Raw genomic sequence first — 144,179 nt, 5'->3', positions numbered from 1 at the left:
GGTTAGTTAGATTTTATGCAAAAAAAATTGGAAAATGGAGGAAATGTTACAAGGGAGACATCCAAATTTTGAGGGTTAATTACGCAGACCTCCTTTAAGGTTTCTGACAAATTATAGGAACCTCCCCTGTATTTTCTGAAATTACACTGTCCTCCCGTCAGAATTGTCGGCTAGCAGCCATTGACAGTAGAGTTGATTTTACATTTTTACCCCTGTACTTTTACTTGTAGTCAAACAATCTTATTAATTCAAAATATTCCATCCCACTACCTATTTTTGCTACTAAACATACCCATTCACTTCCTTTTTCCCTTCCATTCTCTTTCTAAAACCACCATTGCACAGGCACCATAGTTTCCCTAATACACCATCACCACCCTCACAACTATACATGCAAACATATTTAAACACATTACACATACACACACATATGTGTGTGTGTGTGTGTGTGTGTGTTTTCTCTGTCATAATCCCAATCGGTTTCATTAACCACGCCACCAACCCCCACAGATCACAGCCCCACCATCAACCATCACCGTAATCAACACCACTGTGAAGAAACAAAGAGGAAAGGAAAACATGGAGAGAGAAAAATAAAGGGATGAAGACCTAGACTATGTAGGTAGTGGTGGGTTTGTAACAGTGGATGGGTGGTGGGCTTGGTAACACTAACACCCACTTCCTTTGACAGCCAACTACTCTACCCATCGGAGTCAAATCCATCCCCCAAACACCAGATTTGCAACCCATTTGATGGACCTGTAATGACCAGATCAGTGGAGGTGGATTTGAGGCGACAGCGGCATCATATAGGCACATATATATATACTGTATATTGTATACATATATATTATGTATTTGTATATTGTGTATATATATATGTAAGTATTTATATTGTCCAAATTTGTGAGAACGCACATAAGGACCAGATCTATAACGGTGGGTTTTGGGTTTGGCAAAATGGATTGGGGTTACTTGGCAAAATGTATATTGTGTATATATAAGCTTATAGTGCGATCTCTAAATTTGTCCAGTGGCTTCAATTGGAAACTATGGCAATTTGGAAATGGAATGGTTTTTTCCACCATTACACACGGGGTGATTTAGTGGTGATGACAATAGAGGAGTTGGGTGGGGTGAGGGGAAAGAGATAGGGGGGGGGGGGGGGGGGGGGGGGGTTTGGTTGTGGAGTGGTGGAGTGAGGTGTTTGGTTGTGAAGGAGTGCTTGGTTACAATAATAACAGTAGAATAGGGGGGTTCGGTTATGTTTGCAAGGGTAGTCTTGGAATTTAAACACTAAAAAATGCATTTACAAGTATGTAAATGCATACTTGTATGTGTACAAATTTGTGTAAACTCTTTCTTCAAGTTGCTCTCTTTTCACTTCAAGTTGGTGTTGATTCTCTAAAATGAGCAGTGGACATGCAGTTTTCTGATTGTCGAGTTTTTTCTACAAATGTCTTACCATTTAGTCACAATCTACATGTATTGTAATAATATGGAAACATTTTTTTCCATCTTAGTTGTAGATTTTTGTTCTCTTAATATGTTTAATGTCAATATATAAATTGGCTTTAATGGTTTGGAACCAACTTTTATGTTTGAAAATAGAATGTTAATTAAAAAATTCAAAATAAGACAAAAAAGCCCACTAAAAAAGCTATGTAATAGCTGTAAAATGTACTTTTAATTAATTAATTTTCATGATACTTCATGCAAAGCCTCTACATTTATCTTTATCTTTGTTTTATTCAATCATCTTATTGCATGATTTTTCATTTGATATTGTAATTTTTTTCCTATCCTACTTACATTGTTGGGATTTCTTCCGAGATGCTGCAGTTGAAATTGTTGAACAGAATAGCTACTGTAAAAGATGATGGAACTGTAGAATTTGAAGTTCCAGGAGATGTTGAACCACATACGTTTGGTGTTGGATCTGGTACTGTTTATAATGGAGCTGATGATGAACCTCTTGAGTTAACAGACCCTCAGTATATTCCGCCGCTACAAATAGTGATTCTTATAGTTGGAACACGTGGTGACGTGCAGCCATTTATTGCAATCGGCAAACGTTTGCAGGTTGCAAGTCTTTCTTCATCTGTACAGACTGTTTTGTTTTTTTATTTCCTTGAACTACTTCAGTAATAGGTTATTCATTGACCTGCTTAGCTTGAAAGAGGGAGAAGAGGAGGGGTTGGGGGTTGGGGAAGAGAACTTATACCATTGACTCTTTTTTTGGGTAAGTAATACCAGTGACTTGATTATGACTGAATTCAGGAAAAAGCCCAGTCTGCCACCAACTCAGTGCAGGTCTTGTACGTGGTTGGTCTTTCCTGTCTTTTTATTTGATTTTTTCTGGTATGCCTTTTCTTTACCTCGTAATGTTGGTCAAGCTAAGCTACTTCTCTCTTTCACCTTTCCGTAAAGTGCCCTCTACCTCTCCTAAAAAGAAGGATAATTGAAGCCTCTGAATGTATTCGATGGCTTTCTGTAATTGTTCCAGCCAGATTTCCATTTCTTTCATTTGGCAGTGGAACCTTTTTGGTTGTGTGCAAGGAAGATGTAAGAAGTCTAGTTGTTGTTTGGGAAAGACTATGTTACACACCCCTCAAAGGGTGTGTACCATATACACCTTATAACTACAGAAGAAAATAGCATAACTCCATACTTTCTGAGTTATAACTATAAAAAAAAAAAAAAGGGTCATAACCAAACACAAAAAAGTTATAACCAAAATATCTCAAAATAATGTCATAACTAAAGAAGAAAATGGCGTTACTAAGGGTGCATATTTTATGGGGGTGTGTAGAATAGAATTCTCCTTGTTCTTTATACTACTATAGCAGTCATGGAACTTGAAGCTATCTCTTCTTCTCTTCTAACAGAGAAGCTACTCTTGTAAAAATATTTCACATCCGAAGAACTAAAGACAATTAAAAAGGGCTAGCCAATGATAGTGCAGCTATGAAGCGCGGGTGCTCCAAAAATGATGCCGTACGAGTACTAGGTACTTACCGGTTGCGGGTACACGTACCAGTATGGCGGTACGCGTACCGGGTACGACGAATACATGCCGGGTATGACAAATACATTTGGATATGTCGTGGGTACGGCAAAATGATTTTTTTATTTTTTTAGATGCTAGAATTTATTGCAAGCTTTATTATTCTTCTTTCAATTTTGAAAATATCAAGCAATTTATTTCTAACACCCTTTGCCCATGAGTTATGATTTTGCTCTCTTTGTATCCTATTTTAGACAATCAAAAAAGAAAAAGAAATAATTATATAACTTTTTAGACAAGTTATTCTCTTTTTAGTTTTGATATTGAATTTTGATTTGTATGTTGGATGTTTAGCTATAAATTAAAAAAAAAAAAAATTGACGTACCCAAGCCGTACCCGTACCCTACTTTTTTAACAATTTGTTGTTCCCATGTACCCGCACCCGCACCCGCACCCGCACCCGCACCCGCACCCGTGCTTCATAGTAGTGCAGGGATAATAAGAAGAAGACAATTTGGGTCGGCATTATTATTCTTTAAGAATGGAAAACTGTATGTTATTTGATGATATTTGAGAGGCGACTCTAAGGGGAACAGATTTGGAAATCCTGCATACATGTTATGAGATAGCATTATTGGTAGTATAAATGGCCCCGCTAAAATGATTGATATTGACTGAATTTTACAGTGCCATTCAGTAGCTATCGTGTAATCCCTTGTAAAATATTTGTCATAATCCCAAAATAAGTTTTTAATAAATATCTAGATAATGGAAAAAATAATGCATAATAGCTAACTAAATTATTTCAAAAAATTAAATAAACATCCTAGCCCCCGCACCTGACATCCCCACTCAAAATGTTAAAGAAATAATGAAAGTAAAAGACAAATTTTATAAATCCATTTTCCTCCTGTAGGGTCCTATTCTTTACTTTTCTTTTAACCATGTAAATGTTTCAGACAGAAACTGTTCTTTTTTGGTAATTATTTTTTAATTCCTACTGACTAAGAATATGAATTTTCTATGTGAGTATTCTGCATCAGTCATTACCAGCCTCTCTATCTGTTGGTATTTGTGGTAACGAGGCAGTTTTGCAATTGAATTGAATGACTATAATCTAAGTCTGAGTTTCCTTCTTTCCTTGGATGATATCCTTCTCTCTCCCTCTCTCTAAACAAAAATATGACGTTGTTGTGGTTTTATTTCTTTATTATGCTTGCTACCATTTATTTCTAACGTTATACGTGTTATTTATTTTCTAGTTTGTTCACTGAAAGTACAATTGCCAAAAATATATGAAATCTATATTTTTATGAGATTTTGAAGCCTCATTTGTCAAAATAAATAAATAATAATAATAATAATAATAATAAAAAAAAAAATGAAAATTTGAAGCCTCATCTTGGATATATGTTAGTTGATGTGGATGTTCTGATGCAGGATTATGGCCATCGTGTGAGATTAGCAACTCATTCGAATTTCAGGGATTTTGTCTTGACAGCTGGATTGGAGTTTTACCCTCTAGGTGGAGATCCCAAAATTCTTGCTGGATGTATGTAAAAACCAACTTGTTGATCTCATATGAATTTCATTATGATTCATTTTCATCTTTTGATTGAATGTTGTGTTGCGGCATTGCCAATGACTTAACTGTTTCACACTTTTTTGCTTTCATATTAATACTTTGAACGTGAATTTTGTATTTGATTTAATTTCTTGAAATGTTTTATCAAGAGTTTTGCATTGTGATGAAATCTAATTCAAAATATCAAGGTTCTTCATTTCTTTTGTTGGCTTTCATACTTTTTGTGATTGTATATGAATTCTTCTTTGTTTTGTCATTTACTTTTTACATTTAACTATTTTATGAGAAGCTCTAAAAATGAAAGCGCTTTGTGAAAATAGTTGACACAAAAAATTGGTTTGATTTTCTATATAAGTAAGTTCTGAGTTAGTTCTCTAATGGGGTTGACAAATAGGTCTCATTAAAAAAAAATTCTTTGGTGCAGATATGGTTAAAAACAAAGGATTCTTGCCATCAGGGCCTTCAGAGATCCCTGTTCAACGAAACCAAATAAAGGATATAATATACTCTTTACTTCCTGCATGTAAAGAACCTGACATGGATTCTGGCATTCCTTTTAAAGCAGATGCAATTATTGCCAATCCTCCAGTATACGGTTAGATTTAGCTACTTAATTTATGTTTTTCTTTTGTACCTTGCTATTTTATTTCTCTCTTGTCTTGTCTTGTCTTGTCTTGTCTTGGAATTTTCTCTTTTAGCATTTGGGTAATTTAGCTTTTTAGCTTCATTGATATGAATGTGTGCACTAATTTGTCTTTTTGTTTTAGTCAAATAGTTGATGGCTCTGATTCATTTTGGATTTTTGAAAATGCAATTGAAATTGTGTTAGCTAGAGACTTTTTTGTTTTTTCTTCCCATGAAAGGATAATTCCTACAAATTTTATTTCTTTTGGGAGATAAATGTTATTTGTATCTAAGATCCAAGAGATCAAATGGAATAGAAAAATGTAATTTCGGTCTCCTAGGAGATAGAAACATCGAACTTTGTGATGGAAACAAAAAGAAGTTTTGTTTCTTGATTGCAATCATAGCTCAAATTGTACAACAAAAATGCTATATGAAGAGATACATACTTCTTTGATATGGAACTCCAATGCCACTTTTTAGTTTGTTCATAACTGACAAGAATTCAATACTGGTTGCCCATGTGACTCTATTCTTTTAGGAATCATGTTATTAATAAGTCCAAGGGCTTCCCTTTTGTAGATTTCTGCCCAGCTTGGTGTGTTACTTTGAATGAACCTGCTAGAAAATAATGGCATTTATGAAAGACTATTGGTGTCACAATGATGTGCTGCATGGTTCCTTGCTTGGTTCTGTTTCTTTCATGGCAGCACGAAGGTGAGACGTAATTGATTCCGGTAACCAAACAGTCTGTGTATCGGGGATCTGTTGTTAGCTCTCAGTGATTTAATTTGCATTGGTAGACTGAAATGGTTCTGCCTCACATATTGCTTGTCAATCGTCTTTCTCCCAAGTACTTTGGCTTGTCTTTGCGTATTTCAAGTGCGTGAAAGTTTCATGTTGGTCAGCATCTGTAGATAGTGTGAGAGATTTTCCTTTTCCTTAGGAACAAGAGTGGGTAGCTGAACATTATTAGACAGCTGGGAAAGTAAGCCTGAAAGGGGTACTGATTTGTAGGAACCTAAACTGACATTGTAAAAGAAGCAAGATATGGGATTCCAGATTGAGAATATTTGTTAAGAGGCTGGTTATGGCCTTTACCTGATAGGTTCGTTCCCATCCATCTAGGCTCAGCCAAGCTTTCTTTAAGCATAGCATTTTTCCTGAACACTTTCGTCAAGAGAAAACAGGTTTGGGGATCCATGGATTGTCAACTGTGGTTGACACAACAGTTTGCCATTCCATTAACCGACACACTCATTGTCTCAATGTTTTCTAATCATTTTCCTTTCTTTTGGTGGTGTTTGGTTACATAGGTAATGGATGAACAAATTCCTCAACTTTTTAAAGTTGAACTTGTTGCTTGCCATTATCTCTGAGTATTGTTTATTTGTTTTCATGAATAGGCTTTATGGTGAAAGGAAATGACAAATATGCACACCTTAGGAACATAATCCAAAGCTGTAGCCAAACAAATTTTTGTCTGCTAAATGCATTTATTTTTAAGGATCTGGTGGCCGTGTGGTTCTTGTCATCCAAACAAGATAAATTTTCTATCTGGTTTCCATTTTAGAATTAGATAATAGTTCTAAATTGATATGATAGAATTTTCAATTTGTGTTGGTAGGAATATTTTGTTTTCAAAATAACTAGTTCCATTCAGTTGAGATTCATCCAACAATGAGTCTCGGATGGTGCATTCTCATTCACCTTTTCACTCTATGGAAGTTTTTTTTTTTTTTTTGAATCACTGGCCCTCACCCCCCCCCCCCCCCAACAAATAAAATAAAATAAAATAAATAATAATAATGACAAAATAACTTAAGCTATATATATGTTTTTATATTTTTTAGCATTCTTCATTATGGGAATATATGGATTGGGAAACGCTTTATCTTCTATGTTATCCCAGGCCTAGTATGTTCTGGTTTTCTCTCTTTCTGAGACTGCACAATTTGCAATTTTTAGAACCTCTTGTTCTGTGAATTAATTATGTGAATTACCTTTGTCCACCTCCAATCATTTTTATTTATTTTTACTGATATTTTACTTTATGAAAACCTACATTTTTCCATTCTATGTTTCACATTCAGTTATTTACCTCGACAACATGTTTTCAGGGCATACACATGTGGCAGAGGCTCTGAAAGTACCGCTTCATGTATTTTTCACGATGCCATGGACGTAAGTTTTTTTGGTAATGCAGTTTTACTTTAAAATGTGTTGCATTTCGCATTATTTATTGTGCATTTTATAATTCCCTGCCTCCCCTCTCCATTGTATTATTTGCTTCTCGTTACAAGGTTATATGAGTATTACATAACTGCATAGTGAAAATGGAATTTTATTGTCTGTTACCAGGCCAACTAGTGAATTTCCACATCCGTTATCCCGTGTTAAGCAATCAGCTGGATATAGAGTGAGCCCTTAAAATTTTATTGTTTTGCGTCCTGTTGACTGCTACTACTTCTTCTCTTAATTTGATTTCTTTTCATGTTGTGGGATTTTTGTTCTCTCTACATCTTGTATGAATTTTGCAGCTGTCATATCAAATTGTTGACTCTCTGATCTGGCTTGGAATACGGGATATGGTAAATGATCTTAGGAAGAAGAAGTTGAAGCTACGGCCGGTCACCTATTTAAGTGGTTCACAAGGCTCAGAATCTAATGTGCCATACGGATACATTTGGAGTCCTCACCTCGTTCCGAAACCAAAAGGTGGTTATTTAGATTTATATTCTGTTGTTTTATGTTTAGGATATTATTCAACTTGTTTAGATAATGTAATTCTTGAGATTTGCTTCATTATGTTAAACAACCATTTGCTTTAGTAACTTTTTTATTACCCAAGGAAAGTTGGGTATTTAATAAATATTACATATATAGCTCTGTTTTTTATTGTGTCCATTCTTTTCACCCGTTTTTTCTTATTTGTTTGAGGGGAGGGCATAGCTTTAGTTTGTGCAATGGGTTGTGCTCTTCTTTAAACAGTTTATTATTGTTATTTAGGTTTGTATCTTCTTGTTTCGTTTAGTTCTATCAAACTAGGGTAAGTGTCATCTGTTCAGAGCAGTGAACTTAGATATAGACTATAGCATAGTTATCCAATTCTTTCGTAGAGAATATGGGTGGTAATTTAGGAGCGGACACTGAACTTTGTCCATAAGGTCAAGACACAGATGAACCACAATCTTTTATAAATGTTTTTTTCTTAAATAATGAAACTCAAATAAGATAAAGAGGGAACAATAGAAAAAAAGAGCTATGAAATAAATAATAAATAAAAATACAAAACAAAAAAGAAGAGACCTTCCTAACTGCGCCTTGGTTGGTGCAATATGCATGTGACTTGACAATGTAAAAGCAATCTGCTTTTTCCTTGTAGATTTTTTTATTTTATTTTATTTTAAAAAAAAGAGTAGAATTTAAAGCCAAGATAAAATTTATGATTTTCTTGTCGTGGAACCTAAGTTTCGAATTAAAGTGGCTCACAATCCATTCCATCACAATGATATTGAATTAATGTGGACAGTTGTGTTTCCCAGAAATATTTAAAACGAAGCCATTTTTGTTACCATGATTGAATATTTGGCAGACCCTTTGATAAGAGAATGGAAGGCATTAATTCCTCATCGAAAATGGTAACTAGTTTTGGTTAAATCTCTTTGTTAGGCAGGTAGTAAATTGAGAAAAATTCTTCCTTGTTTGTTGGGTTTAACATTAGGACAATGATCAATGAAAAATATGTTTGTTTTATGTTTGAAGTCGGCCTCGTATGTGCTCAACCTCATAACGTGAATTTTCTTGATTCTATTGGAGCATGACAAATACCACAAGCAGCCTATCCTTTGAAGGTGAATAGAACGTTAGGCTTCAGTGAAGGGGCCATGTAGGTGTGAGAGTTTCAAAACCAAGTTGGTGAAATGGTTTCTGTTAGAGATACATGGTCTGATTTAAATTCATCCACCTGATGTTTCTAAGTTGTTTGAGAGATGGAAAAGCAATGAGAGGTTTGATTGTCATTATGTCAAGTTGTATAAGTTGGTTGATTCCATACAAGGAGAAGCATCTGGTTGGGCTTATATTCCTTACTTTTCTGATGAATGATGTACTTGGGTGGAGCCAAGATTTTGTGGTTGGGGGGATAAAAACAAGGCATTGGCAAAGTCTAAGTTGTCAGGCCAGGAAAAGTTTAAACTATTTACATAATTATTAAAACAAATTTGTATTAAAAGTAAGTTAATAAATAATGAGAACACTTTAAATGTGTTCTAGGAACTTATACTTCAATGATTCACCATTAGAAAAGTGCAAATCACAAGTAATATCACATGTTCAACTAGTACATGAATGGTAAACTACAGAAGGATTCACAACAAAAACATAACGGTTCGTAACTTTTTTTACCGCAATATTTTTTAACATTTTAATGTTCATAACATTACCACAATGATTCATAATTAAGACTTTTTTGTACCCTTTCATTACATAAACACAATAGTTCATAACTAACACTTCAAAAATTCATAACTTTGCTTGTGGTAAGGGAGTGTGTATCGTAAGGGAGTGTGTATTAAAAGCTTTCTTGTAAATGAAAGAGGGAAAGACAAAATTGGGAAAAGAGAAAAATAAGAGAAGTCTGAGTGAAAAGAAGAATAGGGTTGTCTGCGAATTGAATGTAGGACAGATTGAAAGGAAAATATTTAATTATTTGAAAAAAAAAATCTGTTGAGGGGCTATGCGTATTTAAATATAGCATATGAGTAAAATTATAAGACTGCATAAGAGGGCATTGCTATATTATAGAAAAAATTAATATTGGAAGCATTTAAGGTTCTATTCACCAATTTAAAAAGCATTTAAGGTTGGAAAATGGTTTGGTTTGGGTTGAGTGTCTGCTCATGTGGATGGGATGGGCTTGCTGTTGCTGGCTCAAGTTGTGTCTCAATCTTGGGGATTTTCTTGTTTATTTTTTTCCCCTTTCCCATCTTTTAGTATTACTTACCTACGTAATAACATACAAGGGATGCATAAAGATTGTTATAAATGTTACAATGCTTGTGTATGGTTAAACAACCTTTCTTGATATCTTGTCGAATGGGTTCCTACATGCCTTCTCCGGAGCCTTTCATCATGCAATTGTCTGTCATTTCAGTTTACATACTTCTGTGTTTAGTTGGAAAAATTAAAACCATTTTTTATTTTTTTTTGTATCATTTTTGCTTGTATGTTCTCTATGTCGTTATGTTTCTCTCTCTTTTTTTCTCCTTTTTTCTTTGTCTTTTTCCTTTTTTGGTCCATGTTTATGAGCTGGCATGACTGTTACTAGAAGAATATCAGTTTCAGATTTATTGTCATCTCTTGTATTTCAGATTGGGGACACAAGGTTGATGTGGTAGGATTTTGCTTCCTTGATCTTGCATCAAATTATGAACCTCCTCAGGAGCTTGTAGACTGGCTTAAAGCTGGGCAAAAGCCGATCTATATCGGGTTTGGAAGCCTTGTAAGTATCCTTCTTAGTAGTCTTTAGATTTATGTTCTTTTTCTGTGAATTTCCTATTTTCTGGTGGCTACTTAAACAAGTCAATTTCGGTGTGGTGACTATTGTGTTCTAGAATATCATTGGAGTGTATAAGAGGAAACATGACCTATTGTGCTTAAGACGATGTTAGAGGATTAAGAAGAGGGAATAATACAGTCATTCTATTATTTAGTTCTTCAAATTGCACTTGTTTTGTAGGCTTGGGTTTCTTCCTTGCGCTTTACTATTATTAATATCTATTATTAATTCTGTTGACAAAATAATTGTATTTTGATTGATTTGAAGGAAGTAAAAACCTGAGCAAATGACAATTTTTGTATTGATACGACGCTTGGAGCATCTAATGAAGCATTTTTGTTTGTTTTTGTGAGCGTCATCAGTTTTTGTCATTTTTAATTCCTTGTTTTTCTATCCTTTCAATGAATTTTCCCTTGTCAGTTTATTTGATAATCATGATCGAGTGAAGTAATTAAGTAATTATGGAAATTGTTAGAAGATTACTGAAGAGAAACTTAAAGCAATTTTCCACTCAACATGGAAGGCCCTCTGTTAGCGTTTTTAACTTTAAGTGATGTGGCTGTATGGATATTTTCTTCATTAGCTTGATGAAGTCAAGCGTAAATTCTGTTTATGCACCCTAGTCCTCTTCTGTTTTAGTGTTAACTTTTCTCTCTTGAACAACAGTATATGTTCCCAAATTTAAGTTATTTCTTTCATTTCAGCCCGTTCAACAGCCTGAGAAAATGACCCAAATAATTGTGGAAGCACTTGAAACAACCGGACAAAGGGGTATTATTAATAAAGGCTGGGGTGGCCTCGGTAACTGTAAGTTTCCGTTTTCATCTTTGATTCTCTATGCATTTTTTTTTTTTTAGATAGGGATTCTCTATGCATTCAATTAGACTGCTCCAGTCCCATTTGAATACTTTCTTTTTTAAAAGTCGCATTTTATATATCCATTTTTGAAATTCAAAATTTTTAATCATTACTTTTCCATATTACCCTCCTTTAATTTTATTTGTAAATGTAAGCCTGATTCCCAAAATATTTATTTAAGTAAAGGAATTTTTATAAATGTATTATTCACAAATGCTTTCCTTAAGCTGTTGGGCATGGTTGTCCACCATGCTATGTAAAATGGAACAAGGAGCTTGTGTTGTGTAACAAAATCTCCTCTTATATTTGTCTTCTCTGCTTGCCTATTTAATGTATTGGTCTATTTATTTTGCTGATTTTTTATTTTTTTTCCCCAGTGGCAGAACCAAAGGACTTTGTGTACTTGCTGGACAATTGCCCTCATGACTGGCTTTTCTTACAATGTGCTGCTGTGGTGAGGCCTCACTATTTCGTTTGTGGCCATTTGGAATTTCTTAGTACGACCCATTTGTCCATTTGGATATTAATTACCAAACAAAAATTAGTTGTTCGAACATTAACAATTGAACAAAATAGCAGTTCCGTTGTTAGTATCCGAACAATTAATTTTTATTCAATTGTTGATATCCGACTAATTGATTTTTATTTGATAGTTGATATCTTACAATTTGCATCTGTGGTGAGGCCTCATTATTTAGTTTGTGGCCATTTGGATTGCTGAACTTTTACACACACAGCTTACTGTAGATTGCTAATTCCATGTCTTATATTGTGTCCTTGTTGAAAATGGAAATCTCTCTGAGGGAAAGAAAAAAAAGGTTTCTTTTTTTGGGTACATTTTAGGCTGTAATAAAGTACTTCGAATAACAAGTCTTGCAAAACTTCAACTTTATTATGTGGTTTTCTTCTAAACACCATAGACAATTCTTATTGCTATGTGGTTTTGCTTTCAGGTGCATCACGGAGGTGCGGGAACAACAGCTGCTGGTCTTAAAGCTGCGGTAATGGCTTCATGGCCCATTTTACTCTACTTTCTGTTACATGTAGTTCTGTTTGTCTTATGTTTTTATTACATGTTGCATAGTGTCCCACAACCATTGTACCTTTTTTTGGTGACCAACCTTTTTGGGGAGATCGTGTCCATGCCAGAGGAGTAGGTCCCCCTCCTATACCAGTTGATGAGTTCTCACTTACCAAGCTGGTTGATGCAATTTCTTTTATGCTAGATCCAAAGGTAACGTCCAATTTTCTAGACGGCTTAATTTTCCTACTGCAATTTATATATGCTATAGTTGTCCTCAAAAGTGCTTACTATTCTGGTTTCAATGTCCCCGGCAACCCCCTTTAGCGGAAGCCAAAAATTAAAGTGATATTTGTCCTATTTGGTGCAGATTCTTGCAAGCTAAAAATTAATAATCAGAAAGTAGAAACTTAAGACACCCTTTCCCTTGCTTTTCAGTAATTAGTTTTTCATAAGTTGTAAGAAGCAGCTGCACCAAACAGCCAGCCATAGATTTACAAAATAAAATAAATAAATAAATAAATCTTAAGTAGTCCCAAAAGTGCACCAAACAAGGCGGTTATTGTAAATGTGAACAAAACAGTATGCAGCTCTACATTGTTTTAGAACATTTTCAAAATTCATAGTCTTGCTGGAATGCTAGAAAAATATATATTTCTGCAAATGGCTTCAAACTTGAGAGACAATGCAGGTAAAGGAGCGAGCAGTGGAACTTGCCAAGGCCATGGAAAATGAAGATGGGGTGGCGGGAGCAGTGAAAGCTTTCTTTAAACATCTTCCTCGCAAGAAGCCTGAGCCTGAGACAGCACCCCTGCCCTCCAATCTTTTCTCAATTAGAAAATGTTTTGGTTGTTCCTAAGTCGTCTGGTGTGGATAATGATTTCTGTGTTTTATTTATTTGATTAGATTTTACATTCGGTGAGTGTAATCTGGATATAGCAAGACGTGTTCACCACCAGTGGTTTCTCCTATTGAAGACTCCACCATCTCTGTTTATAGCTCTGTGTTGCAAATGCCATCCCTGTCTTCTTGAGAGTTGTATTATTTTGATTTTTTATTTTTTTGTTCGTAATTCATTTATTGAAAGAACTGCTCAATTTTTTTTTTTGTTTTTTAATTTTTAATTTTTCGAGTCTGATTGATGTTTTTTGATGGTTCCATAAAAACTTTGCCAAATTGCTTCTTTTAAGATCATCTCTAATGGTTACTCAAACCTTTCAGTAAATTTAAATTTGATGAAAAATAAGTTCTTTTCCTGCTCCAACGGTTACATCAAATAGGTATAAAATTGAGAAGTTCACTTTTCTCTCATCAAACTGAGGACAAGTGTGCTTTTCATTAAATCACTGTTCATTGCTATTGCCGGATGTCTTTTTTGATGACCACCTCAAGGCAAATTTTGTAAAAAAATTGCACTGGCCGGTCAACCGTCTGGTCGACTATCTCATGACAAAAATTTGTGAAAAAATTGCATTGGTTGGTTGATCACCTAGTCGACCACCTCAAGGCAATTTTTTTTTTTTTTTTTTTTTTTTTGCACTAGCTGGTAACTCCAATTTTTACTCAACAATGGAGATGTTCTAAGGCAGTTATGTTTCATTTTTGTTATTCATATACCTTAATTGTTTTTTCCAAGGCATACGTGTCTTTTTTATTTTTATAGATAAAACAAATATTCGTAGCAGATGTTGTGAATATTATTTATATTGTATAGATATAAAAATTAATATCCGTAGCAGATGTTGTGAATATTATTTATATTGTGCATATTATTTATATTGTACGGATATAAACTCAATTTTCTTAAATATTTGTGTAAAGGTAGGAATTTGTTCACTAATAATAAAGAATGGATTTTATTAACAAGTGCCCTAGAGGTATAAGAAAAAAACAAAATAAGAGTAGAATTTAATACACTGTTTATTAGTTTTACAACACTTTTTACTTATTTTAAACACTTTTTAACTTTTTTATCATTTTTAAAAACAATTTTTATATTAATTTTCCAGCATCAAACAATCGTTAGCATTTGCAAAATTTAAAAAATGAATGTATTAATTGGACCTCAGTCTATAAATCGATTTACGAGATGCCTATTGTTTGGGAAAATTTTATTTTCACACTTATTTACCTTTTGTGTGTATATTTAATAAAATATTATTTTAATAACAATTTTACCTTCAAGCAAGAAAATCATAATGGTCATCAAAATACACTTTTAATATTAAATCAAAGTTTTTTTTTTAACCACCGAGGGTGGTGGCCCAGTGGTGAAGGTATTGTCTTTCCATAGTCATGAGTCAAGTTCGACTCTTGAGAGGCACAAAAAATCTTAGATTTTCTAGGGGCTCTCTTCGGAGACCTTGCGCTGTATTCCGATCGAAACTTAGCCGTGGCTGGGGTGGTTGATGAACTCCACTGGTGCCATCGAAACTTAGCCGTGGCTGGGGCAGTTGATGAGCTCCATTGGTGCCTCGGTGGTGGGTCCCTTCCTATGAGTTGGGTTAAATCAGGCTGGCAACCGGCTACTCTAAGGCCTAGGCCTACGGATGTAGTGATGACACCTCAGAACATCTTTTTTTTTTATCCAAAAAAAAAAAAGTTTTCTTTGTACATATCGCTTAAAAACAAAAATTTTAGTGCACACATCTTTTGAGTAAAAAAAAAAAACTAAAACTAAATCTGTATATCAATTGCCAAAATTATTAATTCTATTAGAAAATCAAGTTTCGAATTCGGATATAAACCAAATTCGGATCTCAACTTTCAAATTTAAGAATTTATTTCGGAAATCAAGTTTCAAATTTTTTTACATGTTTTAGAAGTTAAAAATCGAATAAATTTTTTTATTCGGATAACCAGTACCGAATGAGTAAAATCAAATTTCTTTTAAAAGAAAAAAAAAAAGAGTTTATGAAAAATAAGAGATAGATGGAGTTGTAGTTCTTCAATGAAATTGTCAAAAGAGTGAAGATAGACAAAAAAACAAAATGGGAGAGAGATGCTCACTTTCAACAATGCAATGGATCTTTAATAGATTCAATAGAGTCACTGTGGCTCTTCTTCAATAGAGTTCGATGTTTCTGTATCTTGAAGGAGGTGGAATAAAAAATGGGTCTACACCATTAATTCTATGTGAAACGAATGGTTTAGGTGGTGTGTATACGAGGACTTTAAAACATGTAATGTCTGGACTCAAAACATAAAATCAATTTTATAAGGGTGTGTATTGAGAAATTGTGTACACAGAGGTAAAAGAGTGTGTGAAAATGAAATTCCCTTTTTGTTTGCGCTCATAGGGAGAGTCAGGAAAAGACTAAATTGCCCTAACTAAGTTAAAATTGATATTACATAACTCTCTCACATAAAATAAGTTCCTACTTTTATCTAGACTATATATTAAGTAAAAGGGGGTTTTTAACCCAAAGCCTTGTGGGAGCTCCACTCTCCCAATCTAAATTTTCTGATTTTTTGATTTTTTTTTTAAAAAAACCTTAGCATTTATTAATTTCTCTCAACCCCCAAGTCTTACCCTCATAAAAACACTTTAATAAATTAAGAACAAGTATAAAAAAAATTCTTTAAAATCCAACACATATGAATTCTTTGAAAAGTCCTAACATATATGATTATTATCACTCATAATAACACTTTAATACATTAAGAACAAGCATAAAAAAAAATTCTTGAAAAGTCCAACACATATGATTATTATCAAAATATTAAACTTTAATATAATATAATTAAAAAAAAGACATTTAATTCCTTGAAAAGCTAACACATATGATTATTATTAAAATATTAAACTTTAATATAATATAAAAAAAGGGAAAAAAGAAGGCATTAAAAAAAAAAAAGACATTTAAAAATCGCAATTCATATATATAGATAATTGTAAACATAATCCGTGCATAATCTATCTATACTATATATTAAGCAAAAGGGGGTTTCTAACCCCCAAGGTCTGTGGGAGCTCCAATATGCCAATCCTAATTTTTTAATTTTTTGTTCCTTTTTTTAAAAAAAAAAATTAACCTTAACATTTATTAACTTCTCTCAACCTACAAGACCTTTTGACTCCTCTCATAATTACTTCAGTACCTTTTCCAAAACAAATAATTTGTATATTAAATTTTTTTAAAACAAATATAAATATCTATATCTATATCTATCTATTTATTTATAACTATCTCTAACCCACAAGTTTTGTGGGAGTTCCAATATCTGAACCTTAATTTCTTAATTTTTTTGATTTTTTTTTTGAAAAAAAGTACTTATTAAATTCTTCCAAGTCTTTTTAACTTCTCCAATTCACACACTCTTTTTAACTTTTCACATACCTATTGCAAATAATGAGTCTCTTTTTTGTTTTTTCCTGCTTGACTTCTCACTTATACACTTTCAACTTTAGTGACCACATATGCAAACAGTAAGTCTTCTTTTTGTTTTCTCCTTCTTGATTTATCTTTTTGTTTACTGTTTTAATATTATAGTTAGATAGTGCATAAAAATATTTGTGATTTGTCTAGTGAATAAAAAATTATAATTTGATTTTTTAATATGATTAAAGTTAGATAAATATAAACCCTCACAAAAAGAAAGATGTGATTATAATTAGTTGAATGATTCTTTTTTTTTTAATGTGATTGTAGTTAGTTTAATAATTCTTTTTTTTTCATTTATTTATTTTATTATGGGAAAAATGTGATGTGATTGTAGTTTGTTCAATGGTTTTTTTTTTTAATATGATTGTTGTAGTTAGTTCAATATTTTTTTTTAAATGTTATTTAATCTTTTTATTTACTATTTTATTTTTATTTTTATTATGATTGAAGTTAAATAAATATAAACACTCACAAAGAAAAAATATGTGATTGTAATGTGATGTGATTGTAGTTTGTTCAATGGCTCTTTTTTTTTAATATGATTATTGTAATTAGTTCAATGTTTTTTTTTTTAATATTATTTAATCTTTTTATTTACTATTTTAATTTTATTTTTAATATGATTGAAATTAGATAAATATAAACACTCACAAAGAAAAAAATGTGATTGTAGTTAGTTCAATGGTTCTTTTTTTTTTTTTAATGTGATTGTAGTTAATCAATGGTTCTTTTTTTCATTTATTTATTTATTTTATTATGGAAAAAATGAGATGTGATTGTAGTTTGTTCAATAATTTTTTTTAAAAATGTGATTTAATCTTTTATTTACTATTTTAATGGTCTTTCTTTACAATTATTTATGAAAAAAATATGATTGTTGTTAGACAGCATAAAAATATTTGTGATTTGATTTGATTTTTTTTCTGATTTGATTTTTAAAGTACCAATTATTGATAATGATTACGTTGTATTTTGAAAAAAAATTGTAATTGATTTTTTTAACTCATTGTATTTTTTGAAAAAAAATTATTGTGTTTTTTTAACTATCAATTCACTTAATTTGTGATTTGATTTTTAACTCACTGTATTTTTTGAAAAACAAAATGGATTGTACTCATTAGGGTCACATAATGTACCAATTATTGATGATAATTAGATTGGATTTTGACCCAAAAAAATATTGTAATTAATCTTTTTAACTTACTATGTTTTTTGAAAAATAAATTATTGTGTTTTTTTAATTATTGATGATGATTAGATAGCATTAAAAAAATTGTGATTTGTATGATTGAAATTATCTCCGTTTGTTTATAATTTTATTTTTTAATATGATTGAAGTTAGATAAACATAAACACTTACAAAAAGAAAAATGTGATTATAGTTTGTTCAATGATTCTAAATAATCTTTTTTATTTACTATTTTAATGGTTATTTTTTTCAATTATTTTTTTATTATGAGAAAAATGTCATTGTAGTTAGATAACATTAAAAAAATTGTGATTTGTATGATTGAAGTTATCTCCTTTTGTTTATAATTTGATTTTTTAATATGATTGAAGTTAACTCACAAAAAGAAAAATGTGAATGTAGTTTGTTCAATGGCTCTAAATAATCTCAATCTGAATTTTCTAAATTTTTTATTAAAAAAAAAAACAGCCTTTATTGATTTGGTCAAAATCCCCTGATCAACATTTGTTAACTTTTTTCAATCCACATGTCTTTCCACATGCCTACATTTATTGATTTGGTCAAAATTCCTTCATCAGCATTTAAAATCCCCTCATATAAATAATTATAGATACAATCTGTGTATAGTTACTACAGTACTTTTTTCAACTTCTCTCATACACTATGATTAGTGATAAGATTATTAAATTATTTTTATAAAAAATCTTAAAAAAATATAATTTATATATTAAAAATAATCTAAAATAAATATAAATATGTATAATTATCCCGTACATAGCACGAGTGATAGGCTAATATATCATCACTCTAATAGGATTGATATTATGTAACTCTTTCACATAAATTAGAGTTCCTACTTTCATTTATGATCAGGGATGAGAAGGATGATGATTCACTACCATGTTGGGGTTCGTGAATATATAAAAGTGCGTGTAAATTACACTTTGTTTCCCTAAATTTTACCTAATTTTCATTTTAACCCTTTAAAGTTGATTTTTTTTTAACTTTAGCCCTCCATGTTTGCCATCCTTTTCACTTTGTCCTTTTATGTTTGCAATCCTTTTCACTTTACTCTTAGACTGAATTTCATCCAAAAATCTAACAGAATCTATTACATCACCAACACATCCGTTCCATGAGTAATGTAAAAATTTCACTAAAGATAAAAAAAAAAAAAAAAAAAAAAATTGATTTTTTTTTTTAGTTTTTAGTGAACTGCAAAGATTGAAGCACGTGAAAAGGTTGCCAGGCCCAGTCGAATGGGACCGGGCTTCATCTTTCGAGTCAAATAAATGGGCTTATCATTTTCTTCGTTTAGGCCTGGGTATTGGTGGCCTCTGTTTAGGCCTTGTAGATCGACGCCGAATTTGAATCATTTTTTTATTTTTATTTTTTTAGATTTGACAGAATTTGAATCATATTCAGATAAATAAATTAAAAATTAAAAATTAAATAAAAGAAATTTTACTCTTTTTTTTTTTTTGTGTGTCTTTATTGAAATGTTTCTTAATATTTTAGTTACTTTTTTTTCGTTTTTCTTTTTGAAACTTTTTTTAGATGTACCTATTTTAAATGCACTTAAAAGGTAAAATTTATTGTTTTTGAGTTTTTATTTTTATTTTTTTAATCTTCAATAATTTTCTTATATATTTTAATCCTGTTTTTTTTTTCTTTTAGTGGTTTTTTTTTCAGATGTTTTCAGAAATCTTTTATTTTAAAATGCATCTACAAAAATCACACAAAAATAAAAATCTCAAATATTTTTTTTTATATGAAAACTAAACAAGATGATGTTTAAGAGATTACTTCTCTCTTTTCAAAAGGCTGATGAATTTTTCAACGCGCTCTACATTACCATAAGCTCACCAACCTCTCAAAATTTTAAAATACATTCCAATCTAACTGGATCCAAACCTAGTCCATTATTTTAGTCAAATTACCCCTAACCCTAGCAAACAAACAAAGGTCTTTGATTGCCTCCACTAGCCTCCCTAATTTAGTTATTTATGTTGAATCTCCTTAATTAAGTCAATGACCTACTTGCTAAGCTGAAAATTTGGAAAAATGATCATTTTTAATTTAGCAGTAATATTAAGAGTATAAAATTTTTTACAAAACCAATCACAAATGCGAGACATAGAAATAAGATCCACACATAAATTTACGTAAAGTTCCACAATTCTATCTCACATCTATATTTTAATTTGTGATTTTTTTTTTGTTTTGTTTGTACAACAATGATTCAGACCACTAATTTTAGTACTCTAACGAAGTACTAATGACATGGCAATAAACAAAAAATATAAAATAAAAATAAATTAAAATCAAAACATCACATCATTATGTGTAGAGTTTACTGTCAACTCATTAGAATTACCTTTAAAATTTAAAAATTAGAACTCCAAAACACTTTTCTTGTTTGTAATATTAGATTTTTTTTGGTTGGTCTAGGAGAGTAGAGAAGGAAGATGGGCGGTGAAACGTGGAAGAACAAGCACAAGTCAGCAAACAATCAATCAAGTCACATGGGATTTTGTTTGTATTGTGGAATGCAAATGAGAAGTGAAGTGATCTTATGATTGATAGATAACCCCATGTGGTTCATTCCTTTGGGGTCTGTGTCTCTACTACATGCCAATGGATAATAATAATAATAATGTCCCATGTGGATCTAAATTATTTCTGATCGCTTCCCCTAAAAACCAATAAACGAAACGCATACTCGGACCTACCTAATATAATATAGATAATAGTAAAAAAAATTCTCTAATCATTTAATTATTTAGAGAAGTTGATTGTAAATTAAAGTAATAATATTAATTTTTAAAATATTACTCTTAAATTTATTTATACTGGCGTGACAAATAATTAAATTTAAGTAACTGATCTCCATACAAATTAATAATTAATATTATTAAGAATTAATTTATGAAAAAAAATTACCCCCCTGCATCATTCAAACAATAAATTTTTAGATGTGAGAGAGGGGAGAGGGAGAGAGATAGGTTTTGGTTTGGCAAAAGGGGGTTAAGGTTAGAGTTGGTTTGGTGATGATATGACATTTGAATATGTATTAGAGTAGTAGTTGATCTTTCTTTTGTTCACTTTTTCTACAACAAGAGTCTCCTTCTTAATTATGCTTATCAAATGAATATGAGAGAGAGAGAGAGAGTGTGGAGGTGGTGGCGTTAATGCTGCCCTCTAATGGATGATGATTATAATATGACCACGCTGATGATCATCATGATCCAATTATTAACAATTAATGCAAAAATCGATCACAAAATTAAATAAAAAATGTATATGAATGCATAAATAGATTAAAAAAATAAATAATTTTTTTAGTTGTGTATGGTATTTTTTAAAGTTTAACATTTTTAATTTTTAATAAAATTATAGGCTTAATATGAGTGATTGGATCCTTTTACATTTTTTTTCTTCTTCTTCTTTTTTAAGCGAAGAGGAATGATTGTTATTACTCTTTGGTTTTTGTAACATACGATGAATCGAATATTACCCCAGCTAGCTAGGGAATAATGCTTGATTATAACAATAATAATGATTTAGTGACCCTAATTAATTAACCACTAACATGGCAGATTTAGCCGTTTTAACTAATCAATTATATTTTACACGCATGTATATATGTAAATAAACATAAATATATATATATGTGGTCTGCCCATGTGAAAAATAATAATTAGTGTAGGTTCTTGGAGCCAAAGCATAGGTAGATTCCCTCTCACATGCTGATATATATAACCATGGAAAGAGGCTTTTAATAGCCTGGTTTTGTACTCAAAAAATATTTGAAAATGTGCCCAAAATTTGAATAAATTATGTGAATTAGTGTAGTGTGAGTCACATCTAATTCATATATTTTAAAAATTAGACATTCTTTTGTTTTGTTTTTTTTTTTTGAATATCTAGTAAAATTAAATTATAAATAAATAGAAGAACAGAAGATAACACATGGTTTAACTATAAGTATAGTACCTTACCAGATGGATAAGGAATACATTAGAATTGTTTATTCACATGAAATACCAAAAATTTTGCATGAAACTAGCAATCTAACTAACCTGAAATAATGTATTATGTGTGTATGAGATAATGTATTATGTGTGTATGAGAGAGAGAGAGAGATGTGCCATCAACATGATTAAGTGAAGTGAAGGAGGGGAACACAATAAAGACAGACCCATGCATACACTTTGATCATGATATAGAAAGCTTCATTGGCTTTGGTCCAAGAAAATACAGCTCAATAGCCAAGTAGTCTATAACTTAATCATATGCCTCTCTATAACAAAAAGGCAAATACCTTTTGTTGCATGACATTATCTTTGTGTAGGCCAAAAAATTAAAACAAAAACAATACGAACTGATGAAATGAAGCTGAACCATGATTTTTATAAAAAAAAAAATTAATTTAAATTTAAATTTAATTTTTTTATTTTTTTTTTATTATTTTGGGATTTGCAAGCTAACACATAAAAAAATCCACTTGAATCCCTTATGAATATAAATCTTATTTTGAATCAATTAAATGTTAAGTCATTTTCCTTAAATGACACGTTGATTTGGTTATTTGCAAACTAACAAATGAAATTAAACTGGGTTCGAAAGACATGTATAACAATATTAAAAAAATTTGGTTAGTTATTTTCTCATAAGAAGAAAATTTTTAACTAATGAACTGAGTTAGGTATGTTTAATTAGGTGAATGTCAATTGGTTAACATTGTCTACGGTTATGATGATAATTTTTAACTCTTTATTTGACTAAAATCACAATTCAAGAGAATTTTCAACAAAACTCTCAAATTTGAATACGTCAAAATTATTTGAATACTCATGTGACAAATTGAAATTTTAAAATTTGACATCTCTAAAAATAAAAATTCCACTAGACACGCTAAATTTATTACTTTATTATATTATCATTTACTTTACTGACCTATTTTCAATGGGATTACCTTGTCTAATGTCAATTTGAACTACAAGAAGATTATGATGGCAGGGATGGATCCAGAATTATCACTATAGGTAGGGTTGTGCAAAATATTTGCCCAATTCTTTAAAACCGCACCAATCCGCGCTGCTCTATCCACTAACCGCAATTTAAACTTTAAAATTTATAAACCGCATTCGAAACTACTTCACTCCAACATATATATTTTTTAACCTATAATAAAATATCAAAGTTAAAATGAGCATGAGAGAGATTTAATATGTGAAATTTATTACAAATTAGTAGTTATATATATGAAAAATATTGCGTAAAATTAGTTTATGTTATATATATAAAAAAAATATTTTGCAAATTAGTGTTATATATTATGCAAATACTTGATAATTGGTTAGATTATTCTTCAATCCGTCAATCCGCCCAAAACTGCTCAAATCGCAATTTGTCAATCCGCTATTCGATTTACAATTTTACTCTCAAATCGTCCGAACCGCACAAACCCCTAACTGTGGGGATACGAAAATATGTTTGAGAATGCATACCTTTATAATTTTAAAATTTTCAATATAATATTTAATATTTTTCAAATTTTTTAAGAGTGTGGTCGCCCCACCCTCATCCCCTAGATTCATCTTTGCATGATGGTCTGGTACAAGAATTTCAATTCAGAAAGTTTCATCTTTCTTTTAATCAAACGTTAGATATGTTCTTCTTGGTTAGTTTGCTTTGATGATAGGGATGGGCAGTGTGGAACCATGTGGTTGGGAAGTTTGAGCTCTTGTACCCTCTTTATCAAAGGTAATATGAAAACAATCAGTCACTTTTCTATCCTTCTTCTAGTTGGCTGGCTCTGAGAGAGAGAGAGAGAGAGAGAGAGTATTGAGGATGTGGAAAGCAAACTAATAATAACTGACTTGGGTGTACAAAAGAAAAACTAAACATTTTGGTGTAAGGTTTACTTGTTTAGCACAAAACAACTCTTTGACCACTTTCATCAGTGGGTGGCAAATGCACTTACTTCCAACTAAAATTGTGACATAAAAACAGATTTGACCATAAATTCAACAGAATGTGGTAATTATGATTAGGTTTAGAATATATATACATATATATATATATACATATTCAGACTATTTCCTTCTAGATGAAGGACCACATAGCTTCCAAATAATTAAAATTAAAATGTACAATAAAAAAACATTGGCCCAAAATGCAACATAGTGGTGTAGGCTTGGGACTAAGGAGTTTGCTCCTCTCTAGTTTTCAAGTTCAAAATCTCTTAGGTGCTATCAATCCTTGTGTTGGGCCAGTCTATACGGAGCTTTGCTCTGGCTTTAAATGAGCCCCTGCTAGTGGACGGTGGGATTGGTCCCCCAGGGATTGGTCGAGGTGCGCGTAAGCTAGCCTGGACACCCTGAGTTATCAAAAAAAAAAAAATGATTAGGGCAAGACAAAAATATTTAGACCATTACAATTGTGGACCAATGGACCACATTATTATGAGTCTTGTGCTGAGCAATAGGGCTGCTTAGAATTGCACTGAATGCCCATGATGTGTCTTCTTGCTCTCTATCTGCTCAACAATTTAATCATCAAGTTTAAAAGTTGAGGCAACTAATAGGGGTTCAAAAAATTTAGTGCATGCATTGATTTTGTTTTGGACCATGCTTATCAATTGCTTCAGATAACTTACGAACACAATCAGATATGCACATACTTCAAGGAACAACACTCTGTTGTGTCTAAAACACATTAGAAATCATCATGCTCCCTCGTTCGTACTCGTACCTTCCGATCGCAATCCAATAATAACATAAAGAGAGTCCATTTATCGAGTAATTAATGGGTATCAAATGACACATTGATCAAATATGATTGATTTATACAGTAGAACTCAATATATCTATGTTAATGTTTGAAAAGATGAAATGAAAGAATAACAATTAATAATAGATGTGGAGAAAATTTTTCCCTTCAATTTTAACAATTGTAACACGTCGATACCCTTCAATTTTTCCCATTCATTTAGTCTTATTACTTACAATTTTTTTACGCATTCGTAAAGCTACAATGGAGAAAATTCTCCCATTTCAATAATATTGAGAAGATCAAAATTTAACAAAAGAAAAACCTGAATAAACATTAAAAAAATGAAATTCACATGCTTAGGATTCTAGTGGAATTCATTGAACAAGAAAGAGAAGTTCGGTTTTTCTTGTTCTTGTTGTATTTACCGTTCAACCGATTGCGTAATAGAAGTTCGTTGGAAGGAACCTTAAATCACTCCATTAACAAAGCAAGTTTTTGTTTATTCTCTCTCTCTATATAAGTTATAGTAATATAATATAGATATAGGTCTTCCTTGATTAGCGGTGAGCCAGCCATGTGAGTGTGTTGCGGGAGTTTGCAAAGGGTGGTGTGAAAATTGGACCAATTTATGATTTAATTTAATTTAAAACAACCTTAAGTTAGGGGGTAGTTGGTCGCAGGGGGTGAACCAAAGTCTCATGTGCTAATAAATTTGGAAAGTCAGAGATTGTGAAAAGAAACTAAAAATTTGAGGAAACCTAGCTGAGAATTTAAGGAGAGATGGGGTCAAATGGCAGAGTTGAACAGTTGAACCCCAAGTCCGAGTTTAACTATTTAATTAGTAAAGATTAACATATTGTATTCATCATCTTACATTTTTTAGACCCGCAATAATGAAAGTATAATGCACTAAAAGGTTTTTTTTTTTTTATTCACAGCGAAAATATATCATTATTGATTAACCAAATATCCATCATTAGCCAATTGGATAGAAACAAAAGAAAAAAAAACCTTCATTTTTCGAGGTTGTGAGAGGGTAAACAAGTACCTTCACTTCACTAGAATGCTGTGTTTGGTTGGGCGATTTGAGGAGGGATTTGGAAAGAGAAATGAAAAAGATAAGTGAAATGTGAATAAAATATGTCTATATTTCACTTAGTTTCACACACCTTTTCTCTTTCCCTTTTCAAATTCCTCCCCAAATCCCTCAACCAAACACAGCCGAAAGAAATTATGATAATTTGCAAAATTTAAAATGTCACCAAATGAAAAGTTTCCCCATGTGATGGTTCAAACCACTCGGTGCCCAATTCCCACTTGCCAGTCCACACCCACAATGATCTTGATTCTTGACCATCCACAATGTTTTTTTTTTTTTTGGATCATAAATATAACAGTAGTGCATGAAGAAAAAAATTACAAAGTTTTCATTGTGAATGAAACGACAGCCTTGGGTTCTATATTATAAATAAAAGCCTATTAATGTGAGTTACATTTTTAAGATGGTCATTTGCCATATCATCATTTGATTTAGAGTGATTTTACTACACCATTAGTTTACCTCTTTATACTCTCTATTTTATTATACTATTAAAAAAAATGATTTTCATTGTATCCATTATATTATCAAAGCTAATCCTAAATTAAAAACTCTTCAAAATCCTTTCAATTTTGTCTTTACACCAATAGTTTTTGCTAATACAATGCTAAACAATTTGAATTATTCCAGTACCGTGTTACTAGATAAACTAATTTTTTCCAACCATTTGTTGCCGTTCGATTGGATGATTTTACTTTACTTAACAAAAAATTAGTTGGAGCCCATTTGTGAAGTGCCTGTTCGGTGATACATTATTATACAAATTAGAATTTGAATTACTCCAGTATCATGTTGCCGAATTAAACTAAATTTGTCCAGTCACCTATCGCTATATATTTACAGATTACTCCAATGTCATGTTGCCGAACTAAAATAAATTTGTTCAGTCACCTGTCATTTTACGTGCATTAGAAATTGTTTTTATTATTGTTGCATTAACGGCGTCTCTTCGTTTCAATGTAATTGATATCTTTTTTGGTCGTATCATATTTTTTGACATGTCAACTAATAAGGATGTTTCATCCTCAGATAATCTACCAGCAAATGAGTGTCTTGCAAGATGTTCAACAGTTGAATGATTGTACTTGCATTGCTATAATGAGTAAAAGCATAATCATTCCAAACAAAAAATAAAAAATAAAAATAAAATTGAAAATGCACGGTAACGAGTAACTAAACAAATTAAGAACGTTCGGTCTTGGGTTATTGAAAATGTATCTTTTATTCAGCAGTGGGTTACTGGATATATTTTTTTGTTCGAATTATTTTATTTCGTTCGATTTTGACATACCAGACAAAATTCGAAGAACTCCCTTAAAAAACGAAACAAAAACCTACCAAACAAATAAAAAAACTCAACATTTCATTTTTTTATGGTTCTTCATTACCATTTCTTCATCAATTGCTTTCTTCTATGATCAAAATACTATGATTTTCACATTTTGAAAAGAGATGTGTAGTTGAGAAGAAAAATTGAAAAGGAAAGAAGAGCAATAGAAATTGAAGAGTAATGAGTGTAAAGAGATAATAAAAAATATTTAATTTTAGTCCTTAGTTCGTATAGGTAATTTTGCATATGGGTAAATTGAAAGGAAAAAAATCTCATATAAAGAATATAAAGAGATAAACTAATGTTTTAAGGAGAATCACTCTTTGATTTATAATTCTATATAAATTTTCTATTTGCAGTTTAAAATTTTAAATTCACAATTTGAGGTTTAAGATTATTTGAGATGTGAATTTGTGGTGACTTTGAATGCCAGTGAGACCCATTTGATGTGAACACACACCGGCAGGATGTGTTTGGCAGGCGGCATATGTATAAATGGTGTTTGAGAAATGGGTTTCTATGTAGGTTTTTTTAGTTGTAGGATATTATTGAAGAAAAAAATTTGTGTTTGGAAAGATAGTTGGATTTTTTTGTGGTTGGATGTGATGTTTGTGAGAAAAAAAGTGAAATGATTATGAGGTTGGATGCGATATTTTGTTTGGATGTGCTTTTTTTTTATCTTGCAAAATTTTTGTCTTTTAGTGAAAAAAATGAGAAAAAACCCCACTAAAATTCTTCCCCAACACAGTTTGCCAATTTAGAACTTTTGTTTTGCTTTATGTTGCCTGGATATAAATTGATAGCATTAAAGTTTAAAACTCAAAAAAAATGATGTCTAACGAATGTTGTCTAAAATCATCACCAAAGAAATGAAAAATTAGTATAAAAAAATTGACAAATGCAAATGTCCCCATTACTAAACAAACACACTAGTTGGACATGTTCCAAAACAGAATATAATAACCGGATCAAATTAGCGATGGGTTTTATTCCTTTAATCATTCAACAAACAAAACGACAATGCTACGTAGCTCAAATTTTGTGGCTCAAAAATGACTCAAATGGCCAAAACGACGTCGTTTTGAGTACAGAACAACATAAAAATGGCCAAAACGACGTCGTTTTGGCCATTTGAGCCACAAAATTTGAGCTACGAGGCATTTTCCCAAAACAATGTAGTTTCTCTTCCCTTACTAATTTCCATTTTGTTTTCTGAAAAACTATCAAATCAATTTTACTTTTTTCAAAAATTCCCATGAGTTGTATTCAAATCTCATTTAAAAAAAAAAAATCAAAATATTTATAAAGAGTTAGACCAAAAGAGAGTAGAGTGCAATGGTTTTAATTTATATATATATATATATATATATATATATATTTAAATTGTATTATCCGCTTCATAAAAACTCTCATATTACAACTGAATTCAAGACATCAGTTGTGAAAAGATTTCAATTAATTCTAATGTGAAGTGTCTTAATTTCTTTTGACCAAAAAAATAGAAATAAAAAAATTGGTTTGTGATTAGGGGGGTTGGCTTAGGGCTCTCATAATAATGGGAACGACTACAAACAAGAAAACAAAAAATTAAATTAAATTAAAAAGAGTTGGAGGAATGGGCAACTTTTTCTTTCAACTTCTTTATGCATTGTATTGTAGATTCGTTGTGATGATACCGAGTTTGATTAATCACTTTTTGGCCACAGCAACTCAAAAAAGGACAAGTGTGCATGGCCAATTTGGATGTGTGTTGTATGTATCCACTACTTATCTGGTAAGATCTCATGAGATTGCTGATCACTTATCTGGATCTTCATACCACATGTTTGTGGATGATTTTTACGAATTCATGAATTTTCTAAACATAATTATACTTAAATTCTATAGAATTTAATAATTATTGCAAAAATAATAATTAGACGAAAATTTCATCCCCTTTGCCTAGTTTTAGGCATATGAAATTGTGGGTGTTGATTTTTGACCACGCAACCAAACAGGGAAACTCAGTAGGAGAGCACCGGTAGAATAAATTAAGCTCGTAGGAGAGCACCGGTAAAATAGATTAAGCCCATAGAATAGATTAAGCCCGTAGGATAGATTAAGCCCGAACAACCTGCTACAGAAAGACAAGAATCCAGCGGCGATTCGTCCACTCGGGAATACGCGGTGGTTCGTCCACCCGGGAATACTCCGACGATCAAGTCAGTAATTATCTCTCAAAGATAACCAATAGTGCTACAGAGCATAAAAAACACGCCTTAGACCCACGGGGTGTCTCACTTTTATAGTGGTCAGTGTCCAACTTCCTCTAAAAGTCTTTCTTCATGGGACTCTATCCTTTATAAGGATAACATCTATCACAACTCACGTTATTCAGATTAAGATGAACGAATCTCATCTCTATCTAAATAGGTAGTTTGATGTAATCTAGGACTGATGTAATTTAGGACTTTAGTATCGCATCATATCTCGGCATTATGGTCTGCCCACGTGGCATCTTGACTAACAACCTCGGCTATGTAGATTATCCAAAAATATGTCCCTACAGAAATTAATTTAATATTTAAAAAAAAAAAGTATTGGCATGAACAATTTTAAATGTTATATAGCATGCCAAATAATTTGGGAATGTTGTTGTGCCAGTTACTTGTCCGCAAAATGAATGTGTCCAATTCTTACACGCTGTCTGTTTGGTGTTTCGATGCAAAATAAAATTTAACTCAAAAAAGATAATACCAAAAACAAATTTATGGGTAAAATATAATTTTGTTTTGCAAACTATAGATACCACCAAACTATTACCACCTCCAGCACCCTCCAACTCCACCACTATCACTGTCACTAATATTATTACCACTGATTACTACTACTAATATTACCACCACCGCACAACCACTACTAACAATATAATCACCAAGAACATCCTCATCAAGCTTTTCAAAATCATTTTTTTAGCTAAAATTTTCAAAAAATCAACTCCATCAAACTCGTTTGCAGTTTGTCAAAATTTACGATGGCTATAGTAACTCGTTATAACAAGCGAGACACTGTTTATCGCTACTTGTTACCGGATGTCCGCCCGGAAGTCCGGCCGGTCAACGGCAAATTTTTTTTTTTTTTTAAAAATTGTTTGGCTGGTAACTTATTAATTTAATAACAAAAGAAAGACTAACAAACATAATAAGAAAATAATATTTAATAAGAATGAGTTAGAATAAAGAATTTGATGCCATAGGTGCTAAAAGATAACTAACTAAAATAATGAAATAACTTTAATTTGACTAAAAATTTGAAGAGTTTGGTGTGGATGCTCTAACACATTTGTTTTAAGTTTGCAACTAAACAACGAAAATTGGTCCGAACACCTGATTATTAAGAAAAATAAATAAACAACTAAGCAATGGAAATTTTTTTCTTACACATTAGTTATAAAAAGACATTTGCTGAAAAAAATAATCATAGATTTCATTTTTCTGCTCAAATAATTGGAGTGTTAATATGCAAGGATGCAAGATTGAATGGTAAATTAATAAGTCAAAATTTGTAATTCTCTTAAGAGAGAGACTTTGAACTAGTGGGTTTAGAGCTAAATTTTGTAATTACAAACTTTTAGCTAATATCAACCGAATATTGTTAAAAAACAAAGCTTTTTGAATAAAATTCTTTTAATTTGACTAAATGTTTTTTTGTAATTGACAATTTTTGAAAGGAAACGGTCAAAACCAACGCCATTTGATTTCGATAGAGTGCATATAGAAAATAGTATAGAATGTGAGGTTGGGTTTGGGACCTTTTATCACTGCTGGAAAAATGACTTTTAGCGGCGTTTTAAAAACGCCGCTATATGTATGAAAAACGCCGCTAATTCCTTTAGTGACGCTTATCACCAAACGTCGAGGACGCGGCCGTCGCTATAAGTTTATGACGCTTTAAAAACGTCGTAAAATTAGTATAGGCGGCGTTTTTAAAAACGCCGCTAAATGCGATAAATAATGATAAAATGACGTCATCCAATATTTAGCGACGTTTTTAAAACGCCGCGATAGATTTTTTTATTTTAAAAAAAAGTCCGTTGGCACTGTAGTGGCGTTTTGAAAAACGCTGTTATAGCTCTTTTTTAAAAAAAAAAAATTGTTCTGAATCTGTTATATTTAACTAAAAAACATACCTGTAAATAAAGCTGAAAAATAACAATAATATGAACAAAATTTTACAGCTACTTCAATATATTGACTAAATAAACATTACATGATTGTGTCTGAACCAAAATCAAACAACAAACACAATCAAAAAAGAAAAAGAAAAAATAGGTTAAGTCATTTGCTTGCACATGTAGATGCAATGGAATAGTCAAGCATATTACACATCATTACACTGCAGAATAGGGATTCGTATTCAATTAATCATAATAGGTTCATGTACAACAAAGACAATTTTGAGCAGGATACATTCCCAAATCCCAGTCAACACAAAGGAATGCAGAGAGCCCGGTGAACAGTGGCGCTGACACCTTCTCCAACTTCTTCATATAATTTGTAATTTTCTGCACATTATTACGAATCAGAAAGCTGACATGAAAAGGAAAAAGAAATAGTCAACAGAGAATGAAGATTGGAAATCAAATTTATAAAACCCCAAAAGCAAAATATAAACACGAGACATATCCAATGTAATAGATTCTGTATAGTTAATTATACTAAAATGCAGATATCTGCAATGAAACTCAAATCAAGGAGTCTACATGCATTGTAATGAACTTATCTTCAAGTTTATCAGAAGATCTTGAAACGAAAGAATAGAGACAGGAAATTGTGCATCAGGAAATGGTTGATTTAAAGCATCTGCAACTTCGAAGGAAACCTGCAAATCTTTCACCTTGGTCACACAAAATCATCCATGGCTAGCATTTATAGTCTAAAAGTCAAGCAAATAAAATAGAATAGAGACAGGAACCATTTGCTCAATGAGTTCCATCAAATGTGTCTAACAAAAACAGTGAGAAACTAAAATCAATATAATTGAACGAATAAATCACAATTATATGTGTGCCTGCAATGAAATGAATAATCATAATTGTCGTAGTGATTTTTTCCCCCGCACCAATATAACAACAGTTCAGATAACTAAATATTATCTTTCAAAGAAAGCTTTCTATGACAAATCTTATGGGGGTTGTTGATTTTCAGTCATAATTGTAGCATGGAAATCAGAAATATCCCACAGCAATACTTGAAAATATCAACCTCCCCTGAGGCTCAGTTGAGCATTGGTTATTCCATGCAATAGTTTTCTTCTCCTATTCTAAGGAAGTGAAAGGATGATAAACTATACTCTTAACTAGGACCAAATGGAATTTTCAAACCCATGCACCAACCAAACTTCAACAGCATAATTTAAATGATGCAGATAACAGCAACTCTAAGAGGTAAGTGAGATTTCATAAAATGAATAATTTAAATGATGCAGACAACATATACTCCATGGAGGTAGGCAAGATACCATAATCTCATAGACTCAACTGAAATATAGGTACACTAAGGGTTTCCATTACCTCCCTTGCTCATTTTCAAAAACCAGCTAAAAAGTGGAAAGCATAATAAAGCTCACACAAACCTTGTTGGCTAATCCTTGGGAAGCAGCAAGACCTTCAGCCATTTGGGCTTGGATGGGGCTCAGGGTGATGCCTTGGCATTGGGCTTCATATTTCCTAGCTAGATATCTAGAACTGCCTCCAATTCCACATCTAACATCAACAATACTCTTAGGTCTATTCGTTGGATCCTCTGCAAACCAATTCATCAAAACATTAAAATATAAAAAAAAAGAAACATGTAGAAGGTGACCTCCATTCACAAATATGCATATGAGAGAATAGTGAATCATGAATCATAAGATTCACTTTATTTAGCATATTATATAATTTTATATATACATCTATAAACTATAAACACATAAAAATACATGGTAATATTGCAGCTTATTTAGATGTATAGAATTGAACTGTAACTGACCTGCTCCACCACTTCCTTATCAATAGCACTCTTCCCTAGATCAATCCGTGTTTCTGAAACCAAAAACTAGTAGTATCACAAAAACAATAGATGCATTCAATTCAAGAACTATGCTTCAAGAAGCTAAAAAACTTCGAATGACACATGTCCCATAAAGAGTCAGTTATGCAAACATTTACAAAAGGTCCTTACAGTTTAACCATTGATTACTCTGTTTCTTATGGATGGTTACAACTACAGGTTGGAATTTACTTTGAAGTGCTCAAATATCAACATCAAAGTATTTTGAATATGAGAAACCTCCACAAAAATGAATTTTGTAGTAAAAGTTGCTGATTTCAGAGCAAACACGTAGAAGTGAATTACAAACTAAGTCATAGTTAATTCCCTTATCTTTTTTATGTTTGAAATTAATTGATTCCATCTTTCTGTGCCTCACCTTCAAAAACAGCCTTGATACTGTCAACCCGACCGTACCACTTGTCATGGTCTATAGCCCATCGAAAGCCCGAAGACCATATTGCATAAATAGTCAACTCTTCCGTACCATTGTCCAATACAAAGATTTAAGAAATCCTCACTTATCGCATACAACTTTGGATATGACAAACATGAACCCCAATTATTGGTACAGCTACAGCATAGCAGGTGTCAACAGCAGCAGCAAACCACGCATGCATTCCTACATTTAAGAATTACTCTATGCATGTTATAGCAACAATGAAATTTATGTTTTTTTTTTTTTTAATTTTGTTCTTCCAAGTTCCAACCTCCAAGCGATTCACCGGTGATTCCTATCTTAGAAGGATCTATATCCTCCCTCTGTGTAAGATAATCAGCCAGTTTTATCAAGTCCCAGACCTACAGAATGCAAAGTTTTCAGTTGAGTTTTTTTATTCATTAATTACATTGGATTCTGAAATATTTGATATATATTGTTACAGACTCGTCAAACTATATGTTTCAAAACAGAACGAATGAAGAAATTACCATATCAAATATGAATGGCATTGTATCACCTTGTTTCCATGATGAAACGAGAGCCTGCATGATAGTAGCAAAACCATATTAGGGACAACAATGTTGTTCTCAACCTGGGTTATGAACTCATTCTCAGATTTGAAACATGAGAGAATCCATAGGAGTCATATCTCACTGCAGCAACACAAAATTCTCTCATTTTGGAATATTACTTGCTCAGATTTAGTTTTTGATCATGCCCAACACCAAACTATTTGCCTGAATAAGGTGGTAGGTCATATAGTAAGAGAATACGAACAAATTTTTTCTTTTGTTTATTTATTTATTTGTTTTGACCAGGCCCATATTGCAAAGTTAAATAAAAATATCAGTATTCAATACACATCTCGATAGGTGGTCATACTGCTGGCATGCTCTCCATGGTAACGAGAATCAATGGCAGCAGCTATATATCCACGGGAAGCATATGCCTAAAACAAATGGAAAAATATAAGATGATCTCTTGTGTTAACAAAGTCAATCTGATGAAAACTGCAGGTCTGAGAAAACCTCAAAATAGGTACCTCAAGCAATGGCCGTAACCACTCTTTGCACTTATGTGTGCTATGCAAAAATACAATAGCTGGCTTCCTTTGATGATTGCTTTCATTAATGCTCAAAATCAGCACAGGGGAGCGCCCTTGCTCTCCTGCCTACTTACAACCATGAGTACAGTAAATACATTTCATGCCCACAATCAGCAAATGTGGAGGTATAAAGGAATAGTGCATTCACTAAAGCCCATCAGGTGCATAGCTACTATAGAAACTTCCACTTCATAATTCATAATCACATATTAGTTTTTGTAGGCTGAATTACAAGTTCTACAATCTACTCTGTTTCAGAAATTGGAAGCCTTGTAAAGTACTTCTGGCCAGCCCAAAATTGCAATTAAGTTTCACTTTTTACCCAACACAGTTGTGTGTACACTAATCTTTTAAGAGAATTTGTTTTTTGGGTGGTTAAAAACATGTTTCATCGGAGAGTTGAGAGGCAAAACATGGTTTCAAGTAATCACAATTCACTGTTGATGGTGGATTCTGACCTCCCTCTATTCCATGGACAGACAAGTTGTTGAACACCGTAATGTTTTTGTGTTCATGTGAGTGTCATAGAGATTTTTCCTTTACTACAATAATTATTAGGCATGTGACTTCTTACAAACTAAATGGTCTTCATTGTCATTTACAAATAAGAAAAACAGAAATAAAAAAGAAATGTGTGTGTGGGGTGGGTGATTGCTTAGGTGGAATCCGTTGTTAGGTACCAAAAATTGAAGATAGATGCTTTAAAATCAAAGAATTGTACAAAGCTAAAGCAAGGTATGCTTTAAAATCAAATGAGCTATTTTTCTTATTTTTAACCAATCATCAATAATCAGAGGGGAGATATAGATGATGTTGTCCATATATCACATCAAATAAACAAAAGAATCATTCAGGGTGCTATGTCATCAGAATACTTGGGAAGAGACTGTGATTTGAGGCATTATATGATTCACCACAATGTGACAGCTCCTTTTAGAGATGTAGCAGGAAATTAATGTTATCTTGTGAGCAAAATTAATATGGCAGAAACAGTATATTCTAGGCCATGAGAAAAAACTGCAGCTTACCTTCTTTGCTCGTTTTATGGCAACTACCTGACCACCTGGTAACAGGGCCCTGTAGACAGTTCCAAAGCCTCCTTCACCAATCTTCATTGATGGTGAAAAATTTTGGGTGGCTCTAGCAACCTGACTCAGATTTAGATAAATTGATCCCAAGAGGAAACTGAATCCATTGCAAGAACAACGTGGTCTATTTATCAACAGGCATTAAAATTCACCAAGCCAAAATGTATCAGTACTAAGATCATGAAAAGAAAGTGAAAATTTTTTTTAAAATAAAGTTGTCTATAGGGCATGAGGAAGCCAAATAGAGCCAACATTTTGAATTGTGGATTTCTGACTATGCTAAGCACTTCAAAAACTGTCACAGATCTATTAGAGAAATGTACAAGAGATACAGAAAAGTTTGTCATGCACAAAATAGTAACTTACATTCTATTATACACACAAGATGATAAACATATTAGCAAAGATAGATAACTAAAAGCTCAACAGCCCAGCCTAAGCGTACATATGGGCTATCATCCAAGGTGCAATTTTTTTAAAAACCAGTAAACACCCTGCAAACAGCATTGAAATTGAGAAGAAAACCAAAACAAACTGAATGGTGTAACAACTTGCAAAGGCATCAACCATTACTAATGCTATCTACTCTAGGGTATGGAGGATGTAGCATCAACGCTTTATCATGTCTGTACATATACTAGCAAGTACAAGCAGATGGAGGTGTAGTTGAACTTTATTGTTTTGAATTGAAATGCTAGCTAACAGTTTGCTAACCAGCACTAACATCTCACTAGATTAAATGTTTTTAGCTTGTCCTTTTGGCAATAAAGTTTGAAATTGAGGGACTTATTACCAAAAACCCCTATAGATAGAGAAATTTAAAAAGTTCAATATAGTTAACAAAAATCTTTTACTAGACTTACAGTTTAATGCATATTCTTTTACTAGACTTACAGTTTAATGCTAGACTGAAAATATAATTGCAGATTTGCAAAAAATCTAATTAACAAGGGGTAGATGATATGTCATGATTATTTTGTAAATGAATTTAAAAGGGGACAACTTGTGATATGGCCCCTAGTAATTTTAAAGTTATTCACAACGCAAATTAAAGGATATGGTTTATGCATGTTCCGTGAAACTGCATTCAGACTAAATTAAACTACCATCAACAAACACTTGCAAAGTTCTAGTCATAACTGCGAAAATGTGTACACATGAAGCCCATTATCAATGTGAAGGGTGAACACAATTCAAATTTGAAGCAGAAGAGTAGGAAATAAGCTAAAATTTTCATTTGCCCATAAGCAAATTCCTTTCCTAGGGGATCAAGAAACATTGCATTATGTTGTCAAAGGAGCGAGAAAGGGAAAAGCAATTGCTGACCTGAAATGCAGTGAATTTTAAAGGATGGAATTCCTCAGCATCCCAAAAGTATGCAATCCTTCCCATGGCATAAGCCACGTAGTTTACGCCATCTCCTTTCTTTATTTTGGAGCCATCAGGTAGGATATTTCCATCCTGCATTCACAGTTGTAAAGATTAAGCAAATTCTGGTTTCTGAACTTTCTTTCCTACCAAAAACTTTCACATAAAAACACACTTAATATCTGAAAATGTAACAGTTTTTCATTTCATTACCTCTTTCCATGAATGAAATGAACACCGAGCTTCCATTCGCTGAAGATTAGGAAGTGCAAAACTATGTTCATCACCAAGTAAGCCTGAATCATGAAGAATGTGGATTTTGAATTCCGTACAGAAATAACAACTTTGTATGCTAGTTTCATATCAAAGCCATGGGGCTACTGCCACCACCATAACAAGTTATAAAAAGAGAAAGAGAAACACAAGTGATAACAAGTTCGTCACATCAAAGACTGCATCCAGAAAGAAAGTGAAATTAATAGTTTATAAAAAGAATGTTAGCAATTACTTATTAATTATGAGTGAATATGGTTTGATTCATTAGAGGTGGACTTCCACAATCAAATAGAACAGAAGAGTTGATATTTAAGTTGCACGTTTGTGACCATAGTAAATGTTGTTGGTATTGAACCTCCAAAGGAGTTTCCCTGAAATCTCCTACAAACAAAAAAAAATAACAATCTTTCAGGTTGAAGATTCAAAACAAATTTCAGGTTGAACTGGCCAAATTTCAGGTTGAAGCATATGGGAGCTGACCTGAAATTAATAGCAATAACTTACAGTTGTAACAATCTTTGATAATCTCCAATATTGGATGGGATAGATCCAGAAATATTGTTATTCCTCAGAATTCTACAAGACATGAAACCACATGGTTATATTGTAACAATCTTTGACCTGAAATTTCAGGTTGAAGCATCTGGCTCTGAACTGATATGCTACCAGTGAAGTGGATTGCTGAAGAGTGTTATACATCTCAGTTACTACACATTGCTATTTTAAAGTAAGGCTATAATTTGAGTGTGATTGTCAAAATAAAGAGAACACAACATCGAAGATTGCTTACAAGCTTTTAAGCTTTGACCAATTCCCAATGAATTCAGGTATGCTACCAGTGAGTTCATTGTCTGAAGCCCACCAGAGATCCCCAAAATTCTTCCTCAGTAAAATTGATAACAAAAACAATTAATCTGAACACAATTTTTAGTTTCTCAGATATGCAAAAAGGATAGTTCAAAAAGCTCTTACACTGTCTGCAGATTTCGTAGAGCAGCAAACATTGAAGGTATAGCACCACTAACTCCAAAGCTACCAAAGTAACTGTCAAGGTGGATAATGTTCAAGATAATTTAAAACTGGTGTATTTAAAACAGGATAATTTAAAACTGGTGTATTTTCATGAATGAACAACCAATTCGAAACTGGTGTATTTAGGATAATTCAATTTTCAGTATTTATAATTAGTTGTCCATACTGAAAATATTTTTAGTATTATTTTCATGAATGGACAACCAATTTTCAGTATTTAGAATAATTTTCAGTATTCAACCAATTCATGAATGGACCACCAATTCAAGTATTTTCAGTATTAAAATAATTCCATTATACTGATATTTAGGATAATAGTATAATGCCTGCTGAAAATACTTGACTGGATAATTTAAAACTGAAAATACTTGACAATAAAACATGTTTGTTTTTATATAATTCATAACTAATCTTCATTCATTAAGCAAAATTACAGGGCAAACTTACACATTTTAGCTAACGAGAGTCAATATTGATTAAATATGAAAAAAAAAAATCAAGTTATAAAAATTCATCCTACCTGTTCTGTAACTTTGCTCTTGCAAGGCCTATATAAAGCTGAGACCATCTTACAAGATTCATATAAAGCTGAGACCATCTTACCTCTCTTTCTGTAAAAGTCAAAGAAATATATATAAAGAGAAGAACTTGAAATCATGTGTGAGAAGAGGGAAGGTAATTGAAAAGAACGCACATGAGAGAAACAGAGAGTGAGTTCCCAGCTTGTGAGATATCTCCCCTAAAAAGGACACAATACCTCAAAGATGGGCTCTATGGCAAGGTATGAATTTGGGTCTTGGAATGCATCCTTAAATCTCGGTCCTGCTCAATAGTCATAACAAAATTCAGTTTAAAATCAAGGGATCTATAAATGTAGAGCTGCAGCAGGTTGTGCTATCTACATGACGCATACCAAGAACAATAGGACTATCTTTCGACCATGGAAAACTAAATATATTTTCCATTCTATTTCCCTTTTGTAGTGTTGGAACTCTCCCTGCAAAACAATACATAGCACAATTAAGCCACTAGTTATTAAGCGGAAGGCATTTGTTTCAAATGAGGACCACTGTGGACAAAAAAGAAGGGGGAAAAAAATGTAATCGAGACCTCCCATATTCAGTTATGTGAATGGACGTAGTAACTTTCTTCTAAAGTTTTTATACACTGAATTGTTGAATACATTGAGAATAATGACAATATAAAGTTTTATGAGACAAAATAACTATAAGTGAATAAGTGAATGCATGCGACAAATTGATTAGCATTAAACATGATTACTACTTTACTAACTCATTTTCTTGATATCCAACAGAAACAATAGATAGACAACGAATGACTATGTTTAACAGTTCCCATCGTGACAAAACATCATATTTAAGTACTAAAAAAAAGTAAAAGCAAAAATTATTCAAATAAGAATAGCAATTAAGAAGCATCAGACCTCCCATATTCATCAACAAGCATGCCTTCCATATCTCTAATTGGATCATCTACAGTCCGTCTCGATCGAGACGGACGTGGAAGGAAAAATCCAGCAGATGCATCGTCATTTGAAACTCCAATGTCATCCATATATTGGCGAAGAAGAGACTCAGGTAAGATTTTCCTCTCAAGCCATAATCGCAAAACCTATGGGATACAATTAATTCAATTTATCAGGTAAGATTTTCACTGGTATGAAGTGTTACAATTTCCTTGAGACACTGAGGGTGATTTTCACGAGCAGCAACTCCAGGAGAAGCAGCAGCTCCTAAAAGGCAAGGCAGTGCTGCTTGAACTGTAGGAATGTATCAATCGTATCAACACAACAGTTTCAGCCATCAAAACCATGGGTGGGTCTATGACCCAAAACCCAAAAATTCCTCCTTACAACAAGACACTCAATATCACACAATTAACAAAACCCACCAACTTTCCCCCCCCCCCCCCCCCCCCCAAAAAAAAAAAAAGAAGGGTATGTGCAATTCAAGTTAAAGTATTACAACAAGCTTGTATTGTGATGTTTTCAAACTATAGCCTATATGTTGATCAAATGGTAGACTCATGTTATATTGTACACACAACAGCAGATTTCTGGGAGGGATTTGTGCAAATTAAAGTGAACAAATTTAAGCTTCTAGAATTCTCATTTCAATAGAACCATTTGGCCCAACTAGAATTGTCATTTCAATGCTAATTGCAAAAAAGAAGCAACAATTCTCACCAGTGATCAGCTACTCCAGGAAATGCACAAGCAAGATACCTAAGAATTGCAGGACTGCAAAGCATATCAAATGCATAAGATAGTCAATATAAGCTTAAAAACAGAATGTATAATTTAGAACCTTAAAAGAACAAAAAGATTGAAGAGCATCATCCCAAAAATTTGTAGATGCAGCAGTGACCAACAGTCTACAATTCATATATGAAATAGAACACTAACACTAGGGGAATGTGCATAACAGTGCCTTTAATACCTAGAGTCCAAGTACTACGAAAACTACGCAAAGAACACTTGAACTAACCCGAAGCCATGGAGGGATAAGCAAACTAAACTTTGCATTTTGAACCAGATACATATCTTATGGCTTTGTAAGATATGAAACTCCTAGAATTTCATCATTCAATTACAGGAATGACACAGAAACAAGGGCCAACTATCTAGGAATGACATCAAATTTGCTAAAAACAACATATTAAGGAAGAATGACAAAGCAAGCAAAAGAAGAAATTGAACAGGTTTCCAAGCAAATAAATACCAAATTGAGAAATTGAGAGAGAGAGGAAGGAAGGGCTTGAGAGAGAGAGAGAGAGAGAGAGAGAGAAATCGATACCTCGCTGGAGCTTCGAAATCGCTCTGAGATGAAATCACTGAGACCGATCTGAATCTCTGAATCTCAAAGATGAAGAGAGATCTAGAGAGAGAGAGAGAGAGACACCGCTCTGGAGCTTCGAAATCGAAATCGCTCGCCGATGGTGGTCGCTGCGTCGCCAGTGGTGGCTGTGGAGCTTCGAAATCAAAATCGCTCTGAAAGATGACACCGTTCTGGAGCAACATCGTGAGAATGATAAGGGTTTAGATAGCGTTGAGAGAGAGGCGAGATTTGAAGGCGTGAGGATTCCATATAAGGGTTTACAAAGGCTTTAACAAATATTCTGAGATTCAAAATAAGCTTCGAAATTGAGAACGAATCACCCAAACATAGATTTCGAAATCGAAATCGAAATCGAAATAGAGAGAGAGAGAACTTCGATTAGGGCTACGGCGAGAGATGAAGGAGAGCGAGAGAGTGAACGAGAGGGTGAGAGACTGAGAGATTAGGGCTATTATATTTGATATTCACCCGCTCGCCGAGGGAGAGATATAGGACATTCGAAGGCGTTTTTAAACGCCTTTGGTTAATGAAACGGTGCCGTTTTGATTTAAACAAAAAGCGACGTTTAAAAAACGTCGTTAAATGTTATAAAATGTGGCGTTTAATAAAACGTCGTTAAATAAACGTCGTTAAAAGTTATATTTCCTGTAGTGTATCGATTAACAAGCTTACAAAATGTAAGACGATTGAGAGAGATTCTCGAGATTGCGTGAGGTCTTGCTATAATTTTATATTGTGTTTTTGAAAAACGATCAATTTAAGTTTAAAATGATGGTATGAAAATATTATTTTATAAAATAATTTGAGTTTTTCATAGAGGGGAAAAATAAAATAAAATTATTTTATAAAATAATTTGAGTTTGAAAAATAAGTTAGATAATATTTCAACACATTGAAATTTGGTGAAAGAATTATGTTAATCACAGTGAAGGGCTGTGAATAAGGGGGGAGGAAAGAAATTGTGGAGGAAAAAATAAATTAGAATGTTAAGGGTGTGTTTGGTAACGTTTACGTTTTCAGTTTATATTTATAAAAGTTTTATAAACTGGTTTTTGTTTATTTTTAGAAAAATATAAACTACAAACGCGTTTGGTAATTGACAAAATGTTTAAAAAAAATTTAAAATATAAAAAAGAGTGAGAAATGGCAAGTGGTGGCAAGTGACGGCGGAAAACGGTGGTGGAAAGTGGTGACAGTGGGTGGTAGGTAGCTAGTGGCGGTGGGTGGTGGCGGGTGGGTGGTGGTGGTGGCGGGTGGGTGGGTGACGGTGGCGGGTGGTAGCGAGTGGGTGGTGGTGGCGGCGGGAGGTTGGTGGTGGTGGCAGGTGGGTGGCGGATGGCGGGTGGTAGGGGGGTGGTAGCGGGTGGGTGGCGGTGGTGGGTGGGTGGGTGACGGTGGCGGGTGGTGGGTGGGTGGGTGACGGTGGCGGGTGGTGGGTGGTAGCGAGTGGGTGGTGGTGATGGTGGTGGTGGTGGTGGTGATGGTGGTGGTGGTGGTGGTGGTGACGGTGGTGGTGGTGACGGGTGGTTGGTGGTGGTGGCAAGTGGGTGGCAGGTAGGTGGCGGGTGGGTGGTAGTGGCGGCGGGTAGGTGGCGGGTGGTGGTGGTAGGTGGGTGGGTGACGGTGGCGGGTAGGTGGCGGGTGGTGGGTGGTAGCGAATGGGTGGTGATGGTGGTGGTGGCGGGTGGTGGTGGCAGGTGGGTGGCGGATGGCGGGTGGGCGGCGGTGGTGGGTGGGTGGGTGACGGTGACAGGTGGTAGCAAGTGGGTGGTTGTGGCGGTGGTGGTGGCAAGTGGGTGGTGGATGGCGGGTGGTGGTGGTGGTGTGTGTGGTGGTGGTATGTGGTGGTGGTGGTAGTGGGTGGGTAGGTGACGGTGGCGGGTGGTAGGTGGTAGCCAGTGGGTGGTGGTGGCAGGTGGTAGTGGCGGGTAGGTGGTGGTGGTGGTGGTGGTGGTGACGGCAGCAAGGGGTGGGTGGTGGTGGTGAGTGGGTGGCAGGTGGGTGGTGGCTGGTGGTGGCAGGTGGGTGGTGAGTGGTGGTGGCAAGTAGTGGTGGCAAGTAGTGGTGGGGGGTGGGTGGTGGGTGGTGGTGCCGGAAGACGGTGGCGGTAAATGGTGGCGGGTGGTGGCTAGTTTTGGGTGATAAAAAAAAATAAAACTCAAAACTCAAAACGGAAACACATTTTTTGTGTTTTCATTTTTTGGCCAAATTTATAAACTGAGACTACTGATTTATAAATAAAAAATTTTACCAAACAAGTTTTTGTTTGAGTTTTTTAAATTTTTATAAATATAAACAGAAAACTGAAAACGTAAGTGTTACCAAACGGCACCTAAGAAAATTTTCACATACTTCTGAAGTAATATTATGAAAATATATAAATATTACAAATATTTTTTTCTCACAAAATATGACATCTATTATGTTATATAAAAAAAAATTGCTGATAACAACATTTGGAATGTCAATAATATTAGTAAATGTATTAAAAAAAATTATAAAAATATTTTGAAAAAAAAAAAAAAAGGCGTTTAAAAAATTCTATTTTTTCTTTCTTTTTGTCATTTTGTGTTTTTTAATTACAACTCATTTGACTGTCATTAATTTAACTCTTATCCTATTATAATAAATGTTGCTTTAAATAATAAAATTTTGTTATTATATGTCATATTAATTAATAAAAAAATTGGGTAAATTACACTTCGCCCCCCTAAAGTTTTATCCATTTCTCACTTTGGCCCTTTAAGTTTAATTTTTCTCACTTTGGTCCTTCATGTTTGCAATCCTTCCCACTTTGGCCATTTTAGTTTAATTTTTCCCACTTTGGCCCCTCATGTTTGCAATCCATCCCATTTTGGCCCTTCATATTTGTAATCTTTCTCACTTTATTCCTAAACTAACTTTCATACAAAAAAACTAACATAATCTGTCACATTACTAACATATCAGCTCCATGTGTGATGTCAAAAATTCACTTAAGATGCAAAAAATAAAAAATAGAAAACAAAAAAATTGAAATTTTGTTTTTGTTTTTAGTGAACTATTTTTTCAAATTTATTCATAAACATTATTACATTATAGATGTATCTAGATTAGATGCAGCTAAACAAATAAAAACAAATTTAACTAAAAAAAAAAAAGAAAAAAGTTTACTAAAGAAGAAAATATATATATATATATACTGACTTAAACACTTATATTGTCAATTTTGAAATAAAAAATTTATAATCGTTTTTTTTTTTTTTTTTTTTTTGTCTTTAGTGAACTTTTTTCTTTTTTTAGTTAAATTTGTTATTATTTTTTTAGCTACATCTAATCTAGATGCATCTATAATGTAATAATGTTTATGAATAAATTTTAAAAAAAATCACTAAAGACTAAAAATTCCTATTTTTTTATTTTTTTTTTTCATCTTTAGTGAATTTTTTACATCACATATGGAGCTGATGTGTTAGGCTTTGTTTGAGAAGTGGGTTGACTTTTTGACTTTTTAGTTTTTTTTGCTATTTTAGCCATGAGCTAAAAAGTGATTTGGGAAGGGCTTTTAGCTTTTTTTGATTTTTTTGTGAGAGAAAGAATGTAATGATTATGGATTAGATGTGATGTTTTGTTTTATTGGGATTAAAAAACCTATTTTATTTTTTGTGACTATTTTATCCCCAAACCCACTTCCCAAACAGTGGCTTAGTGATGTGGCAAATTCTGTTATTTTTTTGGATGAAAGTTAGTTTAGAAGTAAAGTGAGAAGGATTGCAAATATGAAAGGCTAAAGTGAGAAGCATTACAAATATGAAGGGCTAAAATGGAAAAGATTGCAAACATGAGGGACCAAAATGGGAAGGGTTGTAAACATAAAAGGTCAAAGTGAAAAAAAATCAAACTTAAAGGGCCAAAGTGAGAAATGGATGAAACTTTAGAGGACAAAGTGTAATTTACCCAAAAATATTTATAAACATTAAGTAATTTGTATAACATTTATTTTTAAAAAAAAAATGCAAATAGGTGATGTCTTTTTAAAATATTTACAAATTTATGAAAAAAACAATTATAACTTTAATTATTAAAGTTGATAAAATGCTCCATTAATTTGAAATTATTTTTGCAAATTTTCACCGAATTATAATTTTTATAATCTTTGTTATTAAGGTTTTATTGGCCAATCGTCCGTGCCCCAAAAAGAAGTTAAAAACAAACCATTAAAAACAAATCAGCAAAATAGAAAATGAAAAATCTTACCGGTTAACAAGCGGGAAAACCAGAATTGGAAGAGACGTACGGGCATCAACCGGAATAACCGGTAACTTCGAGGACTGGCAAAGCTCCTTGATACGGAAGTACCTCTCTCCGTTGACGGACACCTGTCAATCAGAACCCACTGCCATAGTTGCAGACAAATACTGTACTGTACGGTTACCAAAAAAATTCAGTTACATGTGGATACGTGGCGTCCACCGCCAGCGAGTATTAACTCTCACCCGCGACTACAATAATGATCAGTAAATCAATTCCAATTGCTGAATTGAAAGATGCTGTGAGAGCTGTAACTCTCCAGTTAAGGTTGTTTGAAATATTTTAACGCGAAGTTTGACATGGGTTTAAAAAGTTAAAAAATTAAAAAATTATTATTATTTATTAAAATTTAAAAAAGCATGATTATATAATTTTTAATTTTAATTTTTTTTACACGTTAATTTATACAATATTTTAATACATATTTTTTTTATAAAAAGTCAAAAAGTTAATCCAAACAACTATATTTTTTTTCTCAACTTTTTAGTATAAAAATTTAAAAAGTGTACTTATTTAGGACATCCCAAACAACCCCTAAATAAGTTGAATTTTTAACTTTTTATAAAATATGGATTGAATTTGAAGTGTTATAGTAAAGAGGTAACGTGACTTAAACAATATAGTAACTTTTTGAATTTTTAATTTTTTAAAGATAAGCCAAACCTAGCTTAAATTTTATGATTTTTAAATAATAAAAAACATTTTATTAATTAAATTCTCATTTAATCATTAAAATAAAATTTTAATTATTTCATAAATTACGATTTTTAAAAAGAAAATAATTTTAATTATTTTAAAATTTAAATTTGTGTACCACAATATATAGAAGTAATTAACCAAAATCTAATTATTTTTTATTTTTAAAAAAATTCTATTGGTTTACTATAATTTAACCATAACAATTAAACTCTAATTAATCCATAAATTACGACTTCTAAAAAGAAGGTATGCTCAGTTATGTCAAAATTTAAATTTGTGTGTCACTAATATGGAAGCATTTCACTAAAATCTAATTATAATCATAAAAAAACTCTAATTATTCCATAATTTATAATTTTCAAATATATATATATAAAAAACTTTTTTTCAAGAGTTAAAATTATATGTCATCAAATATGATAAATAATTCAATAGAATCTAAAAATTATAAAAGCCGTTTAAATGGTCACGTTATTTATGTTACAACTAATATAGAAATCTTTTTCAAAATTTATAATAATACTCCTTTCAAAATTCTATATATTAAGCTTTCAAAATTACATTTAAAAAAAATCAAATTTATTTTTATTTTAATTTATTTCCAAACCCACATTCTAAATTTCTTGATTAATTTTTATTTTTTATTAAATGTTTTTTTTTAAAAAAACTATTGGGTAACACTTTTCAATAATAAAAATAGAATTATCAAATGATTTATGAAATTTAAAAGGAAATTATATTAACCCATTTTAAAATTTAAAAGTGTGTCATCTAACCATTAAAAAAAATAATCTAGTTTTCTCATAATTTATGACTTTTAAAAGGAAATAACACTAAATCAATTTTAAAATTTTAAAATTGTGTATCACAAATTATGAGAAGCAATTCACATCTCTCTTAAATCTTCTCTCTTACGCTCAGTGGATTCAAGTCAGATTAGAGTTGGTGTTCATCAAGTATTGTAACTATTGGTGATGGGAGCAATTGTGAAGAATTTAATTGATAAATTTTTGCACTATAAGTTTATGTTTTTGTTTTTTTTATAAAGATCAATTTCTAATATTTAGTCTCTTGCATCCTTATTTCTATTATGCATCTAACAAATATGTTAATTTCTAAAAATTTACTGCATGCTTATAAATCTAATTTTATTTTTATTAAATAAATTTCTAATATCTTTGATCGCGGTTCAATAGTTTAAAATTTATATTTATTAAGTGCATAAATATGGATGTAGCAATCTTGGTTTTGACCCGTCTCTTTGTGGTGTTCTGTGCTCGGGTTGGTATGGTTTTGAACGATGTTACGTATCTTGGTTCCCTGTATTCCCCTTATTTTGGTTATCGGGTTGTAGCGTTGTGTTTGGAACAGATAATGTCTCGTGTTTGTATCGAGTTATAGCGTATCTTTCATGTTTTGCCACTTCACTGACTATGTCGGGGATCGAGCTGCCCAGTCAGCTCGCAGGAGTCCGGGGGAAGCACTCCTTGGAGGGTCCGAGGGTAGTGCCATGGCGGGGTCGAGGGGCAGCTCTCCCGAAGCAAAAATGTAAAATGCATTCGAAATTACTTGTCCGCTGGAGCGGCGAATGTTTGGTTCTAGAAGTTTAACCGGTTTGCAAAAGTACTGGAAAGGTATATTTGATGCTCGAGCGGGGCTTTCCACACTCGAGAGCGGACCATGTTACATCAATTCGTGAATCTAATATTTCAGATCACTTTTATATATATATATCTCTTTAAAAACATTTCCCCTCCCTTCTGTCTACGTTTCTCTACACAAACTAGATAAAAAAAAAACCTTGATTTTTCAAGATCCATTTGAATTTTGTCATTATTTCTTCGTCAAAGTGGGTTATCATCTTGAGGGCTTCATTATGTGCGGTGAAGATCGAGTTTAGGCATCATTGATTTTGAGGTTTCATGTCTGTTCTTCTTCAAACTTGAGGTAGGAATTTTCTTAGAGTTATATATATTTTTGCAAGATCTATATGATTTTCGAAATCATCATTTGATAGTTTTGAAAATTGATTGTTGATTCAAGAAGTTGAGCAATTTTGAAAATGGGTTTGTCTCTTGTTCCTGTAAAATGATCTTATGGATTTTGAATTTCGTTGATTGAAGAAAATATGATTTTGGAAAGTTTTCTTTCAAAAGATTTGAATTGTATAGTTTTGATGAGAAAACCTAGAATTTGGAATTTTTTTTAAAATAGACTGAAAATCTATGAATGATATTGTTATATTTATTTTGTGTGTCAAAATAAATAGATGTTTGGAAAATTTCTTATTTATATTTATATAAATGATGAATTTCAGGGAATATAATAATTGTTGTTCATTTTGGAAATTATTGTTCAAAACGTTGAAATAGTCTTGAAATGACTAATTGTTGAGAATACTAGAGAAGAGGGAATTGTGTTATTCCTTGGATGATGAATTGGAATAAAAGTATTTATATTCATCTTGTATTATTGGCATAACAATTCATTTGATTACATTAAATTTTGAAAGTTGATTTGAAAATTTGCATTGAGAAAAGAATGTTGAGACACAAGTTTTCATGAAATGGTTTTGGGGTAAATACGCTGGGAAGTCTTGATAGGTGGTGTAGATGATATTGAATAAGTTTGCCTGAAAGTCCAGGATGAAAGACCGAAAACCCGCACGGATAGGTATCAAGCCTTCTAGTTAATACCAGTAAAAATGACAATTTGGTAGTACTTGTATAGTCTACTTGCAGACATCGACCTAGGGATTACTAGAGTCGTATTTACAGCTCTTGAAATGAATTATTAAGTTTTGAAGAATTGAAATTGCATGACATCATTGAGCATGATGGTTTTCAAAGATGATGTGATTTTCTTTCAAAAAGACATAGCATGGCATGTGCATTTCTTCTTTTGAGACTTGTATAAAATGTATATACTTTGTTAAGGATTTCCTACTGGGCTTTATACTCACCCTACAGGATTTTTGTACAGGAAAAGATGCGGTGATGCCGTCTAACTAAAGGCGAGAAAATGTGTGTTGAGAGTACGAGACTCTCATTTTGCTGTGACTCTGTGTGTAAACCAAGGGCTATATGTGTGTGGGTTTGAATAACCGTTTTGTGTAACCAAGCTCAAGCCTTGGAAACTTATAAACCTTTGGGGGTATTTATTTGTTTATTTACTTGTTGTTGGATTAATGTATTATTGCATGAAGAACTATTATATTATGTAATGTAAGTTTGAAGATTTATATTCGATTTTCCTTGGAAGAGCCATAATTGTTGTATTATCATTTGGGCTAGAAATTTGGGGCGTTACAATAGATGATAGAGGCTATTGAGAAATGTCCATATTTATTCGCAATATAGCCAGTAACAAATTTTTATTGTAAGTTTCTTCTTCTTCTGGAGGATGCATATGGTTAGAATATTACTTATACATTTATATTTCATATTTCAAAATTTTTATTAAGTTTGTTGTTAATTTTCAAATTTTATAATTGATGCATTTTTTCTTGAATAATGTTATACTTATTATATTATATTTTATTGTAATTTATTTGATATTTTTATAGCTTATTTGGCTGAAAAAAGGGTCTTTAAACTACAACTTGTAACCCTTTTTTTTTTTTTTAAAAAAAAAAAAAACTTATTTGAAACCCTTGAGTACATATGAGCATAAGAGTCTCACATCTTTCATTTTGGTAATAACTTTTGAGGTATTATGAATATTTACATTAAAAAAATGTTACATAAATTATCAAAAGCTACATTGCACTAAGTAAATTTACAACTTATTTTAAGTTAATAATTTAAAATTTTACTTACAATTTATAACCATTATATGGGCCATGCCAAATATTAAATAAAGTTTAAGAAATACAAGGTGCATCTAGGCTAGGGCGTAAGTTATATAAGCTTAATAATGACTGTAAACATGGTGTACGTGTGGATAGTTTTGTTAAATTGTCAAAATTTTGAATGAAAAAATTTTGCTTAAAAAATAGGTTGATGATTAGATTTAGAGCATATTTGATAAAACTTAATTTTTGATTTTGTAATGTTAAAAGTTTTAATAAAGTATAAAATTTTTAAATTATATAAATTTATTCATAAATATTTAATGTGAAAAATGCTATGAATATTTGAAAATATTAAATTTATTCATAAATATTAAATTTTCAAATGCTAGAAGAACTATTTAATTAAGTACAATTGTATTTAATAAAAATAGTTTATTAATAAGGTTATTTCGTACATATTTATAATGTATTATGTCCATTTTTTTTAAGTTTGTAATTAACTCTTAAAAATTTATAAAATTTTTATTTGAAATGTGAATTATGCATAAATCTATTAACAAATGAGAAAAAAAATTATAAACTCACATATAGTACATACATTACTTTTTGTTTGAACCATACTAACTATAGACTAAGTAATCATTCTGACTCAAGCTACGCACTGTATAAATATCGAGATTTAGGTACTAGGCATTAAAATGGCCTAACACATTTACAATCAAATACACAATAAAAAAACTTAGGCCTATAGGCTAGAGTTAAGTTGTTTTATATGCATATTCAGTTTAATTTATTTGTTTAGTATATTAGTTTTAAATTTTTTTAATATAAAACAATTAAAAAATATAAAAAAATCAAAAAATAAAAATGATCTGTAGTGATGATCAAATTAAGAAAATGGTTTAGGGTTTGCAAAATATTCAATTGGTCTAACCTCTAAGAAATTAGTAAATATAATTAACCAATATTTAATGAGACTATTTTAGTGATTATACCTACCAGCCTAGCAGGATTGAAGTCATCGAACTCTTATTTGAGGAGTGGGTTGAAGATTGGGGTCACTGATACACTATTTTTTTTTTTCAATTTTTTATTTATTCTTTAATTTTGATTGATTGAATTCTATAAAATAGATAAAGTTATTGATTTTACATAATAGATATGAGATAATTGGTAAATTAAAAAACTAAAATTACGAAATTCATCAAGATGAAATATATTTATATTTTATCGTAAATATAATTATTATATGGGAACTAATTAATGTTAAATAAATTTTCTTTTATATTATGGACAAAATTTTTGTTATAATTTAATTTTAGAAATAATTTTTAATTATTTATTTTAATCCGTATATAGCACAAGTATTATGCTAATAATTAATAAGATAAAATATCATATTTAAATTATAATTATTTTTTTTTTCTCTTACAATTATTAAATCAACTAAAGAAATGTGATTTTTATTGATAAATCCTATTTAGAAGTGTTCTAACTCAAGAAATTCATGAATTTTTTTTTAATCCACTAAGTCCCATCTATTTATAGTTTTATTTCATAAAATCTTTTTTCTTACTTTACACTATTTTATTAGATTCTTATACCCTTATATTTAATATTGATATTTAATGTTGGTATTTAATGTTGAGGGAGGAGAGAGAAGAGAAATGATCAAGGTATATGAAATTTCATATACAAATTAAATAACATTGATGTAATTATTTTATATTATTATATAATATGAATATATTTTTAATTAACAATATATTAAAAATAATGAGAATATTCTCTCTTATCGGATGTGAATATATTTTTAACATCATCTGATGTGAAGATTCACATTATCACATACAGTCATGTTTATATTCAAATAAAAATTAAGGCTTGTGGTTGTGTAATTTGATGCAACGCTGATGTGAATTTTCATCACTTTTATCACACGTCATCTGATGTGAATATTCACATGCACATTCACGTCATCTGATATGAACATTCACGTCATCATGTACCGTCAATATTTGGATGCATGAGAACTACCAAAATATAATGACAATCAATAAAAAAATTATGTTTAATTTTTTGTGTAATATATATCAACATTAAAATAGTGATGCGTAGATAATGCATTTTTTTTTTGGAGTGAATGATCATGAGAACTACTAAAATATAATTACAATCAATATTAAATATCAACATTAATGGGATCAAAAGAGATTGATGGTGTTTTGGTATTCTTATCTCAAATAGACCCTAATGAAATAGTTAAAAAGAATATGGATTGAATGGAACAAAACTTTAAAAAAAAAAGACTTATCAAAAAAGTTTCTTAAAAAAATTAATCAATTTTTAAAATACAATTTTTTTAATTAAATTAAAATAATCAAAAAAATTACTAACTAAAATAATACTTCGCAAATGATTTTTGTCCCGCTGCGGTGAATAGTTTCGGTTAAAAAGGTTCGAAGTTAGTGGTGGTAATGTCAGAGAGAGAAGACGGTTCAGCACGTGACTAACCGACGCTGTTGACACGTGGGAGACTCCGCCTATGACATGACATGCGGGCCGAGCTTTGACAGTGAAAGTAAAAAGACAGTAGGTGATTTAAGAAATTAGTTGAAAGTCAATTTTTTATTTTCTTTTATGTTTTTTAATTTTATAATTTTTTTATGTATAAAAAATATGTGAAATGATATGATTTAAAATAAATTAGAAGTTAAAAAATTAAAATGTAGCTAGTTCAAAAGCATGGAGAGAGAGAGAGAGTCGGTTAGTGGCAGTTAGTTAGGTTTGGAATGTGGATGGTTAGTGGGATAATTAAGGTTTAACTTAACCATGGTTAAATGGAGTTTGATTACACAAAGCAGACGCAGTTGGTGAGCATGGGCATAAAAATAGTACCTTTTCCCTATAAAAACACTGCTCCATTGGCCTTCTTCTTCAACTCCATATCCATTCCATTTGTTTCCATTTGATTTGTAGAGAGAGAGAGGGAGAGAGCAAGAGCGAGAGAAAGTGAGGGAATTTTTTTACCGCCACTCATAGAGAGAGAGAGAGAGAGAGAAGCAACAATGGCGGTCTCTCTGAGAAATTTCGCTGCTTGCTCGTTGCTGGTTCTAACGCTCTTCGTCGTCGTCGTCGGTGTTTCTAGACCTGTAATGGCGAAAGATGAGATTCAACAGTCTAGGTATGGTTTTATCTTATTTTTCAATGCGTTTTACGCCATTGATTGCAATGTAGGCCGATTGAGGAGAAACAGAGACTCTCTGTTTTCCCGAGCTCCCCTGAAAATGTGTAACATGGTTTACAATGCCGAAGCGTTGTTTTGTTAATTTGAGTGAAAATTAACGGAGATCTTTCTTCAATTTCATCGTAGTTTTGACACGAGATCTTCGTTTATTGATTGATCATTATTGTTCGCTTAATTCATTTTCCTTATCAAAGCCACGGCTAAGTACTTATCTTCATGATTCTCTTTTTCAGTGTCGGAGACACAATGCAGTTGCAGAGCTTGAATAACTCAACAATGGCGAATAGGTTAGCTACACATCTCTGTCCCTTCAATTTTTTGATCTTATATACACTATGTTTTAGCAAATCTTGACCGTCCACGTGGTCTCTGGATAAATTTAAGAAATCTTGTCCGCTCAGATCAAATCTGCAAAAATCTGGATCGTTTATTCAGTTGCTATGGCCGTTTTTCCCCCATTATCAAACTTCGAGAAAAAAGTTCATTGTAAAACTACTTTAGCCACCGTCACCGTCACCGTCGAATCCTCAAATCTTTCTCCAGTACAATGTTACCCTTTAATAAATCCTCAATCCTTGAGGTTTTTCCCTTGTTTTTCACATACAGTAAGGATATTTTAGTAATTTTCCACCCATAAAAAAAGGATATATTAAATGTAGAGTTATCGGAGAACTCTTGTGGGTCACCGACCAATAGCTTCTCCCCTTTGATAAGCTTTTCAACCATCTCGAGCAATGTGTTTTTTTCTAGTGAGAAATAAATTAATCGGAAAATAGCTGACACGCGTGTCGTTTTCTCTATCCTGTTTTGCTCATCCCGTTTAAGGAATGAGTGAATGAATCCAACGGCTCTGAAGCATTAAGCTATGAATCTGTGATCAATGTCAAGCATATAATTTTATTTTATTTTTTTAACTGATTTCAGGTCAAATGAAGAAGCAGAAGTCCGGAATGAGCATGCTGCTGTGCAAGATCCCGAAATGGTCGCTTCCATGGTTGACATGTGAGCATCACACTCTCTCTCCCTTGTCCATGAGATTGATTTTGAATGCTACTTTGGTATTTGTTTATTTATGTTCCATTCCCTCTCTCAGAAAGTTCGTGATATTTTGGTCTCTTGCGAATAAATTATTTTAATAATTTTTTAATTTTTTATAGAAAGTTATGTAAAAAAATAATGTGACAACTTATAATAATTTTTTAATTTTTTAATTAAAACTGAAAATTGCTAAATGAGACCTTCAAGAGTAATAACTTAGTTGAAAGGTCTTACATGATCCGTACACCACCATAAAAACAAACCTAAAAGACTAAAAATGATATTTATTACCGAATTTTATTTATTTAATTTAATTTTTAGGTATATTCATGTAAAAAATGTCATGTTCATATAAGATATACAGAACAAAATTCATCATATTTAAAAAATAGTAAAAACTATAATGTGATATAAGAGGTCCTATCGAAAATAAAAAGTTAAAAAATATTTCCGTGTTAATTTTCTACAAGCCCAATTCTTCAATGAAAAATGTTTGATAGTTCGAATTTATATGACCCGAATGGCTCGAATGTATCAAAATAACGTCATTTTAAGACATTCGAGTCATTAAGTTATGAAAATTCAAACTACCAAATATTATTGTTCTTCATTAACTCGTCTGTGGTGTTCTCCTTACTCTATTTTTTTTTTCTCATGCTCTACCTCTTACTTTGTGACCTTATTTTATACCGTGTTGTTAATCAATAGGATCAATTAAAAGAGAGGCAAAATCAATCTTGCTCCCCACTTAACCAACTAAGGCTATGTTTTTAGCTATTTTAATTACAAAAGATAAAATAAATTAAAAAATTAATAAAATAAAAGGTCACATTCAAATTATAATTACTTTACTTTTTTTTACAAAAGTCAAAAAATTCATCATAAACGAAACTTTTTAGTTCAGACTAAAATAACCAACTCACCCCGACTCACACCCCAAACAAAGGCTAAATGATACTCCCTGGTCATTAGTTTTGATATCATATTACAATGCTAATCCTACTCCATCAGAATATTCTTTGTGACATTTTTTATTTATTTTTTCATAACATCACCTTTTAATTTATTGAAAAGATATTTTGATTATGTAGTATTGTTAACTCTCTAGTAATCTAATACCCATCAATTCAAAGAAAGAGTGCTCGATTAACCAATCAGCATCCCCCATGTTCTCATGCTGTTGCATCTTGCCATCCTTGGCCACACATGCCTTGTTCCGAGATCCGTGCGTCACGTAATTTAATTTATTTTAACTTCCTTTTGTTTCCTTCCTTATCCGAATTTCATTTACATGTCCAAGCTTTATACATATACCGACAGTGTTTGTTAGATTTTGGATTTACTTTTTTGCCACCATGTTATGTTTCTTTATTGCTGTGATAAAGCATTCATTAACTGTATTTGTATACGTGGTCGTCGTTATATGTGCATTTTCTTATTTTAAAATTGCATAAAAAGATACTAATTGCTTTCATCACATGGCTAACAAACTCCTTTTAATGAACTTAGGGAGGCCCCTTCTATTTCTAAGAGAAATACTATGGCAGATCCTAATAGGGATCCATTTTAGTCATTAATTCGATTTAAAAAATATATACAAACAGATTTTTTATAAATTTTTTTTTTATATAATATAAATCATTTTTTATGAATTTTTAATTTTAAAATGAAAGAAATTAAGGACTACCTCATCATTTTGAATAAAATTTTGTATCAAATTTTTATTTGTATTCTTTTTTGGCATGATGTGTAGATTAGATCTTGTACACATGCCATTCTAGAGACATTGCCTTTACTTAGTAATGTTAATTGTACGATTCAATTTAAAATGACAATGAAAACAATTAAAAGAGATCTTGAACACATTATGGAGAATATACTTCTTGTTGTTGATACAATGTATTGATTTTTTAATATCATTTCCACCTGATAATTCCTTTTATGGCCATGGGAGTAAAATAAAGCAGAAGTTTCTCAAGCAGGTGAGCACATTAGTTAATTTTAATTTGAACCATGATAGTTTTGTGTAATAATAGTTTGACATTTGTCATATATATCAGTAGAGTTTATTTTTATAAATAATAAATTACGTACCTCAAATATTTTCCTTTGTGCACGGCTGTATATGCACTGGTTCGGTAGGCCACATAAATTTCATTCCCTTTATCCAGCCTGGCAGAAACCCCAAAACCAGATCTGGAGGCATACCCACATAGTCTAATTATTTAGGAGTCCTAAAGCGCACCGCATTATATTATTTGTGATATTTTAAATTAATCATATAATAAATTTTTTTATAAATGTAATATACTAACTTACCTTTGTTAGATAGTTTAGATACAAATGTATTACAGTTTCTCAATAGCTAAAATACCACGTAAACAATGGAATATTTGCCTGATCATTAATTTCAAAACTCTAGAATTAATCAAATATGCGTAAGCTGATTTCAACACCCAATTATTGAAGAAAAAAGGCCAGCAGCTGCCCAACTAACGGGGCCACGATCTCATTAAATGACCTATGTTTCATTTAACAGTTGTCTTCACCTACTTCTATTTCATTTAAGAGTCACCCACAGTAAAAACAAAAAACTATTTATTCTGAAAAATACTAAAAATATATATATATATATATATATATATAAATATATATTAATAATAATGTATGATATAAATTTGAATTTAGTGTTATACATGTTATATTTAAAATAAATTTTGTTTGCATATTTTATTTTTGGAATAATGTTTGGATTTTTTTTTTTTTGGCATGCTTGTTCTCCACCGACATATTGCAACGAAATTATTCACTTTACCTTTCCATTTATTTTTGTCCGACAGCGAGGAATGTAAAGAAAAGTCATATAGCCTTCCGTATGGACCGTATTCATTTATCAGTATGCTATCCTGACTTTGAGTCACTTGGCCTCATTAATGATTTGGGCAGCATTCATTTGAATCTGAAGTAGACAAGTTTTATAGTTCTCTCACTTATTTTGAATTATGACTTCTGCAGCAATGATAGAGACCACTAAAAGTGGTGTTCTAAAGCAATCATTAATGATATGACATTCACTTTAAAAAAAAAAAAAACACAACACTGTGGCACTGAGTGGGACCCGCTGACACATTATTAGTGGTGGTACTAATTAGTGCTCTCACTCATTTTCCGTGACTTCTAACCTATTTCATTAATGATCTGTCAGAAATTTTAGCTTAAGCTCTTAAATTTCACTTACTCATGATGGGAATATCAAGATTCATAGATGATGGTAGTTAATGTTGATATATGTGTAAAAAAAAAAAAAAATAGAAATATATAAAAATATTTTAAATTATGTAAAATGTGTATGGTTGAAGAAAATTTATGATAATGAAGAGTTTTGAAATTTACAGGAGCATTCGCAATAGCACCAAAAGGAGGAAGTTGGGATTCTTTTCATGTGGAACTGGCAACCCTATTGATGACTGCTGGCGTTGTGACCCCAATTGGCAACGCAACCGTAAGCGTCTAGCTGACTGTGCCATTGGCTTTGGGCGCAACGCCATTGGTGGCCGTGATGGAAGGTACTACGTTGTCAGTGACCCAACTGATGACGATCCAGTAAATCCCAGACCCGGCACACTACGCCATGCTGTCATCCAGGACAAGCCTCTATGGATTGTGTTCAAGAGGGACATGGTGATCACACTGAAACAAGAGCTTATTATGAACAGCTTCAAAACAATTGACGCCCGTGGAACCAATGTCCATATTGCCAATGGGGCTTGCATAACAATCCAATATGTCACGAATGTCATTATTCATGGTCTCCATATCCATGACTGCAAGTCCACGGGCAATGCCATGGTTCGAAGCTCCCCAACTCATTATGGTTGGAGGACAATGGCTGATGGTGATGGCATTTCCATTTTTGGAGCAAGTCACTTGTGGATTGATCACAATTCTCTCTCTAACTGCGCTGATGGCCTTATCGATGCTATTATGGGATCAACTGCAATCACCATCTCTAACAATTACTTCACCCACCACAATGAGGTCATTTCTTTTTCAAAGTACATCATGCTTTAATTGATCATGTTATCACCAAATGCAAAGACTAAAATCCTTGTTTGTAACTCATAAGCAGGTGATGCTATTGGGACACAGTGACTCCTATACAAGAGACAAGATCATGCAGGTAACCATTGCGTACAACCATTTTGGAGAGGGGCTTATCCAGAGAATGCCAAGGTAGATAACATGAATTATAGGCGCATCACTAACTAAGCATGTTTCATATCTGAGTTATTGTATCGACACTACCATTGACGGATTATTGATGGGCTAGTTTGACTTAACTCAAATGCAGGTGTAGGCATGGGTATTTCCATGTGGTGAACAATGATTACACTCACTGGGAAATGTATGCTATTGGTGGCAGTGCCGAACCCACGATTAACAGCCAAGGGAACAGATACCTGGCCCCTGCCAACCCTTTTGCTAAAGAGGTATGTTAGAAAGAGAGAGGATATATATCCCATCTCCATCCAACTGGGTGGGCTTTATGTTAATTCCCTCTTGATGACATTGAAAGATTCAATTTTGTTGATTTTGGTGCAATGGTATCGACAGGTAACCAAGAGAGTGCAGCTAGACAACGGTAGATGGAAGAACTGGAACTGGAGATCAGAGGGAGATCTTTTGCTCAATGGAGCCTACTTCACTCCATCAGGAGCCGGTGCTGCAGCCAGCTATGCTAGGGCCTCAAGCCTAGGGGCCAAGTCCTCCTCCATGGTGGGCACCCTTACTTCTGGAGCTGGCGTTCTTAATTGCCGAAGGGGCATGCAATGTTAGTCACAACATCATTGAAGGGGGGAAAAATTTTTCCCCTCCCTGTTGAATTGTTACAGCTATACCAAGTCAGTTTCCAACAATTTCTGTTTTCTACCCTTGCTCTATATATGTCCCTTCTGATGATATTCGACAAGTGTATATTTTTTTTTCTTAACATTCGTCGTAATGCCATCACACCAATGTATTGTACCTTTGTCCTAGTGGCCATTGATCAACCTCGGCTTGCTTCATGTCGAGAAAAATTGACAATATCTGGAGCAGGTGCGGAAGTGTTGTTCCTTTCTTCGTCAAATTCATCCTGTCTCTTCAAAAATCATCCATTTGTTTTTCCACTGAATTAGTATTGGTTTGATCTCTTGTCTCCTTCCAGTTAAGTCACAAGCATAGTAAGTAGAGAAAAAGAAAAAGAGAAAAACAAAGGATGAATTTCATTGTTGCCTTTTTTCTATTATAAATGTTGTTTAGGATCAAAGTCTTCTGTTGCTATCCTTTTGTTTCTGTAATTATAATTCGCAGTTTCTGTTCGTGTTTGTGTTTGTGTTTGTAAATGTGTGTTGGTTAGTTATTTTACATGGCAAACTAAATGAATGAAGTAATATGATACGCATTGAGCTTTTCCTCCCCAGAATAAGAAGCTTACCCTCACCTGTTCCACGCAAAACTTACGTTTGGGAGTTGGGACACACATTATCAATGGCCAAACTGCTGGCATGTTAGGCCTGGACCAAAACATCCATTCTGCGTATTTCCTGACAAAAGACATGTCATTTTCCTCCCAACCCAACCTGTGTTTTTTGCCTATGTGAATCAGCAAAAACTGTCTATGGACTTGGTTGTTTTGCATGTTACTCTGTTCGTGTTGACTGAAATATTTTTTAAACCGAAAATGTTTTCTATGAATTTTTTTCAAAAATGTTTTTTGTAAAAAATTTTATCCTAAATTTAGTCGTGTTTTTGAAACTTATGTGTCAGTGATGAGTGTTAGAGGTAGAGGAGGAAGTAATGATAGTGTAGTGACAATGTGATGGTAGTGGTATTGATGAGGTGACAGGGTGGTTGAATTAGTAAAATTTTAGTTTAAAATATATTATTTAAATTTCAAAAATAAATTTTCATCTAAGTAACTTTATTTTTTTGTTAATCACAAAAAGTGTTTTCTGTTTGTGTTAATCGTAACAAATGCAAAAGAATGCTTTAAAAAAAAAATTAAAACAAGGTCAAACAAATGAAGCGTTAAACTGAGATTAGCTCCAAAGTACTGATAAACGATACTACTTCATTAAGAATGCAAGCAAGTACATAGCAAAGAGCACCCTTTGAAGATCAATACTTAAAACTTCTCAACTAACATGCCACAACAGCTAATATCATACAAGCACACTGCCCCTATATATATGTGTGTGTCTGTGTAAATCTAAGCAGCTTATATAGCATATGGGCAATGCATATATGAATAAAAGGCTACTCCAACATTCTGTTCTGCATAGATTAATGTCAATAAACCAGTAGACTATGAACCATTTTCATCCTTACAAACACAACTTCACTAGGGAAGAAAACAAAAGCAAAAGCAAAAGCAAAAGCAAAAACAAAAACAAAAGGTCAACACCATTAATCACATCCCCATTAGGAGAAACTGATGGACATTAAGAAACTCACAACCTAACCCCAAAACTCAAAAAGGGGTACCGATTTCACTCCTAGTTTCTGTAGGGCTGTACAAAGCAGACCTGTTCCTCGGTCTATTCTCCTCCAACTGCTTGACAACCTCGTCCATCGTGGGTCTAACTGAAGCCACTGGCGCACAACAACCCATTGCGAGCTTCAATGCCTGAACCAAACCTTCTTCCATTGGACTCCTTATCCCTTTCAAAACCTCTAAATCAAAAACCTCCATTGTCGTCTCCTCCAAAACCGCCACTTTCACTAGTGAAGGCAAATCGATGAAATCACCACTTCTTCCATTTTTCCCGGGCTTCTTCCCTAACAAAAGCTCGAGTAATAGTATTCCAAATTCATAAACATCTGTCCTGGAATTGCACTTTTTCATGGTTCGAAGTTCTGGAGCCTTGTAACCATCGGTTTTTGCAAGTGCCACCAGTTCGTCTGCAACGGCTGGGATCATTAGTTTGTCCAGTCCGAACTCAGTGAGCCTGGCCACAAAAAAGTCGTCCACAAAAACATTTTTGGATCTCACGTTGCCATGTGTAACAGGTGTTTCAAAACCTGTATGAAGATATGCTAGTCCTCTGGCTATACCCAATGCAATCTTGTGTCGCCTAGCCCAATTCAAAGCTGGTTTCCCTGCCCTTGATTCTGGATCACCAGCATAAATTACAAACAAGAATAAGATGAACAATTTGAATTCATTGCTCAACCACAGTATAATAATCATTCTAATAAACTCCTGATCTTTATAGGCTTGTTAAAAAAAGGAAGAAAGAGTTGAATCTATTCTGTCAGGAAGAAGCAATTAGATGAAAGCATGTCTTGAGGTTTTTCAATAAATTATATGTTATTCCCTATGAAGGCCTTGTTGAAGTTCTTTCGCAACAAAGTTGCTAGTGTGCAATAGCTTTGCATTGGTGACATGAATGATCTACATAGTTTTCGACAAGTTCTGTAGATTGTAAGCATTACTTTGCCTAGTAGGAAATGAAAGAGTGCATTTGAGTTTTTCGGTAGTCTGCTTTGTCAGTTTGGGAATGCATATGCATAAAATGGGGGAAAAAAAACTCAATTTATTTCAAATTGGGAATGCATATGCATAAAGGTTGAGAGAGCTGTGTTGGCCATGTCAAGCTGCAAGGCTTATACAGACAGAGCTTGGGCTTAAGTACCCATAAGGGCCTATAGAAGTCCAACACTCAAGACTATGTGCCTAAAGCATGACCAAGTCCAAATAATACTTGGGCCACAATGAATGTAGTTTTGTGAGTGGAGTGGAAAACTACTGCAATAGTAAATTTGTTCAGGACTTCTCTAACTGTATCAGAAAGCCTGAGGTGGCAATAGCATAATGCCAGCGCGGTAAAAGAAGAGAACCGGTTAGGGGTAGTATTTGCTATTGCTCCATAGAGGGCATGCCCTTATGAGAAGTACCAATATTAGTGGCGGAGTCAGGATTTTAGTCAAGGGGGGCAAATACTAAGACAGATTGTTGGGTTTGGTTGGTATGGAATAAAATTTTAATTTGGTAAAAAAATCAAATTTTAATATTTCAAAACAATTTTAAGATTGTACATATCATTACAATAAAACCATCTTAACATTCGACTCTCTAGAACTCTCACGTAATATGAAAGGAAAATATATATATATATATATATAAACTAAATAGACTTAATAAAATGAGATGTTTCTTAGATTTATTTGTGAATTAAATAAGGAGTCAATCTATATTCATGTTCTAATTAATGGTTTGTTGCGTTTGTTGAAAGATGGATCAGAAAAATTTAAGGGTATATATAAGTTGATTCCTGGTCTCTTGGTGGCTCCACCACTGGGTGTGACCATGTGCAGAAGGTCAGGGGTGAATCCTATCAGAGTATTATTTATGGAACCAAGGTTTGCAACTACTACATTTTTATCCTTCAATCTTACATGGGTGACCTCAGTTCTGATCATAAACAGTTTAAAAACAAACAATCTAATCACAAATAGAACTTCTTGAATCATCTTTTGTGTAGCTTGAGTGCATTAAATCACATAATTTATATGTTTCCTATTGCTCCTATCGATAATCAACGCAACATTTGATGTTTAGGTAAGTTGCAGACTATGCTCTTTTGGTGATATGGCAATTAAAAGATGGTTTAAGTTTCACAGTGCTAATTGTAATTACAATAAAGAACATCCAAAGAAGATTAAATCATACTTCTAGTTTCAATGCATTAATAGACAAAAATAAAAAACAAGAAAGTATAGTTGAGCTTACCATGTAAGAGATCATGGAGGGTTCTGCTGGGAAGATAATCATAAATGAGCAGCTTCTCGCCTCTCTTCCCCTGATAAAATGCTCGCAAAGGAATCAAATTCTCATGTCGAACACGCCCCAATTGTTTCACAACAGGCAAACACAAACTCCTATCTTTACAACTTCCTTCCCTCAACAACCTCAGAGCAATGTGCCCTCCATCAGCAAGTTTCGCCTTATATACCGTCCCATAAGTCGTCTTCTCCATCACTTGCCCCGTCGCATTCAACACATCCTCCAATGTCAAATGCTCGCCACCCTGAAACAAAATCAACTTCCCCTCACCACCACCAACCCCCCCATTCTCATCATCATCTGCTTCTTCTTCCAATTCCTCATCGTCTTCATCGTCTCTACTCTTCCTCTTCTTCCCTTGCACATACCCAATTAACAAGGAAGCGAAAACTACAGCACCGGTCATTAACCCAATAACAATACCAGCAATTGCACCAGAACTCAACCCAGAGCTTCCTCTACAGCTCTTCAATGGAGACCCACAAAGCCCTGGATTGTTTCCTTCAAAATCCTCCACTCCAAACTTGGATTCCCCAAAATTCGGCAACACCCCACTAAAATTATTGTGCGATAGGTTCAAATTTTCCAAATTTAGTTCACTTACACTCACAGGAATCGAACCCGAAAACATATTATTAGAAAGATCAAGCTGTTTAAGACTACGAAACCTAGTTATAAATTCTGGAAAATTTCCCGCAAACATGTTGTGCCCAAGATCAAGAAACTGTAAATTCTTACAAGTAGCGTTAGGCAATGCGGGTTCAGGAAGAGAACCAGAGAGAGAGTTACCGTGAAGCCGAAGCGAAACGAGCCGATCGCAGAGGTTCCAGATCGATGTGGGGAGTGACCCATTGATCAAATTGTTGCCCAAATCGATGTCGGAGAGAGACGAGCTGTAGCCAAGCTCGAGAGGGATGGTTCCAGAGAGTGTGTTGACGCTGAGATAGAGGCTTTGGAGGTTTGAGAGCTCGCCGAGCTCTCTTGGCAGTGTTCCTGAGAGTCCAGCCGAAGGGAGTTGTAGAGAGAGAAGGTGGAGAGATGGGTCTTTGGAAAGAGAAAGGTTGGTCCACTGTGGAGAAGAGAGGTCGTTGCAGACAAGAGAAGAACCGTTGGTGAAAACCCATTTGAGGCCTCGCCATTGACAGAGAGGAACAGAGGTGTTCCATGAAGATAAGAGTAGGTTCTCTGTTTTGCCTTGCAGTGATGGTTTAATTTTGCTCAATACTAGCTCAACATCAGAGGAAGAAGATGATAGTGATGAAGAAGACTGACTCAGAGTGTTGGGTAAGTTTGTCAAGATAATGAGGAAGAGAGAGAAAAGCTTCAGGACCGCCATTGAAGAAAAAAGAAAGCAGAGGCAGAGGCAGAGAGAGAGAGAGTGAGAGTGAAAAAGAAGGGAAAGCGAGAGTCGAGATAGTGGGTGGTGGGTTGTTTGTTTGAATTTTTTCTATAAATTGCATTTTGCCCCTTTATATTTGGCCATTTACGCATTTGATCATTAAAAATGTTTTTTTGCACTTTCATTTTTTATGTTTTAAGTTTTTTTTTTAATTTACTCTTAAAATTAATTTATGTTCAAAATTAAATAAAAAATAACCAGAAATTATTTAGTAAGTCAAGAACACTGTGTTCATGTACCCAATCAAATCAGAAATTAGAATTTGTTCACTATCTCTTTTTTATTAAGGTCATATATTCATTTAATCACTTACTATTTATTAGGCATACAGTCTATGAAAAATTCCTGAACATAGAATAATTACTTAAAAATAATACATTACTGTTACATAACATATATATATATATATATATATTATATTAAAATTTAAATTTTTGTCAAAGATGTGAATTATATATTATATAATAAGATATTTTCATGTCACGTGACTTGTTAATGTATTATTTTTTATCTAATTTTGAATATAAATTAACTTTAAAAGTAAATTAAGGCTATGTTTGATATGAGTTTTTTTGGTTGTTTTAGTCACAAAAAAACAAAATAAGTTAAAAATTTAATAAGATAAAATATCATATTTAAATCATAATCATTTTATTTTTTCTCTCATAAAAGTCAAAAAAATCTATCCTAAATGAGGCATTTTAGTCCCATGTTAAAATAGCTAAAAAGCTTACCTACATTCCAAACCAAACTAAGGCCAAGTTTGAGAAGTCTCAAATAATTCATCTTTTTATCTTTTTATCATTTTTTCATTACATCACCTCTCTACTTTTCTACACATCTTTTCATAAAAAGATAAAAAGTGTATTTATTTAGGTCATCCCAAACAACCCTTAAGAAAACTTAAAATATGAAGGATTAAATGAGAAAAAATAAATTTCAAATGCCAAAGTGAAAATATCAAATGTAAAGGGGCAAAACTATAATTTATTATTTTATTTTTTTGAGCTTTTCGGGAAAGCTGACAGAGTGTTGACTGAGCGTGATCTCTTAAGTCTACTGATTGTACGGTTCTGATGTCGTGTTATAATCGCCCTTTTGCTATCCTTTTCTTTTATTCTACGCCGCAGGATGTACTAAAATTGGTCGCGATAATCTTCCAACGGCAGAGATGTTAAGGAAGAGGTACACCTCAGAACAAAGAATAAAGATTTTGCGTGCATGTACATATAAATCTGTACACACGCTATGATTGTGTTTCTCAAAAGTATTGAATGGTTCAGAACAACGTTATGGCCATTTGGTAGAGTCGTAGTAGGTGATTATTTATACTTTATAATCGTAACATAAGTTTATTTTTAATTTATAAATTAAGTTTTTTCTTCTTTATTTAAAGAATAAGTTAATTTTTAATTTATAAAAAATTATAAACTGTATTATTAGGCTGAACAAAACATATTAAAATAATTTAAATTAAATTAAAAGTTAAAATAAATTAAAAATAAATCTTACCAAACATAGCCTATGTGACACTTTATATTAGTGGGAGAGTAACATTTATAATTTTGTATCAAGTTATTATAAAATATAAAAAAATATCATCACCTAATATTTTAGATTACCCAATAATTTTTCTTAGCTAAAAGCAGAGGGAGAATCATTTTACATATTGACAAAACAAAATAGAGTTTTGATTGGGAACCTGAATCTGGAGCGCTCCGAATCCCTCGAATGAAGAGAAGAAGAAAAAGAAGAAGAAGAAGGAAGAAGAGGAAGGACTGGAGGGGGCCATATCAACCGGGCGGAGGCGGAGGCGGGGCCGGAGGCGACGGCGGTGGGCTGCGACGATCGCGGTGCTGCGATGATCGACGATCGGCGGCGGCGAGGCACAGGAGGTGGCCCTTCTCTCCTCTTCTCTTTCTTTTTTCTCTTTCTCTCCCTCTCCCTCTTCTCTCTTTCTCTCCCTCTTCCTCTCTGCAACGAAAATGGAAAATGGAAAAACGACTGGAAAAATGGCAGAAAAAAAAAGGAAAAAAAAAAAAAACTAATGCCCAAAACGACGTCGTTTTGGGCATTAGGGGCATTCGGTGCAAAAAGTTTCGAGGCACAAATCATTTTTCAACAAAATATAAATGGTAGATAAACGGAAATTGAAAAAAGTATCAAAAAAATATAAAATCCAAGTTTAATTTGAAAATAAAAAAGAGTTATGCTAATAATAGTTTTAAAATTTGGCAATAAAAGTACATAATGTCAAAATATTTGTAATCATAATAAACTCTTCATATACCTTAAGTTATTTTTAAATATTCTTTTACACATTTTTTAACATTAACGATAACTATAAGGGTGTGTTTGTTTGAACGGATTGGATAAGGGAGGATTGTAATCCATCGGACTGTTAGTCCCGGGATACATTGTCCCGAGACTATTTGGTTGGATTGGATTTGTATCCTATGTTTGTTTAGTCATGGGATTAGATGTCTGGATTGGACTATTTTTAGTAAATCCAATGTTTGGTTAGACGGACTGGATAAGGATAAATGTTCAAAAGACTATTTTACCCTTATAATCTATAATTTATAATTTAACAACACTAAAAAAATTTAATTTATAAGGCCACAATTTTTAATTTATTATTTTCAATTAAATTAATTTTATATTTTATATTTTATATTTTTATTTAATATATAATTTTAAATAACGACAATAAAAAAATAATTTTATTTAATATATAAATTAAATTTTCAACAACACTAAAAAAATTTAATTTATAAGGCCATAATTTATAATTTATTATTTTAAAATAAATTTAATTTATAATTTATATTTTTTATTTAATATATAATATATAATTTTAAATTAACAATACTAAAAAAAAATTTATTTAATATGTAAATTTAATTTTTTAACAACACTAAAAAAATTTAATTTATAAGGCCATAATTTATAATTTATTATTTTTAATTAAATTTAATTTATAATTTATAATTTAAATTTTTTATTTAATATATAGTTTTAAATTAACAACACTAAAAAAATAATTTATAAATGTTCAAAAGACTATTTTACCATTTTCTAATTGTTCACTAAGTAATAGCATGGAGGGTAAAATGGACATTTCACAAAATAATCCTATGGGATACCAATCCCATGGTTTCTATCCCACACTCCCCATGGGATAGGATAGTCTCATGTTTGTGGGACTAATAGTCCGGGGGACTATTAGTCCGGAACAAAATTTTTCAAACAAACAATGGACTATTAGTCCGGTGAGACTAATAGTCCAATCCCACCCTCTTATCCCTCAAAACAAACATGCTGTAAGAGGTTTTTTCATAATAAAGTTTACATCAAACTAAGTTGTAGGCTTTATATAAAAATAGATATCAAGAATTTTTTTTTTAATCAAATGCAAATTATTTTAAGATAAAATTATTGAACGCAATATTGTAGTTGAATTTTTTGAACTTGCTTTTTAAAAAAAATATGAATTAATTTGATAAAATAAAGGAAAAATTATGTATAAGTCCTATTAGAGATACTTATGCTACATATGATCCTACTAAAAAATTTATGTTCCCATAAGTCTTGTGAGAAGTTTGTTGACACATTTACCCTCAATATTAGTTGTTAATATCATAAATAATAGTAAAACCATATATAGGAAATTGAAAGTTACCATAGATCATATCTATATAAACGTAACGTGACGTGACACCTACATAAACGTAACGTGACACCTATATAAACGTAACGTGACACCTATGATCTATGGTAACATGCAACGTAACGTAACGTGACACCTATATAGGAAATTGCATGTTACCATAGATCATATCTACATAAATGTAACGTAACGTGACATCTACATAAACGTAACATGACACCTATGATCTATGACAATATTCAATTTCCTATTACCATAGATCATATTTATATGAAACGTAACGTAACACTAACATAAACCAGCAACATTTTGACATTCAATTTAAAAAAATAAAAACTCATTATTAAGTTTGCGAAACGTAACGTGATACGTTACGTTTCGTTTATGTAGGTGTCACGTCACGTTACGTTTATGTATATCTAAATAGGACTTGAGACTCTATAAGAAATTATACAGAATTTAGCCTACCATAAGTGTCTGAAAAAAGGACTTATAAATCAGTCTCCCTAAAATAAACACTAAACATATATTTTAAAAAGTTAAAAAAATTATTTTCCATAAAAAATTTAAAAAATTATATAAAAATACTGAGTATTTTTTATTATATTTATTTTTCATAAAATTATTTATTTTTAAAAATTCATAAACAAATTCTAAACATTGGCCCAAACAGAACTCTAGTTTTTTTAAATATAGATTATTTCATACACAACTTTAAAGTTAAAATTACGTTCTGAAAATATCATTAAATTTATTTTATTTTTTTTTAACAAAACTAGTTTATTCGTTAAAAATCAATTTGACATATTCTTAATTTTTATAAATTTTCTAATAACCATTTACATAGTTTAAAATTGAATTTTCTTCAAAAAAAAATGAGTGTGATTAAGCCTCCGTTTGGGAAGTGGGTCGACTTTTTAGTTTTTTGGCTTTTTTGACTATTTTAATCTAGGTTAAAAAGCTTGGTTTATGAAAGATTTTTTGGCTTTTTAATTTTTTTGACTTTTTTTGTAAGAAAATAGTGTAATGATTATGAGTTGGATGTGATATTTTGTTTGTTGTGATTAAAATAACTTATTTTGTCTTTTGTGATTATTTTAACCACAAACTAATTTGCCAAACAACACTTAAATGATATAAAGTTTTTTTTTTAACAAAATAAATCATTGTTTTTTTATAAGGAGAAGGCATTTGAAAATTGATCATTTAAGCTTTTTGAGAAAGAAGGAGAAGCGGCTCTGCAACTTGCAAGACGCCACCGAGGCTTGTCTACTCTACTCATCATCAGGAGGCGGGTGTATTTGAAAATTGATGGTCCCATGTTTTGGACCGTCCACGTGTTCCAAAGGTTTGATCAAGACATAAATTTTGAGAAAAATTTAAAAATAAATTAAATATAAATATATTTTACCTTCTTTTTCATAAAAAAAAAAAAGAAAAAAAGAAGAAGAAGAGAATCTCTAGTTAAACTCTTGAATCAAACATCCCTAAAAAGTTAAAGGCTGAGAGATGACATGTGTCTGTTCAAAAAAAGAGATGAGTAAGCGGGCCTTGGTGGTCGTTGTGTTGTGGTGGGCCCAAGTGTCTTGTGTGGGGTCAGAGAGCCCAAAAGCAGAAACCATGAAAGGAGAGGAAACGGGTGCCTCATCGTGAGCGTCAGTACGTCAAGATCAGTTATACTACAAATTATTTAAAATTATTATCTAAAAAAATATAGAAAAAATAGAAAAGCGATATAATCTAAGTATATTTATTTAGTGCATTTCCAAATCTCTCTCACACAATCATCTACCCAGAAGTGGGTAGATGTTGACTTATTTAAGTCATATTTAGTGTGTTTGGTTTAAATTTTTTGGATTAATTTTTTTAAAAATTAAGTTTTTTAGTTTTCATATTTTCTTGTTTTTAGTGAATATTTTTAAAATTTTAAACATTTTTTTTTTACTTTTTTAGATGCACTTTACTTAGATGTATCTAAAAAATAAAAAATTTGTGAAAAAATATTTTAAAAAATTAATAAATACATACAAATATATAAAAAAAAAGTATTGAATTCTCTCTTTTTTTTATATTTTTGATATTTAGTAAATTTTTAAAAGGTTTTTTTGATAATTTTTTTACTTTTTAGATATATTTATGTTAGGTATGTTTAAAAAATTAAAAAAATTACTTAAAATATTAAAAATATTCAGTAAAAACAAAAAAATACGAAAAAAAGGAAAGTATAATATTCTGAAAGTGTTTTTGGAAAACTCTAATCAAGCAAAGTATTGTGGGTGTTTGAGAAATTGTTATTTTAGGAGGTTAAAATTTTCATGTTTAAGAAGATAGTTAGATTTTTTTGTAATTGGATATGATGTGTATGAAAGAAAAAAGTAAAATGATTATAAATTTGATATAACATTTTGTCTAGATATTTTTTTTTTTTGATTTTTTTAAACCAATTTTATCCTTTAGTGTTTTTTTAGCCAAAAAAAAAAAAAACTTCCCAAACACTCCCATTATTTCTTAACTTTTTACATGTCTGTTTATAATAATTAAAAATTTTAAATTTTTTTACACTTTCCCAAACAACCAAGTTTGGGATCCTAAGCTTTACCTGCCAATATATGGATTTGTTTGGAAAGTGTATTGATTTTTTAATTTTTTGGTTATTTTAGGTTAAGTTTGGGAAGATAAGAAAAAATTAAAAAGTCAAAAAGTTACTAGCCTCTGTTTGGCAAGTTGGTTCTTGGGCTTTTTTGGCTATTTTAGCCACAAAAGACAAAATAGGCTATTTTAGCCATAACAAACAAAACATCACATCCAACCCATAATCATTACATTCTTCTCTCACAAAAAAACTCAAAAAAGCCAAAAAGCCAAAAAACCCTTCCCAAACCAAGCTTTTAAGCCCAGGCTAAAATAGCCAAAAAAGCCAAAAAGCCAAAAAGCCAACCCACTTCCCAAACGTTAGTTTAAAATGTTAAAAAGTTAACATTATTTATCAAAAGTCAACAATTGCAGCTGCACAACTCCCAATCCTAATTTTTCCATACAAACCAATTTTTACAATTTTTTAATACAAATTTTTTCATAAAAAGTCAAAAAGTTAACCCAAACATGCTTATTTTTTTCCTCAATTGTTAATCCAAAAAGATAAAAAGTGCACTTATTTAGGACACCCCAAATAACCCCTTAGTTTGGAGTTAATAACTCTTGTTTGGGAATTATTTTTTTGACTTTTTTTAACTGTTTTGTGAAAGAAATAATATAATGATTATAAGGTTAAATGTGATATTTTATCTTATTAAATAAAAAGTCTATTTTATCTTTTTGTGACTAAAATAACCACAAATCCAACCCAACTCAACCCAACCCAACCCAACCCACCTTTTCAAACAGAGGCTATATCTATCTATTCCACGACAGAATAAGGTTGCGTTATCATCATAAATTTAGATAATAATATATATATATATTACTCATATTTTATTATTATTATTATTTTTGAATTAATTGGTGATAAATTTAATGTAAAAAGAGTATAACGCATTAGGTCAAGGGAATATTTTCTATTGATGAGAGGTCCATATTTTGTAAAAGAATAATGTTATATGTACCAATTAATATACACACTAGTGTACTAATAGATGATGTGGCACCATTTGTATGGTTTGGGTATTTGTAATTTCCATAATAAATGTGGTCAATAATAATATCATAACACTAGTTGGTACACTAATATGTATACTAATTGGTGCATATAGTACCACCGTTTGTAAAATAATTTGGTGATAAGTCCTGCTGAACATTTTGTTCCCAATTTTACCCCTTGACTTATTATTATTATTTTTTTTATCTATTTGACTTTTTGTTGACTATCTGTTGAAATTGTTTTCTATTTGTTCAATTTTTTTATCTGTTCAATTTTTTTTTATCAACTATTCAAATTTTCTGTTTGTTGTTCATTTTTTATCTGTTCAAACGGATCCTATGAACCTATATCGAACCATCTTGCTTAAGTGATGAAGAGTAAATTCTTTGAGCCAAGATCAACAAATCTCTACCTTGGTTAGATCTTCATTTGCTATACGAAATAAAATTGGAGAATCAAGACAAATAAAATTGAACAAAACTCCACCTATGCAAGATACTTAACAAACGAAGCAAATAATTAGCAGGGCAAACAAGTGTTTTGAATCAAATATGGACCACGGAAATTTTCGATACATATTCAGCCAATGTAAGAGAACACAAATTTATACACATATATATACATGAAACACAGATTTATATGTATATATAAATATCAAATCACGACTTCACTGCAAATATAGAAACAACCATAGAACACAGATTTATACATATTTATACAAACATATTCGATGCAGATTTTAGATCTTGGATACACGACCGTGGATTTGGATTAGGCTTCGCCGAAACAACAACGCCGACTCGATGTTGAACTCTATTTGTTGCCAGACCACTGCGGTGATTTGAGATCTACGACCAGAGAGAAGATTGGTAAAGATCGACGGTGACGGAAGGTGAAGAGAATAGACAGAGAGAGAGAGAGAGAGAGAGAGAGAGCGATGACAGAGGTTGTCGCGGAAGTTAAGGTGGCAGTTGTGGAGGAGGAGGTATCGGCGTGGAAGGGAGGGGAGCGGCGGTGAGGCAAATGGCAGATTCAGCGACAGATTCAACAGATGTGCTACAAAAGTAAGGTAGAGAGAGAAAGTAGAGAGAGAAAAGGGGCTGAAAAATGGGGTTTAGTAATGACCGTATAACTTATATATACATGGGTAGTTTAGTCCTTATGGATAAAGTGTTTTAGCACCTGAACCTACTGATAAAGACGATTCAAATTTGAATTTTTAGCTTCAGCAATGTTAGGTGTCATGAAAAATCTTTCATGAAAATAATCATGAAAGCTTTGTGACCCTTAGATTGCACTTAGAATAAAGCACCACACACTAATCAAGGTAATCCAAGGATCATAACTCTTTCATGATCATTTTCATGAAAGAATTTTCATGATATCTAACTTTTCTCTTTTAGCTTGGGCGTCTTATTTTTTTAATCTATATTTAAATTCATGATCCAAATAAAATATTAGTTATGAACCAAAAAAAAAAAAAGATTCCCCCCTCCCAAAAAAAAAAAAAGGATTGGCAGCCTAAAAAAAAAAAAAAAAAAAAAAGGAGGAGGATTGGCAGGAGTATTGGAAACTCAGATGGCCAAAAGCTATCTATGTATCTAATATGCCACTGTTTGAGAAGATAGGTTTAGAACTTTTTTTTTTAATTAAAATAGTGACAAAAAAAATAAAATAATTTCTCAATAAGATAAAATATCACATTTAACTCATAATTATCATATTGTTTCTCTTATAAAAGTCAAAAAATTTATCCCAAACGAGACTTTTTAACCCCAAGCTAAGGCCTCGTTTGGGAACATATTTTTTTAGTAATTTTTTAGCTTTTTGACTAAATGTGATGTAAAAAAACTAGTTGTTTGTGATGAATTTTTAGCTTTTTAAGAAAAAATGTGCAAAAAGTAGAAAGAAAAAGGAATCTTTGACTTTTTGGTATGAATTATTAGTTTTTTAATTTTTTTAATAACTTTTTAGCTTTTTGGCTAAAAAAACTACTTGTCAAACGAGGCCTAAAATAGTCAAAAAGTCAAAAAATTAAAAAGTCAATCTACTTCCCAAACGAACCCTATGGATTATATATAAAGAAAATGAAGTTTTTAGTGAGAAGGTTTGTGAGAGTTTTAAAATCTTATTTCACAATTGTTAATTTTTATGATTTTAAAAATATTTAAAAATAATTCTATTGGCCAACAAAGTAATTATAGATATAAAATAAAAAACCAACTAAAATTTTAAATTACAAATTTCTAAAATCTCTCCTCCTAATATTTCTCTCTTTCCTAAATCTCATCTCATAACAAAGTTAATATACATTAAAAAAAACATTATACATTAAAATAAAATAAAAAATACAAAAATCTCATCTCATAACAAAGTAATTATATATTTTTTTAAAAAACATTATAGATTAAAAAGACCGTAAAACCACAATTACTAATTTTGTAATTTTAAAAAATATTTAAAAATAGTACTATTGGCTAAAAAAGTAACTATAGATTAAAAAAAAAAAAAGCTAAAATTTCTAATTTTTGTAATTTTAAAATAATACTATTGGCTAACAAAGTAACTATAGATTTAAAAATAAAAAATAAAAAATTTAATTATAAGTTCCTAAAATCTCTTCCCTAATATTTATCTCTTTCCTAAATCTCATAATCTATCTATCTATGCTATATATTATACCAAAGTAACTTTTCATCTCAGAGATCCTATGTGTTTCAAAATCTTAAATCTAATTTTTTGAATTTTTTATTTTTATAAATTTTTTTTTTAAACATCTATTGGCTATTTATTAATCTTCAAAATTATTTAATGCAAAAATATTGCTGGTAAAAATAAAGAAAGAAAGAAAAAAGCACACAATTCTCAATCCCCTCTCCTTCTCAAAATCAAGTATTTATTTAAAATGAATATAAATTTCATACAATCTTTTCTCTCCTAAAATAAATCTAATGAAAATGAAACTCTCTTACCACCCTTAAAATGTATACTATTAATATCTTTCACAACTGGTCTGATCTATATAAACCTAAAATTAAGCCTAACATAAAATAAAAATTAAACTTTATATCTAGATTCTCTATGTATTCCATAATTAAACACAATTTTATTCCTAAATAAATTTAAGTATATCTATACTATATATAATTTTTTATTAAAATCTCATAATTTATTATTTTTTATAATGATTCCATGATTTATAATTTATAAAAGGAAAGATTAAAAAAATTATTCTTATACAATCTTTCTCTAACCAATTATTTTTTCTATCCAAAAATCCTAACCATCATACATTATACCTTTTTCAAACCATTCATATCTTCCTCGTCCTATAAATATTACATTCATGGAAGGATGAAACTCATTATTTTTTAACTTTCTTTTTATGAGACAATTTGAAAGTTAGTTTATGTTTAATCTATTGTATTCTGTAAACAGACTATTTTATCCTTTAGGTACACCATTGCTTCTTATCCTTCTTTTCTTTTCTTTTTTTCCTTTTTTTTTTTTTTTTTTTATCTATGACCATTTTTTTTTGTTTTTGTATTTCATATTTCATGTGTCATTTCTCCCTCCTCTCTACCAACTATTATCTGTTTTTTGTTGGTTAATATTGTTTTATTAGAATTTTTATACTAAAATGGCATGATGGGGTCATTTGTATAACAAATAACATGTTGCTCATTATAAAGTGATAGATCAAAATTTCAACAAAATCATTATTAATAAGTTTTTGTATTAATTTTATGTTTGTATATCATTACTTTTTTAAAAAAAAAAATTACTTTTAATATTTTTTTAATATCGTGATATGTGTTAATTAACAAGTAGTGCTGAGTATTACTTCAAAAGCATATAATAGTTTTTCAAAACTATAAAAAGAAAATTTTAATTTTAATCAAAAATTCCAAAACTATTAAAGGTGTTAATAAATTATTCAATTATTTATCTTTAATAGGTACATCTCCTCTATTCCTTTATGTTACTTATCTCTTTACTCCACTGTGGCCATTTTGGGAACCTAGCAACAAGTTAGCTTTTAATTTTTTTAACCAAAAAAACTAGTTTTTTTACACAAGTCACTATCCATAAAGCTAGCTTTTTTGACTAAAAAAGCCAAAAGTTAATTTGTTACCAACTTCCCAAAACACTACTGTGAGTTCATATGTTTTAAGGAAAAAAAAAAATCATACTCCCTTCGTCCTAAAACATTAGTCCCTCATTCCATTTTTTATTGTCTCAAAATGTTAGTCCCTTTTCAAAAATTAATGATTAAATAATATGAATTTTCTATTTTGCCGTTCTTTTAAATTTATTAACAATACAAAAAATACAATTGTGACAATTGATATTTCCAAAAAAAATATACAATCAAAGGTTAATTTTGGAAAACTAATCAGTGTGTTTAGTTTCAGTTTTCTGAAAATCTAGTTTTTTTTTTTAATATTTTAAAAAATTCAAGCATTTTTTTACTTTTTTTAAATGCACCTTACTTAAATATATCTAAAATGTAAAATATTTTAAAAAATTAATAAATACAAAAAATATACTGAATTTTTATATTTTTGCTATTTAGTGATTTTTATAAAGATTTTTTTTTTCACGAAAATTATACTTTTTAAGTGTATTTATGTTAGGTGTGTCTAAAAATTAAAAATATTGTTTAAAATATTAAAAAAATTCAGTAAAAATAAAATAATACAGAAAACAAGAAATTAGAATTTTCTGAAAAGTGTTTCCAAAAAACTGAAAACAAAATATTTTTAAAGTGTAATAATTGTACTACCAAAAAAAATTAAATTATCTAAAAGAGACTATTATTTTGGGACGAATAGAGTATGTAATTTAAAATTTTGAATCCTTTTACATGGGAAGTTAAAAAATAGGGCAAATTGCATATACCCCCTTGAGATTTGGCTAAATTACAAATACTCCCCTGAGGTTTGAGAAATTACAAATTTTTCCTAAATGCTATATTTGCATAACAAATTAGGGGGTAATTTGTTATGAAATTTAAACCTCAGAGGACAAATTGTTATGAAAATACAAATCTTAGGGGGCGGGATGTAATTTTCGAAACCTCAAGCGGTATCTGTAATTTAGCCAAATCTCAAGGGAGGTATATGTAATTTGCCCTAAAAAATAAATTTTGGAATTTAAAATATAACTATACAAAACCATATCCTTTTAAATATAGCTATATTTATAATTAATTTTAATCTATCTATGATCTACCCTTATTTATATTATTATATAAATAAAAATGTTGTACCATAATTGAAGTTCAAAGTCTTAATCTATTTGTTTTCAAAATTTAAAATTGTTAAAATGCATATGTTGCAATGTTATTAATTTCTTCCTATAACAAATTTTATTTTAAATTTTATAAGATTTGTTTAATGACTAATATTCAATTTTTTGTAAAAAAATTCTAATATATTCCTTCCAAAAGTTAACACAGCAAGTCTACAAAAATCATATTTTAAAACTCAAAATTATTAATAATTTTATTTATATTTATTTTTGTTTTAAATAAGCATGTTAGAGTATAAATAGATATCCAAATAAAATTACACTTATTAATAAATATGGCATTAGTTTTAATTGTAATCACATCTTTTTAAAATCTTTATTGATTTTTAAAATTTTTCTTTTTTTGATATTTTAAATAACATGTTATGATGATTATTTTTTACACATTAAGTTTTTAATTTTTTTTAATTATTTCCCTTTCAAAAACCAATATAACAATTTTTAAAATTCATATATTTTTATTCTAAAATAGTGAAGTATTAAAACTATGTCATTTTTTTTATAACAAAGCATAATTTTAATTGTTAATTGTCAATACAACAATTTTAATCTATCTATACTATATATTATAGTAAAGGAACATTTGAAATAAAACTTTTAAACTTAAGGGTGTGTTTGGTAACGTTTACGTTTTCAGTTTATATTTATAAAAATTTTATAAACTGCTTTTTGTTTATTTTTTGTTTATTTTTAGAAAAACATAAACTGCAAACGCGTTTGGTAATTGACAAAATATTTAAAAAATTTTAAAAATATAAAAAGAGTGAGAAATAGCAAGTGGTGGCAAGTGGCGGCGGAAGACGGTGGTAGAAAGTGATGACGGTGGGTGGTGGGTAGCTGGTGGTGGCGGGTGGTGGGTGGGTGAGTGGGTGGGTGGGTGACAGTGGCGGGTGGTGGGTGGTAGCGAGTGGGTGGTGGTGGTGGCCGGTGGCAGGTGGGTGGCGGATGGCGGGTGGTGGTAGCGGGTAGGTGGCGGGTGGTGGTGGTGGCGGGTGGGTGACGGTGGTGGGTGGTAGCGAGTGGGTAGTTGTGGCGGGTGGTGGGTGGTGGTGGCAGGTGGGTGGCGGATGGTGGTGGGTGGTGGCGGATGGGTGGTGGGTGGTGATGGTGGGTGGGTGGGTGAGTGGGTGACGGTGGCAAGTGATGGGTGGTAGCAAGTGGGTGGTGGTGGTGGCGGCGGCGGCGGCGGGTTGTGGGTGACGGTGGCAAGTGATGGGTGGTAGCAAGTGGGTGGTGGTGGTGGCGGCGGCGGCGGCGGGTGGTGGGTGGTGGTGGCAGATGGCGGGTGGTGGTGGTGGTGGGCGGGTAGGTGACGGTGGCGGGTGAGAGGTGGTAGCGAGTGAGTGGTGGTGGTGGTGGGTGGGTGGGTGACGGTGGCGGGTGGTAGGTGGTAACGAGTGAGTAGTGGTGGTAGTAGTGGTGGGTGGTGGCAGGTGGATGGCGGGTGGGTGGTAGGTGGGTGGTGAGTGGTGGTGGAAAGTAAGGGGCGGGTGGTGGTGGCGGGCGGTGGATGGTAGTGGCGGGTGGTGGGTGGTAGCAGGTGGATGGCAGGTGGGTAGTGGTGGTGGTGAGTGGGTGGTAGGTGGGTGGTGGGTGGTGGTGGCAGGTGGGTGGTGAGTGGTAGTGGTGGGTGGTGGTGGCAGGTGGGTGGTGAGTGGTAGTGGCAGGTGGTGATGGGGGGTGGGTGGTGGCGGTGGAAGACGGTGGTGGAAAATTGTGGCGGGTGGTGGCTAGTGTTGGGTGGTAAAAAAAAAAAAACTAAAAATTCAAAATGGAAACACATTTTTTGTGTTTTCATTTTTTGGCCAAATTTATAAACTGAGACCACTGATTTATAAATCAAAAATTTTACCAAACAAGTTTTTATTTGAGTTTCTTAAATTTTTAGAAATATAAACAAAAAACAAAAAACGTAAGGGTTACCAAACGGCACCTAAATAATTAAAATCTCATATTTTAATTTATGGTCTAATATAGTCCTCTAACCCCGTTTGTTTGGGGTTGTAGGGAGGGGATCGAGATTGACAGTGAGGTGGGATCCACTATATGGGGGTATTTATTTTGAGAGATGGAGAGGGGACTCCTAATCCCTTAGTATTAGAATAGGGTTTGGAAGAGAAATTATGATGGAGGAGGCGGAGGAAATGTATTAGAAAAATAGTCTTAAGGATTAGAAATTTTTTATTTTATTATTTTTTACATGCTGGGCATTTTTTTTTGAACATTAATGTTTAATTTTTTGTTAAGTAAAAATTGTTGTTTTATTTGTTTTATTTTTTTTTGGAAAATTTTTATTTTCTAATTTTTAATTTTTTACATGTTGAGTATTTTTTTTAACATTAATGTTTAATGTTTAATGTTTTTATATTTTTTATTTGTTTTATTATTTTATTTAAAAATAATTTAATAATTTCTACACTAATAATTATCATCAAAACAAATATAATTTTATTTAATCCCCTCATTATCAATCCTTTCCATTCTCTCTCTGAAAACAACCGAACCTCTCATCACTTATCATTAAAAATCTGGATCGAAAGTGCTTATGTGGAGCATATATTAAGAATATTTAAAAAAACCATTATATGACAAATTACATACTTTGCCTATAAATTTGCACTCAAAAACTACTTTGATTTTTCATGTTTTAACTTTTACTTAAATTTTAAAACGTTGGTAATGAGAGGAACACATTAAAATATAGGTGGTAATCTCAAAATTTATTATTATGATTAGAAGATAATAGATCACAATCACAATATAATTTTAGTTAAAATATAAGAGTAAAAATGTAATTTATTCCAGTAAAATACAAAATTATGTAATAAATTTGAAAATTATTATTTCAAAGAAAAATCCATGAAATTAGTTTATCTCACGCGCGCGCGCACAGACACACACATATATATATATATATATATTAGAAAACATGTTTTAGAGCTCTAATTTGTGAGTACTAATAACTCTAATATGTATGTAGGGCTCATCTAATATGATATTTTGGACTTTTTTTTTTTTTTTCCTTTCCACTTCACTAGAACTCAATTAGAGTTCTAGTTAGGAATGACAACGGGGCGGGGCGGGGCGGGGCCGGGGATGACCCTCCCCGTCCTCGATCCACGATAGTGACAAAATCCCCGGCCCCACCCCCGATACCCGACGGGAAACCCTTCACCTCTCCCGTCCCCGTCCCTTAATGGGGATCGGATTTCCTTGACCCCGAAAAATCCCCGAAAAATCTGTTCAACACACATACAAACACAAGAACAAAAAAAAAAAATAAAAATAAATAATTTGTATGTATGTAGATCTGTTCAACACACACACACACAACAGATAATATTGTTCATCAACAACAGATCTAATATTTGTTCATCAAAAACAATTAACAACAGATATATATATAGAGAGAGAGGGGGGCTTCATGATCAGTGGCTTCACGGTCCTGGTCATGGTCGTGGCTTTAGGTCGTTGGCAACGGAGGGATCGGTGGCGGTGGTGGCTTCGGAGTGGCAACCGCCGTTCGTTGTGTGAGAGAGAGAGGGGGAGGCGAAACCGTCGTTCATTCTCGTCAACGGTGGAGAGAGAAAGAGAGAGAGAGAGAGCAGCAGTGAGGGAGGATGATCGGCGGAGAGGGCAGTCGTCGTTCGTTGTGTGAGAGAGAGAGAGAGAGAGGGGAGGCGAAACCTTAAGCTCTTGGCAACGAACGGCGGAGAGAGAGAGAGAGAAAGAGAGAGAGATAGAGAGCAGCGTATGTTTGTGTTTGTGTGTGAGAGCACAATGTTTTCAACCAAACCCTATCTATACACGCACATATATTATGAGGGGCAAAATAGTAATTTCATATTGGGGTTTATACGGGGCGGGGATTGGGCCAAGGATCGGGCCGGGTCCAGGACTGAAACTTGTATTCCCGTCCCCGGCCCGAACATCACCGGGGATACATTTTTTAATACCATCCCTAACCCGTCGGGGGTATTTTTCGAGGAATAACCGTTCAATTTGGGATCGGGGGGTCAGGTCTCCGTTGGGCCGGGTTCCGATTGCCATCTCTAGTTTTAGTTTTAGAGGAATGTGTCATCGTTGTATTAAAAATCGTATTAATGAGATTGAATAATTTTTACAGAGTTGTTACATAGCCCGAAAAAAGTTTGGCCCGAAATGGCTCGAATCCAAAGCAACGTCGTTTTGGATTTTTTTTTTCTTCTTTTTTTCTTTCTTTTCTCTGTTCTGAAACAGAGAAGAAAAAGAAGAAAAAGAGAGAAAAAAGAGAGAAGAGGGAGTATCAATATCAACAATAACACATCACCAAAAAAAAAAAAAAAAATTATATACGTAGATCATCAAATTTTATACAGAGATCATCAACAAAAAAAAAAAAAAATCTGAGAGAGCATCATCATCAACACATTATCATCAACACCAGATCATCTTTTTCATCTTCTCTCCTCTCATCACATTAACACATCATCATCAACACCAAATCTTACATAAATCTATATACACATATCTATACATATATACATATGAGAGAGAGAGAGAGAGCCACCAGATCTATACACACACTAAACAGATTTATACATACACATCTATATATATGTATATGAGAGAGAGAGAGCGCCACCAACCGGCCAACCGACGCCGCCATCACCATCATCACCGTCTCCTTCTTCTCTTCCTCTCTCTTCTCTAATCTTTTTCCCCCTTCTCATTTGATTGCTTCCTCTCTCTCTTCTATGTTTCAAAAAGGGAAGAAAAAAAAAAAAAAAAAAAAAAAAAAAAAAAAAAAAAAAAAAAAGGAGTTATCCAAAACGAGGTATTTAAGCAAATTCGGAACAACGGTTTTCGTACCCAAGTATTATTCTAATTTTTATAATCATTTTGAAAACAGAGCATTTTCTTTGAACAAACCATAGAAACGTAATGATGAATTTCGGTACACAAACTCACGCCAACCCAACAGAATCTCTCTCTCTCCTCTCAACATTAGATCATCTTTAACGGTAAATCAAAGAATTTATTAAATTTAAATAAAACTTTAATAACAATTTTAATTTCATACCGTTTATTTCAATACTAATTATGAGAAAAATATCATAAAAATAATTATGAAAGTTTCTTTACATTTGAATTACATATACAATAAAATACTACACACTAATCAAAGGATGAAAAATCTTCGTGATACATTTCACGAAATTTTTTTCATGATTTCTAATATTATTCTTATAAATTTTACAAGATTTTTTAATATCTCCGATTGTCCGGTAGGATGTTTGAGCTGATGTCTTGAAAGTTGTCTGTACATGAACAAAAAGTTGTCAAAATTGCTTTGGGTGGACATTCGAGTGGACGGATGTCAAAGTTGTCAAAATTGCTTTGGGTGGACATTCGAGTGGACGGGTGTCCGACCCAATGGTAAATTTAAATGATAAAGGTGAAAAACTTCTTTTGTTTGGTGAAAATTTTAATTTTGACTTTATTTAGGTCTTGTTTGGGACCATGCTATTTTAGTAATTTTTTAATTTTTTACAAAAATATATGTAGAAAAGTAAAGAGAGTAATGTGATAATTTATAGTGATTTTTTTTTAAATTTTTAACTAAAATGTATAGTTGACAAATGAAATTTTAATATGTCTTTGCTTAAAAGATTGAAACGCTTTATTTGATATTTTTCATCAATTTTAAACTTAATAAAGCATTGATACCAATGCCTCGTTTGGTATGTGAGTGTTATAGCCTAAAAGTTAAAAAATTAGTAAAAAAATTAAAAAACCTATTGCTTATACTAAAAAATCAAAAATTTTATTTTTCTATATTTTTTGCACGTCTTTTTATAAAAAATCAAAAAATTACTCCAAATATATAAATTTTTTACCTTATATTTTAGTCAAAAAAAATTAAAAACTTACTAAAATAATGATGCTGAATGGAAGATACTCATGTATAATGAATAATGATGCTGATACGTTTTAGGCATGCATTTGGAAGACCACATTAAACTTTTAAAAAAATCTAGGAGGATAGAGGATATATATCCTAATCGAAAAGGCCCAAATATCCAAACCCAATTCTATTCACAACCACAATTGTGTGAATATAGAAATTAATAATTCACCTACCACATTGAGTTTGTCTAATATAAAAATTAAAAATTAAATAATTACTTTATCTAATTTATTTTAGTAAATTACAAGTAAAAATTACATTAGGAGGGTGTTTGAAATGATCTAAATAAGTATATATTTTGACTTTTTATAAAAAAATTGTAAAAAAAATAAAGAATTGAAGTGACTAAAAAAAAAAAAAAGATTAAAAAAAATATACTAATATAGGAAATGCCAGATAGTACCTAAATAATTTAAATTTGACACATACTCTCCAAATAAAATGAAATAAATTATAAACAATTCAGAAGGAAAAAAAAAAAAAAACAGTCTCATAATTCATTATTTGGGATGAGTCCAAGGTTTAAATTGTCAATTTTTAAAAATATATTTCGTTTGGTGAATTCATATGGTCCATTATAAGCCAAAAAACCTGTCTTTTTCACTTTTATGTTGTAAGATAATGCATTTTTATGAACGACATATTGATAAACAAACAGGACCACCTTAATACGTTGGTCGTCGGATCACCCGATTATTTAGGCTCGAAACATCCAACATGCCAAATGCACTAGCGACCTTCTGATCCTATTTGGCACGGAGCAATGGTAGAGGGCCACAAAAAGTGTGGCTCAAATGGCTCAAAATTGTCAAAACGACGTCGTTTTGACATTTTATTTGCCCAAAACGACGTCGTTTTGACAGTTTTGAGCCATTTGAGCCACATTTTTTGTGGCTCTCAAACATTTTTCATTTGACAAGTGTGTTGGGTTTTAATTTAGACGAAAAAAAATATAAAAAGATAAAATAAATTAATCAGATAAAATATTACATTTAAATTATAATTATTTTATTTTTTTATAAAAAAATAAAAAAGTTAAAAAAAAATTTCAAACGAAAAGAGTAAAAAATTAGGCTAAATTTTTTTTTCTCAATCGAACCTTTTGAATTGAATTGGGTGTCTTTTCTTAAATTTCAATTCTCAAATAATTCACTCTTTTTTTAAAATTCTTTTACAATTGATTTTACTTGTGTGGGGGTCATATCAATCTATTAAAAAGTTACTGTCTAGCAAATTTTTTTTAAAGAAAAATTCTTCATATCATAAAAATTTGTCAAAAAAAAAAAAAAAAAAATACATAAAATAATTATGTGGCTAAAATTTAATTGGTGTAGTATGGAGTTTATATACAAAATAAATATAAATTATATATTAATATTTTGCAATAAAATTCTGAGTATAATAACATTACTGGATATATTGATCTGTACTTGTGGTTGTGGAAAGCTATGGTCAGCAAAGATAAGCTTTCATGTTAGGACTCTTTATACGACGAGATGGTGACATTCTTCAATTTTCCCAGAGACCAAACAAAATTGCTCCTATTTGTATTAGTTTGGTGTTATATTAGATTACAATTTAGGGCAATTGACATTGCTATGTTACCATACTCCTGTCAAAGTTGCTATCTAGTTTGGTCTACATCACCACTCAGGTTAGATTCCTCAAGTACTCTATATAATCCGCATAAGAGTAAATGAAAAATTAAAAAAACCGAATATATCGTTTAAGACTGACAAAAATTTTAATTTTTGATGTCTCTTTACGATATATTATCGATTTTGATTTTGAAATTTTTTACACTAATGCAAATCAAATCAAACTGGCCGAAATATTATATAATAATACACATTTTGTAATAAAAATTTGAGAACAAGCCATTTATAAATCAATTTTTATAAATCAATTTTCCAAATGTAGAATCATTAAAGTTTTTATAAAACCTTTTAAAATCTAATGCAAACGCCTTTTTTTTTTTTTAATTTTATAAAAAAAATTGATAAAATTGAATTATAACATACGATCTATTTTAGTTCCTCAACTAACAAAACGAAAGATTCAATTTAATACTAAACTCACCTTCAATACTAACTGCATCAACCCCTTTACGCCTATAATTACACAATTAATTGAGAATTTACAATTAATGTTTCGTAGTTTGGAAGTTTTATTTTGGTTATACCCCCAATTACACAATTAATTGGGAATCTGGTATTGTTTGGTACTTGGGAAGTTTGATTTTGGATACGCTCCATTTATTTAGCTGAAAAAAATTAATTAAAATTAATTTTCTATTTTTTTAATATTTAGTATAAAGAAAAATAAAAATCATTGATTTGGATAAAAAAAAAAATTCAATGTCACGGCATATCACAACTACTTACTATTATATTTCAAGGTTAAAATTAAATTAAATTTTCTACTAAAACTAATGAATTGTTTTTTTTTTTTGGATCAGCAAAGAAAATTTCATTAATCAACATAAAATTAAAGGTACAGGAAGATGAAATGCACTGAGAGAGATTTGAAAGTATAAAATACCCCTATTACTGCTACTCGCAACCATACAACCAACCCCTTGGCCTCACGATTTTTTTTTTAAAATGAAAAAATGTTAAGAAGGACTTAACAGAAAATAAAATACAAGATTCCCACAAAATCAACCCACCAAAACACCCAAACTGCTAAAAACCTATTCTAACACCCAAGGTGGTAATCCAATAATTATAAACACCTACTGCACTCCCAATGATGCTGCATTCCACGCCTTTGGTACCCACGCCTGCCTTTGGTACCCACGTCTATGCTGCACACAGTCACGCCTATGGTACTGCATTCCCAAAGCCAGCCATCCACCTGCTGTTTTTGAAACAAAACTTATCATCTATGCTGCTCCAACTTCCAACGCCCACCTGCTACACGCTCCTCTGCTCCTGCACGCTTCTGTGCTCCTGTCGAGGACATCTCCATGGCTGGAAAGACTCCCTTGATTGGAAAAACTCCATAGCCTCCATACCCACACAAAGCCCCAACCCCAGCAAAAGCAGACTGTCAATCTCCCTTGACTGAAACTATGGCCGGAAACACCTCAAACCATTGGATTTCCAAACCCACCTCTGCCACTTTATCTATAAGCTCACCCACTCCTGACAACACTCTACCGAGACAGTTCCTTGGCTAGAAAAACTCCATAGCCAACAGCTCCATGTCTGGATAAAACTCCACACCTAGCTTCACTCCCAAACAACGAACAACCGCCGAGACACCACCATACATCTGGATGAAGTTCACCCCTCAAACTTCCACTCGAAAAGGAGCGCTCGAATGAAATCTTAGACAGATCTGGATCAACTTCAACACCCTAGTTCCCCCCAAACAAAGCACCGAAGCAGCTCCATAGATTCGAAATCGAGCTCATCCCTCAAACTCCCACTCGCAAAAGAGCGCCTGAATGAAGATCCAACCAGATCTGACCAACCTCTATTCCGGTCCAAAACTGACCTCCTTCTACTCTGTTTTGACCCTTAAACCAAGCACCCTGTTGATACAAAACAACTCCCTGTTCATACAATATAAACACCTCTGTGGATACAAAACAAACACACCGAGACACCTCCTGATGAAACAAAAGAAAGGACACCAAAGTGGAAAGAAATTGTGAGAATCAAGTTTATTAGAAACAAAAACTAGCACGCAAATACACAAGAGAGCTGGGCCAGCCGACCGCCGTAGCCAAAGGCGACGGTCGGCCTAAAAACTAATGAATTGTAAAACACTTAATATTATGTTTCTGGCAAAGTTGATTAGCTCGCTAGTCGATCTGCTATTACTTAAGTGAAGGATAATGACCATAATTATATCTGTCTTTATTTAGAATTATTGTAATCACACATTTTGATTTTCAAATGCGCAGTCAAAGCAAAGGAAAAAAACAAAGAAGGAAACAACAAAATTTATCTTGTCAAGTGATGATATCAAATTTTGGGTAACAAGCAACCATCCTTTGCACCTGCCAAGATCTTAAAATAGTTTAGAGATCAGAAATTCCTCAAATCAAGGTTGAGATCCTCCAAAATTGTGTTTGTAGAAGAGATAGAGACGGAAGCAATTATCATGGAAAATTAGGTCGGTTGTCAAATCATTTTTAGAACTGTTTTAAGTTATGAATTGGACTAGAAATTTAAAAAAAAAAAAAAAACCTCTTATATTTTCATTTGTTTTTTTTTCCTCGGGAAAATTACTAATAAGTGGTAATTTAAGAAAAATATTACATATTTATGAAAACATTTATAATTTTAATTATTAATATTTATAAACCTTACCACTTATTTATAATTACTTTTTAAATTTTACACTAACATGAAATTCTATCTTTTTTCTTCCCTTGTTCCTTTCTAAGTTTCTATTTGCAATTTTTTCACAAATCAATATCCAAACACAATCTAAAGATTTTGCAATTCCATCATTGCTTTACGCTCTGTTTGGTGGGAGATTTGGAAGGGTATTTAAAAAGAGAAATGAAAAAGGTGTGTGAAATAATGTGAAATGTATATATATTTTATTCATATTTTACATACTTTTTCTTTTTTCATTTCCAAATCTTTCAACCAAACACAATGTCAAAGTATAAAGAAAAACTTGAAATTCAAATGTTTCACTAAGCCTCTGTTTGGAAAGTGGGTTAGTTTTTTGGTTTTTTGGCTATTTTAACCTGGAGTTAAAAAGCTTGGTTTGGGAAGGACTTTTTGGCTTTTTGACTTTTTTTTTGTGAGAGAGGAGTGTAATGATTATGGGTTAGATTTGATGTTTTATTTTTTATGGCTAAAATAGCCTATTTTGTTTTTGTGGCTATTTTAGCCCCTAACACACCAAAACCAACTTCCCAAACTATGCATAAGTGTGTGGAGCCCACAATTTTGAACCAGTAATAAGATTTGTATTTTTTTGACACACTTCCAAAAGGTGTAATCTGAAGACAATGGGGGTGTTTGTTTCAGCTTTTCAGAGTTAACTTATGGCTTTTAGCTTTAAAAAAGTTATTTTAGACTGTTTGGTTAAACTTATTTCAAACAGCTTCTGATTCTAACACCTTATTTAAACTCAAAAAAGCTGATTCTAAGAAGCTGCTCACCCATTGCTTCTGATTATCAGCTTCTGCTGTGGACATGTTAATTTATGGTTATACTCTTAATTTTTTTTATTTTTTATTTTTTTAAAAATAGAAAAAGACCCAAATGGACTATAGATTATTATTATTATTATTTATGAGAAATGTAGACAAACAAAAAATAAAAATTAATTGAAAAAGTTATTTCACAGCTTATTTAACAAACACTACTCAGCAACTTAAATATATAATCCAACAGGTACACCAAACAGATTAACAACTTTTGATTAAAGTCATAATCTATAATCTGTTAAGTTATAATCTATAAACTGTTTTAACAGTTATACCAAACGGGGCCAATCAGGTATCGTGTTTAAAATTTTAGGAATTTTATTCTTAATTAAAGATAATTTGATTAAGGGATAGATTTGTTAAAAAAAATAAAAAATAAAAATTATTAGTATAATGAGATAACAGTTTGGGGGTACATGGAAGCTCTCCTAATTATCTCAAGGACGTCATCTCTGTTTTTTTTTAAAAAAAATGAATGCTGAACTGGACCTCTGAATGGAAGACCAGCGAAACTCAAGTTTTGCGGAGGATAGTCCAGACTCTGAGTCATATTGGGCTTGGAATCATCTTTTTCTTGGGCTGGAATCGAATTCTACTCCTCTTGTGCTAGGTCACCTGTTCGTTGAGTACATGAGAGAATAAATAATAATAATAATAAGAAAAATGCTTGGAGCACTAATTAGTGCTCCCACTAATTAGGTGGCAATGAGTCCCGCTATTAATGATGTGATGTTTTGGTCTTGGAATTGTATTTTATTTTTTTTTACTTTTTTAATGCATTAGTACTATTAGTAGTGATATTTTTAGTGGGATGAATCATTGCTGTAATAATAATAATATAAACTCTTATCATTGGGTCAATTGTGAAGAAATCTTTTTTTTAGTAGAGGGGTAGAACATGAAAATTCTTTTGCTCAAATCCTACCCTTCCTGTACTAGGTCACTAGTTCGTTTAGGGGAAGCGAGAGCGTGAAAGCATCTACTTCTACAATTTTTAGGATAAGAACGCATTGAGAACATCTATATTATTTTTATTTTTGTAGTAATATATTTTAAAAGATTGAGTATTATATTATTAAGAAAAATATGATGAAAAATCTAACAATTGTCTAAGAGATTAGGTCAAATGACCTTTTTTTTTTATATTTTTTTTATTGACGAGAGGTTACACTTCGTGAAATAGTTTGATAAAAATTTTTAGAGGACATTTTGTTTTTAATTTTATCTCTTGACTTTTTTTTATCTGTTTGAATTTTTATTGAGTATCTGTTCAAATTTATATATATTTGTTTAATTTTTTTTTTGTATGTCCAAATTTTATTATCTATTCAAATTTTTTGTCTATCTATTCAAATATCTATCTAAATTTTATTATTAATTCAATTTTTTCTTTGAATTTTATCTGTCAAAATTCCATCTTTTCAATTTTTTTTTACCAAATCTTATTTGTTGAAATAGCAAGCCAAACCAAATGTTATCAGTTGAAATCTGTTTATCACTCTATCTCTCTCATCCTTATCTGGTCAACACAAAAACAAAAAATTATCTGTTTGATTTTGATCATCATAATCATCATCAACAATAACAATAACAATAACTCCACCACCACCACCACCACCACCACCATAATAATGAACATGATGATGAACATGTTCAACAGAACAATAAATCCACCGATTTATCCTTTGATCCAAAATTAATGTGATGAAAACAACATTAGATTGCCACTACAACAAATCTTGACTCAGATCTAACAAATCTTAAGTATCTCCTGCTGTAATCACCATTAAAACCATTAAGAACTACAAAAAAAGCCCAAACCCAAATGTAATATATATATATATATATATACCAATCTCTTTCTTTCTCACTCTATCTGTTGGAATGAACCAAAAAAAAAAAAAAAAAAAAAAAACAGACAAAGTGGAGTACTAATTTGTTTCATCATCATCATCATCCTCATTATCAACACAACAATCAACAGATAATAAAGAGAAAAAAAATTATACAGATTATCAACAACCACTCTAAGAATTACTACTAAGGGCATGAAAAGCTTATATGCATGTATATACAGATTTTTAGATAGATAGATAGATATATAGAAATAAAAAAGAGAGGGAGAGGGAGAGGGAGAGGAAGAGAGAGAGAAATGAACCAAACTAACAAAATCACAAGAATATGCAGTGTACACCAAAAAATAATCCATATACAAACAATTCATAAATCTAGCCGGATCTGGGCTTCTGGTCCAGATCTTGCTTACGATCTGGAGACGGCAGTAGAAATGGAGACAATCTGAAGCAATTAAGAGTTAGGGTTTCGTTGCTGCATGAAAAGAGGCGATCTACTCAGATCATGGCTTCGAACAAGCCATGGTTGGGACCTCGAACAAGCCATCTCACTTGTCAAAGGCAGTGGAGGACCATGGAGTTGAGGTGGTGATCAGGAAATTGGAGAGTGTGGCGGTGGAAGGAGGCGGAGTGAGGGCGGCGCTGTTGCAGGGACGTCGTGAAATTGTCACCGATGCGAAGGTTGCTGTCGTCAGAGGCGGTGGCGAGGTAGCGGGAGTCGAAGACGGTGATGAAGATCTCACGCCGACGGCAGTAAAGCAACAGAAACGATGGAACTCTGATGATGGAGGGATGGCAGCGATCGGTGGTGACGGAGAGTAGAGAGAGAGAGAGAGAGAGAGGCTTAGGGTTCAGAGAAGAGATAGAAAGTGCGTGTGTGTGTGACGGTATTGGGACCGTGTATCCATATATATATACTAGCAGTCGGGCGATGTGTGCGCAAATTAAAACAATACTAGCGGCCGGGCACACGCGATGCGTGTGCAAACTCGTTTAAAATTATAATATGATTTTGATTCAATTTTTTCTAATAATATACATATAAACCATATGAATAATTATGTACAATATAACATTTGATATCAACATATTTGATAAATAAAATATATGCACATTACAGTATGTACACGTCTTTTAAAAATTGAAATATTTACTAATCTTAACTAAAAAACTGTACAATAAAAATTCATATAAAATCTAAATTTAGTAACATAAGATCGGAGATCTTGCAAATCCTGCAAAAAAAGAAAAAGAAAAATATATAAGATATATTTATCATAAGATTGGTAATAGTATACATTGATTAAAATTAAATTTTACGTTCTTACAATGAGGCATAATTATACATAAATTTGGTTTTATAATTGGTTTATTATGTACAAAGACACAGAAGGTAATTATTGTGTTAATTTTTTATAAACAAAATCTAAAAATTTAAAACTTACATATTGACATAGATTGACATCGTCCATATCAAATGTCACGTTCAATGATCCCTTCAAATTGTTTTGATGCAATTTTTGCCATAGATCTATGACAACATTAAACTACAAAAAATAAGATGGAATTGACCGAAAATGAAGTATGTAACTTTAGTTATACATACAAACCTATAAGTAGATTACCTTGTAACAATGTTGCAGATATATTTGTAATCTTTCAATTTTTGTATCATTCGTTGCCTATAAAACTGAGAAAAAATATGTCACTTCCTTATAAGTTGATTGTTTGACAAATTTATAAAATCTAAAATTAATTTGTAAATTCACAAATATGAATATATGGAGCATAGTAGTAAACTTCATAATACTTGATGCAACTACCACATATATGTCCATATTGTCTTTGCTGCATATACTTGCTCTATCAGATATGATGGGATTTCTGCAAAAAGATTACAATAACTATTAGCAAATGTAACATATTGAAATTATCCATATAAAATGCCGCAAACACATTATCATACCGATGTTATCGTTGCCTTAAAAGCTCTCGCACAATTAATTTTCCCAATTGCTTTTTATCAACTTTAATAGAGACCTTCCATCCAAGACTGTATATGGAGAACCGTTTGACCTACATTAATTTAAAAGGTATAGTCAAACTCAAAATATATGCGCATATTGTCAGATTAAATAGCCAAAATTTTACAAACATTATTTTTTGAACATAAGTGAAGCCAATACCTGATTTGTAACTTTTTCAGCTGCAACCATATTTAACTCTTCTTGATAATTCTCCCAAAGCTGAAGTAGCTTTATTTTTTCAAGTATTCCTTCAATCAATAATTATACGAAGATATATTATAAGTACATTAAATGTAGATTTAAAAAATGACATAATATAAGCTCAATAAGAACATATTTGGTACATACCTCCTGTATCAATAATTTGGTAACAAAACGTCTTTATAGACTATATTGCGGGTATACATTCCTTCTTCATTATTAACTGAACCCTTTTTAACCAAGACTTTCGTTGTCTTATCTGACACCCCTCGAGATAAAGCAACATATAGTTGTCCATGACTAAACACATGATCCGGAAGGTAACTTCCCACATGTGGAATTATTTGACCTTGTGATTTATTTATCGTCAAAGCAAAACTAAGGCGAACTGGAAATTGTGTGCGAGTCATTTCAAATGGAAGTTTTAAGTTTTTCGGAGCCTTTAATGGAATGCAATGCAGGAAAACTCTCGTGCCTTTGAAATGTCCTGTTAAAATCTCTGAATCTATGAAATTATCGTTCAAAGCTCGACATAGTAGCCTTGTGCCATTGCACAAACCAGAAGAAGGGTCAAGATTCCTCAAAAGCATAATTGGGGCTCCAACTTTCAAATGCAATGCATGTGGGGGCATTCCTTCTGGTGAAATGGAATTTAAAAACTCTTGTTGATACAAATTTTGGGTATCATTTTCAACTTTATCAAATGAGTGGTACACTCTTGATTCTCCCGGAAATCTCTGAATGATCTTCTCATTGAGCTTGTCGACATCTTCATTGCTAGGAGTTATTATGCCCCTACTAACCATATACTCGGTGTCAGAAGGATGGTTTATGATATTAGTATAAATTTCTTCTAATAGTCGAACTATTGATTCTTCGCCATTCCATGGTATTGCCATTGATGTTGGTATTTTGATCATTTCATCTATAATGGTAGGTTGCACACCATCTCCAACGGATAAAAGAAATTCACCAAACCGTTGGTCATTTATAGAGCGCATGTTTTGCTTTAAACGAATTATTTGAATGTGACTCCAAAGAGGTGATTTGACTATCGATGTAGTAATAGTTTCAGCTTTTGTACCTTTAGGAACAACTGGAAGTACTTGTCGAAAATCACCACCAAACACCATAATTTTGCCACCAAATGGATAATTAACACCAGTGATGTCTATGAGTGTTCGATTCGAAGCTTCAAAAGTATAACGATTTGTCATTATAGCTTCATCCCAAATGATGACTGTTGCACGTCTAATCAGTTCTGCCAAATCTGATTGTTTAGTAATGGAGCACACGGACGAAGCCTCTGGATTTAATGGGATCTTGAATCTTGAAGGGGCTATCCTTCCACCAGGTAAAAGTGTAGCTGCAATTCCAGAAGTTGCTGTTGCAATGGCAATTCGACCTTGACTTCTCACTGAGGCCAATAGTGCACGACATAAATATGTCTTTCCAGTTCCTCCTGGGCCATCCACAAAGAAGATTGCACCAGTATTGCATTCCACAGCCTCCATGATTGAATTAAATGCTAAGTGTTGATCACTATTTAATGTGGCAATAGAATTTAAGTCTTCTCGAGGAGTAATAATGGAAAGCTCATCTTGTATGACCTTTGGAACTATTGAATTATCATCCAAATTCATTGTCATCTCAGCCAAATCGTATTATGATATGTTCTTATTATGCTGTTGCAGGAGACGATTTATATCTTGCAGGGTTTTGTTAAGGATATACATATTATTCATACTGTTTGAAGATATATAATCTTCAATCAAGTAAGGATAAATTTCATCCCACAAACTTCGCACCCCTGTTGGCACACAGTAAACCAAAATTATAACGAACAATCTCCTTAAAGTTGATGGCATGTGCATGGTTGCAGCTTCTAACAAACATTGTCGTATGCTATCATCATGCTCTAATAGACAATGATGTTCAGCTGCTTGTTTAAAAGTTGGGTACGCAATTCCATTAACCATTAACAAATGATCGAATGATTTTGGTCCTCGGATATGATTGAGTAAAATTCTCAAGTAAAATCTCTCCCCTTCTGATGCAAAACTGTGTAAATTCTACCAATTACTCTTTGATGGTTCAATCTCAACTGTCACATCTTTGCACTATTGCACCATCTATAATGTTGCGGGATCTCTCGATATAAGTACCGATTTGCAGTTTCATCATCAACATTTAATTGAAAGAATTGGGTAAGCATTGTTCTGGAGTAATACTCATTGCCTAAAACATTTGTGATGTCTTGGAACGTATAAAACCTCACTTGTTGCTTATTTGGTAAGTGTATTTGGAGGCGTTCTACACTAGGAGTCATTTTGGTCATTGGGAATTTGAATATTTTCCATAATGCTTCTGTAGACACCCAATTTTTGACCGTCCTCAAGACTTGGACGTCATCATTTGAACACTCGATGATCATCCATGTTCGTGTTCATCTTGAGTTCCCGGAGGTCTCGGTCGCGCGCCTTGCCTCAAGATCTCTCGACTTATTTGTTTTGTGCTTGGTTGGACCAAGGACTTGTGGTCTTTGCACCTGAGGGCGGGAAATGGCTTGTTGGCTATCCCCACATATCACCGGCCATGGCTTGAGGCCACCGGCCTTGTTTTATTGTTATCGACCAAAAGTGATGGCCGGTCGGCAATGTATTTAGTCGGTCGGCCCTTTGTGTTAGTCGATCAGCCTTTTCTGCTGGCCGAACCCTGTTCATTTGCTTTATGCAGATATTTAGTGCCAGGTGGCACAGACCCTGCCCTCCATACACGTGTATGAAGGATTTGCACCCTTTGTTTTAACTTCTTGAGGAAGCTTGAACATTTTGAACCCTTGTTTTAAGCTTCTTGAGGAAGCTTGAACATTTTGAACCTTTGTTTTAGCTTCTTGAGGAAGCTTGAACTGTTTGAACTTTTTTAGCTTCTTGAAGAAGCTCGAACCTCTTTAACTTCTCCAAGAATCTTGAACCCTCTTGTTTTTTTATAAGAGAGGGCCTCCCTCTCCTTTAGAGAGGTTCCAAAAAATTGGTTTAAGGCAAGAAGCATATGTTTCTCTTTGTTTCTATAATTTAGGCTTAGAAAGTGTTTGTTCTTGGCCTTTAGCACCACACCTGATAGCCATACACCTCCACCATTGACCTAAGGTTCTTGGAGGGTCTTGAGAGGTCTCAAAGAGCTGGTTTTTGGTCCAAGAAGTTGCTGGTCTTGTTGAGCTTCAGGGGTAATCTCTTTTCCCTCTTTATTCCCTATTTTTGCACAAGCTTTTAGCCTATCTTGCATGCTGTTTTGAGCTTAGTGTATAACTGATAAAAGTTCTGTTTTTGCATGTTTTTGAAGTTTGTTTAAGATCACTTTTGTGTTTGGGAGTGTTTCCCCCCTCTTAGGCCTTGTTTGGACTCATTTTTGTGCCTTTTTTGTGAGGTTCGGGACCACCTTGTATTGGCCTTCTCACTTTCAGTGGTGGGGATGGTGTTTTGAGGTCCTAAGGAGGAGAGGGCCATCCCCTCTCCTTATTGTCTTCAATACTTGTCATATTTGTCTCATATGTGAGCACTTTTGTTAAGTTCATGTTGGCCATGTCTTAGCTGGCATTTGTGGTTATTTTTTTGTCATATACCATTGTTTTTGCCTATCTTGGTCAATCCATGCTTGGTTTATACACTTGTAGTGTAAATTTTGCAAACTAGTCTTGTTTGCTTCATGTTTGAGCATGTCCTTCTAGCTCATGTTGGCCTCATTTCAGTGAATTTTTGGTCATATTTTGGCATGCCATGAATCTATTTTTGGCTGGTTTGGTGGCCCCTCACATGCTTCATAGGCTTGTAGTGTAACTCATACTTACTAGCTTACATTGCATGTTGTTTTGGCCCTCCATTCTAGCACATTTTGACCTTCCTCTAAACTGATTTTGTTCATGATTTGGGCTGCCTTAGCTTTATTTTGTGGCCTCATGGTCGAAAAATGCTTGCCATGCATACTTGTTGTGTAATAGCATTGACTAGCTTTGAGTTTTGAGCACTCTTGCATGCCTAACTTGAAGTATTTGCATGTGTTGGCATCATTGAGCATGATATTTCAGAGCTTATAGGGGTGCTACACTTCCATATTTTTCATGTTTTAAGTGCTCCTTAGAGTTGTGCTTGTATACACCATTTATGAGCCATTGCATGAGCTTCATGTAAATGCATTCCGAGCCACCATCCCAACACATTTTGCCACTGATTTTGGTCTGCATAGGGACTGTTTGGGGTTGGTTTCATCATTTGAGCATCGCTTTGCATGTCTATAGTGTATTGCATTTCACTAGCTTCGGTGCTTAAGTCTTTAACAATGCATTACATGAGTGTCTGCATGCTTCGGAGTCATTTTTGGAGTCATTTAGTATGCCATTTCAGAGCTGGAATGTATGCCATTGTATACAATGTTTCATCTTTGCCATGCTCTTGGGGAGTTGTATCTTGTGCTTTAGGCTCGGGGCCATTGTATTGTGCATGTTTGCATGAGTTTCGGTGCCTTGTTTGCATTATCTTGACCACTGATTTTGGCATGCTTGAGAGCTACCCATGTTAGTGTAAGTCCATCTTACCATATTGTTGCATGCTTGTTTCATTTTGCATGTTGTTGCATGCTATACATGTCCACATGTTTAGGTTGTATGCCTATTGTATATTGCATGTTAACATGCTCATGTTGCATTAGATTTGTTGCATACTTTAGTTATTTGCATGCTTGCTTGCTTGCTTAGGTTGCATTGCATTGTGTGTGCATCCCTTGCCTCTTGATCAATCATGATAGAGGTTGAGGCCTTTTATGTGTTTTGTGCATTTCATTCCATATCGAGTTGCACACTTGGCTTCTTTGGCCATCATGCATTGAAATGCGTGATTGATGGTCCGAGGGTCGAGGACTACACTCCTTGGAGTCTTAAACATGATAAGGAGGGTGGTTGTGCATACATTGCTTTGAAAATGCATTGCCATGCTTTGTTTGCCCTCTGTGCATACATTGCTTTGAAAATGCATTGCCATGCTTTGTTTGCCCTCTGCTGCAGCAAAACAGGATTCTGCAGGAAGAAATGGCCGGTCGGCCATCTTCAGTGCCGACTGGCCATGTATTGTTGGCCGAGAGCTCCACTTATGGCCGATGACCATTTTCCAATGGCCGGTGGCCTTTCCTTTTGGCCGGTGACCTTCCACAGTGCTCAGAAGGTGGTTCAGAAGTATCCTTGGGACTTGTGCAGTTCTCAGAGGTGCAGAACAGTGTAAATAGCGGCAACATGTGGCATGACAATGGGTTTCCGAGCGAGGCGAATTGAGCATGCATCGTCCCATCATTCCGAGGTAGGGCTGCGGCCACCTCCTTTTGTAATTAATTTGTTGATTAATTAGAATTTTGTAATATTTAATTAGCTAGAGTAGTTAATTACTTATTTGCTTTGTATTATTTATTCGGATCCTCCGAGAGAGGGCAATGTTGTAATAAGTGTGTGTGAGTGTGTGCATGTCTTCTAACCCCCACTTCTTTCTCCCTTTTAGTTACTTGTTTTCAATGGTTAGTTTTAGGGCACGTTTCAATCGGCATACTTATAATAGCATGTTTGCATCATTCATCTGTATTACATGCACCGGGCTTGGCGCATCATGCTAACTGCATTGTATTTCAATTCCAAGTTGAATACATGTATTAAATTGTCGCACCTCATATGCCATTCTTAGGATAGCCGAGCCTATCTTAGTTTTATTTTGCATGCGTTGCATTAGCCATCTTAACATGAACTAGGATCATACATGATTACTAACTAGTTTCTTGTTTTGGCTCGGAGTACATTGTAAGTGTTTATGCTTTAGCATTTTGGATGTGTATAAGTGTTAACATGACAACATGCTTACCATGAGGCCATTTGCTTATGTGATATAGCTGCCTGAATGCCTGTGGGTGAAGGTTGGATTACTTGAATTAGATTAATTCATTGAAATCCGTGTTTTAGCCTACTCGAGAGTAGCAAACCTCAAACTATTTTCCAAACAAAACGGATATGGGATGCTTTGCTCCAAATTAAGCGATCTAGTCTATACTTGTGTGTTGTGTGCATCATATAGTAAATTCTAGCTAATTAACTGGAAAAAGAACACATATGTTTTCAAAACTCGATATCATGCTTAGTGCAGGCCGATCTTCGGATCGAGCGAGCGGGGGTGCCCATAGATGACCTTCCCCAATCGTACCCAAGTTCTTGAGCTGAGGCAACTTTCGTGATGACGGACACATGGCCTTAGGCAACAAGTCAGGGTTTCCTAAATTTCTCAAAATAAAATATTTAGGTGGCGACTCTGTATCTGGCAAAGCAGTCCATGTTTGGCACTTCTTTCTAAAAATCTATTTTCCAAAACGATTTGTTGGACTTGGACTCTTTGGTGATTTATCAATCTTGCATTGAACTTTGCGAGATCAGATTAAGAACAGTGACATTGAGTCCGAACTGTAGTGAGCCTCAAATGAACAAAACAGGATTCTCTCCCGGGACGCTCGGGGACGTCTACTGTTTCTGGCGACTCTGTTGGGGATTTAGAGAACTTGACTCGAACTCATGATATCTAGTTTTGACTACACTTATGTGTTTCTTTGCATTGCATTTGCATCGGTGCGCCTAGGACACCGTGTTTGCCGTCTGCTATTCCTGAACGGTTTGTTGGAGGCTCGCTCTGAGAAGCGTGCCATAAGGCTGACCAGTTACGGGCTCTACCACGATGGGAACACAAATCCTGATTTTTATCGGGGCACCCTTTTTGACCATTCGACCTAGTGCATATTCGGAATCCATAGTGACTATTCCAAACTAGGACAGGTTGCTTACCCGATTCTAGGTTGTTTGAAACTGCTGCGTGCGTAGTGAAACTCTAGCTCTTGACAAAATAGGACAAGGAAACCCTACCCCAACATAGGGGTGTTTTGGTTCTTATTTACTTGCTATGTGCTTTTAGAGTGTGTCTCTACAGGGAATGCATCAGTTCGCAAGTCTGAGTATCAGGCCCGCGGGCATCAGTATTTGATGGAATCAGTTTTACCTGAGGGTATTAGTTTACAGACAGAATTTTGGGCAGAATTCAGTAGAGAGCACGGTCATTCAGCTTTGCTCATATCTGTTTTGGTGAAATCAGGCTGAGGTGCTGTCTGTTTTCTCTCTTGCTAAGTAGTCTTGGAACCATAGCTCCAGAAGGGTCTGATATCCCTCGGGTACTCTGGACCTGTGTTGTTATGTGATCAGGGGATGAACCACCTGCCGGCGGCATTCAGTTTACTTCAGATGTGGCGTATGGCACGCACTGTTTTGAGCATTCGCGAACGCTGGTTTTTGTACGTTCTGGCTTGGGTATTGAGTCAGTTCTGTTGTTTTGTTTTGAGTCTGTCTCTTTGTTTTGAGTCAGTCTTTTTATGCTGAGTCAGTTGGGTCTGTCTTGTTGTATCGAGTCAGTCCTGTTTTGTTGAAGTCAGGTGATTTCGGGGGTGTTACCTCGGACATCACTTGCTTGTTTTGTATTTGTCTTTTCGTTTTCTTTTGAGTCTGTTTTTTCCTTGGAGCCAGTAATGCCAACAGATTTGAATGAACAACAGTGATTTTCACACCCTTGTGTTTGCTTCTGCCCTGCGCCAGTTGTGCTAGAAAGTTTGAATGAAACGACAGTACTTTTTGCCTACTTTTTTTGTGCCTCGAACTCATTGCATTGACCTAAGTTTTTCAAAACTTTTCAAACACTGTGATGAAAAACGAAGAGGGCGGAATTCCTCGGGTTTTGTAAAATTTGATCAATTAAGAGAAAGAGAGGCATGCTAAGCCTTTAACGAATGAAATCATGTTTGTTAATGTGAGTACTGAGAAGGACCCTGGCTTGATCTAGATTGGTTCTACACTGTCTTCAGCGCAAGCGATTTGTCACTTTCTTAAAAAATTTTCAAAAAATGTTTTGCACGGTTCTGCGAAGACCTATGTGGAATCACTCTTGAGATTGAGCAACCTAGGATTGCTCTCAGCTTTGAGACTCGACCCCTTGCTTTCAAGCCTCGAACTCGGACTCAGAAAGTTCAAAGGTCAACCATAATGTAAAGCCTGCGTGGCCAGATTTGAAGCAGCCTACGAACTAGGGGCAGGGAAGTCACATCAAGAAGATTAGATCTCATCAAAAGAAGCTTGTGAAGCTAGATCAGGAACACCTCTCGAACTAGGGGCAAAAGATGTCAGATTGTGCTCGACGAGCTGAAGATGGATCATTCCACAAATCAATGAAGATCGGCAGGAATGCCAAATCCTAGAAGGGAAGAAAGAAAAAAGTTTGTTGCTGAAGGATAATCGAATTCCTATCCACAACACTAGGGGCAAATTCAGCCCCCATTGGATGGACTTCTACATCATCAGCGAACAGTAGCCATTCGCCTGGATTCAGATGACTTCAGGATCTCAAAACTATTTGACATGGACAAAGCTACACTTTTACCCTTGAGAGGCTCGCTGGGCCGAAAACCCAGAAGGGCAACCCAGGCAAAAGTTAGAGCAAGAAAAAGAAGAAAAAGAACAAAAAAAAATACAAAAAAAAAGAAAAAAAAGAAAAAGAAAAATGAAGAAAATGAAAGGAAAAGATGAAAAAGAAAAAAGAAGAAAAGAAGAACATAGCTCGCAAGGTTGAAAACCCAGAAGGGCGGCCTTAGCAAAAGTTAGAGCGCAAAAGGAGAGGTTAATACCCGAGTGTACCTTACCGGAACTACGCAATGCTTGATTCCCATGTTTAGGATACGTAGGCAACTTCATCCTGAAGTCCAGCCACAAACACTTCCAAATTGATTATGTCCATGTAATGGTTTTGATCATCTTTGCCTTATCTGTATCCAAGAGTTTGGTTGTGTTCGTCACTCTGAGGACTGACTACAATGCACTGTGGTGTCATTCAAACAAGGGGCAACTTTCCGTTGTCATTCAATGAGCTGCGGTGCCATTCAAACAAGGGGCAACTTTCTGTTGCCATGCAGTGTCTTTCAGACAAGGGGCAGTTTTCCTTCCGATCTGAGGTTGTGCATCTCAAGAGTAAGTTTTGTGCTCGTTGAGCAGTGGCTGTTTGCCAAAATGGTTTTTGAGAATTTTTACTGAGGTTGATTGATTCTCTTGAAAATTATCCCATTTTTTCAAAACTGGACCATTTCTTGGATCCAAAAAAAGAAAATTTTCAATGCTCATAGCCTAACTTGCATGATTTCAAATCAGAAAATTGAATAAGCATGTTAATCTAACTCTCATTCTGGTCAAAATTGTTTTAGTAGAAAGCCAAAAACAAGAAACGGTCAAAATGATGAACTAGGGGCACAGTTGAGTCAGGTGTTCTGTCTTTTCCCCTTTATCAACGCACTTTCCAGAAAGGGCACTCTACTTGCCGGAAAGGGTACCGTATTCGCCAGAAAAGGGCACCACTGAAGCTGACTGCAAAAGGGCAAAAAGCTCTCACATCCTCCAAGCAACGAGGTATCAAGCCAAGTATGAAGCACGAACTGGAACGGATCAAGATATTCCACTTCCTCATCTGAACAGATCTGATTACGTCCAAACTTCCCAGCAAAACATCATTAACCGATGTCAGCTGCAAATTTGCTACACACCCTATCTTAGTGCAACCCCTCTGTGGGAGGAACTCACTGGCTGTGAGCGGAAGAAAGAGAATCTAGAAGCATGCTAGGGGCAAAAGCCCACAATTTCTTGTTTATCCATTAACCACCCAGGGGAGGGATAAAAAAATGAGAGATTGAAGAATAGAGAGATGTGCGCTGAGAGAAAAAGTGAGGAAAATGGCTTTTTCAGAAAAACAGAACTTGAGGGCCGAGTGATGTGAGGATCACAAATGAGAAAGGGTGGGAAACAATACCCGGAGAAACAGGCTCCTTGTGCACGTCTGAGTGTTGTGTTTTTTGTTTTGTCTCGATTCTTGTTTTGAGTCGTTTCGAGTGTTTCTTGATGTGTTTAGGTTGTTTACCTCTTGTTTTTCTTTGTTGAGTCGTTATGCGCTGTGTTCAGTTGTAGGCTCAGTACTTGGTTGAGAACTCATTTCTTAATTTCAAAAAAATTGTTTTGTGCTCAGAGTGCCGTGCCGTTCTCCACATTTGTGTAAAACAGGATTTTCTTCTTTCAAAAACCGCAAGGTTCAACCCAGGTCATATGAGATCAGTAAAACCAGGACCTATCTGAAGCTATATGGGTTCCAGACTGCGAAGCAAAAGAAAAGAAGGAAAATCAGAGCATCTTAGTGTGTTTCGACTTCGGTACATGCCGTGATTGTACTCCGGATGTACCTCTTCAGGCCTTGTTAGTGCTCCAAAGTATGAGTGTATCTCAACCCCAAGCTTTAGCCTACTTCAAGTCAGAATGACAATTAAAGCAGTAGCAGCAGATGTTATCTCTCGCCAATATAAATAGAGTGTACCCTTTTCAAGCGGAGTTGTTACAACCCCCTCCGAGAGGTAAATCGGAGGTCGCGTTTGGATTTGGTCTCGTTAAGGCTTGTATTTTCTTATTCGGCATTTTGTTTCAAACACGCTTTTGAAGTTGCACATTTGTCGCATTGTTATGCGCACCATTTCTCGCATTATTACGCACACCATTCGTTGCATTGTTATGCACATCTATCTAGCATTGTTATGCTCGTTACTTGCATTATTATGCACATCATCTTGCATTGTTATGCACCCTTCCATCCACATTGTTATGCACCTTACTTGCATAGAACATGCATTTTATCGGACTGTCTTGTACACTTACACTTTGTATCTCATTCGCACTGTCTTGTGCACTCGCGTTGTCTAAACGCATCGCGCTGCCTAGCGCATCGCACTATCTTGTGCACTCGCGTTGTCTAGCGCATCGCACTGTTTTGTGCAATTTCTCACTCGCGCTCTCTTGCGCACCTCTATCGCACTATCTTGTGCATTCGCACTGTCTTGTGCACTCGCGTTGTCTAAACGCATCGCGCTGTCTAGCGCATCGCACTGTCTTGTGCACTCGCGTTGTCTAACGCATTGCGCTATCTAGCGCATCGCACTGTTTTGTGCAATTTATCACTCGCACTCTCTTGCGCACCTCCATCGCACTGTTTTGTGCATCTCATTGCATTTTGCATGCATTTCATTTCGCGCTATTTTGCGCACCTCAATCTCACTGTTTTGTGCATTGCATTTCAATCGTGCTCTTTTGCGCATCGTACTATTTTGTGCATTGCATTTTATCGCGCTATTTTGCGCACCTTACGTGCACTTATTAGTGCATTGCATTATTCGCACTGTCTTGTGCACCCTCTGGTCTAGGAGACCTTAAATCATGCATCTTCATTCGCACTGTCTTGTGCATTCTTCGATCTAGGAGACCTTAAATCCTCTAAAGATGCAATTTCTTTGGTGTTTGTCGTGCCCGAACGACTCCCAGTGGTCTGGTATAGCCACTTGCCTGTGTTTGTGGTGAGTTCCTAGGGGACCAACTGAGACGGTGGAAACTAGAGTTCGAATGGCTTATGCCTAGAATGCAAAGGTTTGGGATTTTTGAGACTAAAGTCTGGTTTAAATACCTAGGGATATATCCTCGGCTTGAAATCTGTATGGCAGCCCTATAGATTGAGATAGCATGTATATGTGCCTCAATTCTGGATACCGAATCAACCTAGTCTGTCACCCTGTTGGAGAATAGGGAAAGTTGCGACCATAGCCAGGAAGAAAAGTAGTACCTGTGGTTCAACCAAGAAGAAGCAAAAGATCCCCAGTAGCATGAGGTAGGTCATTGCCAATTGCCCCTGTAAGGTATCTTCACTTCCTAACTACTACATTATCTAGTATGTATATTACATTGTACATAGCATACATTACATGCATTCATTGCATATAGAATATATATTGCATTGTAGTGTACTTCCACCTGCATTGTTATGTATTATTCACTTGCGTCGACACGCATGTTTCGCTTCCACATGCATTGTCATGCATTCTTCACTTGCGTTGACACGCATGTTTCGCTTTCACCTGCATTGTCATGCACTCTTCACTTGCGTCGACACGCATGTTTCGCTTCCACCTGCATTGTCATGCATTCTTCACTTGCGTCGACACGCATGTTTCGCCTCCACTTGCATTGTACATTGCATTGTAGTTTGCATGCATTTACTGCATTATCCATCTATGACTTGCGCCTTTCTATGTTGAGCTTGGTCTAGTATGTGCCCATACTTTTCGCGTTGAAACATGGTTATGATATTATGTGTACGGACCTAGTGTTGAGGGTGACGGCACCGTTTCCGTGTTAAACGTGGTTTGTTTGTGTCCATGCCTTTCCTAGGCAAAATTTGGTTTGGCTGCGCGCCTTATCCACTGCATCCATTGCATTTTAGCTAGTATGTATATTACATTGTACATAGCACATATTGCATGCATTCACTGCATCACCTCCATCTATCACTTGCGCCTTTCCATGTTGAGTTTGGTTTGGTATGTGCCCATACTTTTCGCGTTGAAACATAGTTATGATATTATGTGTACGCACCTAGTGTTGAGGGTGACGGCACCGTTTCCGTGTTAAACATGGTTTGTTTGTGTCCATGCCTTTCCTAGGCAAAGTACGGTTTGGCCGCGCGCCTTATCCACTGCATCCATTGCATTTTAGCTAGTATGTATATTGCATTGTACATAGCACATATTGCATGCATTCATTACATCACCTCCATCTATCACTTGCGCCTTTTCATGTTGAGCTTGGTCTGGTATGTGCTTATACTTTTCGCGTTGAAACATGGTTATGATATTATGTGTACGCACTTAGTGTTGAGGGTGACGACACCGTTTCCGTGTTAAATGTGGTTTATTTGTGTCCATGCCTTTCCTAGGCAAAGTACGGTTTGGCCGCACGCCTTATCCATTGCATTCATTGCATTGTAGTGTAGTGTGTTGCATCCAGCATTTAGGATCACGATCTTTCCTCAGCGGGTCATTCCTCACTTATATCATGCCACCCAATTACTTGTTTTATCTACGAAACGCATAGTTATGAGATTATGTGTGCGCGCCTAGTGTTGAGGGTGTCGGCACCATTTTTATGTCAGATGTAGTTTGATCATCTCAAATGCATTGCCTATCATTTGCATTGTTTCAATACATTATATATCATTAAATTGTTTTGTAATATTGCATATCATCTTGCATCCAACCCGAATTGTTATGCGTCACACTTAGGTTGTATTGTCATGCATCCACACTTTGCTTGCGTTGTCACGCACTTTTCACTTGCATTACTATGCATGTTGCTAATGATATTGTACCTGTTAAGTTTCTTCCTCTTTCAGGCACGATATTGTATATACGGTTCATTTGAAGCTGGCACGACCAGACAAACCGGACAGGTATTGTATTCTCCACGTGAGACACAGTGAGAATTGTATAATTTCTTTACATCCTTTCTGTATGAAATGTAGTTTGGTTTGTATATGCTTGCTTAAAACTGTTGCATATATTGTATGTATTTGCTTCGTTACAGCTCTCTTTACATGATCATAAGTTATGTTCGGCATCATGCATGTTCTTTGCATCTTGTCCCTGCCCACGGGCATAGATCTTGCTAGCTTGTATGCTTTGTCTAAGTCTTCGGTCTTGTCAAATATGGGTCGTCTCTGGGCTTTGACATTCACTTTCCTCATTGTTATGACTTTCGAGTTCTGTCAAAGAGGGGCAATTGTAGACACCCCATTTTTGACCATCTTCAAGATTTGAACATTATCGTTTGAACACTCGATGATCATCCATGTTCGTGTTCGTCTTGAGTTCTCGGAGGTCTCGGTCGCGCGCCTTATCTCAAGAGCTCTCGACTTATTTTTTTTGTGCTTGGTTGGACCAAGGACTTGTGGTCTTTGCACCTGAGGGCGGGAAATGGCTTGTTGGCTATCCCCACACATCACCGGCCATGGCCTGAGGCCACTGGCCCTGTTTTATTGCTATCGGCCAAAAGTGATGGCCGGTCGGCAATGTATTTAGTCGGCCGGCCCTTTGTGTTGGTCGATCGGCCTTTTCTGCTGGCCGGACCCTGTTCATCTACTTTATGCAGATATTCAGTACCAGGTGGCACAGAGCCTGCCCTCCATACACGTGTATGAAAGATTTGCACCCTTTGTTTTAGCTTCTTGAGGAAGCTTGAACCTTTTGAACCCTTGTTTTAAGCTTCTTGAGGAAGCTTGAACATTTTGAACCTTTGTTTTAGCTTTTTGAGGAAGCTTGAACCGTTTGAACCTTTTTAGTTTCTTGAAGAAGCTTGAACCTCTTTAGCTTCTCCAAGAGAACCCTCTTGTTTCTCTATAAGAGAGGGCCTCCCTCTCCTTTAGAGAGGTTCCAAAAAATTGGTTTAAGGCAAGAAGCATATATCTCTCTTTGTCTCTATAATTTAGGCTTAGAAAGTGTTTGTTCTTGGCCTTCAGCACCACACCTCATAGCCATACACCTCCACCATTGACCTAAGGTTCTTGGAGGGTCTTGAGAGGTCTCAAAGAGCTGGTTTTTGGTCCAAGAAGCTGCTGGTCTTGTTGAGCTTCAAGGGTAATCTTTTCTTTCTCTTTATTCCCCATTTTTGCACAAGCTTTTAGCCTATCTTGCATGCTGTTTTGAGCTTAGTGTATAACTGATAAAAGTTCTGTTTTTGCATGCTTTTAAAGTTTGTTTAAGATCACTTTTGTGTTTGGGGGTGTTTCCCCCCTCTTAGGCCTTGTTTGGCTCATTTTTGTGCCTTTTTTGTGAGCTTCGAGACCACCTTGTATTGGCCTTCTCACCACTGAAATCCAGAGGGATTTTAGTGGTGGGGATGGTGTTTTGAGGTCCTAAGAAGGAGAGAGCCATCCCCTCTCCTTGTTGTCTTCAATACTTGTCATATTTGCCTCATATGTGAGCACCTTTGTTAAGTTCATGTTGGCCATGTCTTAGCTAGTATTTGTGGTTATTTTTCTGTCATATGCCACTGTTTTTTCCTATCTTGGTCAATCCATGCTTGGTTTATACACTTGTAGTGTAAATTTTGCAAACTAGTCTTGTTTGCTTCATGTTTGAGCATGTCCTTCTAGCTCATGTTGGCCTCATTTCAGTGGGTTTTTGGTCATATTGTGGCATGCCATGAATCTGTTTTTGGCTAGTTTGGTGGTCCCTCACATGCTTCGTAGGCTTGTAGTGTAACTTATGCTTACTAGCTTACATTGCATGTTATTTTGGCCCTCCATTCTAGCACATTTTGACCTTCCTCTAAACTGATTTTGTTCATGATTTGGGCTGCCTCAGCTCTATTTTGTGGCCTCATGGTCGAAAAATGCTTGCCATGCATACTTGTTGTGTAATAGCATTGACTAGCTTTGAGTTTTGAGCACTCTTGTATGCCTAACTTGAAGTATTTGCGTGTGTTGGCATCATTGAGCATGATATTTTAGAGCTTATAGGGGTGTTACACTTCCATATTTTTCATGTTTTAAGTGCTCCTTAGAGTTGTGCTTGTATGCCCCATTTATGAGCCATTGCATGAGCTTCATGTAAATGCATTCCGAGCCACCATCCCAACACATTTTGCCACTGGTTTTGGTCTGCATAGGGACTATTTGGGGTTAGTTTCATCATTTGAGCATCGCTTTGCATGCCTATAGTGTATTGCATTTCACTAGCTTCGGTGCTTAAGTCTTTAACAATGTATTACATGAGTGTTTGCATGCTTTGGAGTCATTTTCGGAGTCATTTAGTATGCCATTTCAGAGCTAGAATGTATGCCATTATATGCCATGTTTCATCTTTGCCATGCTCTTGGGGAGTTGTATCTTGTGCTTTAGGCTCGGGGCCATTGCATTGTGCATGCTTGCATGAGTTTCGGTGCCTTGTTTGCATCATCTTGGCCACTGATTTTGGCATGCTTGAGAGCTACCCATGTTAGTGTAAGTCCATCTCACCATGTTGTTGCATGCTTGTTTCATTTTGCATGTTGTTGCATGCTATACATGGCCACATGTTTAGGTAGTATGCCTATTGCATATTGCATGTTAACATGCTCATGTTGCATTAGATTTGTTGCATGCTTGCTTGCTTGCCTAGGTTGCATTGCATTGTGTGTGCATCCTTTGCCTCTTGATCAATCATGATAGAGGTTGAGGCCCTTTATGTGTTTTGTGCATTTCATTCCATATCGAGTTGTACACTTGGCTTCTTTGGCCATCATATATTGAAATGTGTGATTGATGGTTCGAGGGTTGAGGACTACACTCCCTTGAGTCTTAAACATGATAAGGAGGGTGGTTGTGCATACATTGCTTTGAAAATACATTGCCATGCTCTGTTTGCCCTCTGCTGCAGCAAAACAGGATTCTGTAGGAAGAGATGGCCGGTCGGCCATCTTCAGTGCTAGCCGACCATGTATTGTTGGCCGAGAGCTCCACTTATGGCCGATGACCATTTTCCAATGGCCGGTGGCCTTTCCTTTTGGCCGGTGACCTTCCACAGTGCTCAGAAGGTGGTTCAGAAGCATCCTTGGGACTTGTGCAGTTCTCAGAAGTGCAGAACAGTGTAAACAGAGGCAACATGTGGCATGACAATGGGTTTCCGAGCGAGGCCAATCGAGCATGCATTGTCCCATCATTCCGAGGCAGGGCTGCAGCCACCTCATTTTGTAATTTATTTGTTGATTAATTAGAATTTTGTAATATTTAATTAGCTAGAGTAGTTAATTATTTATTTGGTTTGTATTATTTATTCGGACCCTCCGAGAGAGGACAATGTTGTAATAAGTGTGCGTGAGTGTGTGCATGTCTTCTAATCCCCACTTCTTTCTCCCTTTTAGTTACTTGCTTTCAATGGTTAGTTTTAGGGCACATTTCAATTAGCATACTTATGATAGCATGTTTGCATCATTCATCTGTATTGCATGCACCGGGCTTGGCGCATCGTGCTAACTGCATTGTATTTCAATTCCAAGTTGAATACATGTATTGGATTGTCGCACCTCATATGCCATTCTTAGGATAGCCGAGCCTATCTTAGTTGCATTTTGCATGCGTTGGATTAGCCATCTTAATATGAACTAGGATCATGCATGATTACTAACTAGTTTCTTGTTTTGGCTCGGAGTACACTGTAAGTGTTTATGCTTTCGCATCTTGCATGTGTGTAAGTGTTAACATGACAACATACTTACCATGAGGCCATTTGCTTATGTGATATAATTGCCTGAATGCCTGTGGGTGAAGGTTGGATTACTTGAATTGGATCAATTCATTGAAATCCGTGTTTTAGCCCACTCGAGAGTAGCAAACCTCAAACCATTTTCCAAACAAAACGGATATGCGATGCTTTGTTCCAAATTAGGCGACCTAGTCTATACTTGTGTGTTGTGCGCATCACATAGTAAATTCTAGCTAATTAACCAGAATAAGAACACATATGTTTTCAAAACTCGATATCATGCTTAGTACAGGCCGATCTTCAGATCGGACGAGCGGGGGTGCTCATAGATGACCTTCTTCAATTGTACCCAAGTTCCCGAGCCGAGGCAACTTTGGTGATGACGGACACGTAGCCTTAGGCAACGAGTCAGGGTTTCCTAAATTCTCCAAAATAAAATATTTAGGTGGCGACTCTGTATCTGGCAAAACAGTCCATGTTTGGCACTTCTTTCTAAAAATCTATTTTCCAAAACGATTTGCCGGACTTGGACTCTTTGGTGATTTATCAATCTTGCGTTGCACTTTGCGAGATCAGATTAAGAACCATGACATTGAGTCCGAACTGTTGTGAGCCCCAAATGAACAAAACAGGATTCCCTCCTAGGACGTTCGGGGACGTCTACAGCTTCTGGAGCATAAACCCATCTTCCATCTATGAACTGCTGTACTTCATCATAATTAGGACCTTGACGAACTTCTAGTGCAACACGGTCAGGGCCTTTATAAACATATTTGTATAAATACTTCACACTTGTAACACTATTGTAAATTTCAAGATTGATATGACAATCATATTTCAAGAGCAACCATGGGTTGTACGGAATGACCCAACTATTATTCATCAAGACGCTTGGGTTACTCTCTAAAGGAACTGACTCCCCTTCTTTTCTTCGATAAATAGGATATGAATCGTTTCCAAGTGTAGTAATAGAAGAAAATTGCTTTGGGAAACGTCTTTTGCACCGGCCATTTGTCATACACAGAGACCGTTCATTGTACATTCCACATGGGCCATGTATCATGTGTTTGAGAACTACACTGTATAATCTAGGCTCTAATCTCTTGTTTGGAATTTCAGCTTTGACAATGTTATCATAATCGTCAGGAGTGCGTAAATTATCATTTTCATCCAAAATAATTACCATGTGGGCATGTGGTAAGCCTCTTTTTTGGTACTCAATAACATATGCATATGCTAGAACCTTCCCGAGTACATGTTTTGTAAGAATGCCAGTCTTCATCTCATCAATTTTCGAATGAAATATTCTTGTTAGCAAATCAGGACGATCATGCAGTGACTGTCCAGGTAGCAACTCAGCTTTAATTTTAGGCCAATTTGGATTGCAGGTCATTGTAAGGAAAATATCAGGTTTTCCATACTTTTGGACAAGAGCCATTGCATCTTGATATCTCTGATACATGTTTCGTGGGCTACCAACAAATGACGATGGTAATATTGTTTACGACCAACATTACCTAAACAAATATTTCACAAAAGAGAAATATAGTTATATATATATGTATGAATATAAACAAACATGCGTACATGTAATTGTAATATCGTATGTGACAATTTGTACCTCCATAATTTTCACCAGCATGTACTGCATCTAGAAGACCTTGATAAAAATCTGCTCGAATATGATTCTGATGAGTACGTATCCATCTTAATTTGTTGGACTCAATCTTCACGTAATTATCTACGACATACTGCTGTAAGAGGCGACCTCCTCGAAGAAAAAGAGATTGATCACCAGGGTGAATCTGAATTGACAGTATTTGAATACTTATAAATAATTAAAAGTAAAGATTTTATATGAAATAATTATAGATTAAAAACTTTGACAAAGTAATTTTTTAATATTATGTATACGTCGTTACCTGTAGCATATAAGAATAGAAATCACAACATGTTACTTTTCTGCCATCATTACTTCTGGTATTTGCATCCCATCCATATGAACCATAGGGTAACAATAGAGGATACTGTAATGGATCATAGTATCCGACAATATCAGAAATATTTAGGAGGTGACCACTGATTGATTAGACAATGATATCTCTCGGTTTTAAATTTCCAGCTTCTTCGCCACCTACTAAAACGGCAGCAACTTCAGGAGCAGTAGGAAGGTTGTATTGGGGCCTATTACATGGTTGCTCTTTGATTTGAAGTCTGCATTCATGTATGTCTGGACGCCGAGCCAATTGGCGAAACGTGTGTACATATGGATTATGAGCATTTAAAATATTCTTTATCTTGTCAAGCAAATCCAAGTGCAATTCTTCATTTTCAGACATTCGATTCTCATTCTCATGGTCAGTATCATAAACATACAGTTGCAAATATCTCGGTTTGTCACTAGAATTTGGTAAGAGACTCCCAATCTTATGATATATGGCTCCTTGTGCACGAAACGTGTACACATCTCGAGTTCTTGTTGCTAAGTTTTCATCAACATGAACACCTATTGAAGTGAATGAGAAAACATGATTGTAGGCTCGAATATGTTGTCTGAAATGACGACCCTCGACTGTTTGGTCAGAGAAAATATCAATCATCTCATTTGGAGTTGTTACTGGTGGCAAAACAATTGTTCCATTATTACAACACATGGTAGATGTTTCACGGTGGAACAATCTTGTGTTGCAATGTCTACATGTAGTTGGAGCAGGGAACTGCATTGTTTGGAACCTTTCACTTTCATGAAAATTTCTTGCACAATTGTGATATCTCCTATGGATAAATGATCGATTATCTGGAATGTCTTCATCACTCAAAGCATCCTGATTGCGGTCGACATGAGGGATATTTCCTATGACAATACATGTATGATGTACTGGTTTATTAGTAACACAATAGTATTTATTTGAAAGTGTTTGAGCTGCATGTTCAATATTAAATGTAATTGTACTGCGTATCATATTTGCTTGTTCATCTTTTTTACATTTATTGTAAAGGTTGGTTGTTTTGTAAAAGTACTTAAACAAAATAATTTATTTTTACCTTCCATCTGAACTTCGCGAGGATCATCTTGTCTGTTGCCACTTGTGCTTCCATGCTCATAAGTCGAATGAGTAGGTGCATATCGGGGTAAGTCGATACGTGAGAGTAGACTCATTCTACTTTCTCATCTAAAAACATTAGTCGCAACCCAATTGCCTTCTTCGTGAATGGTTGGCAAAACTGTTGCTCGCGGCCTACGCCATCCTGTTCTATTTCTTCTTGGGATTGCATCGAAAAAGTTTAACATGCATCCTAACAGTTAAAATTATAAGTAATAAATTAATTGAATATTATTGTCAAACTTAGAAGTGTAAAAGCTTACCAAAAAACTAATGTTTATAACATTTGAATACACCTACTTGTTTGTGCATTTGTCATATTATGTACTTGATCTGGATGAGAAGTTTGTTTGAGATTTTCAGATATTTGCCTTCTTTGTCGATAATTTGTTCATCGCCTTGCTAGTTGTTGTTCGCGTTGTTCAGTAGTCAAAGCAGCCCGCCTTTGTCTAGCATAATTACGCCAACTTTCCCTTTCAATTTCTCTTTGTTGCACATTAGAGCTCGCAGTTTGTTCGCAAATCAACAATCTTTGCCTGCGCTGAGCAAGATGACGTTGCTTCAATCTTGCTGAGCGTTGTTCAGTGCTTAAGTTTTGAAGGCGTAAATGTTCGAATTCTCTTTGTGGTTGTTCAGTTTGAGCATTTGGTTCTGAAGCTGAACATTGCCTTCTCTGTTGTAGGTATAAACGACGCTGTTCATGATTTTGTTGTTGTACATGTCTCAAATTTGATGTTTCAGGGTAATGGTGATTCATTTTTCCTAAGATTGTCAGCAAATTAACACTTACGTAGATGAAATCCGGCTATCTTTAAAATGTGCCTACATTGTATAAAATTATGTAAGAGGCAGTAATAATATATTATGAGATTGTTAACTACAACGCAACTCGTATACTCACAATATAATAAGCTTTATATTTTTATGTAAGTGTTTTCATATGTTTGTTTTTATATTTTTATAAGGCATATTAATTTAAGTACTAATCTCATTTTGTGGAGAATTAAATGAAATTGCAAGCGAAAGAGATTACTTGGTAAGTACTAATAAATCACGCTGTAGAAGTTATTTGTTCTGACTATCACAAACTCATTACGTAATAAATATTAAAAAATCATATGAAATTTTGGGAGTACTGAATTATTTATTACCAAAAAAATACATTTCAAAACAAACAGATGAATAAACAAAGGGTTTTTTATTATAATAGTTACAATAAAAAAGATTAGATATAAACGAAGGAAAATAAGAAAAAACTTTAAAAAAATCCAAAAAAAAAAAAATAAAAAAAAAACCTGATAACACAAAGAAACATTTCATTTTCTATAATTTTTTTTTGTTTATTGTTTTTTTTTTTTTTTTTTTTGTATAGAAAGCATAATTAACAATATTATAGGGAAAAAAATACAACACAAAATAATGTATGATTTAGGTGTTCATATTTTGGTTTGTCAAGGTTCAAGCATAAATCCAACACTCATGTAGAATACTTACGCTCAAAATAGATAACTGTAGACACCTTGTTTCGAAGTATACAACAATCAACTATCACTTTAGAGACCTACAACTTTCTTTGAATTTTGGCCATCCGTGGATGTGTTAAGATTTTATGAGATTTGGCCAAACTTTGTATAATTTTAACTAAAAAATTATACAACAAATATTCATATAAATAAATTAAAATAAAAAATTACATATAAATAAAACTAAAAATAAAAATAGAATTAAAAAAATTGCATATTTTATTTTTTCAAGCATATATATAAAAATAAAAATAAATTATATATTTGATTTTTTCAAGCATAGAAAAAGAAATTATATATTTAAAGCATTACAAACTGAAGCAATAGAATACTTACAGTCAGAGCAATTAGGTGTCAATAGAGAATAGTCAGAGCAATTAGGTGTCAATAGAGAATAATCCGAAAAGTTTCTTCTGAACAACAGAAAGTTATAAAGCAACCTGCCAAAAATATAAACGACGGAAAATAATAGTCAATTTTTCTCTCCAACAAATCGATTAACATACTTTTTTTTCTTTTACTTTTTAATGAATAAAATAAAAAGTGTAAGTAATAATGGTACACACAAAATAACAAAACAAGAACCTATATTCTTGGAACACTTGCAGTAAAAAATAAATAATAAACCCCCCCAAAAAAAGGACTACTATTTTTTTTTTTAATTTTTTTGAAATAAAACAAATTTTATGAACATTGAATTGTTGTTAAGAAAAACACACACACAAAATTAAGCAATCAAACAACCTAATTTTTTGAAAACATAAATTGTAAACACACAAACACAAATGTTGATATCAAAATTGAGACCCCTCTCTGCAACCATATTTGACCCCTCTTGGTAACATGAGACCGGAGAATATGCTCCATATTGTCATAAAATCTAAATTGATAACCACTTGCATAAAATCTCCGGTTTCATGTTACGAAAATTCTTTCATGTTCATCCCCCTCTCTTTGTACTATAAAATCTTCCCTTTTATTTGTTCAATGATTTTTTTTTCTTTTTTGTTAGGATAAATACTATTGACGAACATTGCAATCTTATGATTCTCTTTATCCGAAATATGCATCTACTGCTTATCCTACATTGTAAGTGTAGTATTGTTCATTATATTTTTATTTTCTTCAATAAAAAGTTTCATTATGTAATTAGGTTCTGTGGAGAAAAAAATATATTGATTAAGAACACTATTATTGTTTTTTTTTTCTTCATTAAAAAGTTTCATTGTGTGTTTTTCGAAAAAAAAAAAAAATCAGTGCTCATAATTTTGTGTGTCTGTTTTTGAGAAAAATCGGTATTTTCGGTATTTTCATTAAATTAATTTTTAGGTTCTTAATATTTATATGTGTTTTTAATTAAACAGTTTGACACCTACGTGCAATTTTTAAGAGACTTAAATAGTTTTGGATTTTTTCCTCTTTCACTTTTTAAGCTATTGTTGTTTTTGTGTATAAATTCAGTTTTTTTTTTTTTTTTTTTAAATTTGATTTGTTTGTTTGTTTACTTGTGTGAGAAGAGTATTGTGTATTTTTTTTCTTCATTAAAAAGTTTCATTGTGTGTGTGTTTTGAAAAAAAAAATAGAAAAATAAAAAAATTTAGTGTTCTTAATTTTGTGTGTGTATTTTTGGAAAAAAAAAATTACGTGTTCTTTGTATTTCCATTAAATTAATTTGCAGGTTCTTAATTCATATTTATGAAGGCTTCTTTGAATAATTTGGCACCATGATGTAGTGTAAAAGAGACCCAGTAATGAAAAAAACACAAATATAAACTCAACCCAGACAACACAAATTCACATACATTATTTAGGATATATAGTTGATAGCTACTCACAGATCAACAAATCATTAAAAGCACATATGAAAAAACAAACATTTGAAAAAAGAGCATTGATAAAACCAAAAAAAGCACAGTTAATCAAAATTAGAAAATTTAAAAGAGGTGGTGGTGCTTCTTTCCTTGTACACTTCAAAACAAACATATGAAAAAACGAAGGTTTTTTTTTTTTTAGAATAGTTACAAATATGATAAGGGACTTTACTGTCATGTCTTCTCCATTATCTCTTGTGTGAAAATAAAGAAAATGGCAGAAAGAAAGGAAGGGGTGGTGATTGAAAAAGAAAAGAAAAAATGGCTGTTGTGCCAATTAATTGGGTGGAGGAATGAAGACCCCACAACAGACGAACGAACCCAGAAACTGTCTTACTTCAATTGAACAGTGTTTGCATGGAAGAAGCCACAGAGTGTGAATCAAAGATACCCAAAAGCAGTTGGTAAATCACATGGGGATATCCACCCATGAATCTATGATAATTGAAAGTGAGAGAGGTTTGGGAAGAAAAGAAAATTACATTTCTCTTGGTTCATATAACCTGCTTGGATTAGCAAAAGATGAGAGAAATGGAATGAATTGGGGAAAAAATTGAAACAAACTCATTTCTCTTATAACTTTTATTTTGAATCTCTCCAAAAGTGAATAAATTGGGAAAGAAAAATAAAAAATCAACAGAACAACTATTTTTTCATTTTTTCATAATATCAAAATTGCCCCTTTAAATATAGATAGAAGAAATAAAAAACAAACACCTAAAAATGTTATTTTGATACTATAAACCAAATAAGATAGGCGAGAAATCTTTCTCTTCTATTTCATTTCTATTTATCCAAACAAAAGGCCAAAGAGAGAGAAAACATAAACTTTTCTTTTACACTCACATACAAAGTGTAAAACAGAGTAGAAACCAACAGAGCTAAATCTAGGAATCAACCACTATGTCTAAAAATATAGATAGAAGAAATAAAAAACAAACACCTAAAAATGTTATTTTGATAATATAAACCAAATAAAATAGGCGAGAAATCTTTCTCTTCTATTTCATTTCTATTTATCCAAATAAAAGGCCAAAGAGAGAGAAAACATAAACTTTTCTTTTCCACTCACATACAAAGTGTAAAACAGAGTAGAAACCAACAAAAAAGAGCATAGTTTTTGGATATAGAAATGCTTACCAAATTAAAAAGGGAAGATCACATACACACTGCAACTGCAAGAAACCGTGCCTATGTATACCATCCAAAACAAAACTACATCATTTTGTTCTGGAGAGGTTGATAATGTGGGTGGTTGTTGTTGTTGTTGCGACGGTAGTGGTGATGGAGGTGTGCTGGTGTTGGGGAGAGGAAGCGAGGCAGAGGAACACTGCAGAAATCATGATATTCACAGAAGATGAGCAAGCTCCTTCGATATATGTTACTGTTTGAAATTGTCAAAAGAGAAGAGAAGAGAACTAACCAAGGAAGATGCAAAATGCAATTGAAGGAAGAAGGTGTACCTGCTTCAGACGTGAACTTTGAGAACAGAACTTTCAGAAGACAACTTACCAAGGAAGATGCAAAATGCAATTGAAGGATGATGGTGTAACTGCTTCAAACGTGGAGAGTGGGAAGTGGGAGGTGGAATTAGTGTTTGAATTTATCATTTTAACCCTAATTAAAATTGATTTAAGTGTAAGAAGTTAAGGTCATTTTAGGGAGAATTAAGAAAAGTTTTTAAGAATGGCTTCATGACACCAAAGTTCTTGTTCTCTTTTAATAATAGAATAGATAGATAGATTATTTAAAAAAAAATTATTATGCATCACAAATTTATTAAAAAAATAAATAGAGAATACTTACAATTTTGATATAAACAAACTAAAATAATAATTCTTAAAAAAATACTCTTTTTAGGGTTTGAATTTAGTGTTTGAATTGAATTTATCATTCTTAAAATAATAAAATTGATTTAGGGTTTGAATTGAATTTATCAATTTTAATTAGGGTTTGAATTCTTAAAAAAATAATTCTTAAAAAAAGTACTCTATTACTAGTGTTTGAATTTATCATTTTAACCCTAATTAAAATTGATTTAAGTGTAAGAAGTTAAGGTCATTTTAGGGAGAATTGAGAAAAGTTTTTTAGGAATGACTTCATGACACCAAAGTTCTTGTTCTCTTTTAATAATAGAATAGATAGATAGATTATTTAAAAAAAAATTATTATGCATCACAAATTTATTAAAAAAATAAATAGAGAATACTTACAATTTTGATATAAACAAAATAAAATAATAATTCTTAAAAAAAGTACTCTTTTTAGGGTTTGAATTTAGTGTTTGAATTGAATTTATCAATTTTAATTAGGGTTTGAATTCTTAAAATAATAATTCTTAAAAAAAGTACTCTATTATTAGTGTTTGAATTTATCATTTTAACCCTAATTAAAATTGATTTAAGTGTAAGAAGTTAAGATCATTTTAGGGAGAATTGAGAAAAGTTTTTTAGGAATGGCTTCATGACACCAAAGTTCTTGTTCTCTTTTAATAATAGAATAGATAGATAGATTATTTAAAAAAAAATTATTATGCATCACAAATTTATTAAAAAAATAAATAGAGAATACTTACAATTTTGATATAAACAAAATAAAATAATAATTCTTAAAAAAAGTACTCTTTTTAAAAACTAGCGACCGAGCACACGCGATGCCTGTGCAAACTCATTTGGAAACTCAATTGACAAAATTTTTGATACATCCTCATTCAATTTGTTTTTTTTTTTTTTGATTTATATATTCAATTGCATAATTTTTTTTTCTGAATTTAATATGATATATATACACACATTCTCATATACTTCTATATTATCTCAAATAAAATAAAAATATACCCACAATGATAATATATTTATAAAAAATCTATACAATTATTTTTAATGTTTCTAATTACTATCAATTATTTTACATTTCATTACAAAGCAACCTAAATAGCATATCAAATTGTTCAGTAGTATCGTATCAAATTGAATAAACATCAAAACAATTATACCTCATCACGACTTCTGGGTCAAAACAAAACCTCTCATGGATACAGCTCTAAAACGCCATGAACACCTTCACAACTCTCCATCACCAACTCGCCATGAAACCCTAGCCAATGTCGATAACAATGGCGAAGACAAAATCAACAATTTGCCAGAATCGATTCTCTGCCACATCCTCTCCAAACTGCCCACCAAATTCACCGCAGCACAACTATCTTATCTGCCAAATGGAACAACCTCTTTGCTTCAATCCCCAATCCCACCATCGACATCGACGATTCTCTGCTCTTGAATCCCCACAACAACACCACCAATTCCAATTTCATCAATTTCATGAACCACTTGTTCACAGTCACTCTCATGGACGTCCCAACTATTCACAAACTCCATCTCCAGTGTCATCACGACCATGGCTATTCCAACGTTGATGAATGGGTATCTATTACTTTAAAGCGAAATGTAACTGGGCTTTCGTTGTTCTTCAATGTGAAGAGCATGGGTGTGTCAATTCCTGGTCTTTTTGACTCCACAACGCTTGTGGATTTGTTGCTGAGCCAGCACTATGGTTTGAATGTTCCAGATTCGATTTTTTTTTGCCGAAACTTAAGCACCTTTATTTGGATTATGTTGGATTTGTCGATGGAGAATCGTTCGAGAGGGTTGTTGATGAATGCCCTGTTCTTGAAAAATTGTCTTTGGATGGTGTTGAATTTGAGGAGACTGAACTTCTTCGTATCTCTTTGAGTACGATTAGGTTTTTATTGGTGCACAATTGCTACCAATCTCTCCTTCACCAGATCTGATCTCTTTCTCTCTACCGAGGTTTCAATCGTTCAAAATAAAATTTGAAGATGTTGAAACTAATTTAGAACTGTTGTGCAGTTTGGAAATGTGGGGTGATGGAATTAGTTGGTTTGAATTTATCATGTTACCCTTAACTATATATTAATATTAGTGTAAAAATAATATAATTGTTTAAGAAGTTATGGCCATTTTGGGAAAAATGGAAAAAAATTCTGAGAGTGGCTTCAGGACACCAAAGTTCCTGTTAGCTTTTAATAATAATATAGATTATAAATCCAGGATTCTTAGAATATTTATAGTCCGATAGATTTGGTATACACACAGAAATATAAACAATTACATTGAATTTTTTTTATATAAACGAAGTAAAATAATAGTCAAATTTTTTCCTAAGGAACTTGATAATATAATGAAACTTTTCATCTTCTTTTATTTTTTAATGAAGAAAAAAAAGTATAATTAAATTAGTACACACAAAATAGAAAAATATAAACCTAAGACTGCCAAAACACTTACAATCAAAAAAAATTTATACAAAAAAAATAAAATAACCATAGCAAAAACCCAAAAAACAAAAGCTATCTAAAAAAAAAAAAAAAGCCTTAAAAGCATTGGACACCAAAAAAAGGCTACGCCAACAAACAAACCAATTTTTAAAAAATAGAATTTATATATAAAAAAACAAACAAAAGCTTGAAAAGGTGAAATATGAACAAAAAAAATTGAATATAATTTTTTTTTATAAAAAATGAATATAAAAACATAAAAATACATAAAATAGGAAAATACAAACTCGACTCTTATAACACTTAAAGATATATTTTATTTTTATTTTACCTAATTTTTTTTTTTCAAATCTCTTTCCAAATCTTCTAATTCAAACACAGTAATAGTTACAATTATATTACTTGAGTCTTTGCCTTGATCAGCTGTTATGAAACATTTTATACATGAATACAAATATTTTTAATATTGTATTTTATACTAATTGATGATTAACATTCATAATGGTTGATGATTAAATTGAGGTCTTAAAATAGAGTAAATTATTCGCACCATTGTCTGCCAAGGAAAGCTTGCAAAAATACCAACGAACATCACCGCCATCAAACGGACTTGTAGTTTGCGCGAGATACTTGGGGCGACCCTCACATTGCCCGATCTCATCCACCAATCCCCGTATGTTTGACGGAGTGTTCTGCAACATATAAGAGGAAGTCTCTTCATTCTTCCTATGAGAATCAGTAGCGATAAGAACAGATAACCACCCATGATCCCCTTACCCACGTTTTCTTCTACTTTCACCCATTTTCTGAATCTGTTGTTGACACTCCATTCAATTAAATTATGATCTTGGAAATATGATCTTGCATAGAAATTTTCACCTGAATGAATTGTTGCACGCCCATCCCATCGTATTATATGGCATTGTTGGGGAAGGAAGCTTCATCATAGATATCTCAACTCCAGAATCTTACATATATTACACCAAAGCAACTGTAAAAATCGATTTCGTTTGGGTGAAGATAATTAGAAGTGAATGAGGAAGATGAAGGAGAACCCATTTGCTTCTTCTCGTCCATATTTCTCTATCTTTATCTCTCTCTCTCTTTGAAACTCTCTTCGTATATCCACAAATGAGAGTAATGGAAGAGAGAGAGTCAAATATATAGAACAACCACCGTCAAAGAATATCCAGAAGGAAGGAAACGACCGACAAATTTTACAGAGAAACAAACAGGAAGTGCAGACGAAAACAAATGAAGAAGAAATGGAGAGAGAGATTGCTGATGTGTTTGTGTTTTTGTGTGTGAGAGAGAGAGGGAAATGAAAAGCATTTCTCACCAATTTGAGTATTGGGTAGTTGATTAATTAAGGAAGAAAGTGAAAAACGTGGGATGTGTTTTTTTTTTTTTTTTTTCAAATTAATTAAGTTCCATGTAGCAGTATATGGTAGAGGCTTCAATAAACCAAATTCAAGCCTCCCTTAATATAATCAACAATGATTCATCCCCCATTTTCCTCCCACCCCCTTTGACCCCCTCTCTCTCTCATTGGTTACATTTTCTTTTTCTTTTTCTTTTTTTTCCTGCTCCTCCAGTCACCACCTGCCACGTGGCAAAGGGGGGGTGAGGGGGTGACCCCCAAAAGGGGGTCCCAAGCATTATTCTAATATAATAGTATAGATATAAAGGAATATTTTGGTTATTTTGTTTAAATTTGTTTTTTAGACAATGTATTTTAGAGTTTGAATTTTTGATCAGACAAAATTTAAATTTAAATTTAAATTTATGACCGAGTGTGCTATTATTAATTAGGATATTTGGCTTAATATTTGTGTAGTAATGTTATATTTTTATAATATCTTCCTCCATATTATATAATAGTCATCAAAAAATTGATATGTGGCATTCATTCATTCATTCACCAATTACAAAATTCATTCTGAATAAACAATCATCAGTCAATTCCCTCCCAAATTCATAAATTCTAGTTTGAATTTCGTGATTGAATGAGATTTACAACTTCATATAATATAATATCTGTTGACAACATAAATATAATACAATAGTTATTTATGGATGTATAAAGAGAAACTACAAAGGCTTTGACATCACACATTGCTTTACAATTTTTCAGAATCCGATTCCCACCTCCTCAATTTCCCAAACTTCTGCTGATAATGCTTCCTTATTTCATCAATCATGCCTTTCCCACGTGAATTTCTCTTTCTTGTTTTTCTAAATGAGTGTTTTTTTCATTATATATATTTTTTAATCACTAAAAGAAAAATGTATTAATGAAACAAGAAAAAGTACATTATCTATTATCAATAGCTGTTAAAGGGAATTACATGTTTTTTTACCGATCAAAAAAGAAAAGAAAAGGGAATTACATGTTTTTTTTCAATATTTTGTATGTATCATTGGATACATGACAAGATATTACATATTATTATTAATTTATTAATAATTATTTTCAAATAAAAAAGCAAATCCCGCCCAAGACCCGAATATCCCATGGTCTAGACCTAATTTTCAAGCTTGTGGGTTGGGACGGCCCGAATTTTTATAGAAGCCCATTCGACCCGACAAGGGTCGGCTTGAGCCTGGGCCAGGCGAGCCAAATTTACACTCCCTTTTAGATGCATTATTAGTACGGTGTTGGGACAATTTGTGTGTAATACATTTTTTTATTTGATCGGCGAAAATCAATTGTTAGATTAGTACCTATGAGAATTAATCTCCCCACCCCACCTTTTGCAAAGCACCAAGTATTTACTTTCTTAATTCAACTCTCCTAACAAGAGTTGAATCCGTAACCTTATGCACTAATTTAATTACCATCATTATACCTATAAAGATGGTATTAACTTAAATGTCAGAGTGTCCACTTGGCATTGATAATGCCTTATTTTACAGATCCATAATGCGTTAGTCATCTCTTAATTGATATCTTTTATCATGAGAATGCCTTCCTTGTTTCATGAATCATTGCCTTTCCCTTGTGAATTGTCTGGTTGTCTTATTGCCTTTTGGGTTTTTCAAATTCCATGCTTAGCTGGAACATACATCAGCTAATTAATATTGTTGTCACACACCACCGAACAACTCATTATGCCATCACACATTTTGTTGTTTTATATGTCAGACTAAAGGAAAATGCTAGAGGTCCCAAATTTTCTACCAAATAAATGACCAAATGTCTCACATGGGTGTGGGACCCACAAAATTGCGGACCCTACACCCATGTGAGACATTTAGTCATTTATTTGGTAGAAAATTTGGTGTCCCTAGCATTACCCCAGACTAAATGCAAAATTATGATGAGTTATTTTCTGTCCTCATTGTGGATTATGAATGGCGACATTATTGTTTACGGGGCAAAATAAACATCTCAAATTTTCCACTGCTAATGTCTAACCTAAATATATATATTCTATTTATCCTGGTAAGACTGTATTTAGTATTTGCATTTGAATGAAAATGTATAAACATAAAAAATTAGCTTCCTGGCAAGGATGTTTCTATAAAAGTATGCGGGTGCAGTTGCTGAGGATTTCTCGATCATAGAAGCCAAAATAAACCTGTAACAGACAAGCCAGAGAGAAGGGGCTGAGAAATAAGGGTCACAACATGTCAAGAGATTTAGAGGCCAAGAACATATATGCCACTGCTATCTAGCCATTGATTTGTCTTCAGCATTCCCATATTAAATCATTACACCACATATATATATATATATATATATAAAACATAAAACATAATGGGATGGTAGTGAAAGGTTGTTGATTTTAATTACTTTCTTCTGTTCTCTACTTCACTGTTTTTTCTGATGGTTGAGGAGAGGCCGCGCAATTACCGGTTGACGGTGATGCTGTGCGCTGGTTTCTGTGACCTTTTGCCAGCTTCTTGCCCTCAGCTTTCGCTCCCGGTTGTCGTACCTTCACTCCTCTTATCAACTGTTTGGTTCACTCATTCAAGTTTCTTATAAGACAATCTATCTATATATGAAGTTATGCACATATAAGAAATACAAACTCAAGTGAAAAAAAGAATGTAGACATACATATTTGCCACACTTGACGTCCGAGTATATCACTATGAAATCTCCCTCTTGGAGTCCATTTGCTCGAACGAAGTCACCTGAAACAAATCCAATCTAGTGGATGTATGAACATTTTCAAAATCTTGAAGATCTCAACATTTGATTACAAGTAAACCTAGTTACCTAAAAATGTGTCCAAAATTCAGAATTGGAATGTGCAGTTGAAATTGAATCGGTATTTTGTGGAATGACGAATCTACACTACATATGAATATGTTTTGGGTAAAAAAATTCCTGGATACGTAGTATTACCGTTTGATAGCTTACTGACCTGTGTTTTCCAGGAGGTACATCCTGCTTTTGTTGTTGGGCCAAAATCTGAGACTCCACAAAGATTAAAAGAACGGTTATTTGCGTGTTTTGATTAGCAATTGTATCTATGATTAACAGAATATAAATCAATGGTTTTTAAAGATTTTAAAGTTTTGATATATATACATACCTGTAGCGCAAGTTCCAGATGCGAGAGGTACCAATGTCTTCCATGGTAATTGTAATTCCATCCCTTGCATCCAGTTGCGGAAGATGGGTTTCTGCCTCTTTCTGATCAAATATGTCCATTACCAATCATGTTAATATCAAATTTAAAAATAAAAAAAAAATCATAGTGAAATAATATCTATAACATAGAAAGGTTGAGATGAGAGAGTACTTTTGGCAACACAATTCTTCCCAGATTACCCACATCACTTTGCTTCAACACTTTTTGCAGCAAAAATTTCAAGTTCTTCTCCGACTTCCACCCCTATGCAAATTCGACACCCACAAGAAATATATCATTAGCTTCCTCAACTCTACAACATTACCTATCGTCAGCATAAAAACAATCAATAAATCTAACGACACAAAACCGATCACAGAACCAACTACATAAAACAATCTTAACCATACATATCAGATGGTGGGGCCTATAAAAACCGATACAGTTTCACTTATTGAAAAACAGTCTATGGTTATATGCTCAAAATTTCCAGAACCCACCTGTTGTCGCCTGTCCGATGAAACCGGCTTTTGCTGATAGTTTTGCGGTTGTATGGGCAGTCGATCCGCGGCGGTACGTGGTTGCGATGCATTATGCGTAGCAATTACGGGCCCCGTTGAAGCAGCAGGGACAGCAACAGGAGGCCAGTATATCCAGCTGGCAGTGTTGGCTTGAGCTGTGTTTGTGCAATTTTCACTGCCAGGCCTTGCTTCTTGTTGTTCGGCATTCTGATTCTGATGTTGGTTTTGATGGTTATGGTGATGATGCCGATGGTGAGAGAGAAACCGTCTCTGCCGCGCCATCCTCTTCTTTCGAGCTTCTTTAGTCGCCGAAGAACCCAACCTCGCTAACTTCTCACCACCATTCCCATTCCCATTCCCATTCCCCTGATGATAATATTGATATGGGTATTGTTGATTCCCATACCCAGCAAATGCTTGGGGAAAAGGCGAACCAGTAGCGGTATTATTATTGTTGTTATTCTCCGGAAATGGGCTGTATTGGGACGCCATTCCATATTGTGCCGAAGACCATGTTTGAGCCGAATCAATTATATGATACTCTGTTGATGGTGGATGATGATAGTTTGGATGACCATTAATGTTCTGGTTCAGATGTGGAGGAACAAGACCACCACCAGAGTACGGATCACCCACGTACCCACCCATCGGTGGAAATGCCGTCGGAGCCACCATGACAGCGGTCGACTGGTCGTAATGCGGTGGTGGAGGTAGCGGTAGCGGTGGTGGCATCCATGAAGCGGGGGAGAAACAGGTGCTAGTATTATCAGGAGGAGGAATGGGATTGCAAGCGAGATTATTAGGGTTAGGGTTTTGAAAATGTTCTTGGTATTGGCAAGGGAGTTCAGAGGCTGGTTGTGGTTGCTTCTTCTGGAGTTGGTACTGCTCGACCCATTCGAGAATGAGTTTCAACAACTGCTTTTTACCTTCTTTTGTGCTTCCCAAACGCTTCGAAGCACAATCAACCGTGGCTCGCCTGAGCTTGATACTCCTCATATCTTCAGCAGATATGTACTCTTTGTTTGATTTAAGCCACTCAAAGAACACAATCCCTAGCTCATCCAATGGCCTCTGTTCTTGACTCTGTACCATGTACTGCCCATCATTTTCCTCCTCATTCTGCTGCTGATGATGTTGCTGATCTTCTTGTTGTATCTGTGGTTTTTGATCATGTGTGAATTCTTGTGGGTTTTCATTTTCGAAAATCGATGATGGGTCCCAAATTTCATTCGAATCCATCAGATCCATGTACCCAAAAGTCTCCATCACGTCCATGCAATCGATATCACCAGATGGCGGCGGAGGATGAAAGACCTCCATGGAGGCTGGTGGTGGAGCATCCACCAGATCATCATCATGGTGGTTATTGTTCTGATTCTTTTTGTCAGTATCTTCCTCTGCGTCAGACCTCAATACAGCCCACGAAGCCGCAGAAGACGAGGATGACGCCGACGGAGACGATGAATTCGATGCAATTGCCTTCGCAGGCGCCGGAGTCGACGAAGACGACGACGATGACGACATGCAAGGAAAATCAGAGAGGGTAGGGAAGTCATTGTAGAAAATTGAAGCTTCATTCACATCAAGAAGATCATCTCTGTGTCTTTCAAGCCACATTTGTCTATCACAAACACCCATCATCTCTTCAGCCTCCTCCATGGCATCAAAACCACCGGGATTTGGCATATCTTCAACACCCACGATGTTTTCTACCCCATCCCCGTCTCTTGCATCTCTTGCATTCCTTGCATGTTGATTTTTTCCCCTCTCCATAGAGATAGTTTTTAGAGAGAGAAAGAGGAGGGGGGCTCTGTGTACAGATATGGGCAAATTTTGAGTGTTGTTTGTGATTAAGGAAGCAATTATAAAGGACCCGCCCGTATGCCTGTCAAATCCTCAACAGGGAAGAAAAGCAACATAAAGCATCTGGAGGAGGTGGGTGTATCAACAAGAAACATTTTTTATGATATGCTTCTATTTAACCATCAAAGAAAGCGATTCCTCTACGGTAATTAGTCTACTTTTTTAGACATACATTATACATATCACTATCATCACACAATATGGTACAGAACTATTTAAATGTTAATATTAAAAAAATCTACAAGAAGGATTTACATAATCTTCACCGAAAAGCCGAAGAGAGAGTGATCAATAGTCTCGAACTCAGCAAATCGTAAACCAGTCTCTCACCACCACCACCATCACCACCACAACCTCCTTTAAATCGTCTGAAACTCAACAACTGTTCTGGGAGGTTCTGGGTGGTTTCACTTAAATTTTTGTTTGTTGAGATAAGTTCAAATCGGTTTTTTTTTGGTGTTTTTTTATTAAATAAGAGAGAGAAACAGATAGGAAAGAGAGAGAGAGAGTGGTTTGGATACTTAGACCGTGTTTGTTTAGAATTATAGGGAGGGAATTGAGATTGATAGTGAAGTGAAATTATTATATGGGGTGTTTGTTTTGAGAGATGGGGAGGGGACTCCTAATCCTTTAGTATTAGTAAAGGCCTTGGAAGGAAGATTGGAAAGGAAGATATAGAGATGGTATTAGAAAAATAGTGAGGGGATTAGAAATTTTTTTATTTATTTTTATTTTTTATATATTGAGAATTTTTTTTTTAAAATATTAATATTTTATTTTTTATATTTTTTTATTTATTTTATTATTTTATATAAAAATAATTTAATAACATCTCATTATCAATTTCTTTATTTTTAATCCCTTTTATTCTATTTCCGAAAACAAAATTACCTTAAAAGAGAGAGTAACTAAACAGTCATGGAGCAAAACCTCGTGCGCTACTTTCTCTCAGGCTCACTCCGGATTGTACGCTAGTGGCCATACGTTCCAACCTGAATGGTGCTGCGAGCGGTGCCAACCAGCCTTTGTAGAGAGAGAAAGTGTGACCTCGCTTAGTGTAATATATGTAATGCGTGTAATGTAAATAAGTAAACATAAAACTAAATAATAAAAAAATTAATATTATAATATATATATATGGTCTAAATAAGAAGAGTATTTTTAATAAAATTTAAGATTTTAAATTCAAATCTCTCTTCTGTCTTTAAATAATATATTTTTTATTTTAGAATAAAAAATTTATCATTTGTTATGTGAGAGATAGAAAAATCACTATACTAATAAACATCAAGTCATGTGCTTGCATACTTCTTTCTTTTTTTTTTTTTTTTTTTTTTTTTTTTTTTTGTCTCTATCTCTCTCTAAAAGTATCTACATTGCTACTACAGAGATATAGAGATAGATATGGAGATATAGTTAGAGAGAGAGATTGGACCGACTCGTTCTTTGTTCACACGGTTTGTCTGGATTCGTGGGTGAAACGGCGGGGGGGTCGTTGCTGGCTGCTACGTGTACACACTCTTCTGACGCAATGCCACTCCACGAGAAGTTATTCTCTATGTGTATAAACACCCTACACAACTTTCGCTTGCATTTTATTGGTCAATTTGTTTTTTCTTTTGAGTACATGTCAAGGTACCCGCTGATTGGACGGTCGTCCAACCAAATAATCAGCTTAGGTGCTGAGTTGTTGGAAATTTGTATGCATATATTTTTTTAAAGATTGTTTGGTTTTCATATTGGATTAAATAATCATAAAAGAATAAAAAAAAATTAAAAAATTACAAAAAGTCAAAAATCATAAAAGGTTAAAAATTTTTTTACCATTCCAAAGCTTAAAAGCTAAAAAAGTCAATCAAGAATATCAAACGAACAAAAAAATCTTAAACTAAAGGGTTTTTTTTTTTTAGGGTCCCTGGTATTAAAATTTATATATAAAGGACATCTAATATTTTCATAATGTCTAAGGTCCCTTAATTTGATCCAGAGAAATTCTGCTCTAGAGAAATTTTGTCCGAAGAAATTCTCTCAAACCCAGAGAAATTCTGAAAATCTTATAAACGTGTTTGTTATGACATGCTACTTTTATATAATTCAAAGTTTAATCTTTCGTGAGTTCATAACTGTACAAAATCATGAATAGATTTTATCCTCTTAATGCTTTTGTACCAATTTGAAGAAATTTGATTTCCACTAATTGTTTTAATTCCTACAGCAAGTGAGGGTGGGGTCATTTTTGTTAGTGGAGTACATGAAGACGTAGAACATGAGAATCTACTGAACATATTTTTTAAATTTGTCCATTTTTTGAGTATCTTTTTTTGAATTTCTCGGGTATTTGTGATTTTCTCTGAGAATTTATCAGTTGACTATCTAGGAAGTCACAACATTTACTTTTCAAATTCCCCTTCTTCACTCAAACCCAGAGAAGATTCAAATTTCTCAGGATTCATTTTGACAATTTGAGATTTTCAGAAAATTTGAGGCACATGTGAAAATTTGTTTTTACCAGACTTAATTAAGTTGTTTTTATTATTAGAAAAATGCTCATATGATGCACATTGAGTAGAAAGAGGCGATCAAAGTAGGAATTACCCCCTATGCTCTTGCAAATGGTGAACACAGTCGAAGTGCCAATCTTTATCCGGGTTTATCGACACTAATACTGATCTAATTAAACGTCTAGGCTTCCATATTTCACCATAGAAGCTGGTGGAATTCTAGATAGATAGCTTATTTACCAATCAATTCTAAAATTCTACAGTTAACATTATGGTAATCTATACTATATATTATAATGATGTTGTAGTAGAGAGAGAGAGAGAGAGAGAGAGAGAGAAAGAAGTGACCTTAGTCTGAAAATCAACGTGATCGGAAGCGGCCTTGTAGAGAGTGTCGACAATGTGTTTGAAAGAAGGCTTGAGAGAAAGAGATTGGTCTACCGACACCCCGTTGGCGAAGGACAACCTTGGACCACATGTGGGTCCACCATCGGCGAAGACGAGGGAGACGAGCTGCGAAGAGAGAGTTGAGTTCGTCAGAGGATTTGGAGTTGAGGAAGGAGAGCAACTAGTCAAGGGTTGGGGATTTGGAGCCAGCGGTGATCAAGCTCAGGACAACGTGGATGGAGAGGGGAGAGAAGACGAGGTTCGAGTCAAAAATGGGTTTTGAACTTGTAGTTGAGATCGATGAAAGAGAGAGAGAGAGAAGAGTAGCAAAAGAAAGATGTCAAATTTATCTGTGAAGGATCTTAGACATCAAACAATAATATTATGGATCTCTTTCATTATCAAAAATGAGAGAGGGACTTTAGACTAATTTTTCCTAAACTAAAAAAGTCATTGCTAAACGAAGGCTTAGTCTGATCAAAAATAAAAATAAAAATGGAAGGCTAATCTTTTTTGGAATGTGAGTTTATTTTTTTGGCTTTTTTTAGTTTTGGATTAAAAAGTTTTATTTGTGATAGGCTTTTTAATTTTTTAAATTTTTATGAGAAAAAAAAATTAAATGATTAGAGTATGAATGTAATATTATAACTTATTAGGTTAAAAAACTTATTTTAAGCTTTCAACTCAATTCAACTCAAACTTTCATGCCAAACATAGCTTTAATAATTACTAACATATTACCCTGGGCATATAAATAAATAATCAAAAATAAGTTTTTAAATTAAAATAATAATATAAAATTTATTTAAATTATGTAGCAAAAATGATTTATAATTAATTAAATTTTAATTTTTTTTTATCAAAATTACATATAAAAGGAAATTGTTATTCTGATGCCATTAATTATGAGTTCTAAGTTATTAATAAAAAATAACATGTCATAATTTAATTGGTAAAAATTATATAATAAATTACAAAAATTATATTTAATATAAAATATAAATATATTTCGTTTTATAACTTTTGTAATTTTAATTTAGCTTATGATAGTATTAAATTATATTTGTTAATATACTATTTTTTTTTCTTATTTTATAAAACTTAAAAATTTGTCTACTCAAAATTATAAATTGTCGCATGTCATAATTCTTACGTGAAATGGATTAGAATTGACTTGTGTTATTGGACTAAACATTAAAAGTGACCTATAAACTATTCGACCCAATATTTATGTTAATGTGACTTTCACCTAATCATTAAAAATTATTTTTATCGATTCACAACCGGTATGAACAAATTTGGAATTATAATATTAGATTAAATATTAAAAATTGGCCTAAAAAATCTAGTTCGAGTAGAGTTTTCTTTCAACAATTCTTGGTTTAAACTATACTATATCATATTTTAATAACTCAATATCATAAAAAAATAATCTTAAAATTTATGGTGCTTTTTATCAATCAATAATTTTTTTTTAATAAATTTTAAGAGAATTACATTTGAATAATTCCTAATATAAAATTTTTACTTAAAAAATTTAAGACCTATATATTTTGTTTGACTCTATAACTAATTTTTGATCTAGCAACTAAAATAAATTTCAATCATTATTATATGGAGATACATATGTGATAAAAGTTTGTAGTACATATTTTTAAAAAGTAATATTAATTCAAAATTTTTAATGTAAAAAATATGTACCCAATGTTATATTTGATTCATGGATTTGGATATAAATTTAGAATAAGAAAGAAAAAAGATAAATGAAATGTGAATGAAATATAACTATATTTTACCTAATTTCACACATTTTTTTTTATTTTTATTTTTTTCAAAATTTCTACCAAAAATCCTAAATCAAACAAATTATTAATGTTTGAAAGGAGTTTGGATTTTTTTATTGTATTGATATACACTATCTAAAAAAAACTTATATAATATTTGGTGGGAGAAAAAAATTCTTAAAATAGATTATCAATCACATTATAAGGGAATAAAAGTATAATAACCTGACCCTCTTATATGCTTTACATCCCTAATTCTATGAGAAATTATATGTTTAATGTGAAATTCCATGCAAAGTTATGCTTACATGTGTGAATTGTTTGATCATGTTTTTCTACCTGTTGATTATTGGAACACATCTGTTAAAATTAAAATGTTAACTTGGAAATTTAAAGCTGTAGAAGTGCGATAAACCGAAATTGAGTATGTGAATATGCTAGTGGAAATTTTTAAAGCAACTCGGGAGGTTTAATTGAAAATTTATTTTGTCTGATTCGCTAAGGCTCGTTTGGCAAGTCTAGAAGCTAAAGACTTATTTATGTGTTATATAAGTCCCTTTTTGAACTTATCTCCTTATATGTATTGAGTGGAAATTCTGGAGACACCTAAGAGAGAGAGAAAGAAGAGAAAAGAAAGGGCACAAGGAGAAGAATTTGGGGATTCAAGATCTTGCTAAGGGAAATTGAAGAATACAATCTAAAGGCATCCGCAGGAGGGGACCAGCGTTCACCCGCATCATAGTGAGTGATAGTAGCATAACATTGTGCTCTATTCATGTTTTGTGTATATATATGTTATTCGAGATCTTTTTCACTTTTGTGAGCGCCTTATGTTATATGCGATATATCTAATGTATGCTTGAACTTTGACATGTGGGATATGGACCTGAGGTCGTTCTGTGTTTTGTTGGGCCTAAGGCCGTTTTGTTAATATGATGGGCCTAAGGCTGTTTTGTGTTTTGTTAGGCCAAGGTCATTTTGTGTATATGATGGGCCTAAGGCCATTCTGTGTTTTTTGGGCCTAAGGCCATTTTGCTAATATAATGGGCCTAAGGCCGTTCTGTACTACGATGGGCCTAAGACTGTTTTGTATTCTGTTGGGTCTAAGGCCGTTCTGTCTTATGTGGGCCCGAGGCCGTTTAGAAAGGGGAAAACGAGTGATATTATGATTTGTGAATATGCACTATTAACCCATGTTCGTATTTTTAATTGTTGGTACTACTATTATTCACTGAGTCTTACTCACTCTACTTTCCTGAATGTTTTGTAGGTAACCAGCTTGCCGGTCAACCCTAGGTCAGCCCAGAAGCTTGTAACTGAACCCGTTTTGCTAAGTCACCCGAAGTGACTCTTTTGTTTTATTTGGAAAAGCCTTTTGATGGCATGTTTTGTTATAACTGAGGAAAATAGATATGTATGTAAATATTGTCAACACTAAACATTTTGGCTTGGTTCCCTTTTACATTCAGTAACATGGAATGCTATGCATGTATGGTATTGGAACATGATCCTGGCATTTAGACACAGCTCAATGAACGTTTGTTCTTCTATTATTTTGCTTCCGTTCAGGCCCCAAAATTGAGTAACATTTAAAATAACTAAGTTAAGGCCTCGAGTCAGGCCGATCATGTCCAAACTTTTAGGGGTAGGTTTGGGTCGTGACAGTTGGTATCAGAGCACGAGTTATTACTCACACAAGAGTTCATTGAGCTGTAGAGTGCCTAGAAAAGACTTACGTTGCATGCATGTGATGTTTAGTGTATACAAAATGATGTGTAGCAGTTAGGTGGCCCGTGAAATAATTATTGATACCCATCTTTATGCTTACTTGTGCATTTTGTATGTATTATAACTAACCATTATGTAGATTATGGTGAGGACAAGGACGGATGATCCGGATGATGCTACCGCCGTACGATTGGATAGAATGGAAAAGATGATTATGGAGATGTGTAGACGTTCCCGAACGCCCCGGGAGGATGGGTCCCGTTCTGTTCATTTGGGCTCACTACAGTTCGGACTCTCAAATTGTCACGGTTCTAAATCTGAACCAAAGAGTCCAAATCCGGCAAATCGTTTTGAGAAAATAGATTTTGAAGGAAGTGCCAAATATGGACTGCTTTGCCAGATACAGAGTCGCCACCTAAATGTTTTATTTTGGAAAAATTTAGGAAACCCTGACTCGTTTGCCTAAGGCCACGTGTCCGTCATCACCAAAGTTGCCTTGGCTCGGGAACTTGGGTACGATTGGGAAATGTCACTTCGTGAGCACCCCCGCTCGCCCGATCAAAGACCGGCCTCTACTAACCATGATATCTATTTTTGGAAACATTATGCGTTCTTATTCCGGTTATTAGCCTAGATTTACTACGTGATGCGCATAGCATACAAGTATTGACTGGGTCGCCTGAATTGGAACAAAATATTTCATGTTTGTTTATTTGAAAATGGTTTGATGGTGCTACCCGCAGGTAGGCTAAGACGTGGATTTGCCACCCTTGGGTGGGCTTAGAAAAACATGATTTTGCCACTATCTAGTGGGCTTAAAACTCACAGTCAATGCATTTATTCCAATTTAAATAATCCAACCTTCACCCACAGGCATTTAGGCAGTTATATCACATAAGCATATAGCCTTATGGTAAGCATGCTATCATGGCATCACTCACACACATGCAAGGATGCTAAAGCATAAACACTTACCGAGTACTCCAAGCCAAAACAAAAGCTATGTTAGAAATCCATGCATGATCCTAACTATACAGAAATGCCTAATGCAACACATGCAAAATACAACTAAGATAGGCTCGGCTATTCTAAAGATGGCATGTGAAATGCTACAACAAACATGTATTCAACTCGGAATTGAAATACAAATGCAGTTAGTATGATGCGCCGAGCCCGGTGCATGCAAGGCAGATGAATGAATGCAAACATGCTATCATACTGTATGCTAATTGAAACATGCCCTAATCTAACCATCATAAGCGGGTAAATAAAAGGGAGGAAGACGTGGGGTTGGAAGACATACATTACACACACGCACACTTATTACAGTTGTGCCCTCACGCAGAGGGTCCGAAAGAATAATACAGTCCCAAATGAATAAATAATACAGTCCCGAATAAATACAAAATCCTAATTAATTAACACATTAATCTAGGAAAGCAATAAATTGCACGCAAATCCGTAGACCGCCTCAGCTCTATTCCGGATGATGAATGATGCATGCTTGAATTTGCCTTGCGCAGAAATTCCTTACGACGCCCTGATTTGCCTTTGTTTGCAATTTTTCTTGGAATGCGTGCCAAGCTCCGGAAGGCTGCTGATTTCTGATTTGCTACAACAGAGAGCAACAAAGGGGCATGGCAAAGTATTTTCACATATGTATGCATGACTAATCTTCGGAGAGTGTAGTCCTCGATCCTCGTGCCACCAATCACGCATCTCGATGCATGATGGCCGAGGAGTCGATTTGCACGACTCAATATGAAATGAATGCACATATGGACACAACAAGGCCTAAACTCCATCATGGGTAATCCGGAATGTCGGCGACAGGGAATTGAGACACGTTCCGCACTCGGAGTACGAAACGTCCCTCGTTTCCCGTGCTTGCGCTAACTCCTATCCCAAACACAATGCAATATGCATTACATGCATGAATGCAATCCTAACATGCGACCTAGCATACACAATGCTATGAAGTGGCATGCACAATGCATGATGTAACGAGGCATACACAATACTCTAACATACAACCTAGCATACACAATGCTATGAAATGAAATGGCATACACAATGCACGATGGACTTACACCAACATGAGTGGACCTCAGCCACACTCACATCAGTAGCCATTAGGTGAAAATGAGACTATCGAAATGCGTGCACACATGCACGCAAACCGAGGACCGATCTTAGGCATAACATGCAACTCTAACAAGGCATGGAATATGGCATACAAGCATGTAGATTCCAGCACTGAAATATGATGCAAAATGGTCCCGAATTATGGAAATATGACACCCAATGCATGAGATGAACCCCGAAACTCGAAATTAGGCATATGGAATGACTTGTAGCTAGCATACATTATTTGATCATGAAGCATGAAGACCGAGCCAAGGCAGTCCCAAAACATGGACATTTTCAGTTCAAAGTATGGCCAAAAGATGCTAGCAAGATGGACTAAAATAGCATGCAATTTTGACTAGCAAACATGGTTTACATGGCAAGTATAGGATGCACATGGAATCTCACCAAACCAGCAAAAATCAATGAATAAAACATGTGAAAATAGGCTCAAATAACCACTAATATGCAACCATGGCATGCAAAAATGATGAGTTACTTTAGAGGGCCATGCAAGGAGTCATTAAGAACATGCAAGATAGACATTTGGCATGGCATAAAAAACTATGAAAATCAAATATGGTAGTCCCAAAACTCACCAAATTGACCCTAGAAAGTGACTCCAAAGCATGCAAGATAGGGTCTCTTTGGAAGGCTAAAATGACCACCAAACAAGTCAAGGTGAGAGGGGGTCACCCCCCCTCTGATTTGGAAGCTCAAAACAGTGTCTTAGCCACTGAAAATCCATTGGATTTCAGTGACTAGAAGGCCAAACAAAGCATGCAACAAGAGCTTAGGTGTAAGGCTCAAAATAGGAGACAATCAAGCATACAAGGAAGCATATGACTTCAAAAAAAAATTAAACCTTAAACAAACTTGAAGATGAGATTAAAACAAGATATTTTTCAGTTTATGACAACTCTCAAAAACAAACACAAGTAGGGCTAATCTATCATGCAAACATGGCCCTAAAAGAGAGAATAGAGACGAGGGACAGAAGCTGGCCTCAAACAGTGAAGAGCCCTTCAACAAAGTTGAAGAGGGGCTCAAAAAAAGGCACTTTACAGTTTATGTCAAACTTCAAAAATAATCACAAGTAAGCCTAAAATATCATGCAAGAAAAAGGCCTAAAAGAGGGATAAAGAGACAAGTGATAGCTACTGGCCTCAAACAGAGGAGAGCCCTTCAACAAAGTTGAAGAGGGGCTCAAAATAAGATATTTCACAGTTTATGACTAAGTCCGAAACAGCTCACAAGTAAGCCTAAAATATCATACAAAAATAGGCCTAAAAGAGAGTTTATACACAAAGGGTGAGGAGGAGACCTCAAACAGAGAAAGACCCTTAATCAAACATGGAGATGAGCACAAAATATGACTATTTACAGTTCGGGTCGGAGCCCAAAAATGCTTTCAAGCAAGGCTTATAAATGAAGTAAGAAAAGACTAGTTTGGGGGAAAAGTGTGCTTACCCTTGAAGAGCAATGAACCAGCAGCCTTTGGACCAAGAAGAGGAGCTCCTAGCCTTTGGAAATCAGCTTCAAAAGGCTGGAATGGAGTGTGGATGTGTGGAGCTATGGGTTGGTGTGTAAATGGTGCAAGGCTTTTAGGGTTTTGAGGCTTGGAAGAGAGGGAGAGGGAGAGATGTATGTAAGGCTCTAAACAAGAATTTGTAACCCTCAAAAATGGAGCTGGGGGGTCTGGTTTTATAGAGGGAGGAGTGGAGGAAAAAGGGGGGGAAAACCAATTCAAATTTCCCCCCAAAAGGCAGCCCCCGGATACAAAATCTGGGGGGAAACAAATTGCACAACTGGAACACACTTGGAGAGAGGATTCTGGCCGCCAGGTTCAAAAGGTTCAGGTGGCCGGCCGGCCACCCCTCTTGGCCGGTCGGCCAGGGGTCAAAAGGTTCAATGAAAATTGTTGGCCTCCCATCCTAGAAAGGTGGCCTCCCATGTGTGCACAACACAAATATGTGGTCAAAACCCAGAAAATGTGAACCAGGAGAGAGAAAAGCCAACTTTTTAGAGGGTTTCAAAAGGGTCAGAGACAATTACTGGCCGGCCTATACATATTGGTGGCCTTCCAAGTGTATACAACACAAATATGGGGTTTCGGGCTAAAGAAAGTGACCCCGGGGTGGTCAACATTAGCTTTTTAGTGAGGAAAACGGGCGACGGAGAGCGATGAAGAAATAAAGCTGACTTTTTAGAAAAATTGCTGGCCTCCCACCCTTCTACAAGCTTTCTAACAATGAAAATAAGGTCTCCACCAAAAATGAACTAAAACGGATGCAAAGCGAAGGTTCAGGGACCGAAACACGCGGCCTGGGGCCCCCGAAAATGGGCTGTTAAGCACCGGAGGTGGCATTCGACCACGAAGTTGGTCTCTCGAGCCACAGTGTCCCCCAAAAGGGAGTAAATAAGATGTGTGCCGAAAACCGGAGCAAACGGAGGTGGTTAAGCGGTCCCGAACCAAGGCACATGGCCGATGGCTCTGAAAATTGGAAACCGGGCTCCAAACGGGAAAAATGGCCTACGACTACGAAACGTAGCCTATGGCCACTGAGAGATGGTCTACGAGACTTCTCCCTCCCTTTGGGATGAGAAAACGGAGAAAACGAGACCTGGTTCGCAAACCGAGGTAAAGCACGAAAGAGTTGGGAAGTCCGGAGGTAAAGCTCGCAGTCGAGACTCAGAACGAGCACAATATGCAACATCACCGAGCGCTCAGTTGGTGACGTCTGAGTCTTAAGGTCGGTAAAAAATAGAATATTTACAAGATGACAGAAACTCTGAGGCAGCAACAACAACCGCCACCACCTATGCCTATAAAAAAAAATAAAGAGTAATATTTAACGATGCTCTTTGTAAATAGGATTGAGAGTCCCCGCTTTGCACCAGTTTTCCAGCCTCCAAATAAAAGGTAGGGTGAAGACGAGTTTTCTTTTTTTCGTGGCATTCTACCTACCTACGTACCTTACTCCGATTAATTTTGTTAAATATGTATTGTAATTAAATTTTATTAATATAATAAGTTTAAAATATTAAAATATTTCACCTAACATTTATTTTCAAAATTTTATTTCTCAATTTATATGTATTTTTAAAAATCTCACCGTATAAACATGATCTATAATATACCATACAATCTTTTTCTTATTAATATCATTATTCCTAAAATTATAAAATTAATACATCCATGTTTCGTCTCTACTTTCTCCTCAATTTGCCACATAGCTGATATGATATAAGATAGAGATGAACACTACAAACTTGTCTTGTTCTGTTATTATCCTTATTTGTAAACATAAATATTCTCTTATCAATTAATTAAAAAAATAATACATAATTATGTGTTTTTAATTTACTTGAAAATAATTATTATATAATAATATTAAGAATGGACCTAACACTCTCAAAATGGGTGAATCTCACGTATGAATCCCACACATATGAGCCCCACCTTTTGTGAAAGTATGTCTTTCATTCAATATTTAATTTGTATGTCCATAAACTTGCTCATTATTATTATATTTTGAGAGTGGATAACTTATTCTTGCAGCATCAAATAACTTCTCGTGCAATGACCCTGTTTAGTAGAGCTATGAAAAAGTATTTATACCTTATGGCTTAACAGCTTATAGTTTATAACTATGAACATAAACTGATTTCTGACTTATAAATTAAGTATCTCCTGCCCCACTTAACGAATAAGTTAATTTTTGACTTATAAAAAATTATAAACTACATTGTTAAATTAAACCAAACATATCAAAATAACTTAAATTAAATAAAAAATTAAAATAAATCACTTTTAAACTGCAACAGGCACAATGCCTTCCACTACTCCGTCAGTATCTACGCGGAGCAGAGAAACTGTTCGGGTAACATATAAAATTCACGTCTGAAAGACCATTAAGAATGTGACACGTCGGCAGAAATTTGGGTTGATGTTGCAGAGAGATATTATTGGCTCGTCGAACCGATTTCGTACGCAAAAAGCAGAACAGTCTTATACTATATTATTTCACGTGGGACCTTCACGTGCATATGCGCCACGGGGGATTTTTTTTATTTTACGGAAGAATTTATTTTTTAAAAGTGTGCACATGACCATTATCTGATGAACACTGTCAGTGTATAGAAAACAAAGCAAATTAAAAATAAAAAGTAGGACAAAATACAACTTAGTTATTTGGATAGTGTTTAATTTTAATTTTTGTAATTTTAATTTTAAATTTATTTTAATTTTATTTAATTGATTAAAATTTTTATCATTTCTTTTTTGTAAAAAATACGCACATAAATGACATGTATTATATTTTTAAGAGCAAAATTATAAATTTACTGAATTCAAAGAGTTGACTTCAATTAATTCAGTGATAATTTTTTGTCAAAAATATTAATGACATTCTCAATTGGACCAAATTGACATAAATTCTAAAATTAAAGATCAAAATTTAGTCAATTAAAAGTATAAGAATCAAAATGATATAATAATGTGCAAAATGTAAGGATCAATAGTGTAATTTCCCTAAAAAGTAAAATTACAATCACCTATTGTCAGGTTTAGATAAAATATAATTAGTTTCATAATTTTAATATAATTGTATTAACTTTTTTTTTTTTTGAGATTTTAATTAAGGGAAATGATTTGGAGCCCTAAAAAAGCCCCCTCTAATCCTCCTAATCCCCAAAACGACGTCGTTTTGAATTTTTTTTTTTTTTTTTTGCCTTGGTCTCAATTTTCGGGGGATTAGGGCTCCCCAAATTAGGGGATGTAGCACGGCCTTTTAATTAATAAAAAATGACTTGGACCCCAGCTGGGGATGCTGGGGTCGGCTCCTATTGGACAAAAAAATTGTTTTTTTTTTTTTTTGATTTTCGGCCAACCCCAGTGCGACACGTCACTGGGGGTTGTCAGTGGGGGTCACCCCACTGGGGGTTTGTAGCATGGCCGTTAATCAATATATAATACTCAGGCCATGTTTGGGAACAAACTATTTTAGCAACTTTTTGGCTAAAATATGAGGTAAAAAAATTAGTACGTTTGGAATAAATTTTTGATTTTTTATGAAAATGTGTAAAAAGTAAAGAAAAAAATGAAATATTTGACTTTTTAATAAATGTTATAAGTTTTTTGATTTTTTTTAGTAACTTTTTGATTTTCACGCTAAAACTGTTGCACGTCAAATGATCCCTTAATTTATTTTTTATCAATAATTTATTAGTTATATAGATGATAAAATAATATTATTATCTCATTTATTTGAAAATATACCGTTTCCGTTGTTTATTTTTATATTATTTATATTAATTTCACTCAATTTTATTTTATTAAACAAAATATCATTATAATTATAATTTTATTAAAATTGTGAATTTTACAATTTTCCTTTTTAAGTCAATGTAATTTACATATAAAAAAAGAAATTAAAAATAGTAGAAGAATACTGTCAGGGTGTTCACGTGTTCCGCATGTTTTATAAGACTGACCAACAGAAAAAAATTCCATAGTCACAAAATTTCCTTTGTAACTTGTAAGTAATATTTTTGATTAATTTATATAAAATTGAGATTATTATTTTTAGTTGCAAGGTGTTTTGAGAAGTTGGTAAAAAATTAATTTTTCATTTTTTATCAAGTTTTTTAATTTTTTAGAAAGTGATTTGAAAAGTTGGTAAAAAGTTAACTTTTGACTTTTTGATTTAATATTTGTTTATGATGTCAAATCAAATTAAAATGACCAAAATACTCTTACCTAACATAAAAAATTTATTTTTTTTACTTTTTTATCATAGGCCCCAATTTGTAATTTTAACACTTGCGTTTTTGCTCTCCCCAAATGGAAATTCACAGCGTTCTTGGCTGCCAGCTTTTTTGGCCTTGGATAAAAAACGTGGCTTTTTTCGAAACTTCCCAAAACGGCACTAAGATCTTTTTAAAATTAACTTTTGTTTTTAATAATTTTTAAAATTTTATGTTAAAAAATATTTACATTTTAATTTACTCTAGGCAAACCTTTTATGTTTTTTCCCATCAAATCAAGATCTCATCTCAATTAATAATTAAGACTATTGTTGTATTAAATATGAGAGGGTAATTTATGTGGAAATTGGGCCGAGTTAGGTGATGGGCCGTTTTATGGGCTACAGTGAGAAGGACTGAGTAAAAGGACCTGATAGTTAGCCTGGTCCCAGAGAGCCTTGAAGTTAGCCCGGTCCTAGAGAGCCTTGCAGTCAACTCGGTTACCACGGTCGGCACGGTGACAGTTAGCTCGGTCAAGCCATCTTGAGCCGAGTTATTGTTGGCTTATGCTTAGGACCTTGTTGTTAGATAGCTCGATCCAAGCTCATTGTGGATAGCACGGTTTCAGACAATCCAGTTGGAATATGCCAACCGAGGTACACACCCAGTGAAAAGAAGAACCGAGCTAGTTGGAGCTCGGTCTAGTCTGCGGCTTTAGCGTGACCATGTTATTTCGGTCGTATTGACATCCAACCATGGTAAAACCATCTCACTTGGTTTAAGCAGTGAGGGGGGTGTTGAAGGATAAGCATTATCTTTCAGGAATTTGATTCCTAGGAGGACTCTACATGGAGGAGTAAGAGTCCTACTAGGATTGTGCCACACGAAACCTATAAAAGCTCATAACATCACCTATGGAGAGGTAACACAACTTTGATTCCCGAATACACAGAGCTTTTGTTTATTTGTCTATTTTGCTGACTTAGGCATCGGAGAGGTATCCGGCACACACCCGCCGGCTAGCTCACGTTTGTGTTTTTAGGGAGTAAAGCGACGTTGTATGGAGGAGCGCAGACTTGCTCAACAGGATTATACGAGAAGGTTTATTCCTTTCCCGTACAATTGGCGCCGTCTGTGGGAATATCAGACATAGAACAAAACCTCTTGATCAAGTTTCCCTCGCTAGTTGAATGGCGCACAACGAAGATTTGCCGCAGTCCGCCATCGACGGACAAACCCCAGAGGAGGGTAGGAGGCACGAAGGTTTGCCCTCTATCCCTCCCATGGCGGACTTAGAGCCCCTGCGACAGAATCCCCGAAAGGATGCAAGGGAGAGGCGGAACAACAGCCCCCGTCGCTCTCGCTCGCAAAGTCTTGAAAGGCAAACACGAAGAATCGACCCTCAAGCTCTGGAGGATCGCGTAAAAGAGTAAGATGAACTAATTAGGAAGATGGCGGCGGACATGGAATTGATGAAGTGCCAAATAAAAGGGAAAGTGGTAGCGATAGGAGAGGGGCGCAAAAGCAATACGCCCCCTCGCCACTCTGAAGATTGTGGTAGGCGTACCACACCTTCGCAAGTAGAGAGTAGGAGCAGGAGCCTCAGAACATGCGACACTCAATTAAGGACTTCCAGAACTCGTTACTCCAGGTTTGAGAGAAGGAGATCATTGAGGTCTTACACTGAGGGAAGCACCTATCGGCCCTCACATACGCACCAGACATCGTCCAAACAAACGGAGTTGCCTAGGTCGTCCGACTTACGGACTGTGCTTGAAGAAAGGGCATGACGGAAGGAGGATGCCAGGGCATGCAACCCGCACAGAGTTTCAGCCCTTCAATGGTTGGCTCCTCGGACGCGTGGAAGTGTCAAGGTTGGAATGCCAATACCGCACCTTGCCTACGAACCAACAGATAAAGCACTGGTAAGACTACATAGCTCACCGTTCGTTCTGGCAATTGAGAATGCACCCTTACCTTCAGGCTTCATCCAGCCTAAATTTACGACTTACGAAGGGAAGACAGACCCTTACATGCACCTACGCCACTTTCGCTAGGTCATGGTAGTATACAAGCGGAACGAGACTTTGATGTGCATCCTATTTCCATCCTGCCTTGGCGACCTAGGTTTA

General features: G+C 33.8%; 7 protein-coding genes and 1 long non-coding RNA gene across 27 annotated transcripts in view; 2 read left to right on the top strand and 6 right to left on the bottom strand.

Annotated features, from left to right (window-relative positions):
- Positions 1-13,700, top strand: part of LOC114286896 (sterol 3-beta-glucosyltransferase UGT80A2) — a 16,258-nt gene extending 2,558 nt beyond the window's left edge. For 2 of the 4 annotated variants that reach the window (XM_082906526.1, XM_082906525.1), the window contains exons 3-14: positions 1,843-2,082; positions 4,449-4,560; positions 5,018-5,188; positions 7,338-7,401; positions 7,579-7,636; positions 7,758-7,935; positions 10,590-10,720; positions 11,482-11,584; positions 12,013-12,089; positions 12,589-12,636; positions 12,720-12,869; positions 13,348-13,700. In XM_082906526.1, the coding sequence (XP_082762652.1) occupies positions 1,843-2,082; positions 4,449-4,560; positions 5,018-5,188; positions 7,338-7,401; positions 7,579-7,636; positions 7,758-7,935; positions 10,590-10,720; positions 11,482-11,584; positions 12,013-12,089; positions 12,589-12,636; positions 12,720-12,869; positions 13,348-13,515 (1,500 nt within the window). In that variant the 3' untranslated portion in view covers positions 13,516-13,700. The remainder of the gene's footprint in view (positions 1-1,842; positions 2,083-4,448; positions 4,561-5,017; positions 5,189-7,337; positions 7,402-7,578; positions 7,637-7,757; positions 7,936-10,589; positions 10,721-11,481; positions 11,585-12,012; positions 12,090-12,588; positions 12,637-12,719; positions 12,870-13,347) is intronic. The other 2 variants (XM_082906528.1, XM_082906527.1) reach the window with 1 other exon arrangement.
- A 17,938-nt stretch (positions 13,701-31,638) lies between these two features.
- Positions 31,639-33,046, bottom strand: LOC145807368 (uncharacterized). Its single transcript, XR_014350400.1, has 2 exons — positions 32,683-33,046; positions 31,639-32,299 (listed from the first exon to the last, which is right to left on the bottom strand). It is a non-coding gene; the product is annotated as an uncharacterized LOC145807368 (long non-coding RNA).
- An 18-nt stretch (positions 33,047-33,064) lies between these two features.
- LOC114278294 (putative L-type lectin-domain containing receptor kinase I.4) lies at positions 33,065-42,153 on the bottom strand. Of its 17 annotated transcripts, none has more exons than XM_082905371.1 (19): positions 41,638-42,153; positions 41,028-41,081; positions 40,266-40,453; positions 39,735-39,818; positions 39,579-39,643; positions 39,342-39,432; positions 38,580-38,833; positions 38,294-38,470; positions 38,022-38,170; positions 37,727-37,809; positions 37,472-37,606; positions 36,086-36,205; positions 34,995-35,123; positions 34,815-34,901; positions 34,441-34,494; positions 34,221-34,311; positions 33,890-34,132; positions 33,451-33,503; positions 33,139-33,222 (listed from the first exon to the last, which is right to left on the bottom strand). In XM_082905371.1, exons 10-17 carry the CDS (start codon positions 37,760-37,762, stop codon positions 34,032-34,034), a joined length of 753 nt encoding a protein of 250 aa, XP_082761497.1. In that variant the 5' UTR covers positions 37,763-37,809; positions 38,022-38,170; positions 38,294-38,470; positions 38,580-38,833; positions 39,342-39,432; positions 39,579-39,643; positions 39,735-39,818; positions 40,266-40,453; positions 41,028-41,081; positions 41,638-42,153; the 3' UTR covers positions 33,139-33,222; positions 33,451-33,503; positions 33,890-34,031. The 17 variants fall into 17 exon arrangements, with proteins under 17 accessions (XP_082761509.1, XP_082761497.1, XP_082761502.1 ...); XM_082905376.1 differs by having other exon boundaries at positions 38,270-38,365; XM_082905373.1 differs by having other exon boundaries at positions 38,294-38,365.
- An 11,060-nt stretch (positions 42,154-53,213) lies between these two features.
- LOC114286895 (Pectin lyase-like superfamily protein) lies at positions 53,214-60,106 on the top strand. The gene is made up of 7 exons (XM_028230121.2): positions 53,214-53,645; positions 53,942-53,995; positions 54,633-54,710; positions 58,142-58,784; positions 58,876-58,979; positions 59,098-59,236; positions 59,361-60,106. Exons 1-7 carry the CDS (start codon positions 53,530-53,532, stop codon positions 59,580-59,582), a joined length of 1,356 nt encoding a protein of 451 aa, XP_028085922.1. The 5' UTR covers positions 53,214-53,529; the 3' UTR covers positions 59,583-60,106.
- A 924-nt stretch (positions 60,107-61,030) lies between these two features.
- TMKL1 (transmembrane kinase-like 1) lies at positions 61,031-64,982 on the bottom strand. The gene is made up of 2 exons (XM_028230120.2): positions 63,520-64,982; positions 61,031-61,898 (listed from the first exon to the last, which is right to left on the bottom strand). The coding sequence occupies exons 1-2, from the start codon at positions 64,907-64,909 to the stop codon at positions 61,258-61,260; spliced, it is 2,031 nt and encodes a 676-aa protein (XP_028085921.1). The 5' UTR covers positions 64,910-64,982; the 3' UTR covers positions 61,031-61,257.
- Positions 64,983-91,777: 26,795 nt separating this feature from the next.
- Positions 91,778-94,445, bottom strand: LOC114257155 (ATP-dependent DNA helicase PIF1-like). The gene is made up of 6 exons (XM_082904816.1): positions 93,362-94,445; positions 92,950-92,952; positions 92,761-92,849; positions 92,556-92,650; positions 92,385-92,458; positions 91,778-91,809 (listed from the first exon to the last, which is right to left on the bottom strand). The coding sequence occupies exons 1-6, from the start codon at positions 94,443-94,445 to the stop codon at positions 91,778-91,780; spliced, it is 1,377 nt and encodes a 458-aa protein (XP_082760942.1).
- A 128-nt stretch (positions 94,446-94,573) lies between these two features.
- Positions 94,574-113,167, bottom strand: LOC114286913 (uncharacterized). Its single transcript, XM_082904815.1, has 6 exons — positions 113,053-113,167; positions 112,146-112,861; positions 111,930-112,034; positions 111,595-111,812; positions 110,672-111,479; positions 94,574-94,612 (listed from the first exon to the last, which is right to left on the bottom strand). The coding sequence occupies exons 1-6, from the start codon at positions 113,165-113,167 to the stop codon at positions 94,574-94,576; spliced, it is 2,001 nt and encodes a 666-aa protein (XP_082760941.1).
- A 6,574-nt stretch (positions 113,168-119,741) lies between these two features.
- Positions 119,742-127,682, bottom strand: ABI3 (AP2/B3-like transcriptional factor family protein). Its single transcript, XM_028264942.2, has 7 exons — positions 125,889-127,682; positions 125,560-125,652; positions 125,350-125,450; positions 125,179-125,225; positions 124,869-124,945; positions 124,662-124,761; positions 119,742-119,908 (listed from the first exon to the last, which is right to left on the bottom strand). The coding sequence occupies exons 1-7, from the start codon at positions 127,680-127,682 to the stop codon at positions 119,742-119,744; spliced, it is 2,379 nt and encodes a 792-aa protein (XP_028120743.2).
- Positions 127,683-144,179: the final 16,497 nt, after the last annotated feature.

Source organism: Camellia sinensis, chromosome 14 (assembly GCF_055761805.1).
Source record: "Camellia sinensis isolate YWXY chromosome 14, ASM5576180v1, whole genome shotgun sequence".
Lineage (NCBI taxonomy): Eukaryota > Viridiplantae > Streptophyta > Magnoliopsida > Ericales > Theaceae > Camellia > Camellia sinensis.
This window is presented reverse-complemented; position numbering and strand designations above follow the sequence as displayed.

Excerpts from the sequence above, each read along its gene's own strand:
- LOC114257155 (XM_082904816.1), bottom strand. The coding sequence starts at position 94,445 with ATGAATTTGGATGATAATTCAATAGTTCCAAAGGTCATACAAGATGAG. Across the intron at positions 92,651-92,760 it reads CTGAAAAAGTTACAAATCAG|GTCAAACGGTTCTCCATATA; the intron begins GTATTGGCTTCA and ends AAATTAATGTAG. Across the intron at positions 91,810-92,384 it reads ATATGTGGTAGTTGCATCAA|GATTTGCAAGATCTCCGATC; the intron begins GTATTATGAAGT and ends CTTTTTTTGCAG.
- LOC114278294 (XM_082905369.1), bottom strand. The coding sequence starts at position 37,762 with ATGGAAGCTCGGTGTTCATTTCATTCATGGAAAGAG. Across the intron at positions 34,902-34,994 it reads GGTTACGGCCATTGCTTGAG|GCATATGCTTCCCGTGGATA; the intron begins GTACCTATTTTG and ends CATTTGTTTTAG. Across the intron at positions 34,312-34,440 it reads TGCCATTCATATTTGATATG|GTCTGGGACTTGATAAAACT; the intron begins GTAATTTCTTCA and ends TGCATTCTGTAG.
- ABI3 (XM_028264942.2), bottom strand. The coding sequence starts at position 127,682 with ATGGAGAGGGGAAAAAATCAACATGCAAGGAATGCAAGAGATGCAAGA. Across the intron at positions 125,653-125,888 it reads CATCGGACAGGCGACAACAG|GGGTGGAAGTCGGAGAAGAA; the intron begins GTGGGTTCTGGA and ends GAATTTGCATAG. Across the intron at positions 124,762-124,868 it reads ACGTCAAGTGTGGCAAATAT|TTGATAAGAGGAGTGAAGGT; the intron begins GTATGTCTACAT and ends TGAACCAAACAG.
- LOC114286913 (XM_082904815.1), bottom strand. The coding sequence starts at position 113,167 with ATGAGTCTACTCTCACGTATCGACTTACCCCGATATGCACCTACTCAT. Across the intron at positions 112,862-113,052 it reads TCGCGAAGTTCAGATGGAAG|GAAATATCCCTCATGTCGAC; the intron begins GTAAAAATAAAT and ends GTATTGTCATAG. Across the intron at positions 111,813-111,929 it reads TCTATTCTTATATGCTACAG|ATTCACCCTGGTGATCAATC; the intron begins GTAACGACGTAT and ends CTGTCAATTCAG.
- LOC114286895 (XM_028230121.2), top strand. The coding sequence starts at position 53,530 with ATGGCGGTCTCTCTGAGAAATTTCGCTGCTTGCTCGTTGCTGGTTCTA. Across the intron at positions 54,711-58,141 it reads GTCGCTTCCATGGTTGACAT|GAGCATTCGCAATAGCACCA; the intron begins GTGAGCATCACA and ends TGAAATTTACAG. Across the intron at positions 59,237-59,360 it reads CCAACCCTTTTGCTAAAGAG|GTAACCAAGAGAGTGCAGCT; the intron begins GTATGTTAGAAA and ends TGGTATCGACAG.
- TMKL1 (XM_028230120.2), bottom strand. The coding sequence starts at position 64,909 with ATGGCGGTCCTGAAGCTTTTCTCTCTCTTCCTCATTATCTTGACAAAC. Across the intron at positions 61,899-63,519 it reads CCTCCATGATCTCTTACATG|AATCAAGGGCAGGGAAACCA; the intron begins GTAAGCTCAACT and ends CTGGTGATCCAG.